This window comes from Hypanus sabinus, chromosome 11 (assembly GCF_030144855.1).
Source record: "Hypanus sabinus isolate sHypSab1 chromosome 11, sHypSab1.hap1, whole genome shotgun sequence".
In the NCBI taxonomy this organism is placed as follows: Eukaryota; Metazoa; Chordata; class Chondrichthyes; order Myliobatiformes; family Dasyatidae; genus Hypanus; species Hypanus sabinus.
The window spans coordinates 55,476,842-55,621,020 of NC_082716.1; the positions used below are offsets into that span (position 1 = coordinate 55,476,842).

General features: G+C 41.9%; 2 protein-coding genes across 4 annotated transcripts; both read left to right on the plus strand.

Annotated features, from left to right (window-relative positions):
* The first annotated feature begins 12,279 nt into the window (after positions 1–12,279).
* Positions 12,280–79,229, plus strand: wls (Wnt ligand secretion mediator). Its single transcript, XM_059984364.1, has 12 exons — positions 12,280–12,555; positions 33,694–33,969; positions 51,563–51,687; positions 52,571–52,732; positions 54,180–54,316; positions 54,964–55,132; positions 55,892–55,989; positions 57,564–57,627; positions 62,759–62,902; positions 67,693–67,776; positions 75,205–75,361; positions 77,453–79,229. The coding sequence occupies exons 1-12, from the start codon at positions 12,450–12,452 to the stop codon at positions 77,560–77,562; spliced, it is 1,632 nt and encodes a 543-aa protein (XP_059840347.1). The 5' UTR covers positions 12,280–12,449; the 3' UTR covers positions 77,563–79,229.
* Positions 79,230–134,831: 55,602 nt separating this feature from the next.
* On the plus strand, positions 134,832–138,188 carry LOC132401588 (GTP-binding protein Di-Ras2-like). Of its 3 annotated transcripts, none has more exons than XM_059983605.1 (2): positions 134,832–134,943; positions 137,212–138,188. In XM_059983605.1, the coding sequence occupies exon 2, from the start codon at positions 137,320–137,322 to the stop codon at positions 137,914–137,916; it is 597 nt and encodes a 198-aa protein (XP_059839588.1). In that variant the 5' UTR covers positions 134,832–134,943; positions 137,212–137,319; the 3' UTR covers positions 137,917–138,188. The 3 variants fall into 3 exon arrangements, with proteins under 3 accessions (XP_059839588.1, XP_059839587.1, XP_059839589.1); XM_059983604.1 differs by having other exon boundaries at positions 134,840–135,005; XM_059983606.1 differs by lacking the exon at positions 134,832–134,943 and adding an exon at positions 134,974–135,005 and having other exon boundaries at positions 137,592–138,188.
* The last annotated feature ends 5,991 nt before the right edge of the window (positions 138,189–144,179 follow it).

Below are 144,179 nucleotides of genomic sequence, written 5' to 3' on the forward strand. Positions count from 1 at the left end.
TACTTAGAATGGCATAATATATTAGTAGCTGAGAATTATGAATATTTTTCTTATTTACTTTTTTTCTACAACATTCCCCTACATCCTCCGAGACTTCAAAATATCTTTGCCTGCACTGTTGTCCCATTTCTCCCCAATTTCACCCATATATGTGGCATCATCTCATCTGAGTTATCCATGCACAATTCTGGACCATTGATAAAACAATTTTACCATCATTTCTAGTCCTTTATGTTAGTTTCCCTCATCAGCTTTCTGCACATTTCCCTTCCTCATCATTACAAAAAACTACTCAGTGTGTCAGGCAGCATTCTTAGAGAAAGAAAGACTGAAAAGGTGAATTGTTGTTCCTTATGTTACACAGATTCACTGAAAGATGTAGAGGGTTGGGGACGGTGATTGAATGGGAATAAGACGAAAAGTTTGTGACAGGTGTCTGAAAGTCTGGCCTAATGCTTGTGAATTGAATTTAAACATTTTTAAGCAGCCACTCATTATGTGTGTCCTCTGGCTTTCTCTATCTCTGATATGGGGAAGCATTTCCCTCAGGCTACCCTACCCTGACTCCTCTTAATTTAACATACCTCAATCAACTCCTCTCCAACCTTCTCCATTCCGGGGAAAACAGAACTAGCTTATACTATCTGATGAACATCCGGATGAAGCTCCACTGCACCCTCTCCACTGCTGACACACCTTACCTATAGAATGATGATCTGAACTGCAGGCAGCACTCAGCTGAGGTCTAACCAAGGTTTTATAAAGCTAGCCTGGGTTTATGTCAGGGGAAACTAGGACTAGATTTGGTTGAAGTTCCTCTGATGGTCATATGGTGTCATCTGCTGGGAAGCTGACTGAGATGGAACATCTCTACCAAAAGTGCAGTGGAGAAATGCACTTAAATTGCTTTGTACCGAAATGTTATTTCAACAAGATAAAAACAAAGACAAAAATTTGTAGAAGTTTAGGATCACAAATGTAGAATTTTGACAAGCTACTGAAGAGAATGCAGAGTCACCTGGTTGAGTGGTGCCGCAAAAATAAACTCACGCTCAGCGTCAGCAAAATTAATGAGCCAATTGTTGTGTTCAGGACTATGAAGAAAGAAGAACGTGCCAGTCTACATCGGGGGCTCGGCAGTGGGGAGAGTCAGCAGCTTTAAATTCCTGGATGCTGACATAGCAGATGATCTGTCTTAGCCTGGCACATAGATACAATCATAAGGAGAGTACACAAGAGTCCTTACTCTCTTAGGAGCTTAATGAGGTTTAGTTTGTCACTGAAGATGCTGACAATCTACTGAGGTACTGCTAAGGCATCCCAGCTGGTTGCCTCATTGTCTGGCACGGCAATTCAAAAGTGCAAGAACATAAGAAACCCCAGAGAGCAGTGGACTCTGCCCAGTACATCATTGTCATGATCCTTTGTTTTTGTTTATCTTTTGTCTTAATTGTGTTTCTTACAAAAATTGTGTATAATTTATGCTTAATTTATATTTTTCTTGGAAATGTTGTTTATATGATGCTGCTGCATGCAGGTTTTTCATTATCCCTGTGTGTATATGCACTCATGTGCATGTGACAATGGACTCAGCTTTGACCTTAACTTTGAGTGTGTTGAATTGGAATTACAACATTAAAACCTTCACCCTGAAATTATTCAAAGATTGTTGCCAGCATAGGGTAGTTGCCTCACAGACCTAACGGGGAAAAAATGGTAAAGTAACAGAAAAATGATTGTTTATGTGAACTGGCATTTGGCATTCAATGAAGTTTGTCATGAGAACGCTGTGGCTTCTGAATATGGTGTTTCATTAGTTTTATAACTTAGCAGTAGATATAACTTGTCATCTGTCACATGTAATAGAGAGAAAGAAGAGTAAGTGCATGAGGAAATAATTCAGAGCCCTGATGTCAACGAGTCTGTTCAAAGGAATGGGACTGCTGTTCCTGGGGTAAAGCTAAAGGGTGCATATGTTTTCCAGCCAGCTATTCTCCTCAGCAATGATGAACCCAGTGGCACCGCAGGACGTTTGGAGTACTGTATTAGCATCCAACCACCTGCTTGTTGAACTTCCACGCGTGGTCAAGGAAGCACGGAGGTCCAAGGCATGACGCTGAGGTCCAAATGGATTGTGGTCATCAGTTCCCAAAAGATCCTCCATCTATCTGTTAATTTGATTTGCCCCTGTAGCTTGAACTACTAAATGCCAGGAGTTAACAGTGTGATCAAAAAAGTGGTGTACATTTTTCATAACGCTAATTCAGCACTGAATTTAAATGTAAAGTTCTGAGCCATTTAAGATCATTTGGTATATCTTTGCCTGTCAGTTTTCCCAGTGCATTTAATTCAACTTGAGACATGGTAGTTACAGAATCAGGTTAAATTGAACCTTTTTGATGGAGCTGATTCCGGCAGGTGCCATCCTGCCAACCATACAGGCTGAGTGCAAACAAGCTGCCTCCAGCAAGTTTTAAAAATTGATACGTATTTAATTTTGGATGAGCCTACATCACAAACCTTTTACATGCTGTATTTAAGATGGAGGAGGCTCAGTCTAGATTAAAGGCTTGAAATTGAAAGGCATGGTGTGGTTTGAAAAATATCCAGTGACACTGGGCATGTCTGAAGCTGTGGCATGGATCTAAAAAATGTCTTTTTTTAAAAAACTGCGCAAGTGCTGGCCAGGATGGAGATGATGCAATAATTTGATACAAATTATGTTTAAGATCACATTTTTATAAGTGACTGGGATTGATCTATGTATATAATTTGTGTAGAATTATCCTTTACATGCTGTTGTGTTGCTGATAAATAATCTTGCAGTACCAATGGGACTGATTTGCTTCAGTACTGGGTCTTTGTTCGGTAAATTAAATCCAGCAGTTTTGCTTTGCCTTGAACTCATTGGCTACCGCTGTGGCATCAATGTTGTCGGTGTTGCTTAATTGTTGTTTTCTTTTTGACTGTATACTTCGTCATAATGGAGCAAGTCCATGGGACTCTTTCATGCGTTACTCGTTTCACATGATTGAGGTTAGTGAGAGTCAGCAGCTAATCTGATCAAGCTGAGAGGAGAAACGTTGTGGGGAATGGCAGAGGCTGGAATGCAATGTCTGCATGATAGCCTAGTACATCCACTCTGCATTTTCAGGAACAATCGCTGGAAAGTACATTCAAAAGGCTAAAAGCAGGCGTGGAGATGGCAATGAAAAATTGGCTTTTGCCCATTGCTTTTGACACCACAAGTTAGTTTATAAGATAGCCTTGTGCAGGTAGTGTGATTCACACTATTCATCTGTTATCTTTCTCAATAGGGAGTTATTCTATGTGTGGCTAGGGGAAATGACCATTTATATCTAACCTTCCCTCCCTAAGACAGCTGACTGTCTTAAAGGGACATATTCTCCAGTGTAGCAGGGAATTTTAGGCACTTGAGAACTTATTTTGATTTGGGGGAACATGAAGAATGGTGCCACAACATAGCACGGACATCAGAATTCTGCTCTTTGGATATAAAATTCCTAACTGGCTCATTTGGCAAGAAAGCTTTGCTTTACAGTTAAGCAAGCTTCTTTTTCCCTCCCTCTACTCTCTTCACCATTAAATCCTTATACAAAGTGGCCTGCAAAGTTTGTGAGTGGTCCAAGCAATCTGGTCTGTGAGTATAGGGACACAAGCATTTCTGTCTTAGAGATGATAGTATTCACGATTCCCTCGAGTCAAATCTGAGCCTTCTCAGCCCAAAGCTTCTCCAGATCTTCTTCCAAGGCCCAGTTTTACCAGTTGTGCTGCCACCATCTGTATGAAGGCACTGGTATATTGAAGGTAGTACTGAATGCTGGTCACTTTTCAATTCTCTGCAGCATTCTAAACTTGACCCTATAGTTAAGAATGTTTATTTTCTTTTTTTGATATTTGTTCTTTATGGCTAAATGAAAACTGATGTTCAGCAACGAGGAATGTTTGGGACTTCTGGTAAACATGAAACTGTGGTTGTGATGGGATTCATTCAATTATATGAGCTTTTCATGGGCAACATGGCCAGATATAGTCTCTCTAGTTTGATTGCTCCTTTCCTCTTCCTGCTCATCTTACTCCTGTCCCCACTCCATCAGCTCCACTGTTGTTTGCTGTACAGCTGATGCCGTGGGCTGAGCCATTGATGCAGAGAGTTTGTTAAAACAGGCCCCTGAGTGCCATCAATCATTTGCTCTCTCACATTTTGATTGAGAGCATGGGGTATCATCACATTCTGGATCGTATGTACAAGAGCACATCTTCATCAGATACTTCTCGCAGGCTGGAGCAATCATTTGGTTCATCAGTATGGTTTAAATGCACTTGGACAGAGATTGCCACATGATGAGGGGTGTAAGGTCTGATTTAGAGATACTGGGCATTCTCCTGCATGGTTACACAGCTCAAAATCAAAATTCAAAGTTCAATGGTGTTATGCCTGCAGCCCCGTCCTTTGTGAGAATCGCAAGATCACTGTTGGGTTGGGTCAGGGGGCCCAGGAAATGAGAGACAGACGTGTGGAATGTCTCGTTCCCCCGGCGATGTAAAGCTATGGGACATGGCCATTGTCTCCGGAAGGCGAATTTGTGGATTGGAGACTGTACTACGTGGAAGCCCACAGGCAAAGTGGGCTGGCTGAGGGAGGGATTGCATCACCCCCAACCTGATTGACATCTGCGACCCTGCGAGTCAGGATAAAAGAGGGTCTGTGGGAACAGCCCCTCAGATGCACCAGAAGAAACACTAGCACTCCCGTAATAGCGGGAAGCCATTTGAAGGAGGCCACGTGCGTTCGGTTCTGTTGCCTGGGACTGGTGGCTTGTAACACGGAAAACGGCTTTTAGCTAACAACGGGGAAACCAACTCCCCCGACTCAAAGGATTGGCATCATAAAAGACCTGGGCAAGTTTAAACCGTCCCTCTCTTAAACCCAAAACGCTGCAGCTTGAAAGAACTAACAGTGACTATTATATTTCCATCGGACAATACATTCATCCCCTAGACAACAATAGAGCTATTTCTTATTGATTATTATTATACCCGCGCTTTTAGATTTAGTATTGACGACGTATATTATCTGTATGTTTGCATTAATCTTATTTTTGTGCCCCTTTATCAATAAATACTTTTAAAAAATAGTACCATCAGACTTCAACGGACCTCTCTATCTTTGCTGATAAGTGACCCAGTTACGGAGCTTGTAACAATGGAAATTTATTATCAACGTACATATATGTCACCATGTACTAACCTGAGATACAGCTTCTTGTGGACATTCGCAGTAAATACAAATAAAAACAAAATAGAATCAATCAGAAACTGCACACAAAATGGACAAACACCATTGTGCAAAAGACAAATGCAGAAATAAAAAAAACAAAATATAATAATAAATAAATAAGCAATAAATATTGAGAACATGAGATGAAAAATCCATGAAGGTGAGTCCATGGGTTGTGGGAACAGGTCAGCGTTGGGCTGAGTGAAGTTCTCCCCTCTGGATCAAGAGCTTGATGGTTGAGGGGTAATGTCTGTTTCCGAACCTGGTGGTGTTTGACCTGAGACTCCTGTACCTCATTCCGATGACAGCAGTGAGAAGAGAGCATGGTGCTGGTCCTTGATGATGAATGGTGCTTTCTTGTGGCAGCAATCCTTGTAGATGGGCTCAGTTTGGGGAGGACATTTCATGTAATGAACTGGGCCATATCCATACTTTTTGTAGGCCATTCTGTTCAGGGGCATTGGTGTTTCCATACCAGGCCATGATGCAACCTTTTAGTATATTTTGCACTGTGCATCTATAGGAGTCTGTCAAAGTATTAGATGATATACAAAGTCTTTGCAAACTTCCAATTAAGTAGAGGAACTGCCATACTTAATTTGTAATGACACTTACATGCTGGGCACAGGACAGATCCTCTGAAGTCATAACGCCAAGGATTCTCTCCACCTCAGATCCCCTGATGAGGACTGGCACATGAACCTCTGCTTTCCTCCTCCTGAAGCCAATAATCAGCTCTTTGGTTTTGCCAACACTGGTTGTTGTTGTTGTGGCACCATTCAACCAGATTTTCAATCTCCCTCCTATATGCTGATTCGTCACCTCCTTTGATTCAGTCAACAACAGAGGTATCATCAGCAAACTTAAACATGGCATTGGAGCTGTGTTTAGCCTCACAGTCGTAAATATAAAATGAGTAGTACAGGGGGCTAAGGATGCAGCTTTGTGATGTATGTGTGCTGATGGTGATTGTGAAGGAGATGTTGTTGCCCATCTGAACTGACTGGAGTCTGCAAGTGAGGAAGTTGAAAGTCCAGTTGCAATGCAACAGGAAACAGTTAATCAAGTGCCCTACTTTCTGGGTTCACCTGTGAAGTAAGTTCACTTGGGAAGAGCAACATTCATCCAGGAATGTTTATGGCATTGCATCTTGGCATGTCAAGCTAATGCTCTAAAGGTAAATGGGCATAACATTTTATAAAAGGAAAATAAATTTGTCATTCTGCCAATTCAGTAAACACAAATATAGCAAATGGCTATAAAGATATAACCTTAAGCTGAAGATCTTCAGAAATTCTACATGGAGAGTAAAAGAATATTTTTTCCATCCTTGAATTTTTTATGATTAATTCACGTTCACCATTTGCTCCTGAAGCAATTATTATATTTCCAGTAGCATCATATAGTTGACAGTAGTTAGCTCAGCATAAGTTGCAAAATGAATGTGGAATTTTGTTGGTTTGCACCTTTTGGGCTAGCCAATTAATACACTAAGGTAATCAATGACAGAGGATTTAGAAAGACTGAGACCTTCATGCTCAGTATGACTCATTAATTCACTTGCTAAATCACTGAGAAACTTTCAGTGTTGTTTCAAATGTAATAATCTGCAGAATCAGAAAGCACATTGATCATGGTGACAAAATAAATTATCAGTAGTGCTACTCCAAATAATCTGCTTGAGTCACATCTCCATAAGTCTAGACAAGTGTTTGTTTAAAATAAAAATGGAAAAAGCAGGTCAAATGTCATCAGTAGAAAAGAAACAGCACTGAAGTTACAGTCTAAGTGTCTTGCATGGTCTTATTGTTCAATTTGCAGCTCCCAGAAGAATCTTGTCAATGGTTCTGTTTTAAATCTTTATGACGTGCGATTAATCTACTCAGAACTACATTCAGGACCATTCGTACTCCCTTTTTATTGCACTATCCTGGTGGCCAATTCTTTAAGAATTTGACCCAGTTATGTTGGGAGCAGTGATGCACCATCAATAACGCTCTGAGACATGAGGTGAGATATAGGCTTTTATTGACTGGAAGAAAGAACAAGCAGCAATTCACCACCATCCTGGAGACTGAGGGCAGGGCTCAGGCCCCAATCGCCTTTATACCGGGGTCAGTGAGAGGAGCCACAGGAGCAGTCAGCAGGGGGGCGTGTCCAGACAGGTATATGTAGTTCACCACAAGCAGCATTTCTCAATTCAAGCACAAAATGCAACTGATCTGTTCCCAAAGTAGTGACCATAATTTTCAATTTTTTTCTGGCTGTGCATCAGTTGCCAGTACCTTCGTGCTGGGAGTAACAGCCAAGTCCATTGGCAGTTGTGCACAATTCTTTCACCATCATGAAAATTTGTGGCATCGGACAAATTCACCTTTAGTGGCAGTTGTGCACATCCAACATTCTTGGTAGTTATACCTACAGTATTAACCTTTCGCAGTCAGTTATATCCATTCACCACTTGGTCCATTATACACTTCATTATCAGGATTCTTGGTGTTTACTGTTGGTAGCAATTGTATTGTCATGTACACACAACCCTGTAAAAGCATCAGCAGCAAGAGAACACACCTGGAGTCTGGTTTTGCTGTTAACAAAACACTATTTCATTAGTAACTACATCATATAGTAACTTAAACCAGGTAAATCAAGAGTTAACAATGTTATGCATATATAGCTGTGTAACAAAATAAAGTTCCCAAACTTATTCAAGCTCAGGTGGTAAGAGTTACAGTCTTATGATGGTATGTAAGAAAAGTTCAGTTCAATCCTCAGGTTAATTAATGTGAGATGTTTGTAATTCAAAAGTGAATGTTGTGAGAAGGCAGTTACATTGATATTCCACAGATTCCACGATAGCAATGCAAAATAACAATAGCAATAGGATTTATCTCCGAAGTTGTTCCACTCCACACATGAGGTATCACCGACAGTGATCTTCAACGAATATTCTTGAACATACTTTCAACACAAGTGAATTCAGCAATGGGACATCTCAAAGTGGTGGCCACAGGATACTCAAACAGAATCCACGTATCACCAACAGTAGCTTATCACAAAGGGGACTATCTTCAAGGGAACCACCACCCAGGCAAGGGTTGACACACTGGTAGATTCCACAAGGTTACCCCAATCACACACAATGTGATAGCCACTTATCCAGTTTCATGACATATGAAATAACTCCAACAGTGATTGGCCACAGAGATGCCTTTCTTCAGTGAACTACCACCCCCAGACAAAGGGTAAACAAACATGTGGTATTCACAAAGGTTTCCCCTCACCAGAGAACCCACTCCTGTGGATTAACTATGTGACAATTGCATTTTGGTATTCGAATGGAAACAAATTCACCCGCACGGGCTACTTGGAGAGAGAGTCCAAACAGTGATCTCTTTGTCACCAGGTTTCTTCTGTTTCAAACCTTCCTCTCCTCTCCCCTCTCTCTGCAAACTTCTTCTAGTCGCAGCACATGTGAGAGTCATTTATCAATGCTCTGGATCGATCTCAACTCACCCCTTTGGACTACTGAAAGTTTAAAACAGCGACCTCACTCACTGGTGTCTTCCATTGAGCGAATCCATCTTGACTCTAACTGTGTGTTTCTGTGTGTCTGTGACTGTCCTTGTAAAAAGCAAACAAGCTGCAGAGAAACCATAACATCGATTGTCCATCAAATAACGCCACCTCTCTCTCTCTCTGGAGCAGCTCAAACTGTCCAAAAGTCAGTCTCATTCTCTCAGTGCTTTAAAGTGACAGTCCACAGAAAAAAATGACCCCTAGGGGTATATAACGGTATGCATTCACTCTGTCACAGACGTAAAAGTTTTTGCCATGTCCATCATTTATACTCACCACTGGTGACAATTATATACAATTATCATTGTTGGCAGTTGAATGGCTTCACCCTTAGTGGCAATTGTACATATCTATCATCATTTGCAGTTGTATAAGTTCACCAACATGGACAGATGTATACATTGTCTTCTAGTGACTCCTGTATACTACTGATTACTGTCATATATATTCTCCATCAATTACCACCACTGTCAGCTTCATGTGCAATCATAAAGCACAGGGGGAGAAACCCTTCACCACACTGTGTTTAAGCCAACCACCAAGTCTCTGTACTAATCCCATTTACCAACACTAGGTCCATTCCCTTCCAGGTCTTGGGGATTCAAGCACTAGGTAATTATTAAATGTTGTGAGCGTACCATCACCTCAGGCAGTGATTCCAACCAGCCTGTTTATAAAATCTTATCCTTATATCTCCCCTAAATCCCTTACCTCTTTGGCATTTGGCATTTTGTTGGGAAAATGTCACTGGATAGCAAATAAGATGAGACCCCACATGGATTACCTTCACCCAAGCTCCTTTGCTCATATCGATTCTGTATTACCCTTCTACATGAAATGAGTAACCTCAACCAAGTGATTGCCTTCTGGTTTGTTTGTCGCAGTTCTTTTACTGTTTGATCAGAGACCTACTGCGGAGCCCTCCAGATGCATTCTGTGGAATAAGTGTCAATAGCAAGATAAAGCATAAACAATGGAATGAAGTTAAAGAACAAGAAGATATTGCGGTTCCATGTTAGCTTCCCGGCCAGTCTCAGATGGTGACTGTCCAATCCTAGTGATTTAGAACATATTTCAGGAATAAGTGAGGACTGTTCAGACAGGGGTGATATCCTTTGGGTGAAACACCACTTCTAGAGCTAGCCAGCCCTGTTGGTGGATGTGACGATTCTGTTGCGTTGCATTATCTTGCAGAAAAGAATACATGTCTGGGCTTTATCTCACTTCTACTCTTAGACTTGAAATGCAGATGTTCACCATTGAGTTAATCATAAAAGTAATAGTTATACTTTGAATGTACTTAAATGGCTTTGTTGTGTAGTGGAGTTCATGTCCATTGTGTCTCTTAAAGGACAGAGTCCACTTTGCACCTCTAGGAGAATCTGGTTGAGGAGAAGTTTTCCAATGATTTACCCTGTGGTGGTAAGGAGGGAGATCACTCTATAAGTAATACAGACTTATCTCTTTTAAAGATGGCCATGATTACAACATCAGAGGAAATGATAAAGTGGGTGAGGTGGTGGCAGAGCAGTTAAACTGACAAGTACTCCAGAGGGCTGGACTTAAACTACCCCATTTTTGTAAAATTCACTAAAATGAGAAAATTGGCCTCCTCTCCTACCCTGTGTATGACACTGGGTGGTTGTTGTGGTTGAGCCAAGCAAGTCACTCCAGGGAGTGGGATGGGGTTGCACAATTAATATTGCCCTTGCCAATGAGCCCAGATCATTTGCTACTGGCCTTTTTAAAATTCGCAAAAGCCTTTAGCTTGGTGTCGGGAGGGGGGTGATTATGAAGAAAACTCAAGGTGGGCCATCCTCAGATATTTGTTACTATGCTAAATGAAACCTGCGATCCTTATCATAGGCCCTATCCATTGTGAAGCAAGGCTGCCTCGTTACACCAATCATCCTATTTCCCCCCACTGGAATATTCCAATTCTCCCCTAACAAATAGATTGGGTGAAAGAGAATTTGCTTCACCTTTGCCAACTTCCTTCTCGAACAATTTTCAATCAAAATGTCATTGATTTCCAGTATACAGACAATGCTTGTGTTGGAAAAGGATCTAGTGCTGGTGTATGTGTAACACTCAGAGGCTGTGCTCCAAATTATCGCTGGCTCCTGCACTGAAATCTCTAAAAGTTGGCAAAGTGTGAGTAGGGAACCGCTAACTAGGTGGCCATGATTTGGAGCCATTTTCAACATTAGGTCAGTGACTGAAGGCTTTCCCAAAGCATCTTGGGAGAGGTGTGGGGTGGCTACACTTGACAGCAGACCTCAAGCAACACCACTCCCTTGACTGAAGGGCGAGGGTGAATGGCAAGTGAGGAGCAGGCCTAGACAGGGCGACTGACTAGGAATTGGCCTTACCCTGGGAGGGAGTGAACAGCCAGCACTGGGGTGGGGGAAGAATAGTGGTAGGCTGGAATGGGAAAGGACGGTTGGAGGAAGGAAACTGTTAAGAAGGAAGAAAAAGTTGAGAAGAGGGAACTGAGGAAAGGAGGGAGACTGAGGGAGGAGTATAGGAAAGGGAAAAGGGTGGTGAGGCTGAGATTGGAAGAAGAGAAGATGAAGAGTATGCGTTCATCTACTGTGTAAATCTGCATGTTTGTGTGTGTACAGTCAGAGCAGCCCTGTGTGTGACAGATTCTTTGGACTCCTATAGTCCTTGCTGTCGCAGTAAAGCAGCCAGCATAATCAAGAAAAAGATCCTGGCCATGCTCTCTTCTCCTATCTTCCACCAGGAAGAAGATACAAAAGCCCAAACCACCAGTCTCAAAGGCATCCCTCACAATGAATGGTTCCCTATTATGCTACAATGGACCCTTGATCTCACAATCATTATCAGCTTTCACCTTCTGGGTACCTGCACTGCCCTTTCCCTGTAACAGTGGAAATGCCATTCCTTTCACCTTGTAACTACCTCAATGCACTGCGTAAGGAATTGAACTGTGTGAACAATGTGCAAGGTAAGCTTTTCTCTGTACCTAGGTACGTGTGACAATGATAATAATCCATTTGCAAAGTGGCCGATGGTTCAACAGTCAGAGCTCGGATCCTACCCCAGCTCTAAAGCACACCTTTCAAAATGTGGATTTTATAGCAGAAATCCCAGAAGAAAGATTAGAAATACGTACTCCACATTGAATTATTTCCTCCCTAAATTCAGGTCATTAATAGTTCTTAAAGTGTCCGGCAGCATCACTTCTTCATACCACAGCAGACTTGACCAGACTTCCACATTTGCAGGCGGATGAGTCTTTAAATTGGAAATACGTTGAATTTTATCAATCGACACACACGTGGCTCATACTGTAGCAATAGGCTAAATAGGATTCGGAATCTGGCAAGTCATGTGATTGATTTTTTTGTATGTTGTATTGTCGGTTTCCCACAGCGCCCCTTTAAAAAAAAGCTTGCAGGAAGAAAGAGAGAGAGCGAGCTGGTTCGCAGAATCACAGCTCCCGACACTGGAGCTGCGACAAGATCCTTGCTTTGATTAAATTGACTCTAATTCAATTAGTTACTGTTACGGGCCGAAAAGAGTGAAAACAAGATAATAAAAGATGGCAGGCGCAATTATAGAAAATATGAGCACGAAGAAGCTGTGCATTGTTGGAGGGATTTTGCTGGTTTTCCAAGTAATTTCCTTTCTGGTAGGAGGTTTGATCGGTAAGTGGCTTCTGCTTGTCGTTTTCTTTTGTTAGCTATTTATTACAGTATCGGTAGCAACGTACTATGATCTAATTAGTCCTGCCTTTGTACTTGGGGAGAGAGGAACTGCATGGGCTCTTTGTAGCGGTTCAGTCTAGTGCGTAAAGTGGAAGAAAACTTTTGGCCTACTTTCAGTATCAACTACTTTTTTAAAAAGGGCAAATTGAAGCATGGCGACAAGGCGGCGAGGGAAGGCAAGAGGCAACATTGTAAACCTTTAAACTCGGCATCATTGTCTTTTTGAAGAAAACTAATGGCAGCATGAGATGATAATTCGGGGTGTGGGGTGGTGAGGCTAAACCTTAGAAAGTTTATCCGTCGAATTTTAGTTACGCCTGTATGAAGAGGGCTGCAGCCGGCGCGAGTGAATTGCGCTGATTTTTATTTCGTTTTGAAATGAATTCAAAATTTAGAACGCAAAATTGATAACTAGAATGCGCCTTTTTATTTAAAAGTCCTTCAAAAAGTCGCTTAAAAATTAACACTTAATAGTTTTTAGACATGGTAAGTTTTGGAAGTTTTCTTTTGTTCAGTGCCACTCCAATGGAGTTTCGGAACTTTTTTGGCTGCTCTTGAGTGCTTTGAATCGCGATCGAGGCGAGCTATGTATGGTCTAACAGAAACCAGGATGTTTTTGAGGGCGTTCCCTAGGCACTGGGGGGGGGGGGGGGGGGTTAGGAGGGAACCGGGAGACCGTGGAAAAGACTGGATTGAGCCGCGGTGGGAATGGCATTCCCTAAATTCCCACTTCCCTGAATGTGCTTTTGAGCGTTTGGTTGATGGCAGTACCACCCCCACCCCGACCCCCACCCCGACCCCGACCCCGCCAACAACACTGCCTCGGGATTAATTCCCCAGCTCGCTACCTCAGCGAGTTAGGACGTTGATCTCAGTTCGTATTTCTTGTTGGGGGGAGGGTGCAGGGTAGCCCCCTCCCCTGTGACTGCGCGGTTCCAACACACCATGATTGGGACCCCGGCCGAGGCACAAAAGGGGGCAGATGGTTTATAGGCATGAGAATCTGCCCTTACTAGAAGTGGCAAGGTGGGTGGTTGGTGTGTGTGTGTGTGGGGGGGGGGCAGATCTATAGTGCAATGAGTAATTTTTCCATGCAAAAGAAAAAGACAAAGATCTGACAAGGAGATCCCTGGCCTTTGTTCGGATATCTACTTTTTAAAGAAGGATGTTATAATTTAACTGCAATCCTCCTCCGCTTTTCTTCTTCCTTTTCTAGAATTAAATCTGCGTTGGCCCGCGGGAATAATCTTGCAATTTGTGCAATGTTTAGAGGCAAATAAAAACGTTGCCAACCTTTTGTCAACATGAGAATGCTCTTGAAAAGAGAAGAAAGATGTAGGGTTTTAAATATTTTTGAAATGCGCCTGTCCAATTAAAACAAAACAGCTTTCCCTTTAAATCTTCTTTTCTCTCTCTGAATGCTGTTTATTTTTGCTGAGATAAATCTAAATATGGTAGGTAATCTGTAATTTCCTATTGCTCTCATCCCTTGATTCCATCTATCCATTAGTATGTTAATCTGTTCACAAACCTGAGATATCAAATAACGTGAACCCTCCTTCACACCCATCCCAAACAGTTTAATAACCATTGAAATTAATACCTCCAGAGATTTAGACATAGCAACACTGGTGGAATACAAAATTTTATTTTCCTAAACTCTTATAAATATGTTACTTTGACTCAGACTTTCACACCTTGTTAAACTGCTTTGATCCTACTATTTTCATTCATGACATTTTTGAGACAGTGCTAGGTTTTTATATCATTAAATATAGAAGACACGTCAATGGCAGAGCTGAAAAAATAGCTACTGGAATATGTATATTTGTAGCTAAACATATGGAATCCCAGCTCTTGGGTTTCATAAACTCCGATTGCAACAGCTCTAATTATGTAAATTGCATTAGCTAAAAAGCTTGCTTTGCATGTGAATTATCTGGAATTTATGGTTTGTATTCTGCATTTTTTGTGTTCATTATTCTAAGTAACATTTTTTTTGAATGGCAAGCATGTTTTGATACTCACAAGTTGGGTCCCAGCAAGATTTTTCACTGGAATGATTCAGCCTCAGTAGTGGATATATTAACAGGCTGTTATTAAAGAGGGCAGACCAGTGGGAACATCGCCATTTTGGTTCTTGGATGGTTGGCTTAGATGTAAAGAAGTTACAGGGCCAGACAAGTGCCCATCCCTTTTCCATTCCTGAATGAAGCTGCTCGGTTGGCCCAATGCCAACGCAGTATGTCACACAGGAAGTTTGTTTGAACTAAAATAGAACTACTTAATTAGAATAGAGCTAAGTTCAGTGGGTGGAGATCTGGCTAGGCTAAAGTGGAACCAAAAGTTCAAAAAAAAGAGGCAAAAATCAGATGCATACCAGGAGAATTATTTTAGAAGCCACTTGGCCCAATGGAAAGTTTCAGTCACCAACAGAAGTGAGGCGGTGGGAGGTGTAGTGGAGTGGAAAACAGCAAATGTTTTTGTTCAGAGAGGGATACAGGGTCATCAAAGCTGAGGTTTTTTTGTTATATGCGCAGGTGCAATGGAAAAACTTACAGCAACATCACAGGCACATAGCATCAAAGCAGCAGAGTTCACAGGAAAAAAACCCAAATGCACTTTATGCAATTTTACAAGAAAGAACAAGTTGATCTTACCTAGCAATTGGGGGATAGTTAATTCAACTTTGGTACAAGGAAGTTGTTGGAAACAGTAACCAGAGAATAAGGCATTTGTAACAGAAGTTAATACGGAGAGCCAGCACTGATGTAATAAAGGCAATTTGTATTTGTCAAACCTGATCGAATCTTTTGGTGAAATGAATTGATGAAGGGAATGAAGTATATTTCATCTCTTTGGAGTTTTTAAAGATATTTGTCAGCAATTGTACGTGAAATGCTGATTAGCAAAAATTGCAGCTTATGATAATAGATAAGAAATATAACTTTGGTTAAAAGCAGAGTTGTGATATTTTTATCAGAGATTATGGTGTTGTGAGGTGGGAAGCTCAGATTTAGATATACAGAGAAGAAATTGCAGATGGGTCAAAACTTGAGGTGTGAACATTATGGACCATAATAGGATGAGACAAATCGCAAACTAGTGGCAGAAGTACTTAATACAGGGAAGTGATTAATTTTATTACAAATAATGGAAGAAGCAAAATAGACTAGTATAATACCAAAGAATTTACAGGAACTGAAGGAACTTGCTCGTTATCTGTGCATAGATTGTTGGAAGTTACAGAGCACTTTGAGAGAGTAGTTAGTAAATATAGGATTCTGGGTTCAAAGGCAAGGACATTTTCATAAATATGCAAAGAGTGCAGACAGGATTCTTTATAAAATTGCTTCAATTCAGGCAAAGATTCTAAAACGTTTCAGGAACATTTACAAGAATGATTTCATTAGGTAGAGAAATTGGTGTTGCCTTCTTTGCAACAAACAACATTAAGAAGGATTTGGTAGAAACATGTTGGATCTAGGCATATTTGGATAGATTAGATAGAAAGCTTTTCCCATTAGCAGACGATTCAAAAACATGCTACAGAAACAAAAACATTCCTCATAGTGAAAACCTTTCTAACTCCAGATGCTGGAGATCTGAAATAAAAAACAAAGCGCTGAATAGACAAAATCAGTAGAAAGAGGAGCAGAATTGGTTTGAAGACACTTTGTCAGTTTGCAGTATTTTCTGCTATGATCTCTATCTGAGTCAGAATGTTCTTCAGAAGGCATGAGGCCCCCACAGTCTACCTGGCTGGCTACTGAAAACCTGTGCTGGTCAACTGACTGGATTAGTCAGAACACCTTGAACTACTCATTGGTGCAGTCTGAAGTTCCTCCTGCTTCAAAAGGGCAGCAGTCTTTGTGCAATCAGTGCCGAAGAAGAGCTGCCTCAATGAGTATCAGCTGCCTCAATGAGTATCACCTGGCAGCTCTCACATCCTCCCCACTGTGGTGCTTTGAGAGGTTGGTCATGGCTAGAATTAACTCCTTCCTGAACAATGACTTGGACCTGCTGCAATTCACTACTGCCACAACACGTGTAGAGCAGATGCAATGTCGTTGGCTCCTAGACAACTGCAAGACATATTAAAACTACTGTTCTTCGATTACAACTCAGCATTTAAAACCATAATTCCCTCAGTGCTTATAATCAAACTTCGAATCCTGTCCCTTTGTACCTCCCTCTGCAACTGGATCCTCAACTTTCTTATTGAGAGACCAGAGTCGAAACAGGTCAGAAATAACATCTCTTTAGTCACTGTCAACAGAGGTGCATCTCAAGGGTGTTTGTTCAGCCCGCTGCTCTACTCTCTTTAGACTCATAACATTGTGGCCCAAGCACAACTTACACCATCTATAGATATGAAGATAACACAACTATTGTTGGTAGGATCCCAGACGGTGTTGATGAGGCTTACAAGAGTGAGATAGATCAGCTGGTTAAGTGGTGTTGCAACATTAACCTCACAGTCAACGTTAGTGAGACCAAGGAACTAATTGTGAACATCAGGAAGAGGAGTTCAGCTGAACATGCATCAGTCTTCATTTGGGGTCAGCAGTGGATAATATGAGCGGCTTAAAGTTCCTGGGTGTCAACATCTCAGAGGAGCTATTCTGGCTCAGTAGAATGATGTAGTCATGAAGGCATGCCAGTGGCTCTACTTTGTTAGCAGTTTGAGGAGATTCGCAATGTCACCAAAGATTCTTGCAGATTTCTATAAATGTACAAGAGAAAACATTCTGACTGGTTACATCACAGCTGAGTTTGGAGCCTTCAATGTGCAGGATTGCAACAAGCTACAGAGGTTTGTCGACTCAGACTGCTCTGTCATGGGTGCAACTCTGTCCACATCCTAAAGAAGTAGTGCTCGAAAAGATAGCGTCCATCATTAGGGATTCTCACCATCCAGGTTATGTCCTCTTCTTGTTAATGCTGTTGGGGCAGAGATACAAGAAGATTCATACTCAACACTTTAGGAACAGCTTTTTCCTCTTTGCCTTCAGATTTCTGAATGCTACCACATAATTCCTTTACTTTGCTTTATTTATTTATCTTTAGAGGTATTTCATGTCTTTGCAATGTTTTGCTACCACAGTACAACAGATGTTGTATTCTATGTCAGTGATAGTAAATCTGGTTCTGGCTGTTTACTGTACTTCTCATCCACTTTCCCATTGAACTAAGAGAGATGCGTCTGATGTCTGTATATGCTATCCAATAGTACATAGACTAAAAAAAACTGATGCTTAGTCTTTGCCCATCTCATTTACCAAGGTCCATTTTGTAGAGCTCTGCTTTTTAACACATTGGGCCTTTTGTGGTTTATGTGGTTCATTTTCAAACTTATCAATGCAATTACCCTTTCAGCCATTGGGGAAATTAAAAATTTAAACCTTTGAACAAGTAATTGACTTATTACAGACAGATAATTAGGAACTAAAGATGGATGTGTAATGTTCATCACATTTTATCCCTGTGTTACACATTTTGTAGTATTTACTAAGATAAACTGTTGTCTAATTAATAGCTACAAATCTGAGAATAGGATCTTGTTTGGATGTAATGCTCTCTGTGATTTGAAAACCCTGCAGCCGTATAGATAGCTTGGAACTCACAGGAAGGACTGGCACTCGGACATACCCTGACCAGTGAGAGTCCAAACCTTAGAGAAGTGGGGAGATATTTTGGAAAAGAAGATTGAGCAATTCAGTATTTTATAATTCAAAAATGTGCTTAGAATACCTGCACACAATTGTTCCACTAGGAATGTTTTTTTTAAGTATCTCTTGCATTGTTTAGTTCTTGATCTACAGGGAGCCAACAATAGGAAATGAAAAGCACCTCCATTTCTGAGCTGCTCCGCCACCTGCTGAGCCTATTTCAATGTGCAATGCACTTTTTTCCAATCAGATTATCAAAAAAACTGCAGAAGTTGATTGTGCAATAAATAAATTATTTTGTTACTGATTACAGATAGCATGCATTGTATAGTGTTGTGGCTATAGTTTATGAGAAATATTCCTCTCTCTATGACCGGGGTTTTTGGTTCTGGTTAAACATTTGCATTGTAATGAAATAGCACTGTAGGATTCCCCAGAAGGCTGAAGAGTTTATCCAGTGAGCATTCAAATCAGGAAACTTCAATATAACCGAAAGGATCCAGAGGATCAGACATGCAAGTCTAAATGCCCACTCCTTGCTGAGTAGCATTTGAAGTCTCAATGGTAATTAAAAATAAAATTCAAGAGATGTTGAGCAAGGATGATGGTTTGGAAATCTTTGTAGAATGAAATCTGTGAAAGATCGGTGCTTGTCCTAAGAGTATCTCGGTAAGACAATCTAAAATAGCCTATAGCTATGCAGTGTCCAAGAAATCAATCAGTACAGAAGTGGGTGAAAAAAAACTGAAGATTATTTTTCTTTTAATAAAGCTTGTCTCGAAGCCTCTGGGGCAGGTAGGATTAGAAACCGCAGTTTTATTCTCTCTGTGTGTAGCATATGTTAATCTTGGCTGGGATAGTTGTCAGGATTTTACAATTGATCACAGAAATTTTGAGGGTTTTTTTTCGCAATATCGTGAAGGAAGAAGTTGTTCTAAATCATCATCCGGTGTCCTCTGCTAAGTGAGAATATTTGAGGTTATTGGGCCAGAGGTGAATTATGCATTGCATGGTTAAGGAGTTGCCTTTGGTAGAGCCCTAATCTGCTCAGAATTGAACAGAAGACCATGATCTCCGTGGCTCTTAGTGCATTTATCTACTTGCTCAGGGCAATAGGTAGAGAACGATGGAAGTTTTGAGTCCTTTTTAAGTTGCTAAATGTTCACTTTTACCAACTTTTTGATGCCACATATTGACATCTTGGGAATGTAAACCAGAAACATTGCTCATTTACAGCTGGGAATTATGGGAATGAAACCGGAGCATTTCTAAAAGCTGCTTTGCGCAGTTCGTCTAAGGAAAGCTTTGCTGTTTTGCTTCTTGTCTGAGATGCTCTTTAGGTTTCCTGACTGCTAAATTATTGTCAGTTTCTCTCTGCAGCAAGTTGGTGAAATGAAGCAGAAATTTTTATTTGCTTGTTCAGTTGTTATCCACATTGAGCTGTGAAATTAATTGAGTAGAAAGACTGGCATAAAACCCAAAACAATATGTGCCACAGGGACCAAGACTTTTTAAGCAAATTGATGTGCTTAAAGTGAGACATGAAAAGAGTGAATACTTATTAAAAGCTGATATTTTAACACCAGACCTATTCAGAATAATCTTTGAAAGTTGTTGCTTAAGGAATCATACATTACCAAGTAATCTCTTTCAAAAAGTTGGGGAGATAATGTGAAGTAAAGCTCTATGAGCCATTTGAGCCAAAAACCACATTGATGTCTCTGAGCAAACCACCAAGTGAAATTTAGGGAAAATACAGATTCAGATTTGTACTTATCACATGCACATTAAAACACCTAACGCAGTGTGTCATTTGTGTTAACAACCAACACAACCCAAGGATGTGCTGGGAGCAGCCTGCATGTGTCCCCACAAATTTCAGCACCCAGCGTAGTGTGCCTACTGTGTTCAGCAGAACAAATAAACAATAGCAAAGTAAACACCTTTCCTACCCATACTCACAGACAGGTCGTAACCTCAGCAACCTCTCGTCCTTGGTCCAGGTCTTTCAGTCTTGGACAATGGGTCTCTAAGCTCTGGTCCCTGACCTGGACACATAGATACTGAGCCATCAAGCCTCATCCTTGGAGACCATTGTTTGTCAAAGAATGGAGATTTGGGAAAGAGATTGTGTTTATGGCACGGATGTTGCTGCTGTCTGGGTGTTTAGTGCATGGTATACCTGTTTACTGCAACTAACTTGGAATTTTGTTTGCCTACTGTTAAGTTAAAGTTGGGCTGGAAATAAAATAGATCAGTTTTCAGTTGATCTTACAGAATAAGTCCAATCCAGCAGGAATCCATTTTGGTCCTGTCACACGGCCTCTCTTGACCCCTACTCTACACCAGAAACAAGTCCATAGTGGGCCCATTATTTACAGATTGATACAGTTGTTACTTTTACATTTGATACCATGGAGTTTGGTCAACAGGAGACGGGGATCAGTGGGGTAGAATCCATGTTCTGTACAATTTCCCTCTATCTTATACTAGCTATCCCTCACTCTCCCTTTCAAACCTTTGTGCTTTGGTGAACACTCTACTTCAGTGTCCTTTTTTATTCTAGTCACCTCATCAGATCTCTGGACTGTTCCAGTTCTGACACCTGCGTTCCTGTCTTCAATACCACACTGGCAAATATGCTTCAACTGCTGAGTTCCTAATCTCTGGAAATTCCATTCATTATCTGTGTCCTTTATCATGTTTTTCTTAAAACTTAAGTAATTGAAATTTTTCGTCACACATCCTGGTATCTCCTTCTGTGTCAAATTTTATTAATGTGGCTTGGGTTAGTTAATTGCATCAAAGGTGTTTTATTTTTTGAAAAAAAACCTCATAATTATCCCCAAAGCAGATCCATGCACTGGAAAGAAAATAATAAAGCCTCTTAATGGTCCTAATAATGAATTAGGAATTAGAGTGACAGTAAGAAATTGAATTATAATGTTGTAATGTATTGGGTTAAATGTGGGTAGTGCAAAATATTGATACTACAATGGACAAATATGGTAATGATGGTGCAGTGTGTAACGTAAGTAGAGCTAGGGGAAGCTACTTTGTTTTTGTGACTGTTTTACCTTTCTGTAATAGCTGATTTTTGTTTTTACTTTGGAGGCAGACTCCTCGAATAGCCCCATAACCCTACTACTTTAGTATCCAAAAGTCTATCAGTGTCTCTGTTTTGTAATGATGCCACGCCCATTGGAAATTAACCCCCTCCCACCCCAACATATGACTGTCTACCTCTCTTGAGTTAACATATCGGCAGAAGCCAATGTTAATCAGGCACTCGAGGTACTGAATGCTGCCATCACTGAACGAGAAACAGTCCACCCCCAACACATGTCAAATCATAGTGAGGGACTTCAATCAGGCATGTTTGAAGAACTCTGCTCAATTATCAACAAATAACTTGCAGCACGGGGTGGGGGGGGGGGGGTGTCCCAACACACTCCACCGCTGCTATGATTAGGAATGCCAACCATTCCATGCCTAGACCCAGTCATGGGAGGCAGAGGAGCATCTATGGGGTTGGGATTGCTTCAGGTAGGTGGACTGGGCTGTGTTCAAGGACGGATCAGGGTGGAATTAAAACCATTTATAAAAATGGTTATGGTTGAGTGTCCCCAATTGGAAGCCCCCGTTGAAACAAGAGACCTGCAATCTGCTGAGGGCCAGATCAGTGGCATTCATGTCTGGTGACCAAGTAAGACACAAGAAATCCAGGTATGATCTCTTGAAAGCCATTTCACATGAGAAGTGGCAACTCTGGATCAAACCCGAATCACTGAAGGAAGATTTGGCAAACTGAAACTAAACAACATGGATGACATCAAGGTGACTCAGATGAGCTCAATGCATTCTATGCTTGCTTTGGCCATCAAAACATGGAGGAACCTTCACAAACTCCCACAGCCCTCGACAACCCAGTGATTTCAGTTTTTGAGGCTGACGTGAGAGTATCCTTTCTTCAGGAGGGTGAACCCACGTGGCCCAGATTGGGTACCTGTGCTGATCAAATGGCTGAAGAGTTCACTGAAATCTTTAACCCCTTGCTTCAGCAATCTGAGGCACCTGTGTCAAGTGCAGTGCAGGTATACAATAAGGTGTAAGATCGTAATGAAGTGGATTGTGAGGTCAAGAGTCTTTCTTACCTACTGGGAAATTATTCAGTAGTCTTACAACTGCGGGGGTAGAAGCTGTCCTTGAGCAACTCACGGGTAAGTGCTGGAGGAACTCGGGCAACAATGTTTGGACCAAGACCCTTCATCTGGATCACCCAATGCTGTCCTTTAGATGGTGGGACGCGGTTTCTCCCGGAAGGAAGAGGGGAGAAGAGAGAATGTCTGGGGTTGGTAAGGTCTTTGCCAGCTGCTTTACTGAGGCACCAAAAAATCCATAAAAGGGAGGTTGGTTTCTGTGATATTCTGAGCTCTGGCCACAAATCTCCGCAGTTTCTTTTGGTCATCCTCAAAGTAGTTGTCCTTGGGCATGATTATTCCTACCTAAAATGCAAAAGTATTGTAATTGTAAATAATTATTGCTTTCCAATATTTAATTTTTCCTAATTTCTCCAAAAACACATGTTAATTTTACTTGATGTGAATGTCAGAGTTATTACTCACTCTGGTGCTACACCCATTTGCCAGCGTGATAGCTTTAGGCAATGCCAAAAGGAAATCATTGTTACCTAAAACTGCTTTCAATTGTCTATGTAGCATGGTCTGCTGATTCAAATGTTAATTGAGTAAATTATTTGAAAATAGCCCAGAAGTATTCGAAGTTAAGGAAAGTTGTTTCCTTTCTTTTCATCTTCATATCCTCTCTAGCCAGAAGTGAGCCCCTGGAGGACAGGCAAGAAAACTAAAGTTGTTGCATTATTCAAGAAGGGAAATAAGGATAATCCTGTAAGCTATAGCTGAATGAGATCTCATTAGTGAGGAGTAAACTCCGCCTTTTCTCCTTGTAGGGACGGAGAATGAGAGGTGATCTGATAGAGGTGTATAAGATGATGGGAGGCATTGATTGTGTGGCTAGTCAGAGGCTTTTTCCCAGGGCTGAAATGGCTAGCACAAGTTGGCGCAGCTTTAAGGTATTTGGAAGTAGGTGTAGCATGTGTGTAGGCCTCCGTTAGTCTCGATAGACCATGGATTTGTGCCTTGGAAAGTTTCCAGGGTGCAAGCCTGGGCAAAGTTTTTTTTATATATATGGAAGACCGGCAGTTACCCAAGCTGGAAGTCTCCCCTCTCCACGCTACCAATGTTGTCCAAGGGAAGGGCATTGGGACCCATACAGCTTGGTACCGGTGTCGTCGCAGAGCAATGTGTGGTTAAGTGCCTTCCTCAAGGACACACACAAGCCTCAGCCAAGGCTCGAACTGGCGACCTTCAGGTCACTAGACAAATGCCTTAACCACTTGGCCACGCGCGTGAGTACAGAGGAGATGTCGGGGTAAGTTTTTTATGCAGAGAGTGGTGAGTTCATGGAATGGGCTGCCAGCAATGGTGGTGGAGGCAGATACAATAGGGTCTTTTAAGAGACTCCTGGATAGGTACATGGAGCTTAGAAAAATAAAGGGCTATGAGTAAGCCTATGTAATTTCTAAAGTAAGGACATGCTTGACACAGCATTGTGGGCTGAAGGGCCTGCATTGTGCTGTAGGTTTTCTGTGTTTTTATGATAAGGGAGTTATTGGAGAGGATTCTTAGTGTTAGGATTTATGAGCATTTGGAAACCATGCCCTAGTTAGGGACAGTCAGCACGGCTTTGTGTGGGGTAAATCGAATTGTATTAGCAGAATCACCGGCATATGTTGTTAACTGTTATTTGGCAATAGCAGTACATTGCAATACATGATTTAAAAAAAAACTAAATTACAATAAGAAATATAATGTAGTGCAAAACAGGGGATCTGATGGGAGTGCAGAAGAAGGTGTTCGTAAAATTCTGAGCATCTGTCTTCAGGCTGCTTTACCTCCACTTTGATGGCAACAATGGGAAGAGGGCATGTCCTGGGTAAGAGGGGTCCCTAATGATGAATTCCATCTTTTTGAGGCGTTACATTTTGAAGATGCCCTTAATGCTGGGGAGGCTGATGCCTATGATGGCGCTGGCTGAGTTTACAACTTTCTGAAGGTTTTTCTGATCCTGTGCAGCAGCCCGTCCATATTAAATGGAGATGCAAACAGTTAGAATGTTCTCCTTGGTACATCTGTAGGAATTTACGAGAATTTGAGGAGAGTTGGTATGCTACCAAAAAGTCCTAATAAAATATAGCTGCTGACGTGCCTTCTTTGTAATCGCACCAATATGTCGAGCCTGGGATAGGTCTTCAGAGATATTGACACCCAGGAACTTGAAACTGCTCACACATTCCACTGCTGATCCCTCAATTTCTCCTTCCTGAAGACCACAATCAATTCCTTATTGATGTTGAATGCAAGGTGGTTGTTGTGACACCACTCAACCAGCTGATCCATCTCACTCCTGTATGCCTCCTCATCACCATCGGAAAATCTGTCAACACTGGGAAATTGATAGGTGGTATTTTGAGTTGTGTCTTGCCACACAATCATTGATGTAGAGAGGGTAGAGCCTTGGACTAAGTATGCATCCCGAGGTGCACAAGTGTTGATTTAAAAAAAAAATTATTTACTCACTTATGGGATGTGAGCATCACCAGCTAAGCCAGCATTTATTGCCCATCCCTAGTTGCCCTTGAGAAGGTGGTGATGAGCTGCCTTCTTGAACCACTGCAGTTCCTGAGGTGTAGGTAGACCCACAGTGCTATGAGGGAGGGAATTCCATGATTTTGACCCAGCTACAATGAAGGAATGGTTGATTGTTAGTGAAGAGGAGGTGTTACTTCAATCTGCACTGGCTATGGTCTCCTGATGAGAAAATCCAGGATTCAGCTGCAGAAGGAGGTACAGAGGCCCATGTTTTGGAGCTTGTTGATTAGAATTGAGGGTCTGATGGGGTTGAACACTGAGCTGTAATTAGTAAACAGCAGCCTGACATGGGTATTGCTGTTGTCCAGGTGATCCAAGGCCAAGTGGGATCCCAGTGAGATTCCATCCTCTGCAGACCCATTGTGGCAATAGGCAAATTACGGTGGGTCCAGGTCCTTGCTTGGGGAGGAGTTGATTCTAGCCATGACTAACGCCTCAAATCACTTCATCACAGCAGATATGAGTGCAACTGGGCGAAAGTTGTTGAGGCAGCCTATCTGACTCTTCCTGGCCATTGATATGATGGTCGTGCTTATGGAACCTCCAACTACAGCAGTGAGAGATTGAAGATGTCCTTGAACACTTCCGCCAGTTCAGTAGCACATATTTTCAGCATGCTGCCAGGTGCACCATTGGAGCCTGACACTTTGCAAGGGTCCAACTTCCTTCTTTCCTTTCTCCTGTGGTCCACTCTCCTTTTCTATCAGATTCCTTCTCAACCAGCCCTTTACCTTTCCCACACACTTGACTTCACCTATCACCTTCCAGCTAGCCTCCTTCCCCTTCTCCCCCACCTTGTTATTCTGGGATCTTCCCCCACCTTCCCAGTCCCAAAGAAGGATCTCTGCCCGAAACGTTGACTGTTCAACCGCTTGCATAGATGCTGCCTGGCCTGCTGAGTTCCTCCAGCATTTTGTGTCTGAGGTCTGAGCTTTAAGGGAAATTTGAACAAACCTGAGTTTGTTCTTTGGAACAGCAGAGACTGAAAGGTGATCTCATAGAAGGTTAAAAGATTGAGAGGCATAGTTGGAATAGATGACTAATATATTTTTCCCAGGGTTGAACTGTCTAATACTAGAAATCATGGATGTGAAAGGTGAGAGAGGCAAGTTAAAAGCAGATGTGTAGGGCATGTTGGATGCCTCTAAAGTTCTCACTGGGATGGTGGTAGGGGTATTTAAAGAGACTCCTAGACAGGCAAATATACAGGAAATGGAATGATAATGGAGATTGCATTGGCAGAAGGTATTAGTTTAGTTGGGTATTTGATGACTAATTTAATTATTGGGTTAAAGGGCCTGTTTTTTGGGCTGTAGTGTTTTATGCGCATCGGTATAAAATTGTCCATTGTAGCTCAATAGTGAGTACTGGTAGACTACTGCAAATGCGGAATGAGTGGAATCTGTGCAGTGCTCTATTAATGATTTTGCTGAATCACAGGTGGTTGAGTAAGGATTAAATAACAAACACCTCTAACCCACTTGATGATCACCTCACTCTATCTTCAACGCAGCCTGTGATTTTGACAAATCACAGGTTGTTGGGTTAGGATTAAATAAATAAACATCCAATTTATTTGATAATCACGTCCCCCTTCCTTTAAAATACCTTGTGAATGGGAAATACCTGACAAGGTATTTGTATTTATAGTGCCTATAAAAAGTACTTGCCCCACCACACTTGGAAGTTTTTGTGTTCTATTGTTTTATAACGTTGAATCACAGGGGATTTAATTTAGCACTTTTGGATACCGACCAACAGAAAAAGACTCTTTTGTGTCAAAGTGAAAACAGATCTCTACAAAGTAATCTAGATTAATTACACATATAAAACACAAAATCATTGATTGCATAAGTAGTAGTCACCCCCTTCAAGTATTTAGTAGATGCACCTTTAGAAGCAATTAGAGGTTTCCCTCATTATCCATAAGTAAAGCGTTTCAATGAAACCTTTCGTAAGCTGAAATGGTGTAAAGCGAAGAAGCAATTACCATTAATTTATATGGAAAAATTTTTGAGCGTTCCCAGACCCAAAAAATGACCTACCAAATCATACTAAATAGCACATTAAACCTAAAATAACTCGAACGTACAGTAAAAGCAGAAATGATATGATGAATATACAGCCTATATAAAGTAGAAATATTGTATGTATGGTGTAGTTTCACTATCAAACTCGGGAAAACAGTGAGCCAAAATTGATTTGGGGAAAAAAAATTGGCACGTACACGCATACGCAAACAACTCGCACAAGGCTTCACGGTCATTGTCATCTTTCTTGGGGTAAACACACATATAAAGTGGGCGTCTTTTTTTGTAAAAGCGAAAATCCTCTGGTTAGTGAAAACAGGTACTAATATAGGTCTTTTGTAACTGTGAGCTGTCGTAAAGTGAAGGTTCAAAAAACGGGGGCATCCTGTATAGTTTTAAGTCTGTGTGGACAGGTCTCTATCAGCTTTGCACATCTGCACACTGCAATCTTTCCCAGTTGTTCAAAAAGCTGCTCAGGCTTTGTCAGACTGCATGGGGATCCTGACTGAACGGCCCTTTTCAAGTCCAACCACAAATTCTCTTTTGGACTGAGGTCTGGACTCTGACTTGGCCACTCCAAGACATTAACTTTGATTGATTTTAAGCCATTCCTGGGCAGCTTTTCTCTTGCAGACTGCAACAGATTTTCATCCAGGATTTCTCTATTTTTGCTGCATTCATTTTGCCTTCTACCTTCATAAACCTTTCAAGGCCTGCTGCAGTGAAGCATGTCCACAACGTGATGGACCCTCCACCATGCTTCACAGTAGGGATGGTGTGTTTGTGATGATGTGTGGTGTTTGGCTTGCAACAAGCAAAACATTTAGTCCGATGGCCAAAAAGCTCAATTTTGGTTTCATCAGACCATAGAACCTTCCAGCTGTCTTCAGGGTCTCCCACATGCTTTTTAGGCAAGCTCTAGCCAAAGTTTCATGTGAGTTTTTTTTCAGTAGCTTTCTCTTTGCCACTGTCCAATAAAGCTATGACTGGTGAAGCATGCAGGCAACAGTTGTATGTACATTCTCTCTCATCTCAGCCACTGAAGCTTGTAACTCCTCCAGAGTTGTCATGGGTCTCTTGGTGGCCTCCCTCACTAGTCCCTTTCTTGCACCGTCGCTCAGTTTTTGAGGACTACCTGTTGTAGACAGTTTTACATCTGAGCCATATTCTTCCTATTTCTTGATGACTCCAAGGGATATTCAGTGACTTGGAAATATTCTTGTACCCTTCTCCTGACTTGTGCTTTGCAATAATCTTTTTGTGAAGTTGCTTGGAGTGTTCCTTTGTCTTCATGGTGTAGTTTTTGCCAGGATACTGACTCACCAGCAGTTGGAACTGCTGGAACAGGTACAGGTGTACTACTGTCAATTGAAGCACCTGTTTTTAGAGACCTGTGTGCAGCCAAGATCTCCATTTAACTAATTGTGTGACTTCTAAAAACTATTGGCTGCACCAGTGATGATTTGGTGTGTCATATTAAAGGGAGTGAATACTTATGCAGTCCACTATTTTGTGTTTTATATTTGTAATTAATTTAGATCACTTTGTAGAGATCTGTTTTCACTTTGACACAAAAGAGTCTTCTGTTGATCAGTGTCAAAAAAACCAAATTAAACCCACTATGATTCAATGTTGTAAAACAAGAAAACTTCAAAGGGGAGGGAATAATTTTTAAAGGCACTGTACTTGCATCAGAAGGTTGGTTATTGCTACTTCCAAAGTAAAAAGTTGGACAGTACAATTAAGTGGAGTTACATGTCTGAAAGTTGGGGGGCGGGGGTCATCAGGATTATCTTTGTTTCTTTATATCATGGAAAGGCTGATGCTATACAAGTCACATGCTTTTCACAGACACACCAGGGTTGAGTTATTTCAGAGCTTCCACCTTGTCTTGTATAGATAATGAATGGTGTTTATGCTTTACACCACGAGAAGCACTTCCTTTATTTAATGACGACGTGACTGGGGCTAGATAAGCACAGGTTATAAAAATAAATGCAGAATAACACAGTAACGACTTGCTTCATTTAAAGACCATGCCAACGGCTGATTCTGCTAGTGGCGGCTTTGGAGATTTGAAATTAGGCCGGTGAAAATAATGTCTGAACCAGCGGTGGAACTGGGTTACTGATGGCCAGATTTGAGGTGGTCAACCTGTAGAACTCTGAGGATCAGAAGATCTAGTTCACATCCAACTTGAGCAGGGACCCGTGGGCAGCCACCTCGGTGCAGTGTGGTTTTGTAGATGAGCCATTCAGCTCTCAGTTAGATGCAAGAGTTAATTTTGAAGAGTGGCAGAGTAATCCTTGGTCCTCTGCCCAACATTTGTATCTGAATCAGTATCACTTAGTAAGATGATTATCTGATCATAATTATATTGCAGATTAAACGTAGTGAGAGAAGTGTAGATTGACTTTATTTATTTGTTGCATATATATCAAAACACAGTGAAGTCCGTCAATTGCTTCAAATCAAATCAGCGAGGATTATTTGGAGGACAGCCATGCTTATGGTGCCAATGTAGTGTACCCATAACTTGCTAACCCTAACTGTATGTCTTTTGGAATGTGGGATGAAACCAGAGCACTTGGTGGAAACACATGCGGACATAAACTCCTTTCAGACTATGGTGGGAATAGAATCCCGATCGCTGTGAGGTGATTGCATTAACTGCTATGCTAGCATGACATGTAGAGGAACTAATAGATGGGTCCACCATTAGTGGCTCTTCCCCCCCCCCCCCCCATTGTTACCACCACTGTTAGAGTAATTTTTGGGTTTAGGTCATTTACACTTAGCAAATGGCTTTGGCCACCAGTCTTCTGTTCCTAAAAGCTGGGAATACCAGAATACCAGTCCATTTGTAACAATGCATTTCCTAAAAGCTCTGAATACCAGTCCGGAGATGATCCTGGTGCCTAATGAGTGGATGTAGACCAGTAGGTGTGAGGTTTGCATGTAGTTTCAAAGGCAGCATTATCTATACTTTGTAAATATGGATTGTCCGCATGTAAAATACCAAATAAATGTCTTGTGGATTCAGTTTGGAACAATGGATTCCTGAATACCAGTCCAGACGCTGCTGGTGCCAGTGGGATGGATGTAATTAGAAGGTGTGAAAAGTTTGTATTAACTTCAAAAGAAAGCATTGTATATACTTTGTAAAAATGGATTGCCCTTTGTTTGGCAAATAAATATTGAGTCCCACACTGGGCCAACTGACCTTTCTACTGAAAGCATCTTGGTATGATGTGATGCCTTGTTTTGTCAAATAAAGAAGCTGCTTTGTATCTACCAGTAACTCTCTCTCCGGTGATTTCACTCACACAACAACCACAAAGCAGTGGTTGGAACATAGAAAACATTATTATAAGGAGGTAGTGTAATGGATGGAGAAAGATTAAAAGGCTCTGTGCCCAATCACCAATACTATCACTTTTCTCTTGAGCAATATTTATCTAACTTGAAAGGCATTTTAAGGGCATTTTATTTTAATTTGGTTTGCAATTTCCTCTATTCACTTGAAATAACTGATAGAGAAGGCAAGAATCGAGGGAAAACTTGGAATTGTTGCCGCTTCCCAATAAGTCAGCACTTACAGAAACACAGTAGGTAACCTGACCTCATACCTGTGCTGTATTTCAGAATTACAGGTTTTTTTTTCAAGCTCCTTGTCTCTTTAACCCCCTAAATTAAAGTTTGATATAAATGGTAAGTTCTTTTCCTTCTCAAAATCTACAACATTTTCTTAAATTAATTTGCAATACAATTTCTGTATCCTTTGCTGCCTGTATCTTTTACCAAACCTCCTAATAACTCTGCTCATCATTCTACCAATTCGGTGGTTTCAAGAAATTTCAGTATTAGTTTGTTCCAATGAAACAGAGAAAATTCTATATCTGTGGCACATCTTTATTTGTAGCTCAGTTTGTAAATAGTGCCACATTGGCACTTTTAAACACTTGACCTGAAGCCTCAAGGAAATGCTGCATCAAACAGCCAAAGATTTGGTCAAATAGGCAGGTTTGAGGAATATATTAATGGACAAAATGGAAGTGGTGAAGCAGAGTTTTAAGAGCCTAAGAAATGGACTTCATCACCATTCACAGAGATCATGGATAATCTTTGTTCTCACTTCCCCATAGTGCTAAATTCCAGCGCACTCCCCTAGTTCAACATTCCCTAACAAGGGGAAACATCATCACAACGTCCTTCTGAAAAGCTACCCCAAAACCTTGTGTGCTTACTTGATCTCTTCTTATTTTTGTAAACTCTTCAGAATATTGCCTTGTTCTTCGTAACACAAATTCCTCTTCCTTGGAATTAATCCAGTGACACAAAAGATTCTGCAGATGCTCGAAATCCAGAGCATTATGCACAAATGCTAGAGGATCTCAGCAGGTCAGGCAGCGTCTATGGAGGGAAATCAAAAGCCTCAAAAAGGTGGTATCCATCATTAAGGACTCCCATCACCCAGGATGTGCCCTCTCCTCTTTGCTGCCATCAGGGAGGAGGTACTGGAGCATGAAGAAACATGCTCAGTGTTTTAGGAACAGCTTCTTCCCATATACAATCAGGTTTCTGAACCTACAATGAACCACCTCATCGACACAACCTCACTATTTCTTTGCTGTCTGTATATACATCAAATTAAATAACAATTTCACAATGTGTCAGTAGCATATGACACATCCTGATGAAGGGTCTTGGCCAAAAATGTTGACTGTTTACTCTTTTCCATTAATGCTGCCTGGCCTGAGTTCCTCCAGCATTTTGAGCGTATTACTTTGATTTCCAGTATCTGCAGATTTTTCTCTGTCTGTAATTTTAAACCTGATTTTAAATTTGCAAGCCAAGACCTTCATCAGGACTGGAAAAGAAGAGGGCCCAAGTCAGAATGAGAAGGTGGTGGGGAGGGTATAAGAACAAGCTGGCAGGTGAGGGGGAAGATGGATAGGTGGGTAGGGGCAAGATGCGAGAAGCTGTCTGTAAGACACACATCATTCTTTGTTAAAGACAGACACGGCTTTTGCCAAATTTCTGCACTATTATTGCAAGACTCCATTCCTTTTTGAATGCTAGTTTTACATAATCTAGCATCATTTAACTAATTTCTTTTTAATTCTTTTGGTCAATGTGGATAACTTCGCATTTCTCCAGATTGTATTACATCTTGGCTAATTTTGCCCATTCTTATCTGGGTACTCTGTACGGTTTCTATCCCTTTAAAGAGTTTTTGTACTGTCCTCAGAATTTATTTACCATCTACTTGTACATCATCCAGAAACTTGAATCTATTAACATAATTTAGAAATGGCTGAGGTGTCAAGCTCCAATTCCTAAGGCACTCAACTTGTAACTGACCCATTTAGTATTGCTGTTTTTCATTTGTTAAGCAGCTTTTTCCCTATACCTTGTGCAGATGTAGCAAGCAAGTTTTATGAAATACCTTATGACACCATTTGTAGAAATCAGAATTCCATTGACTACAATCACTGGGAATTAACTACCCTATGGAGTAGAAAATTCCAAAGATTCACAGCCTTTAGAGTGAGGCATTTGCTCTTCCGCTCAGTTCTCGATTGGCTAGTTGAAGGTATTCTTGTGATTTTGGATCAGATGTTAAGACCCATACTTCCTTCATTGAGTTAACTGTTATTTTAAGTACCATTTAAGCTTTTCTCAGAAACTACCCAGGTTTTGGTTGGTGAAGTGTTTGCTATCTTACAATTTATTTTGTTGGAGGCACAATAGACTGCAGATGTTGGATATGTAAGCACCACACAAAGCTCCTGGAGGAGCTCAGCAAGTCATAAGACATAGAAGCAGAATTAGGCCATTTGGCCCATCGGGTCTGCTCCACCATTTGTTTATGGCTGATTCATTATCCCTTTCAACCCCATCTCCTGCCTTCTCACCATAACTTTTGACACCGTTACTAATCAAGAACCTGCCAACCTCTGCTTTAAATTTCAGCCTCCAAAGCCATCTGTGGCAATGAATTCCACAGGTTCAGCACCCTCTGGCTCGAGAAATTCCTCCTCATCTCTATTCTAAAGGGACGTCCTTCTATTTTGAGTCAAGCAGCATGTAAGGAGGGAAATGACAAATGTTTCAGGTTGAGACTCGTCTGATCTGGAAGGAAAGAGGGGAGACGGCTAGTATAAATCAGGTTCCTTTTAATGTGGGTAATGGCTGAGGATTGGATGATTCTTTATAGGGATGCCCCTCAGAGTGCCTTGTCTTGCATTTTTCAAGTGAATAGAAAACTGGTCAGGTGACTTGAGCAGAGTCATTCCTGAAAGGATGTGAAGTGCTGGGAGAGGGGGCAGAGTGGAGTTACCAGAATTGTCCCAAATGTGACGGACTTTGATTTTGAAGATAGACTGTGGGATCTGGGGATGTTCTCCTTGGAGCAGGGAAGGTTTAGGATAGCTGGATTTTTATAAATAACTGGATCAAGGGTACATATGTAGATTTAAACTAGATGGTTAAAGATCCAGGTGAGGAAGTGTAACATTTCCTTCATTCCACTGGAGTTTATGGAGCCAGAGGTCACAAAATACTTCTGGGAAGAAAATTAGGTGAAATTAATGCAAACTCAAATGTATTTCTAATCATGTGCTTCTGGTTTAAATTTTTCAGCTCCCCGTCCTACTAACGGAGTTGAATTCCTTGCAACGAAATGTGTGGATGTCAGGAAACATCATCAGAAGTCCAGATGGTTCATGCCGTGGGGTCCCAACCAATGTGAAAAGAAAATCCAGGAGTTCACTGAAGCTATGAAACAACAGATTGAAGCCAATGATATTGTGTTTGCGGTGCATATCCCACATCAAAGCTGGGAGATGAGCTCCTGGTTTCAGTTCCTGTTGGTGGTTTTGCAATTTGAGATTGAATTTCAAATAGACAACGAAATAGGTGAGTTCCAGCATAAGAGGGGAGGAGCATATATTTTTTCATATAATATGTACGACAATTGGATCCTAAATGTTAATTGGATGTTCTTTCTTCAAGCTGGGCATGCTGTACTTAAAAAGCGGAGTAAATTTTATTCGACTGAGATTCCAGATATTTGATTTGGGGAAAGTAAAGGAAAATTAGTGGGCCAGTCAACTTCCTGAACTGGCTGACCCAGTGTTGTCCTCAACACCATCTTTTTGTGCTCTTCTATTGTGAGCCTTAAATATCTTGTATTTTAAAGGTCTGTTAAGATTGACCTTGAGTAAATTCAACAATTCCACCTCTATAGCCTTCTGTGGAAGAGAATTAATTTACTTAGAATTCTCTAAGAGAAGATATTCTTAAATGCCTGCAATTGAAATGAATACCCCCCCCCCCCCCCCATTCTGAAACTACTAGAGTAACACACAAAATGCTGGAGAACTCAGCAGGTCAGACCATATCTGTGGGGGAAAGAGGACAGTCAACATTTTGGGTTGAGACCTTTCATCAAGACTGGAAAGAAGAAGGGGAGTAGGGGAAGGCAGGGAACGGAGCAAGAGCTGGTAGTTCATGGGTAAATCAAAGTGAGAGGGGAACATAGGCAGATGAGGGAAGGCAAGGGTGGGAAGCTGGAATGTGGTTGGTGGAAGTGACAAAGAATTGAAGAAAATGAATTCTGAACAGTGGACCATGGAATAAATGTTAAAAAAGTGAGGAGGGGAACCAAATGGAGGGACGTGTGGGTGAAGAGCAGATTGAGCAGGTGGGAAATGGAAAGTGATTGGGTGATTGGATTAGTAGAATAAGGGAGAACTGGAGTGGAAGGTGGTAGAGGGGAATGGTTACTAGAAGTTTAAAAATAAATCTCCATGCTGTCAAGTTGGAGACTGCCAACACAGAATATGAGGTGCTGTTCCTCTAATGAGTCTAGCCACAAGTTGGCATTGGAGGAGTTGTGGAGAGATATGTCAGTGTGGGGGTGGGAAGTGGAATTAAAATGGCTGCCACCAGGCGATCTTGGCTGTTGTGGCAGACAGTGAAGGTCCTTGATGAAGCGATGCTCCAATCTATATTGGGTCTCCACAATGTGAAGTAGGGGTTCCCAACTTTCTTTAGGCCGTTAAGCAAGGTGTCCATGGACCCAGTTTGGGAATCCCAGGTGTAGAGGATGCCACAGCAGGAGCAAGAGATGCAATGAACCACACCAATAAATTCACATGCGAAGGGCTGCCACACCTGTAGGACTGTTTCAGTCCCCAAATGGTGTATTCACAGGACTAACTCTTCACGAGGTGGTGAGGATAAGTGCCAGGAGTGAACGATGGGGAGGATTAGTGGCAAGGGAGTAACGGAGTGATCCCTGCTGAAAGCTGAGTGGGGAGGGGATTGGAAGATGAGCCTGGTGTGGGACCCTGTTGGAGATGGCAGGAGTTGCGGAGAATGGTATATGGAATACAGAGGTTCACAGGATGGTGGGAAAGATTCTATTATATTCCCATACTGATGTGTCTGTCCATAACCACCTCTACTCTAAGCTGAAGCTTGGCGTGGATTAGAGGAACAGCATGTCACATTCTGCTCTGGTAGACTCCAAGCTGATGGCATGAACATCAATTTATTACTGGTAATCACTCCTTTTTGCCTGTCCTTTGTTTTTCCTTTATCAAACCTGCCTCACCAGCCCTTCTCATTCTCTCCGCTCACCTACTTGATGATATGCCCATTACCCACTCATTCCTCCCTTCCATATCCCTACTCGCCTCTTTCCCTTTCCTTCCCTTTATCCTATGCTCCACTGTCCTATCAGATTCCATCTTCTTCAGCCCTTTGGCACTTCCCCATGTCACTTTCCAACTTCTGACTCATTCCTGCATTCATCCTATCACCTGCCAGCTTTTACATCATCCCACGCTCAGCACCCTTTTATACTAGCCAGTCTTTCTTTCCAGTCCTAGTCCAGACCCAGAACATTAGCTGTTATTTCCCTTCATAGATGCCTTGATCTGCTCTAGATTCCTATCACCTGCAGTCTTCCCAATATGGGAAACATTTTCATCAACCAATCCAACCAATCCCCCTCAGAACCTGCTGAGTTCCTCCAGCATTTTGTGTGTGTCCCTTCAGAATCTTGTATGTTTCAATAATTTCTCCTCTTGTTTCTCTATTTCACAATAAGTATAGGCCCAACCGACTTAACCCCTCTTTATGGATGAACCCTTCATTGTGGGAATCAGTCCAGTGATACATGTTTTTTGGTATCAAGAGATACACTCCACAGGACACCTACATTCGTGAATGTTAACTGTCACTGTTTAGTCCATGTCTGAAGGCCAAGTGGCTTTTGCTACATGCAGGCATGGACTGGTTCAATGTTTCAGATCTTTGACCTGGTGTGAAGGGGATGCTCCTATTATTGATCAAGATAAGAGTTCTTAGCAAAACGTTCTGAACTGAATGAAATACTGAGCAAGGCTGGAACTGGATGGCTCAATCTGAACCTATAAAGTTTTTTTTTTACAGACTATACACTTGACCCAAAGAGTTTATGGCTCTGATTGGAATTGACATTGCGTTGGTCTGGCCAAGAACGACACAGGCACAAACTGATCTTTTCCTCAAATGTGATCTGTGCAGAGTTCACTTTTTCTTTGCAACTGTGTAGGTTCTTCCTAAAGAAGTGTCGTTATGCTGTTAGATAATTTTGCCCCTGTAAGTGCCCTCAGTGGCAGGAGAATTGAGGGAGATGAGAAGGAAAAGATTATAAGGGACTAAGTGGGGTAAATGGGTGTGCTTGTAGAGGTCACATAGATCTGGTGGGTTGACTGGCCTGTGTCACAAAATGTTTCCTACCAGCAGGTATTATTGGGTAGCCATTATTCCAATTCGCGCCCCTATCCCTAAACTTTAATAAAATGTTATTGTACCAACAAAATTGGGGAATTAATTTGAAAGCTTTCTGATTTATGTTTTCTTGCTTTTTAAGTGAGGATTCTGGCCTGGAGGTTCAAAATGCCCTAATTGTTATACTTAGCAACTTTGGATCATGGACCACTTTAGTGGTGGTCTGCTACCTCTCAATGGACTTAATACTTTGAAATGTGCCACTGAAGATAAATTAAATCATGAGGCTTAGAGCTGGGTCAGCAATTGGTCAGGTTGATGGGCTTGGAGTGTTCTGGTTGTGAGATGATGGAGATTCGGGCCTGGGGGATTGGTGAATGGTGATGGGAGTGGTCATTTGGTGATTATGTTGGTAAGGGACTCCATTACCAGCACACAGATTGTGAATGTGGCTTTTTCGATGTGGAAAGCGGGGTAGGGAATGGGTAGCTAGATATAGGAGGGTCTGAAGGACAAAAGGTTCAAACTTAATGTATAGCTGTGAGCATCTTTTGGAGCAACATAGTCCAGATTTCTCTCTCCAAAAAAATGTTGCATGGGCAATGATATAATTTGATTGTCAGATGCCAGAGGTCACATAAAGTGATCTGAAAATGTTTCCTGTTACAGTTTACTTGATGGTATTTGGGCTCCCCTCAATTCTAGTTTTTTTTTACAGTATTATGTGTAGACTCGTTTCTGTTAAAGAATCTGGGTTTATAATTTGGTTCAAAATTGTATCACTAGAAAATGTAATTGTTCTTTTGCATTTAAGATTTTTCTGGTTGAAATATGAATTTGATTTTCAGGTTTATTAAACTGAGGGATTGCTTCAGCATAATGTTAGTAAAACCAAAGTATCTCTCTGTCTTAATTAAATAGAGCTTCTTGATGACTAATACTTTTCTGTCTGGCACATAGCTTGACTTTTAGATTCAACAGCATTGATTCGTAAATAATCTGCAGATCAGACAAAACACATAGAAAGCGGAATCAACATTTTGGCTCACTGAATCTGCTTTACGATTGTTGCTTTTGGTGTTATTGCTTCTGGGCTTTTTGTCTTTAACTACTAGTGCCTTTTGTAATATGTGTTTGTTAGATTGAAGTTGGAACTCATTCCCGTTCAGCAAGTTGTATTAAGTAATTGGATGACATCTGCAGAGTGGCTGGGGTGCACTGGGGTAGCTCCACACACAAAATGCTGGAGGAGCTCAGCAGGCCAGGCAGCATCTATTGGGGGGGTGGGGGGGGAAGTACAGTCGATGTTTCAGGCTGAGACCCTTCCTCAGCACTGGGGTAGCTCAGTGGGCTTGAGGACAATATAAGGATGGGGAAATTGATAAATCATTGTACAAATGAATCTAGAGATTCTGTTTCTAATTATCATGTGCATTATGTACTGATAATTATTTTTACTAGCGTGGTATAATCTGTCTAGCCTAGAAACTGTTAGCTACTTTTCATTTGATTAATTGTGTTTGATCTCTCTTCATTTGCATAGTTATTCATTAGGCCAGAAACAGACTGATTTTTCGACAGGCTTCTCACCCTGGTCCCCACCTTAAACAGATTTTCACTTTCTCCAAACCTGAGCAGTAGCCATGGGCACTTGCATGGGCCCAAGCTAAGCCCGCCTCTTTGTCTGCTATAGAACAGTCAATGTTCAAAGACTTCCCCAACTCTTCCTCTGCTACATTGACGACTGCATTAGCGCTGCTTCATACGCCCATGCTGAACTTGCTAATTTTGCCTCTAACTTCCACCCTAAGTTCACTTGCCCCATCTCTGACACCACCTTCCCCTTTCTTCATCTCTGTCTCCATCTATGGAGACAAACTGTCAATCAACATCTTTAATAAACTGACCAACTCCCATGGTTATCTCAACTGTACACTCCGACCCCGCTTAACGCTGAGGATGTGCCCCTCAGATGTGGAGTGCTTTGTAAATCAGCTCTAGGTGGGGTGATCATAACATTATGTAAATGGACATGTCTGATTTTAAAAAAATCAAACCAGATATATCTGATATTTAATGTATACACAGTGATTTGTGGAATAACAAACATGCAAATAGGCCTGACCTGTACATCGGTGGAGGGAAGCAGGTGGTGGTTGCATCTCAGAGGAGGGACCAGGCTGTGGGTCTTCCTGTAACTTAGCTTCTTCAAGAAGACTGCCTTTTCTTAAGTTTCATCTCTCAAAACAGTTCTTGGGAGTAGGAAATCATGTCAGGAACATCTCTCTCTTTGCTTTTTTGCTTCACTCCCAGTCAGGGTCATTATCGATGAGCACTGAAAATTTCAAAGAGGCACCAATATCAACTGGATGGTCACCAGCTTCCAAAAAGTGTATCACTTGCGGTTTCACATCGTGCTAATGCTTTTCCTAGACATCTGAGCTACAGGCCGTTTTCCCGGCATTATGGGTGAAAACAAAATGGACTAAATTGGCAAAGGTGGAAGAATATTTACACACGCGGGGTTGGCAGAGCATAAACTAATGTGTGGTTGGCTTTGAGTGGCTCGGCCTATATAAAGTACTCTCATTGGCTGATTGAATGTTTAATTGTTGTTGCTCTTGAGAAGTTTTAGGTGTTTAGAATCAATTTTTTGTCATTTAAAAAACTTTCAATGAAGAATTAAATAGCCACGTTGTAATGAATCAGCATTACGTCGGGTAGTGTTTTGTGGGATCTGAGTGTACATCTTCCCACCCCATCTCCTGTAAGAATGCTATTCCCTTTTCTCAGTTTCTTTGTCCCCACCACATTTGTTCCCAGGATGTGGCTTTCCATTCCAGGGACTCCTTTTTCAAAGAACGGGGTTTCCCTCCCTCTACTATTGATGCTGCCCTCACCCGCATCTCCTCCATTTCCCAAACATCCTGCTCACCCCATCTTCCCAGAGCCATCATAGTGATAGGGTCCATCTTGACCTTGCTTACCACTCCATCACTCTCGACATCTGCAACCTCCACTACCTCGAAAGGGATCCTACCACTAAACATATCTTTACCTCCCCCATCCCGCCACTCTCCGCAGGGCTTGTTGCCTCTGTGATTCCTTGGTCTATTTGCCCCTGCTATTAATCTCCCTCCAGGCACTTAACCCTGCAAGCGGCCTAAGTGCCACACCTGCCCATACACCTCCTCCCTCAAGTCTACTAAGGGCCTCAGGCAGTCCTTCCAGGTGAGGCAGCACTTCGCCTGTGAATCTGCTGGCATCACCCGTGCTCCAGATGCGACCTCCTCTACATCGGTGAGACTGGTCGTAGATTGGGGGAATCGCTTCGTCAAGCACCTCCACACCATCCGCCACAAGTGTGACTTCCCAGTGGTCGAATATTTTAATTCTGATTCCTATTCTGACATGTCAATCCATGGCCTTGTGCCAAGATGAGGCTGCCCTCTGGATGGAGGAGCAACACCTTGTATTCCAACCTGTTGGTAGAATAAATATCAATTTCTCCTTCCAGTGAACAAATTCTCCCCTTCCACTTTCTCCATTCCTCATTCTAACCTTTCACTTCTCACGTTCATATTACTTTCCCCTGGGTCCCCTCCTCCTTCTCTTTCTCCTATTGTCCACTCTCTCCTGTTACCAGATTCTTCCTTCTCCAGCACTTATCCTTTCCCACCCACCTGGCTCTACCTGTCAACTTCCAGCTAGCCTCGTTCCCCTCTCCCACCTTTCAATTCTGGCACCTTGCCCCTTCCTTTCCAGTCCTAAGAGTCTCAGGGTCAGGCAGCATCTCTGGAAAAGAGTAAACGGTTGACATTTCGGGCCGAGTTCCTCCAGCACTTTGTGTGTGAAGTTTCCACTTTGTCCACAGTTTTCAATTTTATGTTAATCAGAGAAATAATGTTTCATGGGATCCTGGATTGCTTTTTACACGTAGAGTTCAAGAAGAAGCAATAAAGCTACAGAAACAAAAATGTTTTGTATCTGCTTGTAAAGGAAAATGGAACCTAGTCTATTGACCTATCTTATTTTGTGCTCTGTGGCTATCCAATGAAGCCACAAGGATCCTGTTTAAGCCAATGATGCGCTAATGAATTCCATTCCTTTTATCTTCCATTGGAACTTCTGTATTTCATACTTGAATATCGGTAAAGAAATTATTAGTGTTTCTTGGTTAATATCAAGTAAGTACCATTCTCAGGGTTCAATCTAAACAATGACCACTTGCGTAAACAAAATACAGAGAATATTCAAGTATGGACTGTTGGTTTTAAAAGAATTAAAGAAAATTTGAAGAATTATCGTAATTATTGCACTAAAATAGATTTAGTTTTTGTCCAAATTGTGTTATTTCTTGTAAAATTTGGTGTAATGTATGTTTTTTTGTGTGGATGTTGTTTATTTGGTCATGTGTGGCTGTGATTCTGCTGCGAGTAAGTTTTTTATTCCACCTGTGCATAGGACAATAACCTTAACTTTGACTTCAGTATTTTCTCCTTCATTCTATCCACGGCATTCTGCTGTTAATTAGTCACAAGGCTGGATGGAGAGAAAATTAATATTATGACCAAAGTTATACAAAATGGTCTTTTTAAAAAAGAAACTTCAGATATCGTTGGATCCACATCTCAGACTGCTTGAGTTTTGATTGAGTTAGAAGGTAATTGATAAAAGAGTTAGCAAAACCTGCAAATAGTAATCATATCCCTTGTGGGCGAAATGAAGCTTATTCATGCAATCAAGATGAAATAAATACTCTGCTTCAACAACATTTGGCAGTTCTCCAGGAATAACACAGCTGTTCAAGTGGATTAGTCGTCAGGGGTGACAGACACAGTGGAGTGACATTATGTTGGATTGGCATGTACCTCAGGCTGTGGAGAACTAGCATTAATCAGGCATTTGCCCACAAGTTTTCTGTACTGTTTTTCTATAAAGACAACCTACACAAAAAGGTTTTGTTTCAAACATTTCTAATCTTTCTTGATGCACTTCTGTTTTGACGTGTAGAAATCCTTCATTTGAATTGGTATGGACCTTGTCATATATTGAAAATTAAAATAATGAAACTTGGGAAAATATTTTCTTACTTGTGATCAAAAAAAATTATCTACGGGGGTTTGCGTGACCTATGCAGGCTGCTGGAGTGCTGTCTTACGAAGCAGCAGTAACTGCTTTCTATTACCATGTGCATATTAAGCTAAATCAGCACAGACAGAAAATTATACAGTTAATCATGGTTTGTGTGGCCTACGCAAATACTATGTCTCAGGAAACTTAACATGGTTCCAAATGTTGGTGGGTAGCTTAATAAAATTATCGCAATATATAATCAAGCTTTTTAAAATATGTGTACTTTATCATTTGGATCACGTAGCATTAAAGCCACTTCCATTTTGTTGCTTTGTATATGAATGGTGTGAATGTGGATAGTGTGTTGGCAACCCCATTCACAGCTCAATGTCTGCACTTGGGGACCAGCCTCACAGATAATGCCATTAATGCTAATAGGAGATCTGGTGCCCATGAAATTAGATTCCAGCAGAAGCCAATCACTTCAGGACTGTCGTCAAGGATTAGTCTTTTTTTAAATCCAGTGCCATTTTATTCCAAAATAGTCTGTACTGCTGATGAAAGTCTATAAATGGATAACACATCTAACAGCAGATAATGAATAGTGTGGTTCACTGGTAGACCTCTGTAATACGATCCTCTATCATTGCAGTACACAAACAGCACTGGGTGACCTTGTGTTACTGAATTTCCTCTGCTATTTCTCAAGTTATTCTTGTATAGAAAAGCTCCATTACAAAACAATGGTACTGACCTGATGAGGGGTCTCGGCCTAAAACATCAATGGTTCACTCTTTTCCATAGATGCGGTCTGGCCTGCTGAGTTCCTCCAGCATTTTGTGGTGTTGCATGTTTTTTTAATGTTTATAGGAATCGGAGTGTATTTTGTAGAAGGTTGGTGCCCTTTCATTTAAAAAATGAATAAATACACCTATTTTTGTATTTAAATGATTGCATTTTGAGATTCATTTCAGGTTGCATTAGCAGAAGGACATCACAAATGTGATGAGCTGAATAGTGACTTTCATGTTAGTTCTTGTGCTCTCTCTGAGCTGCTCTGAAATCACTGTCTGCAGGTCCATTTTTAAAGTGAGAGGTTAGACTGTGGGTTTGGGCTGTCTGATAGCAGTTTGGTGACAAGAATGGTTGCAGGATGGCAGTGAGAAACTGGAAAAGGAAGAAAGTACAACATTCCACTGTTTGATCACTATGACAGAGCCTTCTTCCTCAATTGAGATCATTAACTATTTGAGCTAGTGTTTGTCAATATAATTGTAACCCACAAGGTTCCGTCGGCTGCGTAAGTCCAGGGAAGATAATATCTGGCCACATCAAACATGTGAGATTGAGGTGAAAAACCTCCTGTTCGTGTGGATACTGCATGATGTGTTACCCTGTTACAAATCATTACCACAAAATAACAGACAGTACACCATATGCAATTAAACAATTTGGCTTTATAATTCTAAATTTCACTAAAGGGTTAGTAAAGTAAAACAAAAAGAAAAGGGCCCATTTTAATGAAACAGTCTAATGTGCACAAGTTGGAGCTCACGGTTTTCCTTCTGCTGGTCCTCCATCGATTTCCCCAGGGTCTGTCGACTCCAGGGCCCACTCCTAATCCACTAGTTTCTGGTGTCTATGGCCTCTCCTTTCTGCATCTCCTCTCTCCATCTTCTGCCGAACAAAAGACCCAGATCACCTCGATCTCAGGCACACAACACTCCCTTCATTGGACAGCACACATTCCATAGCCCCCGTTATCTCTAACCATAACCCAAGCACTGCCGCCACAGAAAAACCATTATGTTTCCAGTGAAACCTTTCCCAGGGTGTCAAATAATGAAACTTAAAATTCTGGGAAATTGTAGGAGGATGGAGTGGCACTGCTCCAGTAATCTCGGTATCATCTAAATCTCCCGCACTGTCTGTGGAATTTGCATGTTCTCCCTGTGATCACAATGTCACCCTGTGAACCAGCTTCTTAACGCGACTCGACGCCACGCTGGAAATTTCCTTCAGTGTTGATCAGTGTTGGGAGTCGATGTGTGAGAGAAGCAACTGCTTATCTGAAAGTAAGTGGAAGAGGGGAAATTGATGCTTTGAGAACTGGCAGAGAGTGGATAGAGTAAATGTCCTTCCTTTATGTTAAAGGAAATTCTTAATTTATGGATAGGATACCTGTCTCATTTTAGTTTTGTCAGAATCCTGGTCTGTGGATAATTAACTTACTGAGATGCAGCATGGTATAGACCCTTTGAGCCATGCTGCCCAGCAACCCCCTGTTTAATCCTAGCCTAATCCCAGGACTATTTGCAATGACCGATTAACCCACCAACCTGTACGTCTCTGGGCTGTGGGAGGAAACCAGAGCACCCAGAGGAAACTCGTGTGGCCATGGGGAGAACATACAAACTCCTTGCACGCAGTGGTGTCTGGCTCGCCTGTACGTTGAACTGTATTTATATTCGAATGCGCGCAGTCGATGAACTTACAGCACAGATGCAGATTGGCAGGTATGATGTTGGAGGCATCAGGGAATCACAAAGAAGGTTAGAGCTTCATGTCGAAGGATACACATTGTATCAAAAGGACAGGCAGAGGGAGCAGCATTGCTCTGTTGCTTAAAAAAGGAAATCAAATCATTAGAAAGAGGTGACATAGGGTCAGAAGGTGTTGAAGCATTGTAGATAAAGCTAAGGAACTAAAAGGGTAAAAAGATCCTGGTGGGAGTTGTATACGGGCCCCCAAACAGCAGTAAGGATGGGATCTACAAATTACAACAGGAGATAGAAAAAGCATGCTTAAAGGGCAATATGACAATAATCATGGTGGATCTCAACGTGTAGGGAGATTTGGGGAAAATCAGGTTGGTGCTGGATTCCAGGAGAAGGGAATTTTTTTAGCATGACAATGAGATGGCTTTTTAGAGCTGCTCATAGTTGAGCCCACTAGGGGATCAGCTATTCTAGATTGGGTGTTGTGCAATGAACCAGAATTGATTAGAGAGGTTAAGGTGAAAGAACCCTTAGGGGAGTATTCACAATATGATCAAACTCGCCCTGAAATTTGAGAAGGAGAAGCTAAAGTCAGATGTATCAGTATTACAGAGGAGTAAAGGGAATTACAGAGCCATGAGAGAGGAGTTGGCCAGAATTGGTTGGAAAAGAACACTGGCAGGGATGACGGCAGAGCACCAATGGCTGGAATTTGTGGAAGCAATTTGGAGGGCCCATTTACATTACAAAGAGGAGGAAGTATTCTAAAGGAAAGATGACACAACCGTAGCTAACGAGAAGTCAAAGCCAACATAAAAGCCAAAGAGGCATCATATATTAGAGTAAAAATTAGTGGGAAGTTAGAGGATTGGGAAGCTTTTTAAAAAAAAACACAAAACAGAAGGCAACTAAAGTTTTTAGAATATAGATGGAATATGAAAGTAAGCTAGCCAATAATATTAAAGAGGATACCAAAAGTTTCTTCATATACATAAAGTATAAAAGAGAGGTGAGAGTGGATCATAGACCGCTGGAAAACAATGCTGGAGAGGTAGTAATAGGGGAAACAAAATGTGGGATCAGCTGAATAAGTACTCTGCATCAGTCTTTACTGAGGAAGATACTGTCAATATGGTGGAAATTCCAGATGTCAGGTGTCATGAGCGTGTGAAGTTACCATAACTATAGAGAAGGTTCTTGGGAAATTGGAAGGTCTGAAGGTAGATAAGTCACCTGGACCAGATGGCGTACATCTCAGAGTTCTGAAAGAGGAGGCTGAAAATATCATGGAGGCATTAGTAATGATCCTTCAAGAATCACTAGATTCCGGAATTGTTCCGGAACTCTGGAAAATTGCAAATGTCACTCCACTCTTCAAGAAGGGAGAGAGGTAGAAGAAAGGTAACTATAGGCGAGTTAGGCTGACCTCAGTGTTTGGGAAGATGTTGGAGTTGATTATTAAGGACGAGGTCTTAGGGTATTTGGAGACGCATGATAAAATAGGCCATAGTCAGCATGGTTTCTTCAAGGGAAAATCTTGCCTGACAAATCTGTTGGAATTCTTTGAAGAAGTAACAAGCAGGATAGACAAAGGAGAATAAGTTGATGTTGTGTATTTGGATTTTCAGAAGGACTTTGACAAGGTGCCACACACGAGGCTGCTTAACAAGCTATGAGCCCATGATATTACAGGAAAGATTCTAGCATGGATAAAACAGTGGCTGATTGGCAGAGGCAAAGAGTGAGAATAAAGGGAGACTTGTCTTTGGTTGCTAGTGTTCCACAGGGGTCTGTGTTGAGACCAGTTCTTTTTATGTTAAAGTCATTGATTTGGATGTTGGAATTGATGATTGGAGACAATATGAAGATGGGTGGAGGGGCAGATAGTTTTGAGGAAGTAGAGAGGCCACAGAAGGACTTGGACATCTTAGGAGAATGGGCAAAGAAATGGCAGATGGATTACAGTGTCTGGAAGTGTATGGTCGTGCACTATGTTAGAAGAAATAAAAGGGTTGATTATTTCTAAATGGAGAGAAAATGCCAAAAACTGAGGTAGAAATGGATGTGGGAGTCCATGTGCAGGATTCCCTACAGGTTAATTTGCAGGTTGAGTCTTTGCTGCGGAAGGCAAATGCAATGTTAGCATTCATTTCAAGAGGACTAGAGTATAAAAGCAAGGATGTAATATTGAGACTTTATAAAGCACTGGTAAGGCCTCACTTTGAGTCTTGTGAGCAGCTTAGCGCCCCTTGTCTTAGAAAGGATGTGCTGAAACTGGAGAGGGTTCAAAGGAGCTTCACGAAAATGATTCCAGGATTGAATGGCTTGTCACATGAAGAGTGTTTGATGGCTCTAGGTCTGTATTCACTGGAATTCAGAAGAATGAAGGGTGACCTCATTGAAACCTGTCAAATAGTGAAAGGCCTTGATTGAGTGGATGTGGAGAAGATGTTTCCTATGGTGGGAAGAGTCTAAGACCAGAGGGGACAGCCTCAGAACAGAGGGGTGTTCTCTTTGAACAGAGATGAGGAGGAATTTCTTTAGCCAGAGGGCTGTGAATCTATGGAATCAGGAGGCCAAATCTTTATGTACTTAAGGCAGAGGTTGATAGATTCGTGATTGGTCAGGGCATGAAGGGATATGGGGAGAAGGCATGAGATTGGGGCTGATGGGTAATTGGATCAGCCATGATGGGCCAGATGGTCTATTTCTGCTCCTATATCTTATGGTTTTATGATCTTCTATACTGTGAAGTTGAAATAGCTGTTTTTGTGTCAGCAATAGTCTCTGGTTCATTTTAATCCTAGCCATCCAAACTGTAGTTAGGTGGAAGTCTGATCAGTCATATTTTTTCTGTCACATTCATTAGGAGCAGATGACAACTATGCCTTTTAGTACTCTTGCTGAATTCATGTTGAATATATGATGTGGCCACTTACCAATCAATCTACATACTGGCAGGATTCTCTATATATTACAAATGTTTTGTTTACATTTTAATTCCTCTGACTGGGACCTTACAAGTATCAGGAAGAACCAAACACTGAAGATCAACTTGCACGTACGATAATTCATTGGAACAATTACATGTTTCAACATCAAAAACTACCCAAAAATTGAATTCCTTTCTAAATGTCAAAACTATTGCAAATGGGCAGAGGTAAAATATTGGTAGATAATTTACCAAAGCAGTCTTTTAAAATTGTTGTTTTAAAGAATTTTATTGGGAAGTCCAGAGAACTCACTCTTCAAATTCCCCATCCGTGAACTTGCCTTTACGGAATTTACTCATTTCTACTCAAAAACTGCTGATTACTACTCTGTAGGGATTTGTGTATGGAGGGGGAGGAAGAAGTAAGTAAATTTCAATTTTTTTCAGCTTGCATCTCTGGGTGCATGTGCAGATGACGTAGCATTGTATTGCAGAAAATTTCGACATTGCACATTTTCCTCAAAACCCAGCCCCTCCACCCCCCACCCCGCTAATAATGCAGGGCATCTGTTTCAGATTTTTGAGATTTCTGTGATAAAACAACTTATTGATGCTTGCCTCCTGTGCCAAACAATGAATAACTCCCCTGAGATCATATTAACATCTAAAAGTATTTGATAGGAGAATAAGTTGGGTAAAAAGTTAAAGGTGATAATTTAGAATAGTTTCTTCCCTCAGTTCCTACCTATCTTCAGTAAACTTTTGTAAAGAGATGAAAGACATTTATGTAAATACAAGATTGTATGTTATGGTAATCAGCAGTTTGGTAATAGAAACTGCAATGGTTACAATATCTACATCATCCATGCCTTAATGGCACGAGGACATCATAATTACCTCTGGCTGGTGACAGCCAATTATAAGGTAAGGTCATACTGGGAAATAGCAATCCTCACCGAAAGCAGTTGATAACTGATGTGTTTTACAGCCAGTCATCCAATCTCAAAATTTGGATGTATCAAATAACATGCAGCCGTTATTGTAGATTTAATCCTCTGCTCAGACCTTTTTAAAATTAACCAGTAAGTGAAAAAACACTATCACAGCATCCTTATTATATTTTAACATTTTATTGATTTCAGCTATCCACCTTTACTAACTTGAATAAAAGAGGCGTTTGAAGAATGGGTGGGGACAGGGAAGGTGGGGTTGGAAAGTCTGGGTGATGTGAAAGCAGACAATGGGGGGGATAGGATGGAGCTGGTGGGGGGGGGGGTGAAGGTGCAGGTGGGGGCAGCTGCTGGAGGGTGATGGGTGGGAACAAAAATTATACCAGCGTTGGAGTCTGATAGGTGAGGAAGAAAAGATTGGGAATCATTAGGGGTGAAGAACAGATGGAACCACATGTGGGAGAGGTCCATGGGTACTTCATGCATGGAACTATGAGGGGGAAAGGGGATAAAAATAGGTGATAGGTTGCTAGAGAGGAGGTTTAGGAAAGGGGTCAAATATTAGAGGACTGGATGTGGTTTGGAAGGAGAGCTGGTGAGTACAGGAGATGAGGATTGCTTGAAATTAACAATTTAACCATTCATCTCTTTTGGGTTGTAGATTACTTGGGCAGTATACAAGTTGATGTTACTGAAGTTAGTGTTGGGCCTTGACTGTCAGTGGAGAACTCCTCATTTGCACAGCAGCCTATCTGTTCTTGGCCTCCTTCAGGTTACCCAGCTCCTTACAGGACTGTGTATTTGTATAGAAAGTCTGGAGAAGGTGCAATATTCATCGTCACAGTTCATCCCAAGCGGCTGCAGAGCAGTTTCCGATCTTCGGTCTGTTCTCAGGGGTGATCACAGAGGTTGACATCAAGAACTGATAGTAGATGATCATCTCAGTGAAAGCCCCTCATTGATCTATCTGTACAATGAGATGTCTGAGAGGATGTTGGTGTATTTGCTGAGGGGACACACTGAAACTCAGGGCAGGCAATACCCAAGTGTTATGGGGAAGGATGGTAGTCAAAGGTTCTTCTGCCAGTAGACTTTGAGGGGGCTGAGTCTGGGGTAGATGGTGCTCAAGCCTCTTGAAGTGTGTATCACACCAGGAGGCTCTGAGAGGCAATGACATTACCTGCAGAATGTGCAGACACTCCCACTGTATGGAACTGTTAACACTGACAAATGTATACACTGATGCCCTCCATTGGGTAGGGTTAACCACGGACGTTGCATTGTAGCTGGTCTACATGATACGCAAGCCAGGGCAGTACGATGTGGAGAACAAGCTGTTGCCCATGCAGTAGGTTCCCCCTCTCCATGCAGCTAATGAATCCAAACGAATGGCAGATACTGATAGAGTTTGGCGTCATGGGAATTGCCGGTCATGCTGAACTCAACGCAGGACTGCCTTGGGGATTCCAGCTCCAGATTTTTCCTTGGGATTACTCCCAAAGCCTTCCCCGTGAGTGGGTATAACCACAAGGCAGAGGAGGTTTGATATCAGAGTCTTCCTTCTAGATGAGCTGCTAACAATGGCTGACAAACCCCATCTGCCTGAAGCAACTAGTTTTAAGTTACGAGTAATCCACCCCTTTTGCCAGTAGAAATGGTTCCACTGGGCTTAGTAGCTAAGGCACACATGAAGGCCAGGAGCTGGACTTGGTTGTCAGAGGCTATTTGAGACACATGCCACTGGGTGCATTTAATAGGTAATGGGAGCTTATCCCCACCCACTACCTCCCCTGGCTATAACAACCTTAAGGAACCTTGTATACTGAACAAAACTACAAATGTATAAAGCCCTGCACCATTTCTTTGTATGTGTATATTTTTTTAGACCATAAGATATAGGAGCAGAATTAGGCCATTTGGGCCATCGAGTCTGCTCTGCCATTTCATCATGGTTGATCCATTTCCCTTTCAGCCCCAATCTCCTGCCTTCTCCCCATAACCCTTCATGCCCTGACTAATTAAGAACTTGGCAACCTCTGCCTTAATGACTTGGCCAACACAGACACCTGTGGCAATGAATTCACAGATTCACCACTCTCTGGCAAAAGAAATTCCTCCTCATCTCTGCTCTAAATAGATGTGCCTCTATTCTCAGGCTGTGTCCTCTAGTGCTAGACTCCCCCACCACAGGATACATCCTCTCCACATCCAGTCTATCGAGGCCTTTCAACATTAAATAGGTTTCAGTGAGATTCTACCCACCCCCCATCATTCTTCTGAATTCCAGTAAGTACAGCCCAGAGCCATCAATTAGTCCTCATATGGTAACCTTTTTCATTCCCAGAAACATTCTTGTGAACCTCCTGTAAACCCTCCCCATTGTCAGCACATAATTTAAATTTTATATTTTATCAGAAAAATAACTTTACAGTTGCTGCTCAACCTGCAGAATATCTCCAGCACTAATATTTTTGTTTCCAAATATTATCGACACGTAATCCTGAAAATTAAATTCCACACCATTGCTAGGTGCCAAGTCCCCAAAGAAGTTTTATATAGGCAGAAGATAAGTCCAGTGTAATTTCTCGTATCAATGCCTGGACAAAATCTTGACTGACCCACATGTCATTTCAGCCTCCAAAGCTTGTGCGTACTTTCCTTGGATTTCCCCTTTTTAAAAAAAATTATTAGTGTCCCTGTCAAAAATACTCCAGCCCTCCTGCAAAGAATTCACTATACCTTGAAAAAATTCTGCTTCTCTCCATCTTAAATGTCAGACTTCACTTATTTCAAGGTTTACCCTTTAATCCTAGGTTTTTCAATGAGCTGAGTGGCATCTCAGCATGCGATGCTCGAGTGATAAGCGCACGATTTGAGACTTTGTCTATTGCATATCAAAGAACACAAGCCTGTTTGACTGAATACAACTGCAGTTATCACAGTGGCAGATGGGAAAAGAGGCCTTTTTTTTTTGGAAACATATTTTCTGAGGTCTTTCCTATGTCTTGAGGAAATCACAGCATCAAATTCAAGATGGATACCCCACTCCTAATCCTAACGTTTCTCGCTTTTTGGTAAAATTCTGAATTTACTTCAAGGTTCCTTTTGCACTCAGTGCAAGTGTCCTTAAGGATGAAGACCTGGGGAGCACATTGCTGTGTGTGAGCACATTCCTAGACAAATGATAGTGTTTCCTTATTTGTGTGAAATATCTCATTGTGTAACGACAATAATTGATTTCTGAGAATAACCACCAGTGCTTTTATTTCCAGCTGACGACGCTGTGGTTACGTTGAATGTTTCGCTAGGCTATCGTGATGACCGTATCAGTGAGTGGACTGAGATGGCCCATTCGATTGAGAAACGGAAGCTAGATTGCAACTTCTCATCTCCAAAAGTATGTCATCTCCGTTCTACACTGTTCCGTTAATGTTGAACATCAAAACCTGCTGATGATGAACCCAGAGCTGCTAGGGGCTTCTAGAGTTTTCTGTTTGCACTCTGTTCATGATTGTTAATACGTTATACAATCGTGGGATCTGGGTATTGCTGGCCAGGCTGACATTTATTGTCTTCTCTAACTGGAGGCTTTGGAGAGAGTTCAGAAGGGATTCACCAGATTTTTAACAATAATCTGATAATTTCACACTCACCATTCCTGACATGGGGTTTTAATTCCAGAGAATTCCAGTATATACAAACCAATCTCTGGATTAATACAGAGGTCTGGTGTACAAATGAATATAAGTTGCACACACTTCTCAGCAACTTTATGAAGCTGATCTATTAACTAATACACTATTCCATGAACTAATCTGAATTCAGTAGATGGTACACTCTGGGCTTGTTAGTGATAAATTTAGTTGATTTTAGGTTTAATTCCTGGCCTCTGCTGAGTGTGTTGGATTTGGACAAAATACTACAAAACAAAGGATTAAATCTGTGGGGAAACTAGTCATGAATACTATAGTGATTATTTCCACATAGTAACTTGCATTTTAATGGATATCTCAGACCCATGGCTGTGCCATTTCACCACAACCAATGTCACTCACTTTGTAACAAATATTCATTATGCACACCCAATTCCAAAAGCTTATTTTGCAAATCTGTTTGTAACAGGGTTCACATTTCGAAGCGCCTGTTATCAAGTTAGTCGTCTCCTTTGAGACGATATCACACCTTTTGAAATGTTTGAGGGGGACACTTACAGTATGGTACAAAATCTTCTGAATCCTGTGGCATGGGACGTGATGAATTCTGTTTCCTCTTTTGAACAGAATCATGACAATCAGGGGCAGCTGTATGACTGTAACCTGCTACCCTTCATGGAATTGGGGAGCGTTGCGCACAAGTATTACCTGATTAACATTCGACTTCCCGTTAATGAGAAGAAGAACATCAACATGAAAATTGGAAAACTCAAGAATGTTCGGCTGGTGGTAATGTCCTGGCTGCTCTGTTCTGATGTGAAAGTATATACCGGGGGTTTAGTACTAAATCTTGGGAGCTAGCTATTAATGAATCATCAATTCATTATGAAATGTCCAGCGAGCTATTTTCCCTTTTATTTTTGGAAGAAAATAGTAATAAATATTGACTGAGTTTTATAAGAAACCTAGTAGTCTTCTAGTGCTTTGCCAGACTGGGAGAGACAAGCAGGACATGTGTTCAAGAGCATAATCATGTATTCCACTTTTGGAGACCCAGAAGAGAATGGCTTTTTGTTCAGAAACCCACCTGGAAAAGTCCCCTTTATTTCTAATGTTTCCTATCTGTCAACCAGTTCAGTCTCATGTGCTCTTTTAATTTGCATACTAATTTCTTATGTGGGATCTTATCAAAATCCTTCTGAAGCTGAATACACCATATCCACTATTTCACTTTATCTGTTCCTTTATTTGCATTCTCAAACTAAATTCCAGATTAGGTCCTGGGACTAAAGCTGGTCAAGGTCATTTGGCATATGTAGACTAGAGATAGAAATGAAATGGGATGTTTTTATTTGTAATATTATTAGCATACAGTGACAATAATGCTGTCTCTTACTGGGAACTAAAATTGCAGATTACACTGCAAGTGTCAATAAATGCTCAAGTAGTACTAGGTGTAGCAATCATTCATCGAATGATACTTTGAAAAAGATGTCATGCTGATCAGGTGCCAGGTCAATGGGGATGATCTCAGACTGTCAGCCCTTTTAGCTAAAGGCTCTAAGAACCAATTTGCCCTTTAGATCTTGACCCAAAACTTAAATCATCCCTTTGGATGCCGTTTGACCCACTAACTTTTTTGCTACCAATTCCATCATCTACAGTCTCCTTGTAACTGTATCCTTCAAAGCCTGGTGCTTCAACTGTGATTCCAAAATCAATCAGGACCAACTGAATGATGTTTTTGAAGAAGAGAAGATTTACATTCTATCTAATACATTGAAGGCTTTAAAACTTTTAAAAATGTTCATTGGGAAGGAAAGCAGAAAATATTTTCACCCATTGAGGACGCCAAAGCTAAAAGCTACAAATATGAAATAATCTGTTACTCAAATAGTAGTTAGAATATAGAGCCAGATCACTAAAGACTAGTGAAAAGGAAAGCACAGATGCTTTTAAAATTAGCCAGTTCAACACATGTGAAGACAGGAATAGATGATTATCACAGATGTTGATGAAGAGGGTTGGAAGGAGATGAAGCATAAGCACCAATTCATAGTGGCTGAATGACCTATTCAGTGATGTATGTAACAATGATTGAACCCAGGTGCTAGGCTTAAAGCCACATGTTGCGTTCAGAGAAGGTTGTAGTGAAAGAATTATTAGGAATGCCACATTCTTTTAACTCTCCATTTTATAAGGACTTTAATGATAGTTATTTGATTCTTTTTAACAGTCAATTCATCAGAATGGGGGATTCACAAGGGTCTGGTTTGCAATGAAAACTTTCCTGACTCCTAGTATTCTCATCATTATGGTCTGGTATTGGAGACGAATTACAATGATGACTCGCCCACCTGTCCTCCTGGAGAAGTAAGACCAGTCGTGAATGTAGTTTTATGGATGTGTGGTATGTTTCTACATACCATTTAGTTCTCTGGTTTTCCTGTTTACAACATAGTCTGTTTAAATATTGTTTCTTTTCTTTTTCTCTCAATGTCTGGCAATGGAAATTATTTAAGTTGGGATCCTTTATCCTCACCATTAACAAAAAACTTCATGAAATTCAAATAAAATATTTTTAAAAATTCAACAAACCTGTAGATCATTTGGTAAGCACACTAATGAAACAGGCCCATACAAGTCAGAATATGTCACACTGAATTTCAAATCGAGAAGTTAATTGATGTCATCTGCAGCATTAGTTGTAGCAAAAGAATTCTAAGAATTTGGTGAGAAGTTTAAATTAACTAAGTTGGCCAAATATTCTTCCTGTAAATTATATATGAAGTTGTGACTCTATAATTAAAGAACATCTCTAGAGCTTAATAAAGTGATCCTGTAACTACTAATTTTAAAAATGGGAGTCATGCATTTTAAGGAATTGGTATGCCTGAGGTGGGATACATATGCAGGCAAACTCAGTGCAGTTGCAAGATCAGCTAAACATGCTTTTCTAAGCTACATCACAGTGTTTCTGCTGGAATGAATTTCATAAGTTGTTAATATTTTATTTGCAGAGTAATTTTTGCACTTGGAATCTCAATGACCTTTATAAATATCCCAGTGGAATGGTTTTCCATCGGATTTGACTGGACGTGGATGCTGCTCTTCGGAGACATCCGACAGGGCATTTTCTATGCCATGTTGCTGTCATTTTGGATTATCTTCTGTGGGGAGCATCTCATGGTTAGTTTATTCTGCAGAATACATACTCATTTCAAGAAATCTTTCTGAGTCAATTTCCAAATGAAAGGTGTCGTTACTTCAATTTTTAGTAATTTTCAGATGCAATCCATTTAACAAGAATTAAAAATTACTGTGATAAATAATGATAAGAAAGTTTTTGAGAGATGCTATTGCTCAATTCTCACATTGAGCTGTTACATAAAGATGATAAGAGTTAAATTACTCGGGTACATTTTATTCCGGATCAAAGAAAATTGATGACCATGGTGTCCATTTAGCCTATTGTTTCTGTGACAGCAGAACCCCACATAATCCCAACTTTCATTATGAGAACCACGGCCATGCATTGCACAGTTAAGTGCAGGTTAAAAATAATAGTAGTTTTTGTGTTCACTATCCTTTTAGAATCATGCTCTGGGTGATCCTTACCTCTCCCCACCCCCAATCATTCATCTGCCAATTACTTTAAATCTGCTCTCTCCTTGTTGTGTTACCTTGGCTATTCCAGTCCTGAAGGGTCTCAGCCTGAAGCATCCACTGTTCATTCATTTCTATAGGTGTTGCCTGACCCGCATTCCTCCAGCTTTTTGTGTGTACTGCCCATTATTTTATTCACCTCTTAAGACTTTCATCAAGCTTCTTTGTTTCAAAGAAAAATAACTTCAGCTCACCAAATCTTTCTTCTGAATAACTGCTTTTCACTGCGTCATTTACATTAACTTTGTTTAAAAATCTTTTGCATCTGTTTTTACCTCCTAGGACCAGAATGAAAGGAATCGACTATCTGTTTACCTGAAGCAGATTGTGCCGATTGGCTTTGGTTCTTTCTGTCTCTTCATTTTTGATCTATGTGAGAGGTAAAGACTTGTTAATACATTCATTGAAAGCTTTAGTTTAACTCTGCCGCTTAAACCGATTCTATTAACCAGCTCTGGAAGAAAATTTTCATCACCATCAATGTTAAAGGATTATCTTGAGTTGAGCTTTCTTCCATTTTGGCATTACAGTTAGGGTGTGTTTGTGCGTTTCTGTATCATACGCTGTCCAGTACACGTAGAGCAAGTGTTAACTAGTAAACTTGCATATTTGAAAGATAACTCAAGTAAAATGTTTTAAAAAGTTAGTTATTAACTCCGCGTCAGTCTTTCCCAGTATGTGTATTGGCTCTTCAGGTTGCTATACAGGTAGTCCCCGAGTTACGAACGTCCGACTTACGTACTTACGAGAAATGAGAACACCATCCGCCATTTTAAGTCGTTGCTGTTGACACTGTGTTGAGTGTTTAACTTTGTATTTGGCTTAAATTTTTCTTAGTAAGATTCACCCTGACCACCACCCCCATTCTGGTCGGCTGGTGGCGCAGTGAGATCAACGCCAGGCTCAAGAACGGAAGTTCCCGAGTTCGATCCAGTGACAGACCGCTCCCGTTCCGGGTTGATGTCAATCCAGTGACTCCGGTACCATCTGTGCCGGGTTGATGTCAAGGTCGCAACTCGACCTCGAAAAAAAACCAGTCCCCTCCAGTTTAAATTCCCACACGGAATATTGTGGAGGATCAAATACGGTACCCAAACCCAGCACAGCCCCCACTTGTCCCATTTAACCTGCCTCAGTGCAGTGGAGTTTTGAACCTGGGGAATTCAATGCGGTGATCCTTGGGACACAGCGGACCTCGGGAGCCGCTGCCTGCAGTGTTTCTGTTATATTGACGGGAAGCGATCATGATTGAAAATAAAGTCGAAATAATAAAGCATTTGGAAAGAAGTGAAACACCATCTGTCATTGGAAAAGCGTTTGGCTACATTCGGTCAACGATTGGAACAATTTTAAAGGATAACGGATAAAGTGAGAATAATGGAGTATGTGAAAGGCCCTGCCCCGATGAAAACTACAGTTATTACTAAGCAACGCAGTGGTTTAATTGTTGAAATACATACGTTTCTTAAGTGTTTTATATGCATTTAAGGATAAAATATATACTATATACTAAGACAAACGTTTGACTAACTGACGCTAAATAATACCGAATGTACTTGTTCCAACTTGCATACAAATCCGACTTAAAGACGGACTCAGGAATGAAACTTGTACGTAACCCAGGGATTGTCTGTACTATAAGCACAGTGTTTAGTGGCAGAAGAAAAAGCAAGTACTTGATGGGAGTCTATGCAATTGGAAACACTAACCCACTCTACATTAGAAAAAGCCACTAGGGTAACCTGTTGTGTGAAAGCAGATTCAGTGACTTACTGAAGTACAATGTTCAAACCCCTCAACTAGGAAATGGTAGAACTTAAATACCCAAGCAATATACTAAAAATGTGAATTGCAAAGAATGCTGAAAGGATGCTCTTCCTCTTGGTTAAAAATAGTAATTGTGGCATGTTTTGAATACCAAATTTCTGATAAAAACCTGCGTAATTTCTTCCAGGGGTGTGCAGCTGACAAACCCTTTCTACAGTATTTGGGCCACTGATGTCGGCACAGAATTGGCTGTATCCTTTTATTGTGACTTTTTTTATATTAAACAAATTTATCTCTGAATTCCAGGAAATGATTAAAATAATTGTGGTTAATAGCAGAATGAGGCTAAATTGTTATGTCAGCCAGCATAGGTAGGCATTGCCCAGAAATGTACCACATTTGATTTTGTTGGTCAGTTCTTTTTTATATGTAAAGGATTTAACTTTGGATGACGATATTAGTATTGAATTTGGTCTTTGTGACCATGATTTAGAGCATGGGGTGGTGGGGGGGCAGAGAAATGGGTATCAGACATTGGTCATCTTGATACTGTAATTGGCAGAATGACCTATACTGGGCAGTGATGGGATTCTTCGCTTCTCATTGAATCCGAAGTAGTAATCGTGATTGTTTTCCCTTCGGTGGTGGTGTTCATGATACTGATGCTTATGTTTTGCTAGTGAAAGGAACTAATTGAAGAGTAACAGTAATGGTTGACAATATTATGTTAAATGCATGGAATATGTTCCCTTGCTTCCAAAACTGCTGAGATGGAATTTAAGATGTTAGTATTTGTTATTGAAATACTTGGAAAGCTAAGCTTTAAAAGGGTGCCTGTCTCTCTTATGTGCAGTAGAGATAAGCTGCTGTGGTTAATTGCTGTTCTTTTGAACATGAGCAATATTTTGTGGCAATGGTTCACTGTACGGAGCCAATTTCAGCTCAGCCCCAAAGCAATTAGTTGCAATATTTCATTCGCAGAGCTTTAACCAGTACACTTGATTGGTAGAAAATTCAAGCTTTTCCCTTCTGATTTCACACTCTCTCCTGCAGAAGTTTCTGACTCGCTAGTGATTTACAGTTGTGTTATTCATCAATTAGCCCCAAATAGCTTTTACTTTGTGGCGGATGGGTGTATCACATTGAGTCCAGTTCTGCTTGCTTAGGCCTCTGGATACTGAGCGGATGAGACAGCCCAATTTAAATTTCTCCAATGCCTCCCGTACACTTTGACAGGGTTGATCATTTGAAACTTAATTACTTTTCCATCTCTTTGGAAAGATAAAAGGTTACATGGGAATAAATCTTCATCAAATCATAGTTTTTGTTTTATTTGGTGGTGGGGGGGGGGGGTGGTGGTGGTGTAGTATTCAGCATCAACACCATAATTTATTGCCTTTCCAAAGTTGCTTTTGGGAAGGTGGCAGGAAACGGTCTCTTTAAACCACTGCAAGCCTACCCCTAAAGTGCTGTTCTGTGGGCCGGGAATAGTGTGCAGCTTGGGGAAAGGTGGTGGAGTTTGAGTGGCTGTTGTCGGTGATCAGAGAAAGCAGATTTGGGAGCTACTGCTAGAGCAGACATGATAGGAAACTGCGAAGGCAAGTGATCTGCTGGAGGAACTCAGTGCGTCGAGCTGCATCTGCCTCGAGGAAAAGAACTGTTTACTGTTAGTGCATCAAAACCCTGCACTAGGACTGGGAGTGGAGAGGGCAGATGGCCGGTACAAACAGGCAAGGTGGGAGGAGGGGTGGGCGGTGAAACAAGGGTTTGAGGTGGAGTGGGGAGCAGTGTAAGGTGGCAGACAGATTGCACCAGATGGCGAGGGGAATGCAACTGCAAAGGAAATAGTGCATTGATTGCCGAATAGGGTCATAAACAAACAGGGCATTGTCAGGAAAGCCCCTCTGTCAGCATCAGGAACTCTTGTTCTGTGAGTTCTCGTGTGGCAGCTAGCGTCAATGAGGCAAACGGCAAGTACTCTGCCCCGCTATCAGATTTCTGAACAGTCCATGAACACTTCCTTGCCATTCTACTTTGGCACTATTTAGGCAGTTTATTTTTATTGTAACTCTTAGTAGTTACTTTTATGTCTTGCACTGCACTACTGCTAAATCAACAAATTTCGCAGCATATGTCAGTGATAATAAACCTGATTCGGACATGCATCTGTAGATGGTGGAAAGATAGGGTATTGGAAGCTGAGTTAACTCTCCACAAGACAGCTTCTGAACTGCCCTTGAAGTCACTGTATTTTTATGGCTGTTTCGGTTGAGTTTTGGCCAATTTTGAACCCCTCCTCCTTTCGACCCAGCTAGGGATGAGGGGTATGGGTGCAGGTGGTCAGTGATGATAATTACCTTGAACATCAAGGTTGGTGGTTTAAACTTTAAGCTCTTCTCGTTGCCTGGCCCAATTAAGACAGAAGTTATTACAGGCTACGTTAACCTATGCCTGAATGTTGTCCTTGGAAATGCTGCGTGTGGTTTTCAGTACATCACCTGTAGGGAATTCAGAAGAAACCACCTGAAAAGTTGCATCTGAGGCAGCAAAGGGATGGTCAATGCTTCTTCTGTCTTGTGCTCTGACTGCCCCCACCCCCCACCCTGTAGATGAGCTCCAAGCCAGCAGGAGGTGAGGTTCAAGTGTCTGAGGACAATCAGAATTGTGGACCCTCTCAATTTAAGTCAAAGGTCAAAAAGGCTGTGTACACTTGGTTCTGCTCCCTGCCTGTTGCACAATGACCCACAGAATCCACACTGATTTACGACGTCAGCTTTTTCTCATGGAGAGGCCTCTCACAATGATTTCATGAATGTTACTCGCTGGAACAGCCTATGCCTGAATGTTGGGTATGTCTTGCTGCAAGGTATAGGCTACTGGTTGGAAGCGAAACGTTCCTTAGAAACATAGAAAATAGGTGCAGGAGTAGGCCATTCGGCCCTTCGAGCCTGCACCGCCATTTAGTATGATCATGGCTGATCATCCAACTCAGAACCCTGTACCTGCTTTCTCTCCATACCCCCTGATCCCTCTAGCCACAAGGGCCATATCTATCTTCCTCTTAAATATAGCCAATGAATCAGCCTCAACTGTTTCCTGTGGCAGAATTCCACAGATTCACCACTCTCTGTGTGAAGAAGTTTTTCCTCATCTCGGTCCTAAAAGGCTTCCCCTTTATCCTTAAACTGTGACCCCTTGTTCTGGACTTCCCCAACATCGGAAACAATCTTCCTGCATCTAGCCTGTCCAATCCCATTAGAATTTTATACATTTCAATAAGATTCCCCCTCAATCTTCTAAATTCCAGTGAGTATAAGCCGAGTCGATCCAGTCATTCTTCATATGAAAGTCCTGCCATCCCAGGAATCAATCTGGTGAACCTTCTCTGTACTCCCTCTATGGCAAGAATGTCTTTCCTCAGATTAGGGGACCAAAAGACATTATTTTGGTTCCAAAAGACATTCCTTACCTGAAAGAGTCATGAAAATGTGGAAATTGCTTCTGTTGGGACTGACTGAAGCGACTAGTTTCAATGTATTTAAGAGAAGGTCAAGCAAGCAAATGAGAGAAGGAACCAGGGTATATGTTGATAGATTTAGATGAAGACTCCAGGACCAAAGTGGAGACTGATTGGACAGTCTTCTGGTCTCATTATGTTTATCTTCTGAGCAGTTTATATGAAATAAACCAAAATGTTAATAAGCCTCAAGCAGCGAAGACATGGAAGATGCTAGAATCTGGAGTAAAATGAATTAACTGAAATAGATATTTGAGTTTGAGCACTCTCCAATGACTTCTGCTGGGGTATGTCTATAATATCAGTGTCAGGCCTATATCGGGCTAGGGCTGGAAGTAACACTGCACAGATTTCCTAACAACACTCTCATATGAGCAATGACCTTTCAACATGTTATCAAAGAGGCAGTCGTGAAGTTAAACTTCAGAAGCACTTGGCACCATCACAGTTAGGGGAAACACTGGGGGTGGTGTAGGGGGCTAAAGAATGCTTTTCTTTTGAAACAAAGAAAAAATCTTATCTGTAGTCTACCCGAAGGGGATTGAGCATGTCTGAACTGCTGTAATCTAATTCTGAATATGTAGCAAATATTTCACTTGGGCGTAGCACAGCAGTTTGTTTTAAACCTTGGCTAAGACTGCAGTGCCTTAATTTCCATATTGATTTCACTGCTTTGTCCAGCCTGTATTTGAATTAAATGCAGATGGAATTTACTTGTTACAGCATCCTGAAGTTTCAATCACTACTCAATTTTACTAGAGCTCACTCCTATGGAAGATTTCTGAGTTGAAAGCCTGCTGGCTTAAACCCTCCCTTCCTCCTCCCACCCCTCTCCTCCTCATGAGTCTTTCATACTCACAGATCCCACCGTGGAAGTAGAAACAATGGGTTTGTTAAATATCTTAAGACCACACAATGGCTGAAAGAATTGCAGGAGCAAAGAGTGCGTCCTCTATACAATAAGCTCAAGGTGACTGACTGCATCTTAAAAAAAATGACTTGAATTTTAGCTCCCTTGGTTACTTAGTTCATCAACACAACACGTAGCTAAACTGCGCGCAGCAAATGCTTTTCTGATTTCAGTATCTGCATCTGTCCATTGCTAGTGTAAGGTGGTGCAACTGTCAGTAGCACTGGCCGCAGTATTTGTGGGTCAGTGAGAGATAATAAGCATCCAGCTTTGGTTCTTGATAGATTTCAGTTACCAGCTTCTGGAAAGGTGCCTTGCACACCTTCTCCACAGAGTTACATCATCTCACCACTCCGACTTGGAAATGGTATCATCGATGCTGGCTCAAAATCTGGAACTGTCTCCTTAACAGCATTGCTAATATACTCCCACCACAAGGACTCCAGTGACTGAAGTAGGCAGCTCGGTACCGCCTCCCCCAGCACGATTAGGAATGGGCAATGAATTGCTGCCTTGGCCTACAAAGTCCATGTTTTGAAGGAATAATGTTTTTTAATTCTGACTATACAAGTTCTGGAGTGTTCAGTATGCATGAAACTCGGCAAGACGTCAGACTCAATGGGAGAAATGTGTTTTTGAATACAAATTATTATATTTTAAAGCTCTGTGATGCAGAATTTCCTATTCTGTAATGTGTTGTTTTGGTAAGGATGGGTTCAGCCTTGGCTACGAATCCTGATGCTGTCACTGGTACACTTAAGATTATATCCCATTACAATACATCACAAAAATGTAAAGTGGGCAGGGTGTAAGGGTCCAAATCTGACATGAGATACTAGGACTGTTTGCTATCTGTATTGCTGGCTTTCTGTTTTGAGGGGTGGTGGTGGAAATCATCTCTTCAAGGGTAATTTAAACCACATAATTCGTGTTTACCTTGACAGCCACATGTTAGATGGCCTTTATCATAGTTGCAGGCATCTGCGCATGTCTGTATTTCTTTTTTCTCTGCTTCATGGTATTCCAGGTCTTCCGAAATATAAGCGGCAAAAGATGTTCGCTGCCAGCCATGTCCAAAGCAAGGAGACTGCACTATGAGGTACAAAAATAATTTTGCACCATATGCAGTGCGGATTTGTTATTGTCCAGAAAAACAAGGTTGCATTATGTTTGCATGAACTGTCTGAAAGCTATCCATTTAATCCTTTCCCCATCCCTTTTTCAGGTTTTACTTTCAAATATTTATGACTTCCCTTTTAAAAGCTGCTAGAAATTCAGCCTCCATCAATACCTAATCAGGCATTTCATTTTGTAAGTTTTGTGCTATTAATTCTTAATTGCTCTTTGATGTCAATTTTTTTGTTCTCGTAACTTTCTATCAAAAGAGGTTATCTTTATCAATCCCCTTCATTCTCAGAACTACTTTAAACAGATCCTATTTGTACTGAGTCAAATCCATTAATTTTCTATTCACTACTCATAAACCGAAAGTGCCTGGTACATGGCAATTATGGAATATCGCTTCAGCACATTGAGGCAATGTCATTTTTGTATATGAAGCAATGCAATAACTCCTCCCTTCCATTGTAAGCCTCGCGTTAGGCTGGCGTCCTATCCAGGGGGGGGGGGAATCTCGTACTCTCAGTTGCTTCCCGCCACGGAAAGCAGCCTAAACACCGGCCTGATAAGCCTATAAGGCTTGGGACAGACTTTAACTTCTTAACTTCTGCTGTAAGCATAATAATCACATCTAAAGCTGCACACACAAAATGCTAGAGGAACTCAGCAGGTGATGCTGTGGCGACCCACTTTCTGCGCAGGCGAACCGGCTCACAAATAGCCAGCACGGGGGGCGCGCGGGGGGAGACTTTGGTAATGCACCTCTGATGTCATTTCCACCCGGAGAGGGCGGGCGCTAGGGATTTAAATGCCAGCGCAGCAAAGTTTGAATAAACTAGTCTCGAAACGACTTACCGACTGCGTGTCGTCTCTAGCTCTGTATGTAGTACATTGCTACACTGGTGACCCCGACGGTCCAAACGGGATTTGGACCAAAGATGACCGACTCTTCAGCTGTTCACGCAGTTTCGCTAAAACTGCCGACTTTCTGGACGCTGTGACCACGTGTGTGGTTTAGCTAAGCAGAAGCCCAGTTCCAGATTCGGCAGATATCCTCTGATTCCACGCGTTACTACCACGTGGTGAGCGCCCTTGACCAGGAGACGGCCGCCCAGGTTGCGGATTTCATACAGTTGCTCCCGGAAGAAGGCAAATATGAAGCGTTCAAAGCGCTGCTCATTGGGACCTTTGGTCTCTCACGGCGTAAGTGAGGTGCCCGCCTGCTTCACCTGGACGGTTTGGGAGACAGGCCACCGTCAGCATTAATGAACGAGATGCTGGCCCTGGCTGACGGACACGAGCCCTGCCTTATGTTCGACCAAGCGTTCCTAGAGCAACTACCTGAGGACGTACATTGCTACAATGCAATGATATCTAGTTTACCACAAACTCTGACTTTTTTACTTGTGCTACATATGAAAATTCCATTATCTAATATAGTATATTTTTTAATCAATTATCTTACCTGTATCATTTGCACTGAGGCACAGAAGGCTATCTGTTGATGCATTCTTTGTTCTGAAAAGTATTCTCTCAATTATTTATAGTTCATTCATGCATTCACTTTATAAATGTGTGTGCTTCTTCCCAGGATAGTCTTTATTACACCTCACAGTTTAAGATGGCATTTTTTATCAAATGACATCTAATATAGTACAAACCAGAGCAGTAATTTGCATGATTTGTATGCATGTAAGAGCAGAAACAGCGTATGACAGTGTATTTAATGATTAAAAGTGCTTATTGCAGAATTTTGTCAGAAAATCAGTGTCAGGTCAGAGAAGCAAATATTGATCAAGGATTAGTCAGATGTTCAAAGTAAATTTATTATCAAAGTACATGTATGTCCCCATATCCAACCCTGAGAGTAATTTTCTTGCAGACATACTTAATAAATCGATAAAATAATAATCAGAATTGATGACAAACTACCAACTAGGGCTTTCAGCCCGTGTCCAAAAGACACCAAACTGTGCAAATACAAAAGTAAATAAATAAGCGATAAATAATGAGAACATGATATGAGGAGGCCTTGTAAGTGAGTCCATAGGTTATGAGGATATTTCAATGAAGGAAAGATGTATCTTTCAATTTTAGAGCGGATGGAGATGGAGAGACAAAAGTCTAGAAACAAACAACATTGTTTAATGTCATGTCCAATAAAGAAGACAAAACTATTGTTACTCAAGTTTACAGAAATGGGTATGCTATATGTAATGTTGGGGCTTTATAAAGCACTGGTGAAACCTCACTTGGAGCATTGAGAGCAGTTTTGGGCCCCCTGTCTTACAAAGGATGTGCTGAAACTGGAGAGGGTTCAAAGGAGGTTCATGAAAATGATTCCAGGATTGAATGGGTTGTTATATGAAGAGGGTTTGATGGCTCTGGATCTGTATTCACTAGAATGTGAAGTTATCCACTTTGGAAGCTGGAACAAGAGGGCAGAGTATTGTCTGAACGGTGTCGAGTTAGGTAAGGGAGAAATGCAAAGAGACCTAGGAGTCCTAGTTCACCAGTCAATGAAGGTGAATGAGCAAGTGCAACAGGCAGTGAAGAGGGCAAATGGAATGTTGGCCTTTGTTACAAGGGGAATTGAGTACAAGAGCAAGGATGTCCTTTTGCATTTGTACAGGGCCCCGGTGAGACCACACCTGGAATATTGTGTACAGTTTTGGTCTCCAGGTTTAAGGAAGGACATTCTGGCAATTGAGGAAGTGCAGCGTAGATTCACTAGGTTGATTCCTGGGATGGCAGGGCTGTCTTACGCAGAGAGATCGGAGAGATTGGGCTTGTACACGCTGGAATTGAGGAGATTGAGAGGGGATCTGATTGAAACGTTTAAGATAATTAAAGGATTTGATAGGATTGAGGCAGGAAATATGTTCCAGATGTTGGGAGAGTCCAGTACCAGAGGGCATGGATTGAGAATAAGAGGTCAGTTATTTAAAACAGAGTTGAGGAAGAGCTTCTTCTCCCAGAGAGTTGTGGAGGTGTGGAATGCACTGCCTCGGAAGACGGTGGAGGCCAATTCTCTGGACGCTTTCAAGAAGGAGCTGGATAGATATCTGATGGATAGGGGAATCGAGGGATATGGGGACAAGGCAGGGACTGGGTATTGATAGTGAATGATCAGCCATGATCTCAGAATGGCGGTGCAGACTCGAGGGGCCGAATGGTCTACTTCTGCACCTATTGTCTATTGTCTAATTCAGAAGAATGAGGGGTGATCTCTTTGAAACCTAGCAAATGGTAAAAGGCCTTAATAGAGTGGATGTGGAGAGAATGCTTCCTATGATGGAAGAGTCTAAGACCAGAGGACACAGCCTCAGGCATCTTTTAGAATGGAGATAAGGAGGAATTTTTTTTAGCCAGTGTGGTGAATCTATGGAATTCATTGCTACAGGCAGCTGCGGAGGCCAAGCCCTTATGTATATTTAAGACAGAGGTTGATAAATTCTTGCTGATCCATGCATGAAGTGATAGGGGGAGAAGGCAGGAGATTAGGATTGAGAGGAAAATTGGATCAGTCATGATGATATGGCGGAGCAGACTCGATAGGCCAAATGACCTAATTCTGCTCCTATATCTTATGGACTTAAGTACTTTCTTGAAAACTGCCGTTATTTCATTGTCTCTGAGATCCCTTGGCATGCTTTCCTCTTCCCAGTGAGGTAGATAAGAGCATTAATTTCGGTTACCAGTACTTGTCTGCCAGTAATTTAGCAGAAATTGCAAAAGTTATGGAAACTTTGTTGTTTTTCAATTGTCTTCAGGTTGGGGTAGCAAGGAGACTGAAATGGAGTCATGGATACTTGTGCTGAAACTTGCCTCAACCAACAGATCATCTCCATTTGTGCTTTTGAGCTAGGAATTGGAGGAGCATATTCTTGATATGCAGAGAGGTCATCTTGTTATTAGATAGAAGATCTATTGAAAGTCACAAATGAGGACTCTTTCAGTGTGGGAGGAGCAGAAACGGATGAAAGGATTCATTTTAAGTCAGAAGCAGCAGGAATGGATCTGAGACAAGGTGCTGGTTTTATTAAAGGGCTGATGAGTCCAGTTCTGAAAAGAAGAGAAAACTTTAGATGAAGAAACTTCTGTGGCCTTTGTTTCCATCTTATCAGCATTACAAATAGACAAGAGTGAGGAAAAACATGTTCCTTACACTGGCATTCAGCAGTCAGAGCTCTGATTATAGGAAATGGCACATTCTGTTGAAACTTTATAAGAATTGGGGTGAGATCACACTTGGAATTTTGGTCACCTTGTTATGGGAGAGACAAGGCTAAATTGGAAAGAGAGCAAAAACAAAAAGATTTATGATGAGATTGCCAGGAATAAAGTGCCAGAGTTGTTGGAAGAGGTTCACCAAGCTAAGTTATTCCTTGGAATGTAAATGAATGAGGGGCAGCCTTATAGAAATGTTTCAAATTCTGAGGGGTATAGATAAGGTGGCTGTTCCCCAGGGGAAAGAAGCCTAAAACTAGGGAGCATAGGTTTGCAATGGGGAGAAAGATTTAAAAAGGACCTGGGAGGCAACATTTTCATGCAAAAGGTGGTGAGTATATGGACTGAACTGCTAGAGAAAGTGGTTGAGGCAGGTGCAATAGTATCATTTATGAAACACTTGGAGGGAGGAGCCTTTAAGGATGTGGATTGATCAAAGGCAATTGGAGCTAGCTAGGTTGGTGACATGGTCTGTATCCATGCACAATGACTCTTAGGCTATTATCAGTTTATGATAATTATTTTCTCTTTTTATTTCAGGGGTTAATATTTCGGTTCAAGTTCCTGATGCTTGTCACGCTGACCTGTGCAGCCATGACCATTGTGTTCTTCATTATAAGTCAGGTAAAGTGAATTAAATTACCAGGTGTAATCAGGATTTGCATTATGCTTTTAATATTACTTGAGACCAAGCAAGCTGATAACTGCTCCTATTTGGACTAAAAAGCACAACTGAGAAAGGACTCTAATTTTTTTAAAAAATGTAGCAGTTAATCCACTCCTCCTTGCCCTTTCTGACCAGTTGACACATTGAATCTCCAGCCTCAGGTGGACAGAGTCCAATTTGGTTGCCAGTTTGCAGTTTCCTTTCAAAGCATGATTGGTTTCTCCAGGAGGTTTCTGAAGGGGGATAAAAGGCTTAAAGTGGCTGAGATAAGTCTTTTATAAAATAAAATTTCTTGAGGGAGTGGATGTGCTCATCCTGACCCCATGATAAAAGCTTTATCTTTAGCATTTTCTCCTACCCGAGGCATTTCTGAGATCTTCGTGTTCTGGAATTACCGTGACTAGACCGATTCCTTCGGAATAGAGGCTGAAAATGACCTGTTGTCTTGAGGAAACATTTTGCCTGCACTGTGGCAAAGCCCGGGTCCTAATGGGAGGTATCACCGAGGGGTATCACCTCCATTTGGACAATTTAAATGCCAGCCCAGTTAGACTGGAAAGGCAGGGTGTTGAGATTGGAGGTTAGGATCTGAGGAGATTTTGCTCGCTCTGCCACAATGTTCACTCCTATCTCGGTGGCACTGAGGTTGTGAGATTGCTCCGGCTGCATGTCTGTGAGCTTCACAGCAATTTGTCCTGCTAATATGATGAACTGAGACCAAGGCTTCAGGCCTGCACCAGGCTGCTCCGGGAATTCGGGTCTATTGACTCCGTTTGGTTGGGAGTGCTGTTACTTCTATTGTTGGAATGATTTGTGTTTTTTTTTCTCTTTTCTCTGTGCGTTGGGTGTAGGCCTTTTTTAAATATTCGGGTCTTTCTAGTTTATTGCTCTGTGGCTACCTGTAAGCAGACAAATCTCGAGCTGTATAATTTATACATTTTTGATAATAAATCCTTTGAATTTTGTGCATGGGACAGGGAACTCACAGAACATTAAACCTTGCCACTTATCAATGGCAATTGTGAAACTGGAGTTGAATACAAAAAGAGGTGGGGGGAAATATTAAATGGATTTTTTTTTGCATCTGTATTTACTCAGAAGATGGACACAGTCTGGAGAAGTGAGGCAAAGCAGTAGTGAGGCCATGACCCTATACAGATTACAGAGGAGGAGGTCCTTGCTGTATTGAGGCAAACTAGGGCAGATAAATCCCCAGGGCCTGACAAAGTGTTCTCTCAGACCCTGTGAGACGCTAGTGCAGAAATTGCAGAGGCCCTAGCAGAGACGTTTAAAATGTCTTCAGCCATGAGTGAGCTGAGGAGGATCATAAGATAGCTAATGCTATTCCATTGTTTAAGAAAGGCTCTAAAAATAAGCCGGGATATCATAAACCAGTGAGCCTGACATCAGTAGTGGGTAAGTTATTGGAAGGTATTCTAAGAGACCAGATGTATAAATATTTGGATAGGCAGGGATTGATTAGGGATAGTCAACATGGCTTTGTGTGTGTTATGTCATGTCTAACCAATCTTATAGAGTTGGGTTTTTTTTTGAGGAAGTTACCAGAAAAATTACTGAAGCCAAGGCAGTGGATGATGTCAACATGGACTTTAGCAAGGCCTTTGACAAAGTCCCACTGTTGGTCAAGAAGTTCAGTCACTTGGCATTCAAGATGAGGTAGTAAATTGGATGAGGCATTGGCTTTGAGGAGAAGTTAGGAATTTGTAGTAGATGATTGCCTCTCTGACTGGAGGCCTGTAACTAGTGGGGTGCTGTAGGGATCAGTGCCAGGTCCATTGTTGTTCGTCATCTAAATCAATGATCTGGTTGATAATGTGGTAAACTGGATCAGCAAATGTGTGGAAGGCACCAAGAGTGGGGGCAAAGTAGACAGCGAGGAAGGCTGGCAAAGCTCACAGCAGGATCTCAACCAGCTGGAAAATGGGTTCAAGAATGGCGGATGGAATTTAATGCAGAGAATTATGAGCTGTTGCACCTTGGGAGGACAAACCAGGGTAGGACTTGCAGGGTAAGCAGAAAGACAACGAGAAGTGTGGTGGAACAGAGCCATAATTCCCTGAAAGTGGTGTCACAGGTAGCTAGATGGTAAAGAAAGCTTTTGGTACATTGGCCTTTATAAATCAAAGTATTGAGTACAGGAGTTGGGATGTTATGTTGAAGTTGTATAAGACGATAGTGAAGAGTACTGTGTGCAGTTTTGCTCACCTACCTACTGGAAAGATGTCAATAAGATTGAAAACATACAGAGAAAATTTACTAGGATGTTGCTGAGACTGGAAGGCATGAGTTATAGGGAAAGATTAAATAGAATCATGTTTAATAGAGGCAGCAGTATAATAAGTAAATATCTAATTAAGTAGCACAAGAAGAGAGAAAATCCTGAGGTATTGTTCACAGGTTCATATTTCATTCAGAAATCTGATGGTGGAAGGAAAGTAACTGTTCCTGAAATGTTGAGTTATGTCTTCAGGCTCCTGTACCTCCACCTTGATGGTAGCAATGAGAAGAGGGCATGTCCCAGGTGATGGGTCCTTTATGATGGATGCTGCCCTTTTGGGGTATTGCCATTTGTAGGTGTCCTCGATGCTGGGGAGGCTAGTGCCAATGGTCTAACTGGCTAGTTTACAACCTTCTGCAGCTTCTTCCAGTCCTGTGCATTGTCTCTCTTCCCCCCCCACCCCGCCCACCACCCCCATACCAGACAGTGTTGCAATCAGTTAGAATGCTCTCCAAGGTGCCACTGTAGAAATTTGCAAGTCTTTGGCATACCAGCTCTCCTCAAACTCCTAATGAAGTACAGGCGTTGTTGTGCCGCCTTTGTAATTACATCAGTGTTGGGCCCAGGATAGAGCTTCAGAGATGTTAAATCAATTCCTTAGTCTTATTGGCAATGAATGCAAAGTTGTAGCTGTGATGACCAGCTGATCTACCTTGCTCCTGTATACCACCTCGTCACCATCTGAAATTCTGCCAGCAATAGTTGTGTCAGTGGTAAATTTATAGATGGTGTTGAGTTGTGGGTGTAGAGAGAGTAGAGCACTGGGCTAAGCAAGTATTTTTGAGGTGCTTCTGTGTTGATTGGCAGCGAGGAGGAGATGTTTTTTGATCTCCACAGACTATGGTCTCCCAATGAGGAAGTCAAAGATCCAGTTGCAGAGGAAGGGACAGAGGCCCAGGCATTGGAGCTTGATTTCTTACAACTGAGGGAATGACTGTGTTGAATGCTGAGATGTATTCAATAAGCAGCAGCCTGATGTAGACATTGCTGTTGTCCAGGTGAGCCAAGGCCAAGTGGAGAGCCACTGAGATTGCATCAGCTGTAGATCTGTTGTGTCAATTGGCAAACTGCAGCTGGTATAGCTCCTTGCTTAGGCAGGAGTTGATCCCGGCCATGACCAACTTCTCAGAGTACTTCATCACAGTAGATGTGAATGCAACTGTGTGATATTTGTTGAGGCAGCTCGCTCTCTTCTTTATGGCATTGGTTTGATTATCATCTTTTCAAGCAGATGGGAACCTCTGCAGCAGTGAGAGATTGAAGGTGTGACACTCCCGCCAGCAGGATGGCATAGATTTTCAGTGCCTTATGAATATACCACCAGGGCCCAATGCCTTGCAACGGTTCACCCTCTTGTAGATGTTCTGACATCAACCTTAGAAACAAAGGTCAGGGGGTCACTAGTTGCTGCAGGGATTCGCACAGGTGTAGTTTCAAAGCATGCATAAAGGGTGTGAGCTCGTTTGGGAGTGAAGTATCACAGATTAAGCATCGTAGGTTAGAACTTTATTCCCTCGAGTGTAGGAAAATGAAGGTAGATTTGATGGATGTTATCAGAATTATGGGTGGTATAGAGAAAGTAAGTGCAAGCACGCTTTTCTGCTGATTTTTGGCTTGGGCTAAAGTACAAAGTTCAAAGTAAATTTACTATCAAATTACATGTTTGTCATGATATACAGCCCCAAAATTCACTTTTGTGGGCATTCACAGTAAATTCACGAAAGAGTAAAATCAATGAAAGACCACTCTCAATAGGACAGTCAAACAGGTAACGTGCAAAAGACAGCAAACTTTGCAAGTACAAAAAGGTGACCGTGACCTGGAAGATGGGATTCCTAGATGATGTATGCTGCTTCCTTACAACAGCACACTATACAGATATACTCAATGGCTTTACCATGAGGGACTGGGCTTACCCACTACTTTCTATTGTCTGTTCCATTCAAAGGCATTGGTGTTGCCATACAGAATCTTACAAAAACATCTAGAACTTGAGGTCGTGAGTTAAGGGTGAAGGGTGAAATGTTTAAGGGGAACATGAACGGGAACTTCTTCACTCAGAGGGTGGCGTGAGTGTGGAATGAGCTGCCAGCGGAGGTGCTGCTGCAGGTTCCATTTCAAGTTTACGAGAAATGTGGATAGATAAATGAATTGGGAGTGTTATCGTGGACTATGGTCTGGATACAAATCAATGGGATTAGGCAGATTAATAGTTTGACATGGAATAGATGGGCTGAAGGGCCAGTTTCTGTGCTGTGTTTTGTGGCTCTATGTCTCTACGCACCTCTGTAGCCAAAGTAGCAATTGGAAGATAGGCATGCTTTCAATTCTCACGGCACTGATCATCAGAAACTGCAGGGCAGCTAGCACTGCATCATCAAGTAAATAGTATATTTGCATTACCACAGTGAGTTTAAAAGTTACATTGCAGCTGAACAAATGACAGGCACCCACTTGTTAAATGTCAACTATGACACACAAAAAGAAAACAACCAAATTTGATGTAAATTTTCTCTTTTGGCATTCATCTGGAAATGGTCAATACTGCTTTTTATGTTGCTTGCAAAATGGGTGGGTATAGAACATAATTCCTGTGGCAACAGTAATAACTTTGGGATCCTATGTAATAAAAACTGAATTCAAAGTGTTTAGTCATCATCAGTTAGCCTATTTGTGCTTTTGTGTGCCATCTAATGTACCTTGATCTCCACACATGTCTGTTTGGAAGGAGAGGTAGTTTTTCATCAGCTTTATTGAAGTTGGCACCTAGCAATCTGATAGAAAAACATTTTTAGACAATTCACAAACGAGAGAATCTGCAGATGCTGGAAATCCAAGCAACACATCAGAATGCTGGAGGAACTCAGCAAGGCCGAGCGACATCTATGGAAAAAAGTACATTCAACATCTCTGACAGAATCCCTTCGGCAGGGCTGGAGGAAAAAAGCTGAGGAGTAGATTTGAAAGGTGGGGGGAGGGGAGAGAGAAATGTCGGGCGATTGGTGAAACTTGGTGGGGGGGGGATGAAGCAAAGAGCTAAGAAATTGGTTGGTGAAAGAGACAGAAGCCCATGGAAGAGAGGAAAGGGCACTAGAGGGAGGCAATGGCCATCATGTTGGAGGCTACCCAAACAGAATACAAGCTGTTGTTCCTCCAACTTAAGTGTGGCTTCCAACTTGATGGCATGATATGGCCACACTTGGGTTACAGGAACAAGACCTTGTATTCCATTTGATGTTCATGCCATCAGGTTGGAGGCTACCCAATTTCTCAAACTTCCAGTAATGCCTCCCTCCCCCACTTCACCATTTCCCATCTCCTTTTCCCTCTTTCATGTTATCTCCTTGCCTGCCCAATGCCTCCCTCTGGTGCTCCTTCCCCACCCCTTCCTTTCTTCCATGGCCTTCTGTTTCTTTCACCAATCAACTTCCTAACTCTTTGCTCCATCCCTCCCCCTCCAAGTTTCGCCTGTCACCTAGTGTTTCTCTCTCCCCTCCCCCCCTTTCAAATCTACTCCTCAGCTTTTTTTCACTTCAGTCCTGCTGAAGGGTTTGAGCCCGAAACATCGACTGTGCTTTTTTCCATATACCAACTTGCATTGGAAAAAACATATGATGTTTCAATTAACATGTAGCCTACAGTTTTTATATTTATTTGTCTTGCTTTGTAAGCACCATACAAAACCATGACATTGAGGCAAATTTCAGCCATTCAGCCAATTGAGTTTGCACATTTCATCATGGCTAATTTATTATCCCACTCAACCCCGTCCTCTTACTTTCTGTTCGTAACCTTTGACGCCCTGATTAATCAAGAACCTATCAACCTCTGTCTTAAGATTCCACAGATACACCACCCTCTGGCTAAAGAAATTTTCCTCATTTCTGTTCTCCAATGCCTTACAAAACCTCAGAATTACATCTTTGCTTTTTCTATTCTCGTCCTCTCGAAATGATTGCTATCACTCCATTAACTTCCTTACCACTGACTGAACCTGCAAGCTGACCTTTAGGAATCCTGTAAAATGGCTTCCAATTCCATTTGTACCCCTGATTTTTGAGTTTTCTCCCCAGTTGAAAAATAGTTTACAGCTTTACTCCCAAAAAAGAGAAAATCTGCAGATGCTGGAAATCCAAGCAACACACATATGGAAAAGAGTACAGTTGACGACTTGGGCTGAGACCCTTCATCAGGGCTAGAGGGTAAAAAGATGACGAGTCAGAGTTGGGGTGGGGTGGGAGGGGAGGAAGAAACACAAGGTGATTGGTGAAACTGAGAGGGGGGAGAGGGGTGAAGTATAGAGCTGGGAAGTTGATTGGTGAAAGAAATACAGGGCTGGAGAAAGTTTAATCTGATCGGAGAGGACAGAAGGCCATGGAAGAAAGAAAAGGGGGACACCAGAGGGAGTTGATGAGCAGCTAAGGAGATATGGTGAGAGAGGGAAAAGGGGATGGAGAGTGGTGTGGGGGGGCACTACAGGAAGTGCAAGGGGTCCTCCAACCTGATGGCATGGACATTGATTTCTTGAACTTCCAGTAATGCTCCCCTCCTTCACTGTTCCCCATTCCCTTTTCCTTCTCTCACCTTATTTCCTTACTTGCCCATCACTGCCTGGATTGCAACAGATTTGTCGGGTAGGATTTCCCCTTTAGGAAACCATGCTGAATTTGGCCTAGCTTATCATGTAACACACACAAAACGCTGGAGGAACTCAGCAGGCCAGGTAGCATCTGTGGAAAAGAGTATAGTTGATGTTTCAGGCTGAGACCCCTCATCAGGACTTGTCGTGTGCCTTCAATACAAGTATCTCGACACATCATTCTTAATAATAGATTCTAATATCTTTCCAACCACTGAAGTCAGGCTAATTGACTGATAATTTCCTTCTGCCTCCAAAACTGTTTTGTATCCTCTTTCATATTATTGGGTAGCTTACGTTCATATTTCGCCTCTTCTCTCCCTATGGTTTTTAGTTGCTTTCCTTTGGTTTTTAAAAAACTTCTAAATGCTCTATTTTCTCTTGATTTTTGCAATATTATATGCCATCTCTTTTGTCTTTTTATACACTAATGGATTCTCTCTGCAGGTGAATGATGGGCACTGGAGGTGGGGAGATTACAGCATCCAGGTGAACAGTGCTTTCTTCACTGGCATTTATGGCATGTGGAACCTGTACGTCTTTGCCATCATGTTTCTCTATGCTCCTTCCCATAAGTGTTATAGTGATGCTGATCAATCAAATGGTAGGTTTCACTTTTTAATCAGTTCTTGTATGTTGAAGAGCTTTTCATATTCTAGACGAGATACTCTAGACCAGGGGTCGGCAACCCTTACCACTGAAAGAGCCATATGGACCCACTTCCCACAGAAAAGAAAACACTGGGAGCCACAAAACCCATTTGACATTTACAATGAAATAACACTGCATACAACGTTTTTTTTTGCCTTTATGCTATGTATAAACAAACTATAATGTGTTGCATTTATGAAATCGATGAACTCCTGCAGAGCAAACGAAATTACATTTCTGCATGCAACAAAAACATTTTGAACTTCGAAAAAAAGACGTTGGGTTGAAGGTTACTACATCGTTAGCCTACCTTGGATCGAAAAATTAAAAGAAATCGCGCACTGGCGGGTGTCAGGCATTGGCAGTGGTGGCGTATATTAATAGCGATAAAAACATGCAGCGCTAAAATAACGACACGGAGTGGTTAAACTGCAGTCAAAGATAACTTTATTCGAACTACACAGCCTTGCTTTTAAGCCTCTCTCAACCTGCCCCCCCGTGGGTGCGGATGCTCCAAAAGACACGTACTCACAAACCCCCGTAGGCTATCACCCTTAGCCGGAACGCTGGCAAATTGTGAGCCGGTTCGGATGTGCCAGGAAATGGGTCGCCACAACGTTTTATTTAGATTGTACAAGATCACCATAATCTTCAAATTTAGAATTACATTTCAAAAACTAACAAATTAACATAAAATACATTTTAATTAAATACTCATTTATTTTCCAAAGCCACAGGGAGCCGCAGCACAGAGATGAAAGAGCCGCATGTGGCTCCGGAGCCGTGGGTTGCCGACCCCTGCTCTAGACTAATATGAAAGTTCATTGGGAAAGTTGTTTAGATGTCACCAAAACTGTAGAAGTGCTCTGCATGATAATGAATCTTTCTGCTGTTTTTAATATAAAGACTGATTTTTGTTAGTTAATGAATAGAGGAAAAATGAATAAATTTGCTTAAACTTGTAAAGAGTTGTATCTATCTATATTTTAAAATGTGCATAACATTCCCTTTTAATAGTGTCCAGAATCCCAGATTCAACATATAACTGACGTGTTGTGGAGGTTTTATTTTGCAGGCATAATTTTATTTGATAACTGGTTGATTGTTCCAAAGTTGTATCATAAGACTTAGGAGTAGTGTTAGGCCATTCAACTCAAGTCAGCTCTGTTATTCCATTATATTTTCCCTCTCAACCCCATTCTCCTGCCTCCTCCCTGTAACCTTTGACACCTTTACTAATCAAGAACTTATCACTTTACTGGGCATTAAATGTGCCCAATGATTTGGCCTCCACAGCTGTCTGTGGCAATACATTACACTGATTCATCACTCTCTGGCTGAAGAAATTCCTCCTCATCTCTGTTCAAAAGGAACACGCTTGTATTCTGAGGCTGTGCACTCTGGTCTTTGACTCCACCACTATTGAAAACATCCTCTGCACATCCTTTCAATCTAGGCCTTTCAATATTTGAGATCCCACCATATGGAAGGAAAACTTCCAGCTATATTAGTCATTATACACACTAGTCACAGTTTAAAATTTTGTTCCAAATGCACATCATGTGCTGTATTTGCATCTGAAACACTGAAGTATTAGCTAGTAAATTAATGCTTTTAAAAACCCAGTTGATTCATCATTAGTCTTTTTTTAGGATGTGAGAGGCAGTTGGCCATCTTTGCTGCCTAATCTGTTTGTTATACCAGTAACTTCTTTTGGTGCTCTACGCATAATTACATTGTGAATTCTTCAGGCAAAATACTTCGGACTTGATAAAAATCTGAGCATGGAGCACAAATAATACTATTGAAAACAAAATCATTGTCTGGTGCAACCACTAAAAGAAGCCAGAGCACAGATAAGAGTCAGATCCATTTTCCTTCAATTCCAAGGGATGCCACAATATTTTGTAGTGTGCCATCTCTACACAGTCTTCCTCAATCCTACATCAGTTAACCTTAAACACACCTGACCACCTTGACAGGAGAAGCAACAGAATAAAGACCAGTTTGTTGGACTGATTTTCTATGACATTCATCCTTTCAGGTGACCTGGGAGTGAATGGCGGTGAGGAACTGCAGCTGACTACCACAATCACCCATGCTGGTGGACCAACTGAAATTTACAGACTAGCTGGTAAGGAGGCGCAGGAGTAATGGTGGGACTGGAATTGGGAGAAGTCAAACCAGCAACTAAGTCCAACCATGCAATTCCCCGGTGGAAGAGGGGAGGTATAAATCTGCTGTGTCATATGTGAACTGAAGTCATGTTTTAGGAATTTAGGCCTGTTTTAATTCCTGTTGCTGGTTAGAGAGAACTCCTGCTTCCAATAATTTTGCTCCAATTTGTATAATCTGTGGAAGATTCCAGAACTGTGCCTTTTCTACAATGGGACGATACTCCTTTTTTTCTGAAAGCAGTCGTGTGCACATTTGCTTGTCAAAACAAAGTACCATCATTGTAGTTTCTATCTTTTCAGAGCATTAACTTCTGTGACTTTATTGTAGTGTTACGACTGTATGTGAGCAGAAACTTTAGTTGCTCAAGGGATTGCCAGATTGTGTGAGGGGTTAAGAAAGAACTGAAATTATATAGCATCTTAAGTCCTCGGGATGCCCCAAAGTGCTTTGCATCTAGTGACCTACTTTGATGTAACATATTTAGTTCTAGATTTTACAATAAAAGCATACTTGCAGACTCTGCTCTTGATGGAGACCAGCATTACTGTCATATAGTAATCCATTTAAATATAACATTGCTCAAAGTATTAGCTGTGTACTCGAACATTTATTTTAGATCATTCTAAAAGCTCAAGTCCTCTGAAAGTGGAAGAGAAATATGAAGAAAACCTGAATAGCTTGCTTAATTTGAGATCCTTCCATTGTGTAGAAAGGTTACATTGTGTACAGGCAGACTGTAACCTTAAACCAGTTGTATACATTATGTATTTGGGTAATCCACATAAGATAACAACTTTGCCTGGAAGATCTCCATATACTTGAGGGTTTTGTGTATATACATCATGTGGGCTTCCATTCACAGCTGGTTTGATCTTCAGTGCACATCTTGTGGATTGAAATTAAGGAAAATTATTATAACATTAAGCAAATTTAATTTTTCACTTAAGACCAGTGAGTGGGGAAGGGGTACGAAGTAAAAAACAGTAAGGCTTTCCTCTAGTCTCTAGAGGAACTCTTGAAATTATCAATATGTACATCTGGTACTATTCATTTCTCGCCTGATGTTGCTGCAATATATTAACCCAGTTAGTGAGCAACACCCAATAACTATCCTGAATGCAGTTCCTGGGCACAATTGTCCATGCAAAGGTCACTACATAATCGTCAGATTCAGTAATTGTGACAACTTAATATTCCTTGCAACTCCCTTCCCTTGTGTGGGTCAGCACTCCACCATCCTGCGAGTCACTTAAAAGCTGTGTTTGATACTTATCTCACCTAGTTACAATCTGGCATCAGTTTCGAGGTGTCAAGTAGGACTTCTGACATTGGCATGCATTGGTAAAGGCATTCAAAACACAAATCTGAGAGTTATTGCAGGCATACATTACATTAAGAATAGATTGCACAACACATTTCAGAAGAAAATAATTCTTATAATGGCCCATTTTATTTTGAAATAAAAGGGATGTTGCATGTCTTTTGACACAAACACTAGGGTAAAAACCGTACTCTTTCAATGGTGTAGATAATTTATGATATAACTGTGTAGAATGAATCCATTTTAGGTGTTGAAAGGATTTATTTTAACTATGAAGTAGATTGCTTGTATGCTAATTTTAAATAAAGTTTGTATAGTGTGATTGTGTGCAGCCTTGGTCACTGAGATTGCCTTGGACAAGTTGTCCATACTGGTGCAGTAATATGCTTTTCTTGCCCACTTGCGACAAATGGCAGTCCTGCAAGACTGAATGTGAAGGATACATTTTCAAGCAGAAGACAGATTATTTCCTTTTGGAGAACAGGTAATGCAGGTTTTACATCTGGGAGGCAAGTTGGAAAGCTGACCCATTAGCAGTATTTGGAAACACTCTGAAGATTTTGTTTCAGTCTGGTCACTGGATTACTAATACTTGGCAACTTCAGGCCGCAGTCACCAATAGATCTGTGTGAACCCGACATCAGCACGTGCAACTGTGCATGGGGACTCAATATCTGAGTTGACTCTGCACGTGTAGCAAGTGTAACCTGCAGAAAAGTTCTGTCACGTGGTCTCAGTAATTTTTAAGATGGGTGCATGAATATTGTCCAAAACCAGGAACTCATAAGTTGTTCAAACTATATCCATACCGCATACCTAAGATCCCAATTTCAGCCACAGTTCAGATTCAGCCACTATAAAGATTAGCTTTATTTGTCACATGTACTTTGAAACATACAATGAAATGCGTTATTTGCATCTGAGGGTGCGCTGAGGGCAGTCTGCAAGTGTTGCTATGTTTCTTTCACCAAAACAGCATGCTCACAACTTGCTAACCTAACCCATACACCATCAGAATGTGGGAGAAAACCAGAGCAAATCCTCGTTGCCACTCCTTACAGACAGTGGAGGAACTGAAACCAGGTGACTGGCACTGTAATAGAGTTGCCCTAACTGCTCTGCTACAGTGCCTCACTCCCACCAACACCCTCAGTAACAACTGGACATCACAAACATTGGGGTAAGGCAGTGGGCTCACTGGCAAATGTGCCCAACCTCTGCCACCCTTGATCAGATCTGAAGGAAGTGGAACCTGGGATCGAGCCCAGAAGTACAAGCGGGTAAAGTTCAAAGAAATGGCTTTGATTGAACCACTTCAGGGCCTGGACTCTCTGGTTGTCTGCATCTGATACAACTAGCATCCTCTTACTGACCACGACTTCAAATGTCTGTTGCTGCCTGACAGAATCTCATTAGCATAGAGTGAGACACTGTTGTGAGCAGGTTAAAGTAAGATTTTTGAACTGCCCACTCACCCACCTGGTTTCTGCCATTTGGTACGATTCAGAATTGCCTCTTGAGTGTTGACCAGAGGTCCTGCTCTGCCTGCTTCAGATCCCCAGCCTCCCACGTGTGTACCTGGGCACTCCTGCAATTTGACTGAAGTATCTATAAATTGGGGTCTCTGTGCGAGCACGTTAAATTACTTCACAATCTTATCATCCGCTCCAAGCGGAAACTGATTGCTGCCTTGTCAGAGTGCAAAGTAAGCCCAGAAGGTAGTTGAGAACTATATCTTTTTTACTGCTTTCTCCTGTCCTAAAGAAAGTGAATAAGCTGTTGTATGTTGGTAACTCCATTTGGTCCAAAAGGTACATGTGGGATCTGCTGATCTAACTTGCACATCAGAATCTGGTTCACTATCACTCTGTTACAGTCTATGATGTTGAATTTGTTGTTTTCCAGCAACACTACATAGTAAAGACAAAATTACTATAAATGAACAAAATAAATAGTGCAAAATTAAAAGGTATAATGAGGTAGTGTTCATGGATCGATGTTACTGCCATTTCTGGTGTGCTGAGTGGTCAAGTGTCTGCCTTCATTCCACATGTCAACAAATATGTGTTTAATAAATAAATTTATAAAGTCCTTCTGTTCATCTTAAACCTAAGCTGTTCTCAATAAGTCTATGTTCTTGTGTACTTCGATCAAGTCATCCCTTGGCCTCCTTTGCTCAGTCTATTCAATCTCTTCAATCTGAATTGGTGTTAGCAATGGTTTTCTGTTCTGAAATACTTTTTTCCAGCCTTGTATCTGTCACCATCAGCCCACTGTTTTAACAAAACCTTATATCCCATTTCCAATGTGAAAACCTCTCTGAAACTCCAGTAACTTGGACCAGACCAAGCACAATCCCTGAAATTATGTATTTGATTCCCTCCAAATTAGATTTTTGCCCAAACTACATAAGCAAGCAATAATTGAAATCAAAATTGAGTTAAGTCCTTCTGACAAAGGAAATCAGTTTCTCCTTGCTCCTTTAGAACTCTCCATGGGATTTTTAGACCATAAGACACAGAAGCAGAAATAGGCTGTTCAGCCCATCAAGTCATCCTCCATGCATTCTCCCCATAACCACTGAAACCTATCAATATCCACTTTAAATATACCCACAGTCATCTGTGGCAATGAATTCCACAGATTCACTACACTCTAGCTAATAAAGTTCCTCTTCATCTCTGTTTTAAATGCACATCCATTATATTCTGAGGCCTTGTCCTCTGCTCCTAGTCTCCCCCACTATAGGAAGCAAGTAAGATGCAATTAGCTATAGTATTAAATGTGTAAGGAAGTAGAATTTCAACAAAAAGAAAAAAAATGTTATGTGGGTCTTCACAGATTCTTTCTGATTTAAGTATGGATCAGTGGGATTTCACTTGGAATGGTCAAGATTTGTTTATTAACAAAGGATGTATAAATTATACAGCCTTGAGATTTGATTGCTCACAGGTAGCCACAAAGCAGGAAACTCAAAAGAACCCAATTAAAGAAAAAATTAAAAACTTAAGACCAACACTCAATGTACAAGAAGAAGAAGAAAAAATCATGCAAACAATTGAAGCAAACAACAGCATTCCAAACCAAAATTGAGTCCTCAGATCCAAACCCAGGAGTAGGCCCAAAGCCTCACTTATCAGTTCATCATATTAGCAGCATGGAGCACAGCAGCCAGGGCAGCCTTCATAGCCTTAGTGCCATGGAGATCACCATTGTAGAAAGCGAGCAAAATCAGCTTTCGTCCTGACTTGACACCCTGTCTTTTCAGTCTATCTGGGTCAGCATTTAAATTGACCTGACAACGGAACAATGAAAGGCTTTGGCGCCCCAGAGAGAGGATTGAAGATCGCAGTGAGCAAGCGAAATCGGCACTCGCCTCTGAACATGGGCCGACGTTTAAATTGTCTAAACAGTGTAAAGTACCTCGCACTAGGACCCAGGCACCAGGCCTAGACCACATCACCCAGTGACTCACTCCGGACCCAGATTCCGTAACCCAGCCCAAAGCCGTTGTTGAATTCTTAGCTCCGCTCAATGCCCAGAGTCAACAACTGGAATAACAGATTTTAAATATATTAATCAATGCAAATATTGGTGAATATTTGAAAATAAGAGACATCAGCTTGGGTGTGAACAGTTAATAATACTAAAGCCCATTTATTTAAGGCGAGAGGGGTAAGTCCAAAGGAGATATGTGGGGAAGTAGTTTTTATATGGTGTGGTGGTGGTTGCTAGGGATAATGGTGGAGGCAAATGTGAGAGAGGCATTCACGATGCTTCAGATAAACAAATCTATGTGCAGGGGATTGAGGGATTGGTTTAACTGGACATTAATGCAATTACAAAGAAGGCACAATAGCAGCTATACTTCATTAGGGGTTTTGAGGAGGCTTGATATGTCACTGACACTCTCTCAAATTTCTACCAATGTACCGTGGAGAATATTCCAACCGGCTGCATCCCCATCTGCTATGGACGGGCCACTGCACAGGATCAGGAAAAGCTGCAGAAGGTTGCAGTGAGTCGGCTCCATCATGGGCACTAGCCTCCCCAGCAGCGAGAACATCTTCAAAAGGCGATGCCTGAAAAATGCAGCATTGTCATTAAGATACCCCATCAGCCAGGACGTGCCCTCCTCTCATTACTACCATCAAGGAGGAGGTACAGGAGCCTGAAGACACACACTCAATGTTTTAAGAACAGCTTCTTCCCCTCCATTATCAGATTTCTAAATACACAATGTACACCACCTCACTTTTTTCTCTTTATTCACTCTCTTTTTGCATTACTTACTTAATTCTTTATGTATTTCTTATTGTACGTTAGTTTTTTGTATTGCAATGCACTGCTGCCACGAAATGACATATTTCACCACATTTGCCGATGACATTTAACCTGATCCTGCTTCTAGTTAGTGGTTCAGTGTTGCAGCACAACCTTATGGGCCAAAGGGTTTGTTGCTGTGCTGTACTGTTCTATGTTCCAATATATTTCATCATAGCTTGGTAAAAATCATTGATTAGTTCCATTCCATTGGTAGTTCATACTAACGGAATGCAATAACAAGCCATTTCAAAAACAAGCCTTTCTTACTTCCTTATGATGATGTAGAAGGAGGCTATTCTGCTAATCGGGTTGGTACAATTCTCAGCAAAACAATCCCATCAGTCCCATTCCCTCTTTCCTTAATTCCCTCAGCTCCTGCAATTTATTTTCACGCACTGGCTCTTCTGCCACTTACCTACACCACAGGATAGTCTACAGCCAAGCAACTCAGCCGGCCAGGCAGCATCTATGGAGAAAAGTACAGTCGACGTTTCAGGCTGAGACTGTACTCTTTTCCATAGATGCTGTCTGGCCTGCCGAGTTCCTCCAGCATTTTGTGTCTGTTGCTTATGAAGCACCCTGGTTTCCTTGGCTGCATAAGTCTAGGGAAGACGACCTCTGGCCCTGCCAAACTCATGAGACTGAGGCGCGCTCGATCCCACCCTAAACCTGTTTGTGTGGATGCTCTGTCATTTGCTACCCTGTTACAAATTTTTATTACAAAATAACAGACAGTACACTGCACACAAAGGAATTATATTTATCAATCTTAACTGAAGGGTTAGTGAAGAATAACAAAAAGAAAAAGGCCCATTCTAATTAACCAGTCAAATGTGCACAAGTTGAAGCTCATCTTGAACTTCTCTGTCACTTCGGTCAATGTGAAAGCACACACCACCTTCCGACCATCGTTTGCAATTCATCTCGAGCAAACTGTTCGCCCCCTGTCCCACTGCCTATTGCACTAGAATACTACAGCACAGTACAGGCCCTTTAGCCCTCGATGTTGTGCCAACCCATATATCCGTTAAAAAAGTACTAAAGCCACACTACCCGGAAACCCTCTATTTTTCTTTCATCTATGTGCCTGTCCAAGAGGCTCTTCGATACCCCTAATGTTTTAGCCTCCACCACCAGCCCTGGCAAGTCATTCCAGGTACCCACAACCCTTTGTGTTATTAAAAAAATAAATAAATAAAATAAATTACCCCTGATGTCTCCCCTAAACTTTGCTCCCTCAACTTTGTACATATGCCCTCTGGTGTTTGCTATTCATGCCCTGGGAAACAGGTACTGACTATCCACCCTATCAATGCCTCTCATAATCTTGTAGACCTTTATCAAGTCCCCTCTCATTCTTCTATGCTCCAAAGAGAAAAGTCCCAGCTCTGCTAACCTTGCCTCATAAGACTTGTTTTCCAAACCAGGCAACATCCTGGTAAATCTCTGCACCCTCTCCATAGCTTCCACATCCTTCCTATAATGAGATGACCAGAACTGAACACAATACTCTTAAGTGTGGTCTCACCAGAGAGTTGTAGAGTTCAGGCAACTTAGGCCCCTCTGCCACTTGGCTGAGCTCAGCTCCATTCCCAGTTACTTTGGAGCCCAGCCCTTCTTTCGTGGTCAAGCTGCAAACCTGCTTGTCCACTGACAGTTCTCTAGGTTTCACCTGCCTCAGCTTTGAGAAGGGTTGGGAATCTCTTCCCTATTTAGTGGTGAGTTAGCAAAAGGCAGCATATACCACACCGCCATTTCCTCATCCTCTGAATCTGTATCCCATTCAGGGGCAAGGGGCAGGTCTAATCTTTCCTGCAGTTGATCTGTCAGTCTCTCCACATCACCGCAGAGTCCTCTTACTAAGGGTAGGGTCCAGGTCAGGCTCTGGGTCAACATGCACCTCTTGTCCCAGAGGAAGAAGGTGGTTCCAAATGAGAATCTTGACAGCCCCATTCCCATCCTCTGGTTTCACCTGGAAAACTGGTATATTTGGCATCTGAATCTCCACTACATATGGTGTAACTGCCCAACAGTTGCTGCCAACTTATGCTTCCCAGGTGGCCCCAAATTCTTTATGAAGACTTTGTCTCCAGGCATGAGGTGGAAGAACCTAACTTTTTGATCATACCTCCTCTTATTTCCTCGATTCTGCTTGTCAGCCAGGAACTCAGCTAATTCATAAGCCTTTTTCAGCTCCCTTCTCATATCAGACATGTACTTCAGATAAGTCTCTTTATCAGCCTCACTCATGGGTATCTGGTAATACCCACTCCTCAAGTCCAATACACTGAACTACGTCACACCATTCAGGCAGGCCAGCACATCCTTGATTCTCGGGACTGTATACTGGTTGGGGACTGTACGCCTGTTCAGAGTCTGATAGTCCATCCACATCCATAACTTCCCATTCTTCTTCCTGGCCACTACTATTGGAGACTTGTAAGGGCTTCTGGGCTCAGTAGTAATCTCAGCTCCTTCAACTTCCACAGATGCTGCTGAACATCCTCCACCTCTGCAGGTGACAGTCGCTGAGACCTTTCTCTGAATGGGATGTCCTCGATCAGCCAGATGGTGTGATGAGTGCCCTTGGAACAACCCACATTAAACTCATCTGTAGAAAAGACATCTTCCAGCTTCAACATTTTCTCTATCAACCTCTTCTTCCAACCTCCAGGTATCGAGGAGTCCCCAAAGTTGAATGACTCAGCAGTTACCTTTCCCCTTTTCAGAGAGAGTTTCTCCCCGGCTTGTCTCACAGGGACACTAGACATTACCTTCACCGGAAGAGGTGCTCCATTGGCATCCCCTGCCTGAGGGTGACCTCCCACTATGAACTGTTCCTGACACTCACTGTCTTCCTGTTCACCTGTACAATCGAGGGCTTCTGCAGTTCGGGCCTCACCAGTACCCCAACAGGTAAGCCAGACTCCTCTTCATGGTCTTCCGGACCCTCCACCAAGAGGCCCTCAGCCTCAGGCATTCTGGGAAATTTGGGGTTTCGCATCAGTCTCGCTACTTCCCCAGGCCGCAATCCACTTGGTTTAGACTGGGTGAACCACACAGTCCCTCGTTTATGCTCCTCATCCAGCCCAGTACGGCCACACACTTCCTCAAAAGCAGCTCGGAACACAGGGTGAATGGACAATGCTTTCAGAAAGCTCTCCAACTTTCTCCTTGCAGGCTCCCACTAGATCCTCACAATAGGAGGAATCATCCCCACGAGAACTGAAGCTTCGTCACTCTTCACCTGGTCAGGACAAACCAGCACTAATGTTAGTCCCACATCTGTCTCCGAAAACTCCGGCTTCAATGACAAGTAACTGTCGTACGGATAGTCGTCCATATTAAGAGCACAGATCTCTAGCGCACTGAGTGGCGTCAATGATAAATGTGTCACATACCGATTGTAAAATGAATGGTACAGCAGAGTAACCTGAGAGCTGATGTCAAGTATGGCTCTAGCATAAATACCCTCAATCTGTAGTGATACACTGGAGCTTGGCCCCACTAAGCCTTCAGGAATAGGGCTTTTTGCTTTTGGGGGTTCCTGGATATATTGCTGGGAACATGTTCCCCCCGAGATGCCAGGCCGTTCCCTCACTGGGTCTCTCCATTTAAGTACCGGGGGCTCACTCTCCAAGGGGTTTCCTGTCGTTCACACTCCCGCCTGAAATGTCCATCTTTAGCACAGTTATAACAGACGACACTGGCCGCTCCCCTTCTCGTGGGACCCCGGCCACTAGCAGTCCTCTGCATAGTCTGTCCCCATAGGGTTTCCGCCCCCCTATCAACTCTATCGTATGGGGGGGGGGGCAGTTTGCAACTGCTGGCAACAACCGGGACGTCTCAGTCCTGAACTCTGCCATGAACTCCTTCGCCACTCCCCAGGTGGGTCACCTCAGCCAAGGGGACCACTACCAAGGACTGTACCCTGTGGTCGGAGGCCTCCCACGCTTCCATCACATTCTCCTCCACTCCTACTTCTCTGATCAGCTCGACAAACAAGGGAGGGGAGGTGCATCTTACGAGACATTTGAAGACCCCAGATGATCAGGTCCAGCGAATGGGTGCCTTTTGCTACTTGGTCCATTCTTAACTGATTCACCTCAGCTGGCGCAATGGCCCCTCTATGCCGCAAGCAATTTAGCTGCCACTCTAGCTGAAAAATGAAGGCAGGAAGCTTCTCCTCCCACCCCACCGAAACGTATTGTAAAACCTCATCATAAGCTTCAATGGGCTTCCCGTCAAACCAAACAGCTTTTCTGGTGTTTGCACGTAGGCCGCAGAGGTAGCAAAGGGGTTCTGTGTCTTTATGGATCTCAATACATCTACCTCAAACTTTCAACCAATCGCTGTCTTTTTTCATCATCAGAGCACTGCCCCTCATCCAGCAACAGAGAGGTCTGCTCTGCCCAAGCCTCCTCTTCCCCTTTAGGGGTGGGCTTCATTCCTGAGAACAGGCTGAGTCTACGATAGCTGCGACTTTCAACCTGGGCATTTTGCTATTTATTTGCCAGGAGGTAAAGGCTGCTGCCAACTCAGAATGCTCAGCCCTCACTGGAGGACCCATTAGACCTTCTATATCAGACCACTCCTTCCCCTCGCTCCGCAGAAACGTCATTAAAGTCTCCGTCCCCCAGCAATAGTAAACTCGCCTTCTTTTCCCTCCTCCCAGAAAGTATGGACAGCTCACTGCCCCACCTCCCAGGGCACCAATAGTACAAGGCTGTTCTTCTCTGCTAGTCTGAACTGGAACAAAGTCTTTGCCCATCATTTTATCAAACCTCTGCTCCACCCCAGGAGCAGCCATACCCACATAGTGTAATCTCTTTACCAAACAGTAGTTTAACACAGACTTAAACAAACAATGCACTGAATCAGTGCTCAGGGCAATCACACAGCATCCAACAAAATCGATCCCAGACGATCCCTCCACAATGAAACCCCCTGGCTTCCTTGGCTGTAAGTCTAGGGAAGACAACCTCTGGCCCTGCCAAACTTGTGAGACTGAGGCGCGCTCGATCCCACCCCAAACCTCAGTTTGTGTGGATGCTCTGTCATTTGCTACCCTGTTACAAATTTCTATCACAAAATAACAGACAGTACACTGCACATGATTAAAGGAATTATATTTATCAATCTTAACTGAAGGGTTAGTAAGGAATAACAAAAAGAAAAGGGCCCATTCCAATTAAACAGTCAAATGTGCTCAAGTTGGAGCTCATCTTGAACTTCTCTGTCACTCAGACGCTGGACCCTCGGTCAACGTGAATGCACACACCACCTTCCGAACGTCACTCACAATCCATCTCGAACAAGCGGGTCTCCCACTGGCCATATGCTACAACCGGTTCTCCCCAGCGTCCTCTCTCTTCATCTCCTCTCGAACAAAAGCCCCAAGCCCAACCTTAGTGTCCCTCACCAGAGAAACCTCCCCTTAATCGGACCATCCTAATTGGATGGCTCACATGTCTCCTCATCTCTTATCTTCAACAGTAACCCAAACAAGCATGAAAACAGTAGAGACAGCCAGGTGAAATACATACAGCATAACAGTAAAAATATGAACCAGGGCATTACACTTGGATTTCCAGCATCTGCAGATTTTCTCATGTTTGTCATCTGCAGACATGTCTTTTGGATGGTGGAGTTGAAACCAAAGCATCAAATTAGTCATGTATTTAGTAAACATTCATGTTAGGTTGCTTTCCAACAAGATGGTTGTACTTCCTTTATTATTTGAAGTCTAGATAGCTATCTATGTTACGAATGTGGTGGAGGAACAACTTTAAGACCGATCTATCTAAAGGCAAGTTCTTTTCTCGAGTGCTATAAAACTCAGAATCCAGCAGTCGGCACTGAGATATGTGTTAAATCAATTTGTGCCTTTTTATTTCTGGCAAAATAAACAGCCTATTGTACTTGGCAACCTCATAGAAGTCTGTTTTAAAAAATTTCACGAATCCTGAATTTATGTTACAGCTTATCTTCCCCCAACTCTCACTCCACCCATCTGTTTTATTCACAGTACAGCAGTGGTACTGAAGCAGCATTGACTTGATTCCTAAACTGAACAGTTAGTCTGTGAAGATGTTGCTTCCTCCCACTGAGGCTGGCATTCCCACCATTACATCACTCCGTCTTCACTTAGTTAAAAAGGCAGGACTAGGAAAAGTCTCTGTGACCTGGGAAGTAACATGAGGGGTGTGCTGGTGTCGCATGGTCAGTATTTTGATTAGTGAGAAGACTTTTGAAGTGTTGATCGTGTGCATAAATCTTACCAATGCTGTCGGGGCATTTAAATATAAGTAACCAAATAAATCTTTCATTTCTTAGAAAAACTAGTCTTAGTAATGGTTACCATGATTGTTGCTAAAATCCATTTAGTTCACCGATATCTTCCAGGTGCCATTCTTCCCTGATGTGATCCCGAATCTGTCAACCTGGTGACTCTTAACGGCAGTTCAGGGCCATGTTGGGATGAGAGATAAATGCTGATATTGTCAACGACAACCATATCTCATGGCCATACCAATGAAGCTGGTTTTGTGTTTGGCTTGCTGCTGCATTGGTCCGTTTTTCGGTAGGTACCAATGACAGTGGCACTCCTTGTTTGACCTCGTTTCTCTGCTCAGTGGTATGGTCTATGCTGCTCAATGACTTCCTCACCTAAAAGCAGCTGATTCAACATCAGCAAAGGGACAACTTTAAGCATTCCTGGACTGTTTATCTTGGCATAAGATATAGTCAACCAAATCTACTAAGTCATTGAAATTGCCATTTAACGTTGATACTTATGTGTCCATATTGATGAAGTGTCAAAGTTCCTTCCATACAGATTCACTATTGAATTCTCCAATAAGCACAACCACAACAGTGAAAAGAAAACATCAGAATAATTTTAGACTGACTCCAAAGAGAAAATGTTACTTATCGTGCAACTTTGGATTATACATTTAGAGCAGAGCTTGAATAAAGAAATAATGCAGCCCAGAAGCTATTTCACCGTCCAATGGGAGACAGCATGCGTCTCAGTTTGCAGTAGCAGCATGAGAATGGCTCGCAGGCTTCTGAACGTGAAATTGATTCCAGAGGTCCCAGCAGGTGCAACCTCTCAGAAAGAGACAGATCAGATAAGTCTATGAACTATGAACGATCAACCCCAACACTTGTACAGCATTTACAAATCTTTCCTGAATTCACACCTTCTTAGTTCAATATTTATTTTAGCCTTTTTATTATTATATGGATAAAACTATTATTCATCTAGAAAGATGTAGCTTGTAAAGATTTGTTAATGCTCTATGTCGCAGATTTAATAGTGCACAAGTGGTTCTGTGAAGGACTCGAGAGGAAATGGATGAATTACACGTGGAGCAGAACAATGAAATGTAAAGAGTAAGGAGAGTAAATACAGACCAAGTATTTAAACCTAGTGTGTGTCGTAAATTTATACAAACTGGTAAAATAAGTGAGTAAAATTGAAAAGTAGAATACCTTTTCATATACAAGAGCACAGAAAGTGATAGGAAAACTATAAGCCTAGGCAATGGACTGTACATAAATCACACATAAGAAGCATCTTGTACGCATTGAATTGATTGATCTTATTTCTGACAAATCCTGACCCTCAGGAGATTAGATGGGACATGTCTTGTCAGGACTTGCTCTAGTGCATGTTTACTTCCCCGCTGTACTGTACTTTGTGCAATTAAAGACATTGATAGAAATTGCAAGAGCTGATTGTGGACTTCAGAAAGGGTAAGACAGGGGAGCATGAACTAATCCTCATCGAGGGATCGGAAGTGGAGAGAGTGAGCAATTTCAAGTTCCTGGGTGTCAAGAGGTCCCAACATATTGATGCAGCCACAAAGAAGGCAAGACAGTGGCTATACTTCATTAGGAACATAGAACATAGAGATCTACAGCACATTACAGACCCTTTGGCCACAATGTTGTGCCAACCACGTAACCTACTCTAGAAACTGGCTAGAATTTCCCCACATCAGAGCCCTCTATTTTTCTAAGCTCCATGTACCTATCGAAGAGTCTCTTAAAAGAACCTATTGTATCCACCTCCACCCATTGTGTGGAAAAACTTACCTCTGACATCCCTCTTGAACCTACTTCCAAGCACTGTAAAACTGTGTCCCCTCGAGTTATCCATTTCAGCCCTGGGGAAAAAAGCCTCTGACTATCCACATGATCAATGCCTCTCATCATCTTATACAGCTCCATCAGGTTTCCTCTCATCCTCCGTCACTCCAAGGAGAAAAGGCCAAGTTCACTCAACCTATTCTCATAAGGCATGCTCCCCAGTCCAGGCAACATCCTTGTAAATCTCCTCTGCACTCTCTGTATAATATCCACATCCTTCCTGTAGTGAGGTGACCGGAACTGAACACAGTACTCCAGGTGGGGTCTGACTGTAACATTACCTCACAGCTCTTGAACTCAGTCCCATGGTTGAAGAAGGCCATCACACATTACACCTTCTTAACAACACTGTCAACCTGGACATGGATGCCAAGATCTTGCTGAATCTCCACAGTGCCAAGAGTCTTACCATTAATATTATATGTCTTCAAATTTAACCTACCAAAATGAACAACTTCACACTTATCTGGATTGAACTCCATCTGCCACTTCTCAGCCCAATTCTACATCCTATCAATGTCCCGCTATAACCTCTGACAACCCTCCAGACTATCCACAACACCCCCAACCTTTGTGTCATCAGTAGACTTACTAACCCATCCTTCTAATTCCTCAAACTGGTTATTTACAAAAATGACAAAGAGGAGGGGTCGCAGAACAGGTCTCTGTGGAACACCACTGGTCACCGTCCTCCATGCTGAATTATGAACCATCTACAAACACCCTTTGCCTTCTGTGGACAAGCCAATTCTGGATCCACAAAACAAGGTCTCCTTGGATCTCATGCCTCATTAATTTCTGAATGAGCCTCTCTTGGGAACAAATGCCTTACTGAAATCCATATCAAGTCATGTCAAGTCACTTTTATTGTCATTTCGACCATAACTGCTATGTACAGTACATAGCAAAAATGAGACAACGTTTTTCAGGACCCTGGTGTTACATGACACAGCACAAAAACTAGTCTGAACTACGTAAAAAACAACACAGAGGGAAGAAAAACACACAACTACGTTAGACTACAGACCTACCTAGGACTGCATAAAGTGCACAAAACAATGCAGGTATTACAATAAATAGTAAACAGGACAATGGGGCAGTAAGGTGTCAGTCAAGGCTCTGGGTATTGGGGAGTCTGATAGCTTGGGGGAAGAAACTGTTACATAGTCTGGTCGTGAGAGCCCGAATGCTTTGGTGCCTTTTCCCAGATGGCAGGAGGGAGAAGAGTTTGTATGAGGGGTGCGTGGGGGTCCTTCATAATGCTGTTTGCTTTGTGGATGCAGTGTGTAGTGTAGATGTCCACGATGGCGGGAAGAGAGACCCCGATGATCTCAGCTGACCTCACTATCCGCTGCAGGGTCTTGCAATCCGAGATGGTACAATTTCCGAACCAGGCAGTGATGCAGCTGCTCAGGATGCTCTCAGTACAACCCCTGTAGAATGTGATGAGGATGGGGGGTGGGAGATGGACTTTCCTCAGCCTTGCAGAAAGTAGAGACGCTGCTGGGTTTTCTTGGCTATGGAGCTGGTGTTGAGGGACCAGGTGAGAATCTCCGCCAGGTGAACACCGAGAAATTTGGTGCTCTTAACGATCTCTACCAAGAAGCCATCGATGTTCAGCGGGGAGTGGTCACTCCGTGCCCTCCTGAAGTCAACAACCATCTCTTTTGTTCACATTCAGAGACAGTTGGCTCTGCACCAGTCCGTTAGCCGCTGCACCTCCTCTCTGTAAGCTGACTCGTCATTCTTGCTGATGAGACCCACCACAGTCGTGTCGTCGGTGAACTTGATGATGTGGTTCGAGCTGTGTGTTGCAGCACAGTCATGGGTCAGCAGAGTGAACAGCAGTGGACGGAGCACACAGCCCTGGGGAGCCCCCATGCTCAGTGTGATGGTGTTGGAGATGCTGCTCCCGATCCGGACTGACTGAGGTCTCCCAGTCAGGAAGTCTAGGATCCAGTTGCAGAGGAAGGTGTTCAGGCCCAGAAGGCTCAGCTTTCCAATCAGTTTCTGAGGAATGATTGTGTTGAATACACTACATACACTGCTCTGCCTTCATCAATGTGTTTTGTTACATCCTCAATGAATTCAATCAGGTTTGTAAGACTTGACCTGCCCTTGACAACGTCATTAATCAGATTACGTCTCTCCAAATGTTCATAGGTCCTGCCTCTCAGGAACTTCTCCAACAACTTGCCCACCGCTGAAGTAAGACTCACTGGCCTATAATTGCCTGGGTTATTTTGCCTCCCTTTCTTGAACAAGGGACCAACTTTAGGAGCTTGAAGAGGTTTGGTTTGTCAGCTAAAACACTCGAAAACCTCACCATGGAGAGCTTTCTGACATGCTGCATCACCATCTGGTATGGTGTGGTGGGGGGGCTGCTGCACAGGATCAAAAGAAGCTGCTCCATCTTGGGTACTAGCCTCTGTGATATCCAAGATTCCTTCAAGGAGCAGTGCCTCAGAAAGGGGGCATCCATTACTAATGTCCCCTATCATCCTGGACATGCCCTCTTCTCACTTTTACCATCAGGTAGGAGGTACGGAAGCCTAAAGGCACACACTCAGCGACTCAGGAACAGCTTCTTTCCCTCTGCCATCCGATTCCTAAATTGACATTGTACCTGTGTCACTTTTTTATCATTTGTATCTTGCACTACTATTTTTAATGTATCTATTTAATATACATATACAATTACTGTAATTCACTTATTTATTTTTCTATATTTAACTAGTATTGCATTGTACTGCTGCCACTAACTTAACAAACTTCATGACATATACCCAGGATATTAAACCTGATTGTGAAATTGGTTCAGTGCATCACAAAATATGAACTCCATTGTTCATACACAATTAACACGAAAGATTATATTACATGTTATGCAGGAGCTTTACTTGAATTAGATGCTGCCTGACCTGCTGAGTTCCTCCAGCATTTTGTGTGTGTTACTTGAATTACTCCTTTCTTCTGTCTTGTTTTCTCCAAACACATTCTCTCCCCTTCCACCAATCTGTCCAATGTTTGGGGTTTAGGTACACAGTTGTGAGGTCTGGCAACGTCTGCTATCTGTGAATGCATAGTTCCGCTTCTAATACTTTTAAACATGAGTAAACCACCACTATGATTCTTAAAGCAAAGGCGTACCAACTTTTGGCAGACTTTCAATTTTTTGTTGGGGCAGAGCATGGATCCTGCATAGCACATCAGTGATATCGTTAGGAAGGTGTGACAAGTCGTTGAAAAAATGCAAAAGGAATGTGCTATTATAAATCAGAGTAGAAAGGCTAAGAATTCATAGAAAAGCTTGTTTTGTATAAGGCTTGTTTTGCTTGAGGCATAGTTTTAAGGTGCTTGGAAGTAGGTACTGAGGGGACGTCAGGGGTAAGTTTTTCACGCAGAGAGTGGTGGGTGCGTGGAATGCACTGCTAGCAATGGTGCTAGAGGTGGATACAATAGGGTATTTTAAGGGACTCTCAGTCAGGTACATGGAGCTTAGAAAAATAGAGGGCTATGTGCTAAGGAAATTCTAGGCAGTTTCTAGAGTAGGTTGTATGGTCAGAACAACATTGTGGGCTGAAAGTCCTGTAATATGCTGTAGATTTCTATGGTCTAAGTTCTATGTTTAAGTTGACAAGATTAAATGGAGATTTCACTGAAGGAGTCAAGATTTTGGAGAACTTTATAAGTAAGGAAAAGCCACTGTTTTGTTGAGCTATGAGCCAGTCCCCTTTCTATCCAAGTCTATTGAAACATAATGTTGGGTTGAGTTCCAAGTTGAAAAGTCAACCAATACTTTTCGGGATCACCAGTTATCTCTGTTGCAGGATGGAAGTACAAGAAGGAGAACATAACTGTTCTTTTTTGTTGCTAATTCTAAACTGTAATCACCTAATGCAGTGATTCCCAATGAGAGGTTCTCAGTTAATGGGAGGGATCCATGGTGTTAAAAAGGTTGGGAAATCCTGTTCTAATGAATCCTGAAAACCATGATACAATGAATCCACTTTCACAGACTCTGTTTCTCTGAGTCATTGAGATGGGTTGCAGCTTAATTAAACATAATAAGAGTTAATTAATTGAATTATTAGAACCTGTTAAACATATATTTGTTGCCCTCTCAGCCTCCAGGAACTAAACACAATGATCACCACCTAATTAAGAATAACTGAAAGATGTCTTTCTTCATATGGCAATTCATTCCTGGACTAGAATGGTTCTGAAGATCAATAGCAGATTCCAGAAACTTCAAGTAAAAACTGTGAATGCTGTGGACAGAGGGACTATTAATGTTTCAGGTCAAAGATCCTTGGTCAGAACTGGGAAACAGAAAACAAGAACAGGTTAGTTTTAGGTTGACAGAAGGGAGAAAGCAAAACCACTGAGGATGAACAAAGCAAAAAAGGTAGCTAGAATTCCTGTCAGAAAACTTCATATCTGAAAGCGAATTGGCAATGAATTCAACAGTGAATCAAAATCTACAGATGGTTCCACATTGTGCCAAAACCTTGTTCCAAACATTTAAATACTTCTGTACATTTCAAAACTGATTGAGGCTAGAACAATTGAAACCATTCATGTTGGTCTGGTTCTGATTTTATTAACTTTAGGCAGAAATATAACTATTTGGTCTTCAGCGTGCACAATGTTTTAATGCACAGCAGGAAAAGCAGATCTTGATATTCCTTCAATCTAAATTGACACCGTGAGCACATCTATTGAAACATCAGACAAAATAAACATTAGGCCTTTATCCCTCCATTCATTGAAACTCATTTTTTGGAACTGTTCTTTGGAATCAGGGGGTTTATTGATGCATCTTTGAAGATGCAATTCTTAAAAGACCAAATAACAATGAATTTGACCTCATGTACACTTATTCTCAGATGACGTCCATGTGTGCACTTCAATTGCAATAGTGATATAGTACGTTGAATGGAACATGATAACTCAGTGCCAACCAGAAATCAAACCTTCAGTTTAACACTGTGGGAGATTTTAGTTCGGCTCACATAATTGAAATCAGACATTTGGACTGTTAAAAAGTATCAGAGCTGGGGCCAATAATCACAAATCCTGCTGAATAGGCAACATAAACAGCCAGCTAAAGTCAGCCGGGTCCTTTTCATCTTTGGAATAAATGCATTCCAATGACATTACTAAGAGCTGACAGTAATTTTCAGTTGGTAACCATGGGGAGAAGCTGCTATCTCTACCAGTCCACAAGCCAGCTAAATTACTGAGAAGACAGGGATGTGAGATCCAAAAAGGTAATTTTTTTTAAAACTTAAATACTCTGAGGAAGGGGAAAACCTTGGCTTATCCTGCCAGTCGCACCTAATATTTTAAATGCAGACATTTCTGGGCAGACCTGTTTTTGTGGACACCAAATAGTGTTCAATGTCAGGGACTCACATGATCTTCCTTTTTTTTGACCACTGCATCTCACTTTATGTTTCCATGATACTATCTAGTGCCATGCCAGCCTTTCACAATTGTTCTCTCACTTTTCAGCAGAAGACACAGGTAGTGGTGGAATTTTTGTCTGCTGTGGCCTTTGTTAACACTATACCTAAAATCATCCGATTTAACTTTGAAAAAGAATCTGTGAAGGAACATTTCCAATTTAAATTCACTCTTACCCACTGAGCCATTATTTACTCCATGGATTTATTTGTAACTCTAGACAGACGTATGAATGCTCAAAATTAACATCCAAATGATTTCAGAAATGAAATGGAACCTATCTCTACAATTCCAAAATTTTCAATTAAAAAATCAAGTAATCTTGTGAATTTATTCATTCACCTTCTGTTTTTTTTTGTGCTCTGTGCCCACTTACTTCAGTGTTTGGTGCTCTGGAACTAAAAGAAACATTACTGCCCATCCTTTAGTGCAGGAGTTCCCAAAAACTGAACCCCTCAGTTTATGTTTGAGGTCCATGAACCCCATGGTTAATGGTTGGAGTCCACAAATCCCTTGGTTGATGGTTGGGGGCCACGAATCCCTTAGTTAATGGTTGGGAGCCACAAATCCCTTGGTTAAAAGTTGGGGTCTACGAACCCCCTGGTTAATAGTTGGGATCCACAAACCACATGGTTAATGTTAGGGTTCACAAACCCCTTGATTAATGGTTGATGTCCACGAACCCTGTGGTAATGTTTGGGGTCCACAAACCACATGGTTAATGTTAGGGTTCATGAACCCCTTGATTAATGGTTGAGATCCACGAACCCTGTGGTTAATAGTTGGGGTCCACAAACCGCATGGTTAATGTTAGGGTTCACAAACCCCTTGATTAATGGTTGAGATCCACGAACCCTGTGGTTAATGGTTGGGGTCCACAAACCCCTCGGTTAATGATTGGGGTCCACGAACCCCTTGGCTAATGGTTGGGGTGCACAAGTCCCTTACAATTGGGAACCCCTGCTTTAGATGGAAAGACAGAATAATGTCTGTCAACATTGAAAACAGATCCAAAACAATTATGGTGTCGCAAATTCAATGTATTACAAGTGATGCACCAATGAAGTATAAAAAAGAATAACATGTCTAAACAATGGGATTCGTACAAGATAAGCAACAAGTAAAACATATGATAGCTGAAAGATCTTTTCTGTACATAAATACATTATGCAACAACTTATAAAACCAGAAATGGCCATCGCTATCACTCAGGCCAGCCTGAGCGTACAGGAAATGTAATTGCCAATTATTATTGGTCATATGCTATGAGTGAAACCAAATCTCACATGCTTGGAAAAGGCCACTTTGCTGTCTGCACATTTTACACCAGCTTGCAGTGGTTGGTCTCAGATTATTTGATATGGAATTGAAAAATCCATCTGGAGACCCCATTCCAGCTCACTATCCCGTCATCCAAAGGCTGCACATCAGCAGTGAGTGCTGCTGCTTCCTAACTGCAGAGACCCAGCTTTGATCCTGATGGTGTGGAGCTTGTGTGTTCTTCCTGTAGTTGTATGGAAGTTGTTGGGTTCTTTACCTTCGTCCCACACTCCAAAAGCATGATGAGGTTTATTGGCTGATGTGAATTACGCCCTAGTGTAGCAAAATAGCAAAAGGATCAGAGAGGAATTTAAAGAGCAAACACGAGGAAATCTGCAGATGCTGGAAATTCAAACAACACACACAAAATGCTGGTGGAACACAGCAGGCCAGGCAGCATCTATAGGGAGAAGCGCTATCGACGTTTTGGGCCGAGACCCTTCGTCAGGACTAACTGAAAGGAAAGATAGTAAGAGATGTGAAAGTAGTGGGGGGAGGGGGAAATGCAAAATGTTAGGAGAAGACTGGAGAGGGTGAGATGAAGCTAAGAGCTGGAAAGGTGATTGGCAAAAGTGATACAGAGCTGGAGAAGGGAAAGGATCATGGGATGGGAGGCCTCAGGAGAAAGAAAGGAGGGAGGGGAGCACCAGAGGGAGGTGGAGAACAGACAAACAACTAAATATGTCAGGGATGGGGCACTTATCCTTGTAAATGGAACAAGTGCTACACCTGCCCTTACACTTCCTCCGTCACCACTATTCAGGGCCCCAGACTGTCCTTCCATGTGGGGCGACACTTCACCTGTGAGTCGGTGTGGTATACTGCATCCGGTGCTCCCAGTGTGGCCTTTTATATGTTGTTGAGACCCGACGCAGACTGGGAGACTGTTTCGCTGAACACCTACGCTCGGTCCGCCAGAAAAAGCAGCATCTCCCAGTGGCCACACATTTTAATTCCATGTCCCATTCCCATTCTGATATGTCTATCCATGGCCTCCTCTATTGTCAAAATGAATCCAAACTCAGGTTGGAGGAACAACACCTTATATACCAGCTGGGTAGCCTCTAACCTGATGGGATGAATATTGACTTCTCTAACTTCCGTTAATGCCTCTCCTCCACTTCTTACCCCATCCCTGACATATTTAGTTGGTTGCCTGTTCTCCATCTCCCTCTGGTACTCCACCCCCCCTCCTTCCTTTCTCCCAAGGCCTCCCGTTCCATGATCCTTTCCCTTCTCCAGCTCTGTATCACTTTCGCCAATCACCTTTCCAGCTCTTAGCTTCATCCCACCCCCTCCGGTCTTCTCCTATCATTTTGCATTTCCCCCTCCCCCCACTACTTTCACATCTCTTACTATCTTTCCTTTCGGTCAGTCCTGACGAAGGGTCTCGGCCCGAAACGTCGACAGTGTTTCTCCCTGTCGATGCTGCCTGGCCTGCTGTGTTCTACCAGCATTTTGTGTGTGTTGTTGTCAGAGGAATTAATGGGTATCCAAAGCAAATAGTTGCAAGGTTACAGGGAATTAACTAGAGAGAGAATAGGACTGAAAGGGTTGCCCTACTTTGAATCAGTAGAACCTTGATGGACCAAATATTGTCATTCTGTGTTGTCATAAGAAAGTAATTATACACATGAGGACAAGTGGAGAGCAGAATCGGGCTGAGCTTTGATCACTGCTGCCATGTTCATCTGTGAGATGAAAGAACAATCCTACTGAGACCCTTGCTGCCAGTGCGCACAGTCTGAAGCCCTGTCTTGAAGGATATAACTATTGTCTGATGCGTTTCAACAAGCCGCTCGACGTGGTTAGGTTGATCTGATCCTGTGATACTTCATGATCTTAATCTTCTCACTATGAGTAATTATTCATCAAAGGCAAATGACTCTTGATGGGAGAAGAAAATGCATGGACTAAGAAAATGCAGTGAAACGATCAACCTTGTAATTTTGTTAAGTTCTGTTCACTTGTACAACGCCAGTGCCACCTTTCTCTCTCCCAGTAGGATTCCGTAGCTTTCTCTCACTAACCAGGAAATAGAAGAAAGGGGAAGTGCCCGAATCTTCATTTTGCTGACATCTGAAACCTAACGTGTATGTGAACAAAACCATGGAAACACATGCATGTGAAAATTACTGATGAAGGGTCTCGGCCTGAAATGTTGACAGTGCTCCTCCTTATAGATGCTGCCTGGCCTGCTGTGTTCCACCAACGTTTGTGTGCGTCATGTGAAAATTACTGTTGGCTAAGCACCATAGATAAACAGGTAATAAGTTGCCTATCACTGGGCTGGTCTCAGCTTGCTACCCACAATATTGTTTCACCATATGCAAGAGAATGGAGGAAGGGTTCATGGGCCCAGCAATATCAATATCACAGGAACACAATATCATTAAGATGTACTTCATTAAAGTGAAATAAACCTAAAAGATCAAATATACTGGGCATTGTGTCTGGAGCGCTTCACAGATTAAATGATGATTAAATGATGTACAAAATCTTTCTCCTCACGCCATAGTGTAGAGCAGATTATCTTCAGGTCAACACCCTTTATACTTATGACAGAAAATTTTATGACTGAACGCTGTTTTTATTGGTGAGGAGGCAGGTTAACAAGCACACAAGATTCATCACTTGTCCCTTCTCATTCTAGCTGACCATATGCCAAGGTACAATACTATGGATTCCAGAACAAGCTGAGGTGGCAAGCTTTTTTCTTAACCAAGGGAAAGATAAGGTGAAGAAAAATATTCCAGCCAATTCAGTCCTTGATTTAGCTTTCTTTATTCTTCCAAAAGAGGTGCTGGATTCCAGTAAGCAAGGTCTCCTGTCGTTGCTTTCCTCACTAACTATAATATTGCTTCTACAGGATTTTTGCTTCACCTTATTTTGTATCATGAGAGAAAACTCCAGATACATAGCAACCTCTGAACCAGTCCATGCTAAAGGTCACCTCCCTCATGAATTGTCTATTATATTCTAGCCTTTGAGAGTATACTGGAGAAGTCTCTGGCAGCAGCTGTGAAAATACTTTTAAATGATTTTTCTGAATAAACTTTGTTGTGGGGGTTATGACAATGATGACATTGGCCTGATTTCTCTGGCTCCAAAATTATTTACCCGAGAAATACAAATCACTGCCTCTGGGATAATTGGAAGCAGAGTCAATCACACTTTTAAAATGGAAAAGGATGGGCATTGAGGGGAAATAGTTATCAGGACTATGGGAGAATGGGACTGACTTGATTGCTCATTCAAAAGCCATAGATGCCCAATTGACCAGCACAGTAGTGATGCTGAGTCATTTTTGGTAGAATAAAAAGGGGAAGAGAAATAAACTGATCAGAACATTAGAACATAAGAAATAGGGGCAGGAGTAGGCCACCTGGCCTGTCGAGCCTGCTCTGCCATTCAATACGATCATGACAGATGGACTCATCTCCACCTACCTGCCTTTATGCCATAACTCTTAAATCCCCTACTATGTAAAAATCTATCCAACCTTGTCTTAAATATATTTACTGGGGTAGCCTTCACTGGGCAGAGAATTCCACAGATTCAGCACCCTCTGGGAAAAGCAGTTCTTTCTCATCTCCATCCTAAATCTACTCTCCCGAATCTTGGGCCATGTCCAACTGGTAGGTTCTAATCTCACCTACCAGTGGAAACAACGTTGCTGTCTCTATCTTATCTAATGATTCCCTGCATGCGGAAATCACAAGTGTGAGAAACTGCAAATATAGAAAAGTTTGCAAAGTGGTTGAAAGATGAAGTGTTTATAAAATCATATACTACCATTCTACAATCCTTTCAAATGTAAGTTTTGCAGAATACATTTCTAGCTCGGCAGGTAAATGAAAATCAGAAGGTCACTGCTTGATTCCCGGTGATTTAGTTATCAACTAGATCAGTGATTTCTGCAGCTGGTATCAGGATCACTGGACTAGGGGGTGGGGGATAGATTTGTGTGCTCTGCTGATTACTGGTAGAAATGCCCATATGTGAATGCAGATCACTGCAGTGAGGGTAGTTTAGTAGTCATTGTCATGCAGCAGACACTGAATTATCAAACCCAAAATCAATCCTGAGATCTGAGTTCAAGTCCTGTCATGACAGCTGCAGAATGTAAACTCGGTAAATAATGTGGAAAATCTTTAAAAAGTCTTTAGGCACAAGCTACTGGAATGTCATTAAAAACATCTCTGGTTCACTAAAGCCTTCCAAGGACGAAAACCTGTTATTCTTAGGTCTTCAGGCCTATAGTAATGCAAATGTTGTGGTAAGCCACCAACATCAGATCATCCCCCACCCCCCAGTCCAGTGATCCTGATACCAGCTGCAGGAATCACTGATCTAGTTGATAACTAAATGTCAGATCAAGACATTTGAGGGAGAGCAATGAATGCCGGCCGAGCCACTGCAGGCCGTATCTTGAAAGATAAATGTTTAATAAATCAAGTGACCCTTTTGTAGGCTAAACTCACTCTAAAAGTTTTCTAACAGTTGATGACCCAGGATTAGATGGCATCGTCCATGAAGAAGTCACATTGTGGGAAGAAAGTTGCTCAATAGAATAGGGAAACTGAAACAGAAAAAAAAGGGAATATAGAACATTTCTAAAAATATCCTGATATTTTTAGACGTAAAGTGACTAGTTGTATTGAATGTAGTAAATATGGGAGGAAAAAAGTTCATATTGGGTGCAACACACACAAAGTGCTGGAGGAACTCAGCAGGCCAGGCAGCACATGTGGAAAAGAATGAACAGTTGACATTTCAGGCCTAAACCCTTCATCAGAACTGGAAAGAAAGAGGAGAAATCAGAGGGGGGGGGGGAGGGGGGAGAGGAATGGAGGAAGAATTACAAGGTGGTAAGTGATACTGGGAGAGGGGAAGGGGTGAAGTAAAGAGCTGGGAAGTTGATTGGTGGAAGAGATAAAGGGCTGGAGAAGGGGGCACCTGATAGTAGAGGACGGAAGATTATGGAAGAAAGGGAAGGGAGAGAAGCACCAGACGGAGGTTAAGGACAGTTGAGGTGATAGGCGGGTAAGGTGAGAGAGGGAAATGAGAATAGGGAATGGTGAAAGAGGTGGGGGGCAATTACCAGAAGTTTGAGAAATCAATATTCAAGCCATCGGGTTGAAGGCTACCCAGACAGAACATATGGCGTTGTTCTTCCAAACTGAGTGTGGCCCCAACATGACAGTAGAGGAGGCCATGGACTGATGTAACATGGAAGAACAGGTACAAGGATCCAATTTGAGAAACAGGAGTCGCAGATTTAAAAAAAGGGTACATGAGATGTTTTCTTAAGAAATGAACAGTGAAACACTAAATCGGGCAACTAGCTAAACAAGTGTTCATCTAAGCTACCCAAAACCACTACACCGTACTCTGCTAAACCTCCCCAATTTATAAAACCCAAGAAATCAGCTATGGAAACTAAACAAACTGTGGGGGGTGGGGGGGCTGTGGTTGTCTACGTCTGAAAAGTTCTCTCTCAGTGGTCCTTCAGGACTGTTTGCAAATTCAGAATCAGAATCAGACTTTAATCGCCAAGTACCTGTGCACATACAAGTGACCGCAGTAGGGAAAAAACTTCAGGACTGGTTGCAAATTCAGCTTGAATTGGGCCTCGTGGGTGGCAGGAAAGCAAACCCTCTGTACGTACTATCTTTTATACCTCAGGCTACCCAGAACCAGAGATGGGCTTCATTGCGCCTCTGAGCCAACCAATGGGAAAAGAGCATCACAAGCTTTAAACAGACCAATCAACACAATGGAAGTGGCTTTGAAATTGAACACACTATGCCCTGCAGGGGACAACTGGCATGTTGGAATGCGAATGGAAAGTAGAATTGAAATGGCTGGCCACTGGGAGATTCCGCTTTTTCTGGAGAATAGAGCGTAGGTGCTCAGTATAGCGATCTCCCAATCTATGTCGTGTCTCACCAAAATACAGGAGGCCACACCGGGAGCACCGGGAGCACCGGATACAGTAGATGACTCCAACAGACTCACAGATGAAGTGTTGCCTCACCTGGAAGGAGAGTTTGGGGCCCTGAACGGGAGTGAGGTAGGAGGTGTAGGGGCAGGTATAGTACTTGTTCCACTTGCAAGGATAAGTAGCAGGTTGGAGTTCAGTGGGATGGGACGAGTGGACAAGGGAGTCACATAGGGAGCAATCCCTGGAAAGTGGGGTGGGGGGTGCAGAGAGAGAGGGTGGGAAGATGTGCTTGGCGTAGGAACCCTTTGGAGTTGGCAGAAGTTACAGAAAATTATGTTCTGGACTTAGAGGTTAGTGGAGTGGTAAGTAGGTGAGGTGGTAGCATTGGGCCTTTAGTTCCTGAAGTTCTGCAGCACTGGGGGTGGAGGGGTTTGTTGTGTGATTTCCAGAACAGTTGGAGACATTATAGTTATGAATACAGCTCACTGTAATGAATCAACCCATTACCCACTACCAGAATGACAGAATGCAAACCTTTAAGTTTCATCATTCCTTTGTTCTGATGTCTACCCCGAACATAAAGTCGGGCTTCTTGTTGCCAAATTATGCCACCTTGTGGTGAATAGATATACTGCGCACTCAGATGATCACTTTCAACACTGTACCACATTTTCCATGTCCAAAACAACATTCGCACCATTTACGTTAGAGCTCTTTGTTTCATTTGTATCCTTATGAACATGTATTCAGTAAGTTGCTACAGTCTGATATCTGTGCTGTTGTTTACTTCACTTATCCTGACGCACTATCAAGTCGAGTTCAAGATGATTGTCATCTGACTGTACATATACAGTATACAACCAAATGAAACAACGTTCCTCCAGACCACAGTGCACCCACAATACACAAATACACAAAACAAAATATTACCAGAAACATGTTAATAAGATATAATTCAAAATGCCTGTGAAGTGCCTAGCCCAGGTAAACAGTAGATGGTAGAGAGCTCGTTGTGTTAGTTTCAAGACCTCAGTGGTGGCAGGATATTCATTCGTCTTACAGTCTGGGAGAAGTTGCTTTTTCCAAACCCTTGTCCTGAAGCTCCTCTAACTCCTTCCCGAAAGTATTAGGTTAAAGAGATGAGAGGCAGGGATCTTCAAAAATGCTTCAGGCCATCCAATGCCACAGAGACCTGCAGACGACCACGACAGAGCTTCTCTTCTGTTGAGCGAACACCGGGGGGGGGGGGGGGGGGGTTGGGGGCAGCTCCGATGCCAGACTGGGCACTGTGCCACGCCAGCTCTGACACCAGACTGGGCACCATGCCACACCAGCACTAACGCCAGTCTCCTGCCGGCTGTAGAAAGGTGACACCACAGCCTGAGGCCTAATCCTCGCACATACAAGATGGCAAACACATATAAGATATCAGTAAAATACAAACACGTAAAGTGTATATGTACATACATACATAGTTCAGAAGTGTAGAGCGTATACAATGCCTTCGGTAAATATCACAAAAAGGGGACATGGAGACCCCAGTGATCTTCTTGGCGGCTTTTACTATATCTTGTAGAATCTTGCGGTCCGATGCCTTGCAGCTTCCATCCCACATAATGATGCAGCCATACAGGACACTCTTGAAGGTGCTCCTGTAGAAAGGTGTTAGAATAGAAGCAGGGAGCCTTGCATGCCTCAATCTCCTCAGCGAGCATAGATGCTATCGTGCTTTCTTGACTAGTGAGGAGGTGTTTCGTTTTGCGTCCAGGTTAGATCACCCGCTATCTGCACACCAAGGAACTTTGTGCTCTTCACTCTCTCCATGACAGAGCCATTGATGTGCATTAGGGAGAGGTTGACCTGAAGTCCACAATCATCTCTTTTGTTTGGTCCACGTTGAGTCTCAGGTTGTTGTTCTCATACCATTTGACAAAGCTCTCCACCTTCTCTCTGTACGCTAACTCATTGCTGCTGCTGATGAGGCTGACTGTTGTATCATCAGTGAACTTGATGGTGTGGTTTGGGCTGGATCTGGCAGTGCTGTCGTGAGTCAGCAACATGAACAACAGTGGGCTAAGCACACAGCCCTGGGGGCACCAGTGCTCAGTGTGATGGAGCTTGAGACATTGCTGCCAACTCAGACTGACTGGGCTCCTTCTATCAGCATGTCCAAGGTCCAGGCACAGAGTCCAGTGTTGAGTCCCAGCGAGGACAGTTTACCCACCTGCCTCTGAGAGGTAACAACATTAAGCAATGAGCTGAACTCGATGAACAACATCCTGGCATACGAGGCATCATTTTCTATGTGGGACAGGATGGAGTGGAGGGCCGAGGCTATGGCATCAGGAGTAGACTGGTTTGAGTGGTGGGAACCAATTCCAGCTGAAAGGTGGGATTTTATACAATTCATGACCAACTGTTCAAAGTACTTCTGGATTACTCAGGTCGGTGCATCGTAATTTCAACCTTATTTTGTGCTGAAACCCAGGTAAAATTCTAGTAAATTTCCTCTGTACTCTCTTTATTTTGTTGACATCTTTCCTATAATTGGGTGACCAGAACTGTACACAATACTCCAAATTTGGCCTCACCAATGCCTTGTACAATTTTAACAATTGTACAATTTTTGCCTAATGAGTGTAAATAGCATATTTACATTATACACCATTTCTACCTGTGCATCATTTAGAAATCTCATTTGAAAGCTGAGTCAGCCTGAAGTAATTTCTGTTTGATACCTACATACAAATTTAGATCACAGACTTCATCTCTTGGTTTATGAAACAATAGTTGTATTAAATCAATCTTCAGTTTTCCTTAGAGCTCTTTCATTGCACTTTACTAAGTTTAATGGAGACGAAAAGGAAACATTTGAGATGTGTCACTCAGTGGCTCTGCCAGAAGCATTCTTCCCTCTCAAGTCAGAGGTTTGTGGTTTCAAGTCTAACTTCAAAGACTTGAGTGCAAAATCCAGGCCATTGTTTAAATACGTTATTGAATTAGTACTGCACTGACACGAGCACTTCTCAGATGGGACTTTGTAGTGAAAGGTCCAGTTCTCCTTCTCAAGGTGACATACAAGGTCCTGTAGCATTATTTCTAAGAGCAAATAATTATTTTTGTCCTGTCCAGAACTTATTTTCAACGATATGATTAAATCTCACTATCTGTCATTATTAGATTTTGAATGCTTGAGCTTTGCTATGTTCCTGTATTACCTATGTGACTGCATTTCAAAAAGAACTTAACTGAGTGTAAAGTTCTTTGGACTGTCCTGAGATCGGAGAAGGGGCACCACAGTCACGTAATGGTCAGCACAACAGTATTACAGCTCATGTTGGGGGTGGGGGGGGGGGCTCCAGAGTTTGGAGTTCAATTACGATCCCATCTGGACGCAGTTTGTATGTTCTTCCTGCGAACAGGTGTGTTTCCTACGGGTGCTTGAGTTCTTCCCCACGGTCCAAAAACGCACTGCTCAGTAGATTAGTTTGTCATTGTCCTGTGATTAAATAGGTGGGTTTCTGAGTAGTGAAGCCTGTTGGGCTGGGAGAGCCCGTTCTGCACTGTATTTCTAAAAAGACCTTTCTCAATGCAACTCCTTCTTTTCTTGATGACAGCAGATTAAGTGAATTATTTGAAGTATTCTTGGAAGGCAAAATGTTGTTACACTTGCAGGATTTTTAGAATAAGTTAGGATCCAGGTTAAACATGACGTCCTTCTGAATTCATCCAGTCGATCCAGGAACATCTAGTGTGATATTTTGATTAAAAAATATATAGTTCAGTTATAAATTTTGCAAACACACTCTGCAGTGTCTTCACTTCATTTAAGTACATTAGTCTCTTTGTACATGATTTTGATCAGCAAAGTCTGGAGGGACAGTCTCTGAGGGGATTTACTTTTGAAGGATCAGGGATTTGTGGGAGCAGCTGAGGCCTGTGGCAGAACAGCCATGATCACTTTGAACGGCGGGGCAGCTTGACAGACAGTGACCTATTCCTGTGTATCTTGTGAAGGCAGGATAAGGGCAATTATCTGATCTGCATCACACTGAAAGTGGTGGAAGTAATAGTATTTTTAAATTTGAAGGCAGATGAAGGTAAAGGTGAGGGCATTTGCTTTGGCAGGTGGAGATGGGGTAAGAGCAGAAATGGAGGCAGTGGGTGAGATCCGACTGCAAACTGACAATGATGGTGGGAGAAAATGAAGACATCTGGGGCATAACTTTAAGGTGAGAGGAGGGAAGTTTAAGGATGTGTGGAGCAAGTTTTTTTTTACATAGAGAGTGGTAAATGCTTGGAACTGCTGGGAAGGGCAGTGGAAGCAGATATGAGAGGCATTTAAGAGGCATTTCAACCAACACATGAACATGCAAGGAATGGAAGGATGTTCGGTGAGACTGAAATAGTTTTATTTGGTATCATGGTTGGTACAGACATCATGGGGGATACAGTACTATGCAAAAGTCTTAGGCACATTTATATAGCTAGGGTGCCTAAAGCTTTTGCATATTACTGTAGTAATTTTATGTAAAGCTCTGTACTACTGCCACAAAAAATTATTTCATAACATATGTGAGTGATGATAAAGCTGATTTTGATATGGTTTCTGTTATGGACTGGGAGTAGGAAGGAGAGCAAAACTGAGTGGGGAGTTGGATGAGTGGGAAGCTTTTAAAATCCAACAAAAGGCAACTAAAAAGCTATAAGAAGGGAAAAGTTGAAATATGAGGGCAAACTGGCCAATAATATAAAGCAGGATACTCAAAAGTTTTTTCAGTTATACAGAGAGGAGAAGGGAAGTGAGAGGTGATATTGGACCACTGGAAAATGATACTGGTGAGGTAGTAATGGGGAGCAAAGAAGTGACAGATGAACTTAATAGGTACTTGGCATCAGTCTTCACTGAGTGTAGAACATACTAGCAGTGTGTCAGGGAGCAGGGGTGAGTGCCATTGCTGTTACAAAGGAAAAAGTGTTAGGCAGCCTCAAAGATCCTGAGGTGGATAAGTCACCTGGACCAGATGGACTACATCCCAGAGTCCTGAGAGAGGTTGCTGAAGAGATAACGGATGCATTGGTCATAATCTTTCAAGAATCACTTGATTCTGGCGTGGACTCAGAGGACTGCAAGATTGCAAATCTCACTCCACTCTTAAAGAAGGGAGGAAGGCAAAAAAAAAACAAATTAGAGGCCAGTTAGCCTAAAGTCAGTGGTTAGGAAAGTATTGGAGTCTATTATATTAAGGATGAGGTTTCAGTGTACATGATAAAATAAGTCAAAGTCAGCAGGGTTTCTGTAAAGGGAAATCTTGCCTGACAAATTTGTTAGAGTTACTTCCTCAAAAGACAAGCAGGGTGGACAAAGGAGAGGCACTGGATGTCATTTACTTGGATTTTCAGAAGGCATTTGATAAGGTGCCACACATGCAGCTGCTTAACAAGATAAAATTTGATGGCATTACAGGAATGACTGATAGGCAGGAGACAGTGAGTGGGGATAAAGGGGGCCTTTTCTGGTTGGCTGCCAGTGACTAGTGGTGTTCCTCAGGGGTCAGTATTGGGAACACTGCTTTTTACATTGCTTGTCAATGATTTAGATAATAGAATTAATGGCTTTGTGGCAAAGTTTTCAGATGATACAAAGATAGGTGGAGGGGTAGCTAGTGCTGAGGAAACAATACGATTGCGGTAAGACTTAGACAAATTGGAAGAATGGGCAAAAAAGTAGCAGATGGAATACAGTGTTGGGAAATGTATGATAAATTCTGATAAAAGGAACAATAGTGTAGACAATTATCTGAATAGAGAGAAGGTTCAAACATCAGAGGTGCAGAGGGACTTAGGAGTCCTCGTGCAAGAATCCCAGGAGGTTAATTTACAGGTTGAGTCTGTGGTAAAGAAGGCAAATGCAATGTTTCAAGGGGAATAGAATATAAAAGCAAGGAGATAATGCTGAGCCTTTATAAGACATGAATCGTATGAACCCACACCACACCCCGCCCCAGTACTCCTCCTATGCCACCTGTCCCATGCCCTTCCTGCAGTGCACCACCCTTGTCATTCCCAACATCCTTTACTCCCACCAGATTTACAAACTTGCTCTCTGCTCCACGTTGACAAATACAGCACTGTGCAAAAGTCTTAGGCACCATAGCTACATTTTTGTACCTAAGACCTTTGCACCGTAGTGTGGATAGGATACTCTGAAGGAAACCATTCCCCGTATAAGATGTAGATAAAACTAAAGAACACAGCTTCAGGGTAGAAGGTAAGAGGTTTAGCACAGATACTCTGACCCAGAGAGTAGCAAGTTCCAGGAATGCATTGCCAGAGAGAGCGATGGATTCGACATTGCTGACAGCATTTAAATATCTAAACACAAGAGATTTTGCGGAAACTGGACACACACAAAGCTGAAGGAACTCAGTAGCCAGGCAGCATCCATGGAACCGATGCCTCTGTATTTGGAATTATATTCTATCCTGCACCATGCTTCCCTCTGGTGGGCTTTTCAGATCACTACATATCTTCACCACCAGATATTTGAATATTACTCCATTATCCTCTTTTGCACAATTTATTTATTTTGTAATTTGTAGGCATTTTGTAATTTGCACTGTACCCCAAGCTAAAAGCAACAAATCTCAGAACATAAAAGTGATTGACTTTAAACTGAGCTAGGACACAGATTGATGAGGTGTTTACTTTGGGGTAGAAAAGATGAAGTATTTGTGTATGGGAGTGTCAAACACAACGACACGTTGGTTCTGTGTCAGTCAGTTCATCAGCCCTTGAAAATGGAGGAGCAGATGTTTGAGAAGAGAGTGCACCAGTCCGAGCACAGACAGTCCGAGCCCGTGTTCAGTGTGGGGAAGAGATTGAGATGAACCAACCTGGAGACAAACCTGTTAAATAGACTTCAATTCGTAATACCAACATTTTAGTTTTCCATTCTCATCATCATCACTTCCTGCATCACCATCTGGTACTGGAGGGTGAGGAGCTACTGCGCAGGATCAAAACAAGCTGCAGACAGTTGTAAACTTAGTCATCTCCATCGTGGGGACTAAACCCAGTAGTATCCAGGACACCTTCAAGGAGCGATGCCTCTAGAAGTCGGCATCCATCACTAAGTATCCCCATCACCCAAGGACATGCCCTGCTCTCATTGCTGCCATCAGGTAGGAGGTATAGAGGCGTGAAGGCACACACTCAATGATTAAGGAACAGCTTCTTCCCCTCTGCCATCAGATTTCTGAATGGACATTGAACCCATGAACACAACCTCACTCTTTGTCATTTTTTTCACTACTTATTTAACTATTTAACATATACTTAACTGTAATTCAGTTTTTTCTGTTATTATGCATTTCATTGTTCAGCTGACACAAAGACAGATTTTGCAACGTACGCCAGTGACATAAAGTCTATGTGGTAGGGAAATACTAGGCAGTCTCTAGAGTAGGACACATGGTCAGCACAACATTGTGGGCCGAAGGGCCTGTAATGTGCTGTAGATTTCTATGATTCTATATCTGTACAAGTTAGCAGTCATGTTTTATCTCAGGATTGCTACTGAAACTTGCTGGACAAATGCTTACGAGTAGGAATTATAGGAAGTTTGGTATTTACCAAAGCAGTGCATTGTTGGAATCCATTTTGGTTTAGTTTTAAATTTTTCATCAGCAGTATCTCTTTTGTCTGATTACATTTGGCTCAGGCTTTCTGATGATGTTATATGCCATCTTTCAATCTGATTGCCCTGAGCACTATTACTCTGTACTAATCCCAATTCCAGCACTCCACTAATAATCATACTTGGAGTTTTAGGTATATATGCTACATGCACAAACACTTTCTGCAGATTTCAACTATCATGGGCATAGCCTCCCCACTATAGAGGCACCTTCGAAAGGAGATGCCTCAAGAAGGTGGAATCTATCTTTAGGAAACTCACCATCCAGACATGCCCTTTTCTCATTTACTATCAGGGACGAGGTACAGGAGCCTGAAGATGTACAGCCATATAACAAAGTGAGGGCCACAGCAGGAATCTCGGTGGTACATCTCTGGTCACATGTAGCCTCAAAAGCAAGCCTGTAGCTTGACCCTTTCCCTCCAATAATTGGATCCAATTTGCTAACTTGTCCAAGAGTTCTACTTTAGGTTAGCATTGGCCCTGAGCCGGAGAGTAATGACCAGCAGCAGGAACCTCGGTTTAACCTAAACCAGATTAAATTCAGTTCTGCTTACTCTAACTCCATTTGCCAGTCTTCTGTCCACTCGCTCAATCCATCCAGATACTGTTGCAGAATTTCATTATCCTTATCACAACCTGCCATTCCACATATTTATACTTCACCTGCAAATATGGAAACCTTACATCATGTTCCTTCCTCCAGGTGAATCGTGCACTATTACAGAGAAGGTATTACAGAGAATCTATTACAGAGAAGGTAATAAATGAATACATTGCATTAGTATTGACCAAAGAGAAGGACACAGTGGGTCGTGAGATCAGTGTAGTGTACTTAATATTTCAGTAATATTTGAGCAATATTGTACAAAGTATTGTTTGGTTAAGCATCCTTTGTTGTTTACGTAATTCATTGTGGGTTACGTGTAAGAAATACTTGAGTGGCAAATGTACGTCATTATACCACCATGTCATGCGTGAGCGCCTCACTGAAGAAAACAGGTAAATACACCATCATCCTGGCTGCTGTGTTTTTCATTTGAATAGCTTCTGGAGTTACAAAACATAAAAGTGGTGACGAAAATGTTTTTAAATAAACCCAAGATAACTACCTACTATTGAAGCACTGCGCCGTACCCCCCAGCTACAGGTGACTTGCTGGAAAGGTCCATCCTGACCACGCCTGCCTCCAAGGTTTAGATGAACAGATTCTCCAGTGGTTAGATAGCTAGTGCGGTCCCTTTAAAGATTCTGGCCCAATCCACTAATTGCCAGCCATGCTGTGGTGCTAAAAATAGGATATTTAAAGAGCACCTGAACTCAGTTTCAATGCTCAGTCATTAGCTCAACTTTGGTTTGGTCTTCGATTGCATTTAGGATTTCTGTCTGATTTGCATTCTTGTCTAGTCTGGTCAGGTTCTTGTTTGGCATCTAGTCAAGAACCCTGTTCCCATCTCAGTCTCAATTCTAGTCTTGAATTCTCCAGCACAGGGGTCCTTACCGTGCTCGCCTCGGCCTCTCGGCACAGCACGGTTGAGCTAACGCAGACCCAGCAGGGTATCAGAGTCCCTTGTCAGCTATGGCCAGCCATAGCAAGTAGATCTCAAGAGCAGGCCTGGAGATAAATGACCTCTAGTTCGTCTTGCACTAAATGTCGATAGGAGAAAGCCTGATTGGCTCAGTTGAGGGCTTTGGTCGCACTGTAACGTCAGTCCATCCTCTGACCCTGGAGAGATTTGGCGGTGACCCAGGTTCGTTTTGCAGCTTCTTCACACAGTGCTTGTTGATTTTTGAACTCCAGCCATCCTGGTTTCCTACGGAGCGTTTAAAGAGGCCTTCATGATATCCCTCCCAACCGAGAGAGCTCTGGTCTGAGCCACTACTGATTGGGAGCAGAGGTCGGGGATTTGCTCTGGTTTGGAAGAATTCATGAAGAGGGTGTTCCATCTCCTCGCAGGAGCAAACAGATACTCGGACCATCTGATGAAGGTGCGTCAAGGTAGTTGGTCAGCTGCTGACTATGCAATTGTTTTGGATTTTGGCCAAGGAGTATGGCTAGACGTGGGAGGCCTTGGTCACTCTGTACCACTACGGACTTCGAGGTGAACTAAAGAACGCCCTTGCTTTGGGAGTGTCGGTAGAGGACTTAAAAGCTCCGATTGATCAGTCCATCTGTCTCAATAAACCCTTGGCAGAGCAAAAGTGGCCAACAAGGAGGGATGCTTTTGCTCAGGGTAACCCGAAGTCTTCAGGAGACCCAGTCGTGCCTCCAGGAGTGGACAAGCTAGCTCCAGTCAACTGAATTATGCAAGCCCTGACCCTGTCTATTCAGAGGTGCGCAGGACCTGGAGAGAAAGGGTCTTAAATTCAGGAACAAACCAATAAGCCTGCCAAGTAAGTGCCCAAGAGCTCTGGAGACCTAGCACCCAGGCCTGAGGGTACCAGTCACCAGGTCCCTTTAGGGAAAGACTCCTAAACATAGATCCTCAGAGCATAGTAGGAGGACAAAGACTATTCATAGTGCCCCATTGCCATCGTCAGAGGATACAGATGAAGATTTTGACTCTGATTTGGTTAAGTCTCTGGAATTGGATAAGGACTCATTTTGGACTCCATTTCAACAAAGGACTGTAATGAACCTAGGGAGGAGAATAGCCTCAGTACCTATGGAGCCTCAGGAGTTGTCCTCGCAGGGATATTCAGGGGTAGTTGCAACACCCTGTCCATTTGAAATTCAGTCCATCTACAAGGATTTCGAACAGGTCTTCACCATAAAGAAACTTCTGGATTCACGAACTGTTCAGGTTGTTTGGCAGTTCCTTGTAGACTGAGTAGGGTTTGGACCCAAGGAATGATGCTGAGTCCAGAAAGGGACATGCTAATCCCAGCACTGATCCATGATTACCATCAATGTCCTGGGCTGTCAGGAGTCGGCCATAGGAAAAGGGGTCCTGTTATGGTACACACCCGACTGTATCAACCTCTGGGGTTTACACATTCCAGTTCTCCCGAGTATAGATAGCTGGCATGGTCCCTTCAAAGGTTCTGGCCCACTCCACCAATTGGCCATGTTTTGTTGCCAAGATTCAGATATGTAGAGCACCTGAACTTTACAAACAGTATTTGAGTTGAGAAGCATTTGATACTGAGTTGGAGATTTGATTTTGTTTTCTACCAACAAAGCTAGCCCACCTCCTCTGCCCACCTGCCTGACCTTTCAATACAATGTGTATCCTTGGATGTTTAGCTCCTAACTATGACCTTCTTTCAGCCACAACTCAGTGGTGCCAACAACATCATACCTGACCAATCTTTCACTGCACTACAAGATCCTGTACACTATTTGCATTCAAATATAGCACCTCCAGTCCTGAATTCATTACTCTTTTCAGTTTTGTTCCCATATTGCACTTCAATCCATCACACTGACTGCAATTTTGCCCTATTGTCTACCTGCTCCTCTCCACAGTTTCACTACACATTGCATCTAGTTGTATACCAAATGCTCCATCTGAACCCTATCCCATCACCAGCAGCTCTACAAACCTGTCCACAAGGATATTGGTTTCCCTTGGGTTCGGGTGTAACATGTCCTTTTTGTACAGGTCATACCTTCCCCAGAAGAGATCCCGATGATCCAGAAATCTGAAACAATGCCCCCTGCATCAATTCCTCAGCCACACAATTATCTGCCAGATCATCCAATTCTTACCTTCATGGGTGCGTGGCACAGGCAGCAATCCAGAAATTACTACCCTGGAGGTCCTGCTTCTCAGCCTTCTACCTAACTTCCTATATTCTCCCATCAGGACCTCCATCCTTTTCCTACCTATGTTGTTAGAACCAATACTTCTGACTGCTCCCTCTTCCCCTTTAAAATACCGTGGACCTGATCTGCGACATCCCTGACTTGGGCACCTGGGAGGCAATATACCATCTGAAATACCAGTTGGTAAACTGCTGCCACTTTTATCTACCAACCATATTCACCTCTACTATCTTGTTGGTGTGGCCAAGTGGTTAAAGCGTTGGACTAGCATCTGAAGGTCGTGAGTTTGAGCCCCAGCCGAGGCAACGTGTTGTGTCCTTGAGAAAGGCACTTAAACACACATTGCTCCAGTCCACCCAACTGAAAATGGGTACTGACAAAATGCTGGGGGTTAACCTCACGATAGACTGGAGTCCTATCCAGAGGGGAGTCTCATACTCTCAGTTGCTTCATGCTACGGAAACCGGCATAACCACCAGTCTGATGAGCTTATAAGGCTCGGGACAGACTTTAACTTTAGTATCTTGTTGGTGACACAACCTCAATCCAAATCCCTTTTATTAACCCCCACACCTCATCGATGTACCTATCACAATTTCTCTTAAGTGGTGATATCAAACCTGCACTCACCACTGGCACTCTGGCAGCTCATTCCACACTCTGAATAAAGAAATTCCACCTCAATTTCTCCTTAAATATTATACATTTCACCCTAAACCTAAGACCTCTAGTTATAGTTTCACCAACTTCAATGAAGAAGTTTGCTTGTAGTTACCCTATCTATACCCCTGATAATTTTGTAGACCTCTATCAAACATCCCCTCTGTCTTCTACACTTCAGGGAATTAGGTCCTAACCTGTCCAACCTTTCCCTAGGACTCAGATCGTCAGGTCTCAGGGACATCCTTGTAATATTTTTCAGTACTCTTATTGATATCTTTCCTGGAGGGTGGTTATCAGAACTACACCCAATACTCCAAATCTGATCTCACAAATGTCTTATACAACTTCAACATCTAATGAAAAAGTGAATTAAACATGTATTAATGAAATAGCTTGTATGACAGTCTGGAAAATCTGTTCATCCTGCAATACCAATATGCTGGATGATCAGATTGCTGCAATCACACTAGGACCTTATTCCAGTCCAAGTTTTGACAAGAATATATGACCTGTATCAAACATTTACTCTATAAAGTTATCCAAAGTGATAAAGTAGCAGAAATGCTTACATATTCTAATTTCCAATCATGCTCCAATTGACTGCTGAGCCTTTTTCTATCCTCTGAACTATAAAAGTAACAAAGGTCTCACAATCCATTTCCTAAGAGGCTCTCAACCCGAATGCTAGTATCATGAAGTTCCCATATACCCTGCTCAGTGAAGAGCACTGCTCTGAGATCAGGCCTGTACAAGCTGTAATGTAGTTTCTCCATCTTCCTTTTAAAACCAGTTACCCTGTTCCAGCCAGCTGACAACTGAAAACTGCCTGAGTCACAGCTTCATCCATTGCAATTATAATGGTAGCTGTTCCTTTATTGTTGTTGGGTCTACATCACTGCTTCCAAATTTTTAACTTTCCTAATGCCTGCACTCTCTCAGAGGGGACAAATGTGTCTGGTGCTGAGATTGCTTTGTAAATGTCAAGTCTGAGATGGAAATTGCAGTGGATCAGCAACTTGTGAATGTGAAGGCTGGCAAGGACCAGGGAAACTCCATCATCATCACAGGGGGGAAGTGGATGAGATGTGCTCAAGGACCTTCAGAAGAAGAAAAGAAGGGAAGCCACGATTCAAGAAGAAGGAAAACATTTTAGGGACGCTTATGTGAGAAGTCTCATAACCTGAGCCAATGAGATGGAGGATGTGGGAGAATGGAATAATGGAATAGACTCCTTACAGGAGGCAGGGTGTGACAAAGAGGAGTCAACACAGATATGGAGTGTGGTGGACTTGTAATGGATATAAAGTTTATCCAAAGGTTTTCGAACACCACCCCTGCAACATTTAATGGCGGGAAGGCCTTCGCCTGTGGCTTTTCCCCACTGAGTCCCTGCTGCAGTTGAAACAGGCTTCAGTGTGTACCTCAGCATGTGATAGTGGACCTCAGAGTGCATCGCTCTCCAACACTAAGTTGTGGACACTAGGAGATCCCCATGTTACAGGCACCTTAGGGAGCATCTTGCAGAGAGCAGCTAATCCTTCCAAGAGCAGTTCACTGTGTGGCTAGATGCAGCTCAGCTGCCGTGTATTAATTTGCTGGTCCTCTTCTCATTACTACCATCGGGGATGAGGCACAGGAGCCTGAAGACCCACATTCGACATTCCATGAACAGCTTCTTCCCCTCTACCCTCGGATTTCTGAACAATCCATGAACAATAACTCACTATTCTTCTTTTGCACTATTTATTTATTTTATGTTTTATTGTAAATTATAGTAATTTTCTATGTCTTTCACTATGTCTTATGGAACAAAAATAACAGATTTCACAATGTATGTCAGTGATAATGAATTTGATTCTGGTTCTGATTCTTGACTGCTTGCATCCTGGAGCATGTCATGTAAATCAGGGTCCTTTTTTACACATCCGTATTAGACAAACCACAGTAAGGACCACTACATCACTTTCCAGACCATCCTGACAAATGGAGAAGCTTTGCTTTAACAATAAACTCAGACGTTACTCCAATGCATGCAGAAAAAAAACAGATTTTAGATTTTAATAGTCTTAATGTTACCATTGTTGTTTGTGCCACTAAAACTTAATTGAATTGAGTTGACTTTATTACTTACATCCTTCATATACATGAGGAGTAGAAATCTTTACATTACGTCTCCGTCTAAATGTGCCATGTGCAATTTATGGTATTTGAAATAAATAGTATGTTCAACAGGACAGTCAATATAACATAGAATTACAATCGTATCAGCATGAATTAATCAGTCTGATGGCCTGGTGGAAGAAGCGGTCCCGGAGCCTGTTGGTCCTGGCTTCAATGCTGTGGTACCGTTTCCTGGATGGTAACAGCTGGAACAGTTTGTGGTTGGGGTGACTCAATGATCCTTCAGCCCTTTTTGCACACCTGTCTTTGTAAATGTACTGAATCATGGGAAGTTCACATCTACAGATGTGCTGGACTGCCTGCACCACTCTCTGCAGAGCCCTGCGATTAAGGGAGGTACAGTTTCCTTACCAGGCAGTGATACAGCCAGTTAGACTGCTCTCATTTGTGCCCTTGTAGAAAGTTCTTAGGATTTGGGGGCCCATACCAAGCTTCTTCAACTGTCTGAGGCAAAAGAGTCACTGTTAATGCTTTTTTCACCACACAACTTCAGGAAATGCGATCCTGTTGATGCAGATGTGTATCAGTTTGGTTGCAGAATGAAGCAGAATCCATCAATAGCTCCCTTGGTGAATATCAACCTCAGCAATCAATGCTGGAAAGCCAGCTGGAGGTATGAAGGATTGGATTTGTCCTTACCGGAATGAAGGTGCATGCTCAGCATCTCTTGGTACCTGGTTATTCTAGCCTTCTCTCTAATTCATTTTGACTAAAAAAAAATAATGGTAATACTTCCAATTAGAAAACTATTTTGTTATTTTTTTAACATTGAGATTGAGAGAAACCGTGGCCCTCACTGCAGGAAACACAGAAGTAAACAGTTATTTGCATATAAAAAAGAAGAAACTCTGGAAATAAATGAGAAACAAGCATTTTATGTATCTTCTCACAGCTTGCACTCCTTAATTCCACTGTCAGCTTTGAATGTTGCCTAGCAACTAGCATGAGTTGATTTCTGTGTGTGTGGTTATGCCAAGCATCACTGTGGCAGTAATCACCAAAAATAGGACATGGGGCATCAAAATGGCACCCTAACATCATGCACAGCAGCAGTCAGAGAAGGCATCACCAAGCTGATCAAACAGCATGACAAGAAAAGTCCGGCCCCACATCCCTGGGACTGAAATACAGGAAGTCTATGAAAAATAACAGTCTTTTGCACAGATTCTGGTTCTATTTCTAAGGGAAACACGATCTCCTTTTAGCATTCTGGGCACATACCTATTTGCCTTTGTTTTTCTACTGTACCACTCAGCTAAAGCACATATTTTTTCAAATGATGAATGGCAGACTGGTACACCATGCGTCAATATGGAATGTCAGACTTTAGCCTCTCCATTCAAATTCACGCAGACAGCAAGGGGTGAATCCTCCCATAGTGAGAGCTCCACAATGCTTGGGGATGGGCAACAAATTTTAAAATCTATGGAATACGTTATTGGTAATGGAGTGGGTGGCTTAAAAAGGACTGAAAATCATCAGTGGAACATTGTGCTGAATACTGATCATGATCTTCAATTATCATGACAGGCTAAAATGTGTGTTGCATCGATAATTGTGCTTTTGAAGGGTGTTCTAAAGATCTTCAGGGGATTTTGTTTTAAATTTGAATAACACAGGTCTGTACTGGCTCATCGGATAATTTCACTGCCTGTTGTTGTACCAATCAGGCCAGAAGCTCACAGTGATTTCCTAGACTGTGACAAACCCAGGGAAATAAGTGGCACTCTCCCCTATTGCCAACTAGCTTGAGTTTTTACAGGGCCCACATAAGTAATGTGGAGCAACACACATAAAACACAATGAAGTCAGGCAGCAAGTCCCTGGAGAAGATGTTTGGTTGGCATGGTAATGTAGCAGTTAGCGTAATGCTGTTACAGCACCGGTCTGTTCCCTCTGCCATTGTATATAAGGAGTTTGTACGCTCTCCCTGTTTCCTTCAGTTGCTCCAGTTTCCTCTCACATTCCAAAGTCATACGTGTTTGTGGGTTAATTGGTCACGCAGGTGTTACTGGGCAGCTCAGGCTCATTCAGTTGGAAGGGCCTGTTACTGTTCTGTATCTGGAAATAAAATAAAAATAAATAAATAAAATATTCCATTGCTCATATTAATGATGAGGAATTCTTATTAGATCCTTAGCCTCTTGATGTAAAAGTGTGTTCCCTTTTCTTTAGATCAGCATTGACATCTTCATCTTCTGTTCTAACTACTAATGCATAGACTAATTTCTCCTCTGGCTCTTCTAATAGTTACCCTGCATGAGTCAGAGAGTGATTGAATGAATTGTGATCTACAGACTTGATTGCACGTAACCAGATCTGGTTTTCCTTCATCTCCCCGGTCTCAGGGAAAGTGGGTTAATGGTTAGAATGTATTATAGAAGAGAATGATAAGAAATATTTTACTGTAAGATATCTAGTCTCAGACCTAATTTTGTAAGTACAGTAACTTTGATTTCTGGGCAATGGTGGCCTGAGGGTGACGGTAACCCTCAATGTCCCCACTTCAGTTCCAGTCTCTCCTCCGTGCTCTTTCAAATTTGCCTGTTGACTTGAAAGTTCAATTTGTTTTCTCTTGCAAAACATCTTGAGATATTTTGTTAGGCACTAAATATTTCTGAAAGGTATTACTGAGAAAATTAGCAATAACCTTGGTGGTGTCAAGTGCAGGAAAACCCAGCTGACAGCATCGGGTGCGATGACAAATGGATGTATGGGGCAGGAAGGGAGGGATTTACTACAAGGGAGTTCCAAGCATCCATATATTAAAATTAATGACTGGACTGATTCTTAATACAGAATTCAGTTGCTATGTTCACCCATATATTATTAGGGGTAGAGATGTTATAGTTAATGGAGAGGTTGGGGATGCTAGGTCAAGAGATAGAATCAGTGCTGCTGCAACTTATCCAGATGGTTTCTTTGGCAATCAGAAGAGCTGCAAAGAAATCCCCAGTCTAATGTTACATATGGTATGAGTAAATCAGAGTTAAAGAGTAGATCTAATGAGTGACAGTCAATCTGAAGGGTCTTGGCCCAAAACATCGACTGTACTTTTTTCCATAGATGCTGCCTGGCCTGCTTGTGTTCCTCCAGCCTTTTGTGTGTTTCGCAAAGTTAACGTCTTGTTTGGAAAGTTCCTTCCAATTGCCGAGAAGGGAGGTCATTAATTTAAAATGTTACTAATGTAGTAACAAGAAATTTCTCTACCACAATAATCATTAAAACATGAAACCAGCTAGGTTATATGGAACCAGTAAATGATGACAAAACTACCAAAGTTTGCTACCAGCACTCCATTCGCACTGTCACTTCATCATCCTACCTTGTCAAATGTGAATCTTAAGACTGAGATCCTGCTCTCACTGACCCAGTGCATCATTCCATTCTGTGCAGTTTGCAGACTGCTTCAGTCCAAAGGGGCTGAAGTCATTTAAACTGAAGCAAATTTGGTATTTTGTGAACTGTTCCAACTGTGAAAAATCTTAAAATACTTAGTTAAATTCAGTTCATGTGAATTGTTAATGGCATGCTAAGTTATTATTATTGCCTAGCAAACTACCTTTCCTAAATATCTAATTGTGTGTATTTGCATTTGCCTTGCATAAATACTTCAAGGACTAAAGGATTTTGGGGAAAATACTTTATTATGATATTTCTACTTTAATTATATTTATGTGCTCCAATCTATATCTAGCACAATCTGATGTTTCAAAAAATAATCCAAAATATTTCCTCAAGATCCCTCTGAGAATTGCCTGTTTTGTCAGTTTGAAGATATCTAGGCTTCTGGACCCCAGATATCCCCTTCAACAAATATTTTACAGTAATACCCATTGGATAATGGAAAGCTCACAACACAGAGATTGCCAGCTCATTTTCTCCCATCATTTTATTACAAACTACAAATTCAGAGGCATTTTTTGTACTTCCAACCCTGCTATTGAGACATTTAACCTACTGAGCCAATGCAATAACCCCTTTTGCCAAGTCACTAAGGTATAAATTATTTATAAATCATAAAATAATATTCAATTGTTTATGCTCAATCATTACAAATATTAATATTTGTCGGAGTGAGGCTGAAGGAGTACATATCCTGAAGGAAGAGAATTCTACTACATTGAATCAGTTCCGACCAATTTCACTCCTGAATGTAGAGGGGAAGATTATGTTTGGCATTCTAGCAGAAAGAATATCTTCATTTGTGATAGAGAATGGATTGGTAAATACATCTGTGCAGAAGGCAGGAATACCAGGCTTCCCGGGATGCCTTGAACATACTAGTATGATATGGCATACCATCCAGGAGTCGAAAAGGTTGAGCAGAAATTTGGCTGTAGTTTGGCTTGATCTTGCAAATGCGTATGGTTCCATTCCCCATGTCCTGATTGAGTTTGCACTGGAATTCCTATGGATTCCTGCTAAGGTGAGGAACTTCGTTATGCAGTACTACAATGATTTCCGGATGAGGTTTTCCACTCAGCAGAGCTAGGTGGCAGAGCTTGAATGTTGGAATCCCAATCGGATGTGCGATTTCACCCATCTTTTCTGTGTTAGGTATGGAGGTCATTGTGGGGCCTGCAGAATCAGTGGGACCAGGTGTTGCACTTGATGGCGGAGGGGAGTTGCCACCAAAACATGCGTTCATGGACGATCTCACCTTTTTGGGTCTTAGCATGGAGGCAGTGGGAAGTGTACTATTTGGACTCGAGGAGCTAATGGATTGGGGAAGAATGAAGTTCAAGACCAAGAATTCAAGGAGCCTTGTTCTTAGGAGAGGAAAGCTGGTTGACTTTCATTTCACCCTTTGTGGAGAGGAGATTCCATCCATTCAGGACCAACCAGTTAAGTGCCTTGGGTGATGGTACACAGAGAAGCTGAGAGGCACCAAGAGGGTTCAAGAGACAGGAGAACAGATCAGCGGAGGTCTGATCAGACCTCATTTTTTTGCTTCGAGACTCAAAAGACCCTGTCATCAAGAACATCCAGCTGGATGTGAGATCAGGCAGGAAGTGGTCAGCCCGGGCAGCAGTCGATGAGGCAGAGTCTAGACTGAAGCACAAGGAGACGGTTGAGGCTACCCAGCTAGGCCGCTAGGGACTTGGATGGACGACCCACAAGTGGTGGTCATCTTCTATGGGTAAGGAGTGCCGTGAGCTTGTAATGCAAGAAATAGGAGAGGTAGAAGAGGAGAAGAGGTTAGCTGAAACAGCTGCCCTGGCCAAACAAGGGACTTGGACCTGGTTGGAAAGTGTTGAACAACGACATCTATCTTGGAATGTTCTGTGGCAGATAGAACCACTCTGCATTTCTTATCTATGCAGAGCAGTGTAAGACCTGCTTCCAACACCTGGCAACCTCAGCACCCGGTATGAAGATAAGATGAAGGTGCGCTGCTTGTGGTGAGAAGGGAACATTTCAACATATTTTGAGTGCGTGCAGAGTCAATCTTTCCAGAGGCATGTTCACTTGGGAGACATAGTGATGTTCTCATAGTTGTAACTGAAGCGGTTGAGCAGAGAGTACTGCAGCACAACTTATCTCATGCCCCATGCTGCACAGAACATCGCACATCATTTGTGAAAGAAGGCTCCAAGTCAAGGGTGTACAGCCCAGGCCCATGATGAAGCATACTTTCTTCAGCCAATGATTGGTGTGTCAAGGCCGACCTGGATGGGAAAGGCAGTTTCCCGGAGCAAATAGCTTTCATCACATTGCGTCCAGATATAATCGTCTGGTCTGACACCAGTAGAGAAGTGGTTATTGGTGAACTCACAGTCCCCTGGGAAGACAACATTGATGAAGCCTGTGAGCGCAAGTTAACCAAATATGCAAGATTAAGATCAGAGTGCAGAGACAGAGGGTGGAAGGTCTCATGCTATCCATTTGAAGTAGGTTGCCGTTCACTTTCCAGAAGTGACTGCATGACCTTGGCTTCACTAGAAGAGAGACCAAGTCAACCAGCAGGGCTGTAGATAAGGCAGCAGAGACAAGATCATCATGGGTGTGGACCAAGTACATCCAGAGGGGCAGATAGTCAGACAGTGTATCCATCTTCAGTAGCTGCATAGACATCTGAAGGGTAGACTATCTGTTGGATGGAAGCGACCAACAACTGTGCTAGAGGCCGATGCCAAGTCTTTAAGCTCACCAGGAGGAGGTGGCGCTTTAGCCCACCAGCTCAAAGGAATCTTGATCGTAAGTGGGCCGAAACCCCTGAAGACAGGTGGCGGATCAACTGATGATCCCACTAGTGATAGCACAGGACAGTTAACATCTTAGTTCACACAAACATGAGGAAACCTGCAGATGCTGGAAATTCAAGCAACACACACAAAATGCTGGTGGAACGCAGCAGGCCAGGCAGTATCCATAGGAAGAAGCACAGTCGATGTTTTGGGCCAAGATCCTTCATCAGTCCTGAAAGGGTCTCGGCCCAAAACGTCAACTGTGTTGCTTCCTATAGATGCTGCCTTGCCTGCTGCACTCCACCAGCATTTTGTGTGTGTTGCTTGAACATGTTAGTCCAAGTATATTTTCAATTCTTTTTAATTCTAAGTTCTTCTGTAGAAGTAAAAGATTGCAAATTCATTTTTTAAAATTATTATTGCCAAACTAAACAAAATCCTTTCACTGTATCTCAGTATATACGACAATAATAAACCAATACCAATATTTATTTATTTGTATCATTTACTGTTTGTCCGTAATTGCCCTTGTATGGAGTAGCCTGCTTAGTCATTTCAGGGCCCCTGCTTCCTTGGAGATAAAATACCGCCCAGACTGAAGGAAGAGCTTCAAGAAATTATGGCTGAATTGCAGACAAGACAGACAGTATTACTGGAAGAAATGATATTGACTTTTTATTATTAGTGTTAATTAGCAAAGGTCAGTAGACTAGATAATCAGATTTTATAGCCGCTAATGATTGTGTTGTCTCGTGGCTTCTGTGGGAAACCAGCTGCTCTCTTTCCTTTGCCATTAGCCAAATTTCTTCAGCGGGACCTAGCATGTGAGTAGGGCCACACAGTACTGATGGCCTGGAGGGTAGGGGCTACCACCCAGTCACACTGGTTCCAAACTGTGGCCCGATCCACTCCTGGAGACAGATCCTAATGGCTTATTGGCTGCCCCTCACTGCTGGGGCTTACTGTCAACAACCCCTGCAGCCAGTATACCACGCTCATTATATCTTTCCTGGTGTCTGCTGGTCACTGACACGTGTACATTTAACCCTCCACATGGTCACCCCACCCCAACCTTGACATTGCACTATTGTCATCTCTCTAATTGTTTTCTGTACTGGGCATCTGTGAGAGACAAAAATAAATCAAAAGCCGTGTTTATTGTCCTCTGTAGAAGTACATGAAAGTGCAGGAGCAATGAAGATCTTGCTAGCAGCAGCATCAGACAAGCAGCATTCACAAGCATATTAAGCAAAAACTATACACAATTCTACAACAAAAACAAAAACAAAACAAAGCCTAGTTTAATGCAAAATGCTGCCATACCAGACCAACAACCAGTTGGCATACATTCGACAGTGAATCTTAAAAATCTGTTAACAGTTGAATCTCCTTAACCTCTTAAGAAAGTAAAACGGTTGGTGTACTTCTTTGATTCTATCTATGTGCTTGGCCCAGGACAACATCAGGTTTGTTAATGGCCAGAAATATAAAGCTGTGACTCTCCACCACACCAGTCCTTCCCCTTCCAGAAGCCAACAATCATTTCTTTGGTTTTGCTGACATGGAATAAGAGGATTTTGTGGTGACACCACTCAATCCAGGTGACATAAAGATGATTTGTTGTGTGAGAGAGCAAGCAACATATGTGACAATAGGTGTCACTCCCAGATGAGTTCAAAACCTCTTGTGCTTGCTTTCACTGACTGAACATGGAGGCACCTTCACAAACCTCCACAGCCCCCGATGACCCTGTGATTTCAGTCTCTAAGGCTGACATGATAGCTTCCTTCAGGAAGATGAACCAACCTATGGAAAGCATCTGGCCCAGACATTGTACCTGGCCGTGTACTTAAAACCTGTGCTAATCAACTGGCTGGACATCTTGAACCTCTCGTTTTCACATTCAGAGGTATCCACCTATTTCAATCATACCAGTGCCCAAGAAGAACGTGGAAACCTGCCTCAATGACTACCATCCAATTCCACTTACACCCACTGTGATAAAGTGCTTTGGAAGGTTAACCATGAAGCATATTAACTCCTGCCGGAGGAGTAGCATGGATACACTCCAATTTGCCTAACAATACAATAGCTCAACAGCAAAATTCCATTTCATTGGCTCTTCACTCAGCTCTGAAACCTCTGGACAATGAAGATATACACATCAGAATATTCTTCATTAACTGCATCTCAGTATTCAACACTATCATCCTCTCAAAACTAATCACAGTGCTCCAGTCCATAGGCTTCAATACCTTCCTGTACAACTGGATCCTCAATTTCCTCATGTGCAGCTCTCAGTTAGTTCGGATTGGCAACAACATCTCCTCTACAATCACCATCAGCAAAGGTGCTCCACAAGACTGTGTGCTTAACCCCTGCTCTACTCACTTCATACGTATGACTGTGAGACTAACCACAGCTCCAATGCCATATTTAAGTTTGCTGAAGACACCACAGTTGTTGGCTGAATCAAAGGAAGTGACAAGGGAAATTGAAAATTAGTTGAATTATACCACGATGACCTCTCACTCAGCATCAGCAAAGCCAAAGATCTGATTATCGACTTCCGGAGGAAGAAGCCAGAGGTCTATAAGCCAGTCCTTATTAGGAGATCAGTGGAGAGGGTCAGGAACCTTAAATCCCTTGGTTACCATATCAGAGCCATATGCTCTATAATATACACATTGAGAAGTATATATACTGGCATATGGAAGTAAACACACATAGATAGAGTCAAGTGAGCTGCTTGCTTATGAACGATGCTGAACTTCTTGAGTGCTGTTGGATCTGCACTCATCAGGCAAGTGGAGAGTAATCCATTGCACTCCTGACCCGTTCCCTGTGGAAGGCTGTTGGGGTATCGGGAATACATTGCTCTATCATTTCTTGTATCCAAGGCACTTATGTGACAGATCTAGTTGAGTTTCTGGCCAATGAACACCCCATGATGTTGGTGGTGGGGAGCTAGCCACAGTCACACCATTGAATGTCAAAGAACACATGGAGTTGTTCCTGCATTGGGTAGCCTACACAGTACTACTGGGAAAAATGTATGGATCACAAAGCAATGCAATAAAGGAAAAGCGTACTATTTATTATTGGCTTTATTCAATATTAGTACTCTAATTTACAAGAGAGCTTCAATCACATTATTTGTTCTGATTCATACTGTGAGGAAGTGGAGCTCATTTACCCAGCAGGAAGGAAAACCACAGGCGAGTGGGTTGCAGACTCCGTTTTGGTTACAATGTGAACGTACAGTACAATGGACAAAATGTGACTCTTATTTTGAAGTTTTCCTGGTTTGTGATTTAATCTGGACGGGACATGCTGATCGATCCACGGCCCACACTAAGTAGTACATATCTCCAGAGCTTTCAGGCTTCACGCTGTTTGTATATAAAAGAGTTCTCTCCAGCAAATTGCAGGCTTCACGATTTTTAAAATACAAATGACGCGTTTGTTTCTAATTCCTGGTAAGTGTTATTAGAATTGCTCCCAAGGTCTGGAGTTACTGCTGTTTTGTTATGATGCTATCTAAATCAATGGGAGCTTGCTTTGTATTTAGAAAAAGATACTTCGGCCAGTATTGATCTATTATTTTTATGTAAAGCTTAACATTCGTCATATTGCGTATAAAGAATTACACCAATATAATTTGTTCTAAGTCAGATGGTTATTATAAATAGGTCAGGGCTGGTTTAAATGTTGAGCAAAATCTCCAAAACCTTTCATGAATTTCGAATCCCACAGGAGGTACACGAAGTGGGTTTTTTTGTAGAACTTTGTCAACGTATGAATCAACGATTAGGGAAGTAGGTTCTGGTACCCACACATTTCGGTGTTTTAGGGAGTTTCCTCGGATTACTCGCAAGATCTGATATCCGTTACTTACCTCACACAATTCAGTTGCTTAAATGCTGTTGGATTTTAGAATGGTTCTTACCTATTATAGAAACCACGTTACGCCAAGAGGTGGTGAAACAGGGTCCTGCCTATTTCTTATTCCCATATTCCCAGGGGTCTCTGAGCACCTCGTTAATGAATTGTGATTTGGTGAATTCGAGGTTTGAGACCGGGTTCGCGGGGACCTTGTTTACAATCCGCATTGACACCATCTGCCTGACTGTGAAAGCTTGAGCAAGGAACGATTAAACCGCCTTAACATTTGCTATCAGCGATCCCGCAGAAACTGATTTTGCGATTGCATACACCTGCAGAGAGCCAGTCCCTGCGAGTATGTTAATATCTCCCAGCAAATCATTCATTTTTTCCCGTGCTGGACATTCGGAGGACTACTATACACACATTCAGTATTAGAGCAACACCCATACTCAATGTGCATAATCCACGGGCGCTGCAGAATGAGCGGTTCAGCCACTGGAGTGTTAAAACTTGACAGAGAAATGTAATATGATTTTCTGCAATACTTCAATTGCAATTTTGGTTACTTCACCAGCAGCAAATAGTGTAGTTTATTAGCAGAGCGATTGTTTACAACTTATAAATAGACCCTTGACAAGCAGCTTCAATCTTTTTTTAAAATAAGGCGGTTAAAAACCACAGAGCAGCAAATACAATTTCTGTAACAAAATATCTTCTAGATTACATTGTGAATTTCACTCTTTCGTTTTTACTTTTTAGAAAGATTTCATCATAAACATGCTTGTCATTATATTCAGACAGTTATTTGTCATTTCGGGCAGTTTGATAACCTTTCTCCTGTCATCAATCGGACAGGAATTGTTCACATATCACATTCGTCAGCAATGCCAGGAAATTTGCCGTTCATGTTTTTAATATTGGAATTAATCACTTTCTGACTAACATATCGTGCTTACATATTTACATAAGCACTCGTCCAACGTCGCCTCACAACCAAAGATAAATTTCTTCATTTACTTTTCCAGATAGCGGACCAGTAAAATATCTGAACCCAGTGCAGGTTTCTGCCGCCCTATTCTACCCCCATTTTTCAAACTTGCCATCAAAAACTTTTTTAAAAAAAATTCCTGTTAAATTTATCCAACTCTTCATTTTAGGTGGGTAAGACTCGGTAGATAGTCTTTTAATATAGCAGGGGAATGTTTTTATTTGTGTTTTATTTATTTAGGGATACGTCGCTAAACAGGCCCAGCCCTATTCAGCCACAGCCTAATCACATAACAACTTACACTGACCAATCAACCTACTAATCCGGCATGTGGGAGGGAACGGGAGCAGCAGGAGGAAACCTACTCGCCCACGGGAAAGACGCACAAACTTCGGACGTACAAATGGACGGTGTCGGAATTGATCTCCAAACTCCGCCTGCCCGAACTGTAATAACATCGCGTTAACCTAAGCTAATGTGGAATTAAGGAGAAAAGCCAGGTAGATGAAGCTGATACCACGGCCAGATCAACTATGATCTTATTGACCCTATATTTATTCTTGTGACAGGCTATTCAAGTGAAGGAAATGTGACAAGTTAGAACTAGATGGCAGGCCGTTTGACCCCTTCTATCATATCTACATGGGGGGGGGGGGTGGAATCCCTACCGACTATGAATGTGTTTGTTTTCTTCCAATTATTATTAACAAGAAAATAATTCCAACTGGCAGAATCTTCGAAATTTGTCCTAATCACAAGTCTTAACCAATCATTCCAGGATCATGACACTCCTTGAATTAGTGTTCTCTTATTTTTAGGCCGTTTTAATATCATGTAAATTTCCACGAGGTCCCATCTTTTCCCTTTTCAAGGCTGAAGAATTTAGTTTCTTTGTTTTCTCCCCATAACTTAATATTTGGTACATATATTAACTTTGTGGCATTTCACTCCATTACCTACAAGTTTTAAAATCTGCACAACTCAGTGTACTTGAAAACATCCATTTCTCCATTCAACCTTGTAAATGTCTAACTTGAATACAAATCTGTGTTGGGTTTGTGTAATGATTCCATTGCTTTGCTTTATATCCTGCAAAACTGCTTTTAGGAAGTATTCCGCCACCTATCAAATATCAATACTTTTTATCCACTATGTTTCAGAAATTAACAATGCTAATTGCATTCTGCCTGTCGCAGATAAATACATAAAACAAAGAGGAAACAGAATAGTTCTCACCATGGTTTCCTTTCATCACAGGTGAGCCCAACATTCAAAGTTCAAAGTAAATTTAGTATCTAAGTACATGTATATCACCATATACACCATGAGATTTGTTTTGTTACAGGCATACTCAGTAAACACAATACAACCAATGAAAGACCGCAGCCTACAGGGCAGACAAACAACCAATGTGCAAAAGACAACTAACTGAGCAAATTAAAGAGAGTGAGAGAAAAAAAATAATAAACATGTAAGCAATAAATATCAAGAACTTGAAGTGAAGAGTCCTTGAAAGTGAGTCCATAGGCTGTGGGAACAGTTCAGTGATGGCTCGAGTGAAGTTATCCCTGTACATTTTTTCTGATGGCAGCAGCAAGAAGAGAGCATGGCCTGGGTGGTGGGGATCTCTGATGATGGATGCTGCGTTCCTGCAACAGTGCTCCATGTAGACGTGCTCATTCGAGGGGAGGGCTTAATGCATGATGAACTGGGCTGTATCCACCACTTTTTGTAGGATTTTCCATTCAAGGGCATTGGTGTTTTCAAATATTCTTAACATACTTAACATTCACTTAAGCTCACGTCGTGAGTAGAAGAATCTTACCAATTATCATTCCATATCATGTCAATACATCCAATCAAGGTTAAAATGGAGCAAGGAACAATTAATCAACTTAGTGCGGGCACACGGTGTCTGTTCTCCATTTGTGCTTGCCTGTTGTGTAGATTTTGGGCAATCCTCCCTCAACAGCTCTTGCCACACTGGGGGAGGATGCTCTCTTTAAGCTGTGAAATGTGACTTTAAGCTGTTTTGCACTGAGATGATTTGGCACCTTCAGCCTGAGCAAAAGCCCAGAGGATCGAAAATGGCAAGGGCAGAAGTGGCACAGTACTGGCAGATTATATATGCCATCAGCCTGAAAAAGGAGAAAAGCCCAAAGCTCAAGCTGAAGAAAGGGAAAGTGTTCCTATACCATCTGCATCTTGAAAAGCTGAAGAGTTGTAGCATGAGGGGAAGTGAAATAGGAACATAATGTCATTCCCAATAACTTATGTGTACCTATCATCCACTTTCTTTGTGGCTACTACCCCAATAATGAGCAGCAGCATCATATTCAGATCACCAGGCATGTGTTCAACGTATCACTGCCTGCCCGTCGCTGCTTGCAGAGGCTGTGTGAGACAAAAGGGGAAGAGTATTAATTAGTGTGTTGCAACATGCTTGGCGGACCTGTCTGCTGTGGTGTGTGTGAGTGCTACAGTAGTGGTGTTGTGTATAGATGTGGTGAAGCGTCTGAACGTTAATTGGAATGATTGGCAGAGCTTGTTGTTGAGCAAGATTTAAAGACAAAACATTGGACAATGTGTGCGATGTTTGTTGATTTGTAATTAAACTTTGACAGACATTCCATTTTTGATGGCTCTCTTCAGATAGTGAACTTTTAAAATAAGTAATTCTCTTTTGGAGTCTGGCCATTGCTGATTGGGCCAGTATTTATTGGATAACCCTAAATGTCCTTGAGATGGTGGTAGTGAGAGACTTCTTAAACCTCCTGCAGTCCAGAATGCTGTTGGGTTGGGTTCCGTGTATTACACCCAATTACACTGAAGGATCAGTGATATATTTGGGTAAAAATGTTTGCAACTTGGAGAAGAAGATGCAGGGGGTGGTGGTCCCAGGCACCTACTGCCTTTGCCGTTTTTGGTGGCCATGGACACGGGTTTGGGAGGTGCTACTGGAGTAGCCTAAGCAAGTAACAACTCTGTATTTAATAGATGATATACCATGCAGCCACTAGGCACCACTGGGAGGAGGATGATTTTCAGAGTGGTTGATCGGCTGTTCTGGATGGTACCAGGCTTCTTTTGAGTTATTGCTACTGCACTCATCGGACAAAAGGAGGACAATCCACCAGACTCCTGACTTGCGTCCTGTAGATGGAGGAAAGAGTCTTTACTGCCAAGAGATGAGTTACCCAGCATCGGATACTAAGTTACTTACCTTACTAGCCACAGTGTTTCTGCAGCTAGCCTAACTGACCCTCTGGTCACTCCTAATATGTTGAAGTTAGGAGGCCTCTTTAATTGACAAATGTATGTGATTTTCACTAAAGTCTGAAATAAGAGGGCACAGTAACAAAATAAAATGTAGTCGTTTAAAACTAGAGTGCATGGGAATTTCTTCACACAAATAGTGGTTAATTCTGGAATTCTCTGCCCTAATACTGTGGAAGTTAGTTCACTGGAAGTATTTAAAGCAGAAGTAGATAGATTTTTGAAAGATTAGAAAATTGAGGGTCAAGGAGTTGAGGGCTGGTCAGATCCGCTGCCATCATATTGAATGGGTGAGCAGGTTTGACTGACACAGCCTACTCTTGCTCTCACTTTCATATTGGATATATTCATGTCCTCCCATTTTGCTCCGTGGCCAAACTGGAGGACTTCATGGTTCCCTGGGCTTAAAGAATCTTTCTTCGAGAGTGGCCCCAAAGGGGGGCCCTGCCTGCCCTGACACAGCTTGCATCAGGATCTCCAAAACTGTAGGGTGGACATCCAGCCATGCTCCGCTCAGCACGGCTCTTTTTGAAAGTTCAAGAAGGAGTTGAGTTCCGTGCAGCCATTATACTGTATCTCCGGGTTAATCTGCGCTGTTTCCCTCTGGCACCAAGAGGTACAATTTAGCGCCAACTCCAATGCAAGCAAATACTGCGCTCAATGTTTGTTTAAAGTGTGTCTCGTGTATGACTACTACCGGAATCATCTGCTTTTCAGCATAATTCACCCTCAGAAATCTGAGGTTCCTCATCAGTTATCGCGAACACCCCCCCCCCCCCACCCCGTAATCATTGGCGCTCAAATGAAATGCGTTGAAGTGCGGTGGGTGAAGGTGTGTGGAAGGGGTGTAGATTAGATAGGGCGCTGCATGTCGACACCGATTGATTGGGTTGAGCTGTCTGGTACCCCTGGTGCCTCTCCGACCAACCCCTTCAACATTGCTCGAGTTCCATGAATGGGCTGTTCCACACACACAAAATAATGAATGAAAAACGGGGTGGTTTCTTTCCAAAATCGATATGTAATCCCACTTCTTCCCTCCAAACCCTCATCAAAAATTCTAAATGTAGAGAATAGGAAAGAAATTACAACCTCTGTAAACAAAACTGGCCTTAATCTGTTTTAAATGAAGTAACTGTTATAGTTTTGACACTTTATGTACAGCCACACAACTGTCCCCTATCTGGAATAGGCTCTTCCAGACCCTGCTCTTTTTGAAGGCATGTAGTGTTCGCGGGAATTCTGTTTACGTGATTTTAAAAATTCATTATGAGGTACGTACAAGCAGGAAGGTAAAAGAGTGAGATGTTGTTTGCAAATGAAGAGATATAATGATGTTTTAGCTGCAAATGATTTAAAATTATGTATAATTCCAATACGTCCGTAGACTACTCGTGAAATAGCTATTATTGTCAGCTGCCTGGCTCTTGGGGTGTCTACGTGCTGAAGGTAAACAGAACGAATCTCTCTTACTGTTTTTTTTAAAATCTTTTTTAAATTAAAATTTGTTTTATTTATTAATGTAATTCCAGCGTTAATATGTGCTCCCTTGGTCACCTTTCGAGCGGGTGTCGAAAACTGCATATTTCATTGCTCTGGGGATGATATATATGATATATATATATGGTTTGCAATTCGTTTGGAATCGTTGCACTAAAGCAAGGACAGGGCAATATTTTATTTTTGGATCGTACTGAGCAGCCAGCAGAATTACTTGTATCAACTGTTTTGTATGCAGAATGTATTGAACAGTTGTCGGATTTAAAGACAAAAATAACTCGCAGGACAAGGGGGATGGAAGTGGAGGAATAAAAGAAAGGAAGATAAGTGGGCGGGAGGAGGGGTAGAGGAAATGAAGGTTGCTGGAGGCGAGAGGGATCGGAGATGAGAGTGACGTGTGGGCTATTTTGGAGCGTATCAGGAGCGGAAAAGTACATCACAGCGATGGAGGAGGAAGGGAATCGACCCCAAGACGGGACTCAGCAACTGACGTCAGTCCCTTGGGTGCTCCTCCCACCGCTCTTCCTTCAGTCATTTCCAGGGATCTCCTCTCCCCAGCGCCCCTTTAATGCCCGCTCCCTCCTTCCAGTTTCTCGGAGTAGCTGGCATTACGTGGGAATGCTGGTCCCGAAGTTTTTGAAGAGCTGCCAGCTCTCAGGAAGGTGCGTATTTCTACTGTGGGTGCACCGGCGCCAGACAGCGGCTGCATGGTCATTCCTGTCCGGTGAGTACCTGCCTGCAAAGCAGCGAAATCTGTTCCTCGCCCGACATCCTTCTCTCACTTGTCCGGGCATGGGGATGATGCCTGATTTGGACCCACCTTTTACTGGGGCCGCTGAACGATCGTCCCAACTGTTGCGCAAAATTTGCACCGCCGGACTCGGCAGACCGAGACTGGATGGTGCGTTGAGGCTTGCATTCTAAATGAGTCCAGCCTCTGAAATGTAGACTGATTCTGCATTTTGTCATGTGTAGCGACCTCAACTCAGACTGAAGGAAGGTGCAGTTCCCCCTCGCCGGAAGAATACGTTATAGTTAGGGCCACAGTGGGGAAAAACGTGAAATTACTTTTCCGATGCGTACGATTCTGTATTTTTTGTCAGCGTTTTGGAGTCCCGTTCTGAAATACTTGTGATTACAGGAAATTATACTGCTGTTTTTGGGAATAGTGCTATTTTAATGTTTCTTTTGTGAAACTCACACAAATCAATTAATTTTTATTACAATTATTTGTTTTTTATGTAGCTAGTGGTATTTTAAAATTCAACGTGTCTTTATTGAATATACTGCAGCGTTAATAAACTATATATATAATAAATTTATTGTACATTATTGGCGCAACTATGCATTAGATGGAATGACCTGGACAGTTTGTTCTCGAGCTGGGTAGTCTCCTGACATAGGGGCTGAAATTGATGACCTCTCTGTAAACTGATATTGAAATGGAAAAGAGGGATTTTGCATCCAATCACCTGTGCTTCCTCCAATCCCTTCCTCCACCAGTGGTGTCGTTCATTCACCATTCTCCGGACATCTCCCAAAAGATCTTTGTCAACCCACCTCATGCTTCAGTTTAAAACCTTTGGATGAACATGGGTAATTTGGTGTAAATTGTCTCATCCTTCCCTTGTAAACAATTGAGAGATGTTAAATAGGAGCTGTTAAATAAGATGTTAAAATGTCAAAGGAGCTAAATAATTGCACATTTTTATCATCCTGAATAAATTAATCACCAAAACAAATTTGCATAGTTTGCTGTTTTCCCATTTCTAACGTGGGCTGAATGTCACTCATTTTGCAGAGAACATCCCAGAGAAACAGAATGGATACAGCACAGAAGGAGGCCAATTGGCCTATGAAGCCAAACTGATTTTGAAAGATGTAAAGGCTTTGGAAAGGGTGCAGAAGAGATTTGCCAGATTGAATCCAGGGATGAAGGAATATCATGACGATAAACCCAGGAATCTGGGATGTTCTTCCTATACAGAGTGAATGTTGAGAAGATCAGATACAGACTTAAAACAATCAAATGTACAGACCATGGGAAATAGTTCCCGTTAGTGGAGTGGATAGGGAGTAAGAAATATAGAATGAAGGCGATGAGCAAAAGAACCAGATGTGACATGTAGAAAATTGTTTTAATGCAGGAAGTGGTTGGGGTCTCTGGGGCAGTAGAGAAATCAGATTCAATTGTTGCATCCAATGCAGGTAGTGAAGGTCAAGAATTTGAAGGATGGCAGGTGGCATGGATCTGTTCATGGATGTGTGTGTGTGTGTGTGTGTGTGTGTGTGTGTGTGTGTGTGTGTGTGTGTGTGTGTGTGTGTGTGTGTGTTTGTGTCCTTGGAACAGAAGGCATGGAAGGTGGCTGGTGGCTGCATTGCCTCACAGTTAATAGCACCAATAGCTTCATGGGATTGTGATTGTGATTGTGATCACACAAAAGTTGTCACCAAGTCAGAGGGAAAAGTATGATTCAAAGGTTTTATGAAAGAAATAAAATTTATACTGGCAACAGAGAATGGGTTATAGTGCAATGTGGGGCAAAGGGTGCATGTAGATTTGGAAAGAAAAGGTTTAAGCTATGAAGGGATTTGAGAGAAGTATATGAATGTTAAGGTGAGGTATTGATAGACTGGGAGCTAATGTGGGCTGACAAGCCCGTTTGGGATGGTGGATGATTGTGACTTTGTGCAAGTTAGAATATGGGCATCAAGCTTTTGAATGAGCTCAGTTTTCAGGGAAAGTAGAAAATAATAAGTTTTACTGAAGACCGTTGGGATAGTCAAAACTGGTTTTAACACAAATATTGAAGACAGCTTTCCAGCGGGTGTGCTGATGTTTTGTAGCTCTGGGCAGTATTATAAATAAGAAAATGGGTCATTTGTGAAAGAGAGGATATGAGACTAATTACATGTTTGTTCTTTTACAGCTACTTAACATCTGTGGGAATGTCAGAAACTAACATCACATGCCACTAAAACAAACCCTAATTGCAAAGAATACTGCTTTTTCACACATCTACAGTTAATCTTCTGAAATGCCGGAGCAAAGCAATGATTATAGGGTGGTTGTATTTGGAGCAGCAGGAGTTGGGAAAAGCTCTTTAGTTCTCCGCTTTGTTAGAGGGACTTTCAGAGAAACGTATATCCCAACAGTTGAAGATACATATAGGCAGGTGATCAGCTGTGATAAGAATATATGTACTCTACAAATCACAGACACTACAGGAAGCCATCAGTTTCCTGCAATGCAGAGGTTGTCCATTTCCAAAGGGCATGCATTTATTCTGGTGTACTCTGTGACCAGCAGGCAATCCGTGGAAGAATTACAACCCATCTATGAGCAGATATGTGAAATCAAAGGAAACATTCAAAATATCCCCATCATGTTAGTGGGTAACAAGAGAGATGAGACTCAGAGAGAAGTGGAGGCCACCGAGGGAGAAGCACTGGCCTCGAAGTGGATGTGTTCTTTCATGGAGACCTCGGCCAAACTAAACCACAATGTGCAGGAACTTTTCCAAGAGTTGCTTAATTTGGAAAAGCGGAGAGCAGTAAGCCTCCAAGTGGATGGGAAGAAATCCAAACAACAGAAAAAACGAGACAAACTGAAAAGAAAATGTTCCCTGATGTGAAGCATTGTCTAATTGAATTCTGTTTACTGCATGGTACAACCAGGCATGGATTTCACAGACTCCTGTGCCACATGATCCACATTTGCACAGAAAGTCTCATTTTAAAATAGCCACAAATCAGATAATAAAGTCTTAAATCAACTGTATGATCAATGAATCAAAACTAAATGTCAGATCTCTACGATGGATGGACTCCATCATGAGCTTTGGTTGTTGTTTGGACAAAAAAAAACATGCTTCCTGCATTTTCTTATTTAAATCATAATTTCCTATGTGCATGGTTACTGCAACAAAAATATATTAAAATTTATCTGCATGAATGACCAGAGAACTTCTGTTTTATTTTAGATTAGAACGCTTACATGTAAGTAAACCAATATTAATTGATAAATAAACATTTATTTTTCTCTCCAGTTTTCTTCTTTCAAGGTAGTTGCTTACTCTGGAGTGCAGTATCATAGGACTGGCTGACAGCCCCTTCTCTTCTTCTTCACTACCCTCATGATCTGCCGCCATTTCCCCATCTCTTTCCCTTTACTCCACTGTCCTCTCCTATCAGATTCCTTTGTCTTCAGCCCTCTTCCTCTTCCAGCTATCACTTCCCAGCTTCTCAAATCATAGCCCTCCCCCGCCTACCCACCTTTCACTCACCAGGCATCACCTATCACCTGCCAGCTTGTCTCCTCCCTCTCTCCCACTTTCTTATTCTGGCTTCTGCCCCCTTCCTTTCCATCCCTGATGAAGGGTCTTGGCCTGATACATCAACTGTTTATTCCCCTCCATAGGTGCTGCTTGATTTGCTGAGTTCCTTTAACATTATATATGTGTTCCTTAAGGTTTTTCAGCATCTGCTGAAAATTGTGTCCGCTGGCTGTCACACTGTAACTGAACCAAGATGGTAATGACTTTGGACATGCTATATGAACCAGAGAGATATTAGAATCTAGCTGCTACCTAGTAGCCTTGAATGTGCACTTTTCAATAGGAACAGACCACCACTGGAAACAGATTAATTGTTTGCTTTATTTAGCCAGAGGCAATTACTGCATCAAAACTGATAATTTATCTGATATTACCCTCCCATCCTCCATTCCAACCCAGCCCTATTTTTTCCCACCTCGACAAAATTGTGATAAAACAATGCATCAACAAATAATTTTAGGCTTAAATTTTAAATTAGTCATCAATATTCCAGTGATATTTCTACCTCTGAACTTCCATTCAGGTTTGTAAAAAGACCCAGCCTTATCTCAACAAGTCTCCACAAAAGAATTCTGGGTACACATGAAATTTTGCCTAAGTATTTTCATTCAGTTAATAATCCCACAACATAATTCTTTCTTTAAGGTTCACTGACTTTGCAAAAAAAATTAAAAAATAACTTTGGGGTAAAGGAAAAGAATTGCTTTGCTCTAAGTTGAGGTTTATGTTACAACTTAAAGATAATTTGCATTAAGTACTTGAAAGAGGCTCATTCACTTCAATTAGTGAAAGCCGGATTAGTAAAAAGAAAGGTATAATACATGTCCAGTGATTAAAACATGAAAATCAAGATCTACTGTTTCATGTTGTATTGAAGGAATGCTGCATTGTTGAAGATGCTCTCTTTTGAATGAAAAAATGATGCATACGATTCTGTGAAATTATTTTGCATAAGGAAAAGTGCATTATCTCCAGTGTACTGAACAATTGTATAATTCAATATTTCTGAAACACTTCGGTCATTACCTCATTTTAGTTTGTAAGAACATTCTGTGCACAAATAGATTTCCACTATGCTATATCACAGTAGTTGGCTATAGAGCAAGTTATAACTTTAAGAAAATGTTGTGAAAAATGCATAATTTCCAAGTCTTTTCTATGGTAAACCAATTAAAATATTGCAAACAGAAATCTTATATTTAATTTTTGTTATAATCTGAGAACTTCCAATTACATGGAAGCAATTGCATTAATGCTGTTTTTAAAAATTTAGTTTCATAAATTGGAATGCTTTTCTTTAATAAATTGAAGTTTGATTTAGATTTAGTAACGTCCCTGTAATACAAAAAATTTCCAGATTTTCATAAAGCTATTTTGTAGCATATCCTTGTTTTCTAACTCACCCAGTAATTCAGTTATTGTATCACTGCCATGCAACTGTGTGCTGTGTTAGATAAGAACAATGATGAGACAGCAAAAATAACCTCTGTTGTGTTGCATTAGAAATAGATTTAGACCTGAAATTATTAGTTTCATGGAGACACAAAAGACTACAGATGGTGGAATCTGGAGGAAGAAAAGTGTTTGACTAGCTCAATGAATCAGGCAAAAACCCTGAAGTAAAAGGGATGTTTGATGATTTGGTTTAAGACCCTGAATTAGGACTGAGAGTCCAATTAGTTTCAGATTTATTGAACTTCTTTATCTTATCTATTACCAATGCATCCCATTTTGATTTGCTAAAGGGGAAGATAAAGCCTTATTACTTTAGTTAAATAATTGATAATAATGCTTTCCACTTTTCCAAGCACTAGTGCTAAGGTGAATCATTCAGTCCTTCAGATTCTTCCACAGTCAAGTGTGAATAGCATCAAACCATTGACAACTGAGTGCTCACAATCAAAATCCCATCTTGCCCAAACTAAAGCCTATATAAATATTAGTAATCAACTATCACACCTATTACTACATCATGATTCTGTACATTAAGCATGGTGATTCCAATTGCCCAATCTTTGCTGCTACAACAGTGAAAATAAGTTACTGTAATACAGATTTTCTGAATCCTCGAACTTACATGGCTTAATGGCTTAGTAGTGCAGTACACGGAACAGCTTAGGCACTTGCTCTACAGATGTTTGGAGGGTGGAGTCTAAGGTATCCACAGTTTATTGATAATCACAATTTTCTGAGATTCTTCAGTACTGTGAAGACCATTTATGATCCATACACTCAAGGATTAACCCCGGCAAGAGTTAAGAATGAAGGAGCGATTATCAGGACAGAGAGGAAACTACTAGATGAAGCATTTTGAAGACCTTTTCAGCTGGGAATCAGTACTTGATGCAATTATTTTGAATCCATCCCCCAACACACTAAATAGTTAAATCTGAACCAGCACCCCAGACTGATTTGAAGCTTAGAAGGCCATACAGCAATTGAAAAACAAGAAGGATTTGGGAGAAGATAGTCTTGCTGCTCAACTTTTAAAACTTAGTAGAGAGAAGCTTATCTTATTAGTTTACAGGCTCATCTTCCCACACAGGGAAGACAAGGATTTGGTAAGAGAGCTCCAAGATCCTTGAATCATGACCATCTTTAAGAAAAGAGATTATTATGAATGTGGTTAATATTAAGAGTAAAAAAGGATGACTATTGTTGTATCCACAGGGAAAATCATTACCACGGCTGTCTTCAATTGACTTCTCTCAGAGGGCCCCCAAATCACACTGCACATTTTTTCCATCTTGATATACAATGGATGTGATCTTCAATAAGTGACAATTTCAAGAGAAGCATTTAAATCACCATTCACATGGTTTTTAGTGATCTTGGAAAAACCTTTGGCTCTATCAACTGAGTGGGACTGTGAGGAATCCTTCTCAGATCTGGCTATTAACTGAAATTTGATCTGCATTCTTCAATTCTAGCCAACAGACGCACAGCAGACCCCGTGGAGACTGGAGTCTAAGCAGGTCTTATTATCAGTCCAACCCTTTTCCCAATCATTCCTTTCCCATCATTGCACTTCACCTTCAACAAATCTTCTACTGAGGTATAGATAATCTGTAGGGCAAATAGAAACTCATCACACTACGTCACCTCAACTCAAGAACCAAGGTAATCTAACCTCAGTCGCTGAGCTGCCATACAGATAATGCATTCTTACACACATTTTCAGAGGCCAGACTCCCAGTTAGTCAGTTTGTTCATTGAAGCATGTGATAGAATGAACCTTACCTTTAGCATTAGCAAAAGAAGTGCCCTCACTGTCTAGCAGCACCTTCTCCTCACAATAAAGAACCAGACTATAACCCAGAAAATGAAGTGCTGCTCAATGAAGGCAGGTATCAATAAAGAAATTCACCATGCCAGCAGTGCAATAGCAGAGCTTTTGGCCATCTGAGAAAGACTTTAGACCTAGCACAGTCGATGAACAGTGATCCCCACTCTCCTGAGGTCTTCAGTGACTTCGACTATGTGCAGTAGGCATGTAACAATGAAGAGATAACACCAATACTGTCCCCACAAAATCCTCCAAGTCCACAGGCAGAATAAATGAATCAACATTTACAGCCTTGCCAGGGCCAATGTTGAGATTCTAATTATACTTGGGCACCTCCAATAGACAGGTCCTAATGATTCCACAACCAAGGCCTGGCTGCTACATCAGGTATTCATTCCCAAGTTCTATAATGGCAAAAAAACTTAATTGGAGACACTTCAAGGCAGTTTTAAACACTTACTTTTCAGAATGTATCTTCACTTCAAAAAGGAAACTGAGAATTTTGATTCCTATTGTCAAAGACACATAGAAGCCAGAGAAAATAGAATGTAAAGTGGTCATTATGTGAGAGTTCTTCTTAACTACATCTCCACACACAAACATGTGAGGACATACACACACCTAAGGGGTTTTAGGATCGCTGTTTTTCTAGTTTCTAATTCTATTAGATTGAATCCAGTTGGCCATCACATTTACTATAATCACAACTCAGCCCAGACTTAGCTTGGAATTTCAATCTTCATTCTGTGCAAAAACTTTGCAGCAATTCATTATCTTAACCAACTGAGCCACTGAGGCAGTTTTGTAATATATTTCTTCATACTTATCTTCACGGACCATTGTAAATGTTACTTGAGTACATTACTGATAACAAACTGCTTTGTCAGTCGTGTTAACTTTTAGGGCATAGACTAAACCAATGCCCCATTTGCTCATTCAGGTGGATTGAAGGATTCCATTCAGTTGGAGAGCAGTTGAAAACTCAGGTGTTTTTGACAGCAGTTCCACAATTCAAATACAAGTTTATTATCACTGGCATATGACGTGAGATTTGTTAACTTAGCAGCAGCAGTTCAATGCAATACAGTACATAATATAGAGGAAAAAAAAAACACAAAATAACGAAATCAATTACAGTATACATATATTGAATAGATTAAAAGTTGTGCAAAAACCAGAAATAATATAATGTATATTAAAAAAGTGAGTTAGTGTCCAAGGGTTCAATGTCGATTTAAGAATCGGATGGCAAAGGGGAAGAAGCTATTCCTGAATAGCTGAGTGTGTGCCTTCAGGCTACTGTATCTCCTACCTGATGGCAACAGTGAGAAAACGGCATGCCATAGGTGCTGGATGCCCTTAATAACGGATACTGCCTTTCTGAGACACTGCTCCTTGAAGATGTCCCAGGTACTTTGTAGGCTAGTGCCGTAGATGGAGCTGACTAGATTTATGACCCTCTGCAGCTTCTTTTAGTCCTGTGCAGTAGCCCCCTCCCCCCATTCCAGATAGCGATGCAGCCTGTCAGAATGCTCTCCACAGTACATCTAAAAGTTTTTGAGTGTATTTGTTAATATACCAAATCTCGTCAAACTGCTAATGAAGTATACCCACTGTCTTGCCTTCTTTATAACTGCATTGATATGTTGGGACCATGTTAGATCCTCAGAGATCTTGACACCCACGAACTTGAAACTGCTCACTCTCTCCACTTCTGATCCCTCTATGAGTTAACATCTTCAGAAACATTAACTACTCATTTATTTATCTCACTGGTTGTTGGATCTTACTGAGCACAAACTGGCTGCTGTGTTTTCCTTCATAACAAAAGTGAGTGCACTTCCAAAGTCAATATTTTTCTCTGAACTACTTTAGGGTGTCCTGAGGCTTTTCTTTGCACTTTTCTAGACTCCTTAAACATGTAATATCTCCAATTCAGGAAGGAATTACTTTAATACTTTAAATCAAAATAGTGCAGATGCCGAGATTCTGAAACAATACTGGAAAAGACATTTCCAGTGGTCTAGACAACATCTGCTGAAAGTTTGTGAGCACACAATATTTAAAGTGTAAAACCTTAGTCAGAACCCAGCAAAATGAACTATTATTTGATATTCAAAATGTTGGTGGAACGCAGCAGGCCAGGCAGCATCTATAGGAAGAAGTACAGTCGACATTTTGGGCCGAGACCCATCAGGACTAACGGAAAAAAGAGATAGTAAGAGATTTGAAAGTGGGAGGGGGAGGGGGGAGACCCGAAATGATCGGCGAAGAC

Coding starts and splice junctions, on each gene's coding strand:
- wls (XM_059984364.1), top strand. CDS start 12,450: ATGGCAGGCGCAATTATAGAAAATATGAGCACGAAGAAGCTGTGCATT. Junction 12,556..33,693: donor TCTGGTAGGAGGTTTGATCG/GTAAGTGGCTTC, acceptor TAAATTTTTCAG/CTCCCCGTCCTACTAACGGA. Junction 57,628..62,758: donor ATGTCGGCACAGAATTGGCT/GTATCCTTTTAT, acceptor GCCACATGTTAG/ATGGCCTTTATCATAGTTGC.
- LOC132401588 (XM_059983605.1), top strand. CDS start 137,320: ATGCCGGAGCAAAGCAATGATTATAGGGTGGTTGTATTTGGAGCAGCA.